We start from the raw sequence: 130,981 nt of genomic DNA on the forward strand, positions 1-130,981 counted from the left end.
TTATTACTTCTTTCATCGTTCGGCACGTACGTGGACAACTAGAAGAAAGAACCAACAATATCATGTGCACGTCTGCCTCGGGAAAGGCATCTTTTTTTTTTTAACTTCAACCGCGCGCGTATAACTATACAAACTTCGGAATGTCTTCCAGTGCCGGTGCGTAACGCAGAGGCTGAGAGCAGGGACGGTCGTGCTCACGGGAGAGAAAGGAAAGTTGGGGTAATTTTCGCGCCGTCCGTCAAAACCAGCCCGCGGACTCCTCTTTGACGATAATTCGCCGGGACGGGTGTACGCGCGCTTGATGAGTATACAAGCGTAGTTCGTCTCTTTAAGCTGGAATCGATAAGTTGGCGGCCGGAGCTTTGGCCCCTGCACGACCGTGTTTTCTCTTGTTTTTCAACATTTTTTCGGGGCGCGATCATCTTTGTTGGGAAATGAAATTTTTCGGCGATAGTATGCATATCACATTTTTTGAATTATTCAAGTCACTGTACACTACATTTAATATATTCCTGCCAGTATGGAAAAGTTTTGGAGTGGCACGGGCTGAGCTAATGGCCGGCATCTCGCGAAGAATATGAATTTTCAAAGTACGCTGAGGATGATCAGCTCAGTTTAACGCAACACACGCTCTTTGCATCAGCAATTGCTTCGCAAAGGCAGGGCGATGATTATGCGTTCAATAAAATTTAAACGCATCGAAATGAATTCAAATCGGAGATTAATATCGAACGGAGTGAGCTCTAATTGGCCGAGCAATTATGCGGCGTTAATTAAACATTAGCTCCAACGCGGTTGGATGCTGGGGCAGCTGCATTACCGTAAACCTCACTTAGCCTGGCTGGACCCACTTTCAGCCCGTACGCGCCATCTGTCAACTGCCCGCTTAAGCTTTCGTAGGTACAATCGCGGGATATTGATTTTTTACTCATTTGTTCATGCGAAACTTGATAATCGTACCTTTTACTAGTTTACAATTGAACGGAGGTGGAGATTTTTCTTTTTCAAAACCCGTTATTTCGATTTTGCTATAAAAAAAACACTTTATTGTTACATTCAACTATTAATGGTACATACGCGTTTAACTTTTCGTTTCGTTATTTATTTATTTATTTATTTTTTCTTACATAGAAATGCAGTCTCCGTTCATTACTTCATCATCGACTGCGTTTTCGTAAAAACAATGTTTTTTTTATTTGTTTGTTTCTTTAATTTTTTAACGAATTACATTATATTTATACCAGCGATGAAAATCGAGATTGTGGAATTTGTTTCTCCAACTGTATGCCGATCTTATTGAGTTTGATATGTCAAGGAACCATTCGTATAGCTATAAACGCAAGTGCAATTCACGCTTTTGTAAACAACTATTTTGAAAATGCTTTCCTTTATGTTCAACTTTACATTGTTCGTTAAATCGTACTACATCGATCACTTACTTGTAATGTTCATTCGTGTCGGCTATGAATATTTTTTAAACCTTTTCTTTATTCTTTTTAGCTTACACTTTCATCAATTAGCTATACATTTCAACGTATTCAACACATTTTTTTTTATCAGTAACTCTATTGATGTAGTTACGATATTAAGTCAAAATCGCACTTATGAGAGGTTGCAATAATTCACATTCATTTTTTCACTGTGTGTAAAACTGCTCTGTATTTAATCCTATGCGTTTTCGTATTATTTATACCAGGATTTATTTTCAGGTTAATTTGTGATGCTTTAACTTTTAATCAGCCATTCATACAAAATATTTTTATGTACAAGGTCACAGTCTTTCCATCGAGTTTACTTAGCGACATTTAAATAACTTTAAGTTTCTTCAACAATAAAATAACTCGATTTTTTTAATATGAAATATTTTCTCACAAAAAGCTTGCAAGTGCTAAGACTAGAAAAATTTTTTTTCCTTCTTACATTTCTTTTTTCATTAAAAAACAGTTGAAAAATCCATTATAAAGTTTTTCGATAATTGTCTGTATGATGATTAAAATCTACATGGATTGAAGAAAAAAAGTTAAATGATTAAAAAATAAAACATTAAACGGAAGGTACGTAAACATTCCTTGCATACATAATCTTGTTGACGATTCGTATATACTATTTTATGAACGTATGCAGGTAATATTTCGTTAAAAAAATAAATAAATGAACAATTTATTAATGTTTTGCCAATTCAAAAAACATTATGAACATACTGAATAATCTTCAGCTTTTTTAGTGGCAGAAATATCGCTTGACAATTTTCTTCTGTTCTATAAAAATTTTTAGTGTGACCATAAATTTTCATCTCATTGGTTTGTTTGCACAGTTTCTAAGTTATGGCAGTGGAGCTTCCAAAGAATATATTTGAGTGATGAATCCTTGTTTTAAAATTTTTAATGCAACCTGTCGAAACAAGTGATTATTGGCTGTACATATTCATGTTGACCCACTCTAAGTATCCAATATTATTGCAATATCGCAAGTGGATACGAATTTTTTCTGCTCACTAATTTTTAGACGCACCATTATGAAACAACTAACTCTGTTCTCACAGATATTCTGTACACGTAATTTTTGATACATTACTTTCCAAGTTACTCGGATGATTAATTTTTTTAGAGAAATCCTTGAACTGGAATCCCGCTGAATCAAAACAGATGAAAATTCCAAATCCATCGTAGATTGAAAATTGATAATAGGATTAAGGATTAGCAATTTCTTCCACGTAAATTCTTTTCGATATTACAACGACAGTCTCTCTTTCTCCCTCTTATCTTTTTTAGCATCCTAACTTCAATTACTCGAATAGTTACGAAAACGTCTGGACGACTCTCACTCGAAAAGCTTACAGCGAGGTCTCCTCATTCCGGAGTTACCTCGGCGTAGGAGACTGAGCCGGCGGTCATACCGCACTCCCCGCGCAAAAATTAGCCTTTCCTGGGACTTGCATAGCCGCAGCCGCGTTGCCACCCACACCTCCTCCACCCCCTCTTCTGCGTCGCTCACATTCTAGCGTGCTAAAGGTGTTCTGTGCTATCTGTGCATTGGCTGTCGCCTTACGCTTGGGGTTCTGTAGGGTCATGCTACGCTGACTCGAGCAGTTGGAGCTAGTAGAGCTGGTTCCAGGCTCCGCGACGCGCAGCATCCCCGAGTGTATGGTGCCAAAGTTCTGGTAATGGTACTGATTTGATTGCATTGCAGCCACCGTAGAGTTAGAGGGCAGCTGCTGCTGGTGGTGGTGTTTAAGGGTGATGGGTACCGTTTGGCCGGCTAAGCTGTTGTAACGCGTGTCGTAGCCGTAGGGTGCGTCGAGTAACGAATCGACCATTGACTGTTGCTCGTTGCCGGTAAAATCGGGTGGTTCCTTATCAGCAAATGCTAATGGGGGTTGCTGCTGTACCGATGGAGATGGCTGAACCAGTTGCTGCTGTGGTTCCGGGGGTGGAGGAAAGTCACTGAAACGCGCGGGTGGTTCCTGGCAATTGGGGTGCTCTTTACCCTCAGCAAAGGCAATAACGTTCTGTCGAGATTCAGAAAGCATACGAGAGTCCATGATGAGACCTTCCTTATCGACGAAGCCGCTCAGTCGAGAATCCACGACGTTCTGGTCAGTCTTTTCAGGAAAGCCTGGAGCTGCAAACCGAGGCTCTATTACCTTGGTCTCGGGGTAGGCAGGAAGCATGTGTGATAAGTCAGCCTTGTCCACGTAGCTAATGGCTGACTGGGGATTTGAAGCACAGATGTCCGGTGCCGATTTACAGAGTAACGATGTACCTTCCTCAGCCAGTCTTGGTGGGCCTGTAATTATACATGTTTTTTCGGTTTTACACATTACGGTGGGGCTTCGCCCCTTTGCCCGCTCTGGGCATCAACCCCCAACAATTAATCATACATATTTCTAAAAAACATTTAGTTCAAATAGAGTGATTAAATTTTAGTTTATTAAAACGATTAAACAGATTATTTAAATTTTCATTCAGCATGCGAAATACAATTTTTTTTTTTTCCAAAATTTAACATTTAAATTAACCCGCTCAAAATTAGGCTTAATTAACTAGTTATGTCACGAATCAAAGGTTTCAGTCACGTTGCATTCTTTTTTTTAAGAAAGGATACTTATTATTTTGCTATATACTTCTTACTGTAACGTATTTGTATTTTTATGTATCAACAAAATAAAAATTTTACGTGACTTGATGAAAAAATTTTAATGATTCTTCAAATATTATTTTGTTATTTACTCTTTAAATTCATCTGAATTCATCATATTGTCGGATTTACATAATATTTTACTTGATCCAGAACAATACTTTGAAATAGTTATGTACAGAAAAAGCATTATTCAAATAAAATCTTGCATTAAATTTTTAATGATTAAAAATTTAAGTAACAAATGACCAGCCGTTCTTTCACTCGATTAATACTTAATTTTTATACCTGAACCTTTAGTGGGTTGATTGACACCTGTGCAAGGAGTTGGCCCTGGTGATTTTTGGTGGGACCTAACTAAATACTCTGAACTAAGACCCAACTGCTCCCGCAATTTTCTCTCAGCTCCAGGTACCATATCTCTGACCTGCATAAATCAAATTGTTAGGGTCAACGATAATTTAATAAAGAAAAAAAAAAAACATACGCAAACAATTACCATGTCTTCTACAGTGGGAAACCGTGCCATGTAGCCAGATACGGTCAGTATAGCTGCGAGCTTTGCCAGTATGAACGCCAATGCTGACAGCTGAAGACACCAGCCGTATTGGTATTGAGGTAAAGTTGAGTTTCCAGACGTGTAGACATAGACTGGTGTCAACCATAGAATCTCAGACATATCCGAGACTAAGGTTATCAGCCCAAAGGCCAAAGACAAACCTGAAAGTAAAATTCGGATCATGAGTTAAGTGTGTACCTTTGAAAATTTGTTCAAAATTTTTCAAGGATTTGAATACTCTTTACTTCTAATGAATACAAGAGTACATAAAAATCTTTAAGACAAAAATAAACTACGAATAATTGTTTATTCAAACTTTCATTTAGAATCACAGCAATGCCAACGAAAAGAATAACATCCCTCGCGAGCTATTTTTGAAAAAATTGGATGGGTGAAAAGACGACAGCCTCGTGGCTCTGATCCTCCTTTAACGAGGCGGAAGCTTTACGAGCGATAAGAAAACAATATCAGAGTGCCGTCTTCCCTTTCGTTTTCCTTGTTTTCCCTTCTTTCTCCGTGAGTACGTTTTTTCACTCCGTCTGCCTCATCGCGTTGTCCCAATGGAAAACAATTCCCCTGCAAATTCGAAATTTCCAAGGAGAGTAGGGTCTAGTCTGCCATCCACCATTTTTATGAAGGATTGCTTTGTAAGGGAAGTAAAAATGTTCCCCCATCCCACTTCGAAAAGCCATACCCCGCGAGACATGCTCTCAGACGGCAAAGCAAGAGTCTGATAACAAAAGGAAGACGAAGGATTTCACCCTCGTGCGCGCTCCCAAATAAGATTTGCCGCGGGCAATTTCTCGTGCTAGTGCTAAGTGTATTTATTTCACGGCACGGAATGAACTCCGCGAGGAAGCCGAGTGGTTCCTAATTGAGCGGCGCGATTCCCATCTCGATATCGGGTTCGTTTCATAAGTGCTCGCCGTCTCTATTTCTGGTCGCTCTGATCCACCCGTAATTGCGTTTCAAGGTTCCAATTGTTGCAGGTAATGTAACTGGCAAATAATAAAGGATGTGTGAGCTTATTTGGTTGATTTCTCCGAATTCGATGTATACATGGATGGAAACGTGTGTTTGCTGTAAAAAGGTGGGGCTGCCAAGAAATTTTTGGACACCAATTCGGCCTTGTCTTGCGGGCGTAGAGTATCAAATTTGCTGAATATATTATTTTTAACGGTGAAAACTAGAACTCAATAGACGGACAAAATCTTGTGTGAAGAAAGAAAAGAAATGTCTATAGTGGCCGTGAAAAATAGATTATAGGTGTACCATGAAACGGGAATGCAGTAAAAGGATTAGAAGACAATGGAAGGAGTGTTGGATGAGAAAGGATGAAAAGTTTTCTCGGTGTCTCGGCTAAGGGTAGTCCTTCTTCAAAGAAAATTCCATTTTGCCTGTCGCCTCGTGCAATATCCCTGCCGAGTGTCACCGTGGTATCGCCGTGAAAGCATGCTTATCTTTCCTACAGAGCTTTTATTTGTTTTAGGCCGACAGAAGAACCCATCACTCTCTTTTTCTGTTCCCCCTTTTTCCTCTTTAACCCTCTTGCTCCTTCCTTCGCGTTTCCTATCTCTACAGCTACTCCTACGTACGTGTTGTTAGCGAATACCTTTTGTTTTTATTCGTGTAGACTAGGTGTCTGACGTGTTAATGAAATTCTCTTATTACAAATAGGACCTCTCTTTTTTTTCAAACGTCTATTGTCTTACATTTTACGTTACCACTATTATAATTGTATAGAAGCTCTTTGATGGTGGCACTTGATCAAATTCCACTTCCCCTGTGCCGAGTCCAGCTCTAGATGTTCATCTTCTAGATGGATGTTTGACTTAGCGTTTGCTTGTCAATGTCTTGAAGAGCGAACTTGGAGACAACAACGTCGACAACGACAGTGACGAGGATGAGGGAAGCGACAGATGGTGGAGAGATGAAAATGTCGAGTGGTTGGTAAAATTAAGATATATTGTGAATCCTAAGGGTAGTGATATTAATCTGCAACTTTGTCGTAGTTAACTTGTGACTGTTGAAACGAGTGATAAATGTTCTTTAGTTTTATATGTATATTTGACTTTGCGGTGATGTAATGTTTAGTTGAAATAATTATTCCATAATGGAACATGTACCAGTAAAGGGTGGGGGAGGGGAGTGACAACAAGAGCGAGGGTAAGACAGTGGTGGAGCAAAGGAGTGAGAATGAGGCTTTGGTGACGCGGCACAGGCCTTTGTCGAGCAGACGGGACGAGGCAGGGTTTCCTCGAACGGCACTCCAAGAGCCCCGCCTTTGCTCAATTAATTAAGGATAATTACAATCTCGACTACAACGACGACGTGGATGATGACGACGGAGGGAGGAGACAAGGACTGCACACGCACATAGAGGGAAGACAGCATTAGCTATGCTCCAACGCAACGTCAGGATCTCTCGTCGGGCGCGTCTTTTCGTTGATTGCAAGGCGTACACTGCAACCTTACAAGTGACGGACACATTTGACGCTTCGTCAAAGGAAAATTTGTCAGGGCGAACTATTTTTCTTTTTTTTTTTTTTTTCAAACTCGTCGGGTAAAACAATAGTTGAGCCCACGCCATTGTAATGATTTGCCATCTTCAAATGATGGAAAATAGAGAAAAACGGTTCAGGAAGACTTAGTTACCTCGAATACTCTAATACGAGCACCCGTGTGATTTACATGCACAAGACGAGGGTGTACGTAGACGTGGCTGCTGGTTATAGGATACAGACGAGGTGATGGTGTACCGAAGGAGGCACCAGATGGAAATATTGCGTTATACGAGCTTGTCTCGGTGATGGAAGTGGGGGGAGGATCAAGCGCGTCTCAAGTACTTTGGATTCATCGAGCCTGACAAAGTTGATTTCCCTACCCCCTCCGGCTTCATCCTCTCGTTTCCCAGACGCGAGATATGCGCGCTCGCCGAGGAAAACATCGCATGTAGACACGCGCGAGTATATTATACCGTCGGCTAATATCCATTCGCTTTGCACCGACGTCTTGGATTCGTGTGGGTGTCTGCTGATAGCACCGGCATAAGATCGAACTCGTGCATTAGCACACGACGCGACGCATATGTACGCTCCGGGAGAGAATGGGAGGAATATTATTGACAAGGCACACCCTCGTATTGCGTCTCGATCCGGAACGTAATCCGATGAATTTCTCGTTAACCCTTCGATGAAAAATGTAATATCACGCACGCGTGAGGATCCAAAATCAATGTTGTCTTCTCTTTTTTTTTTTCGCGTGGCATCAAACCTCGTGAGACTCGAAAAAGCTGTTGAACAGAATTTGAAAAAAAATTTTTGTCATTTTCCACAACAACAGCAACGGCGTAAAGTAAAGGGCGGGGATGTACTGGCATTGCGACGACGCGTCGCCAGAAGCGATCTCAAAATATCTCGTGTACACACGTACACTGTACTGGCTGTGTATATACGTATACATGGGAAAACGCAGCTCGTGAATCATACTCAGCTGTTTACAGAGGGACGAGGGGTCGGGAGGGCCGGTGCGCGCGACTAGAAAATTTACTGGCCCTGTGCGCCTCTAAATCAATGTGCGAGCGAGCGAGTAAGGGAGGGCAAATGTCACGCGTGAAATCTCTCGCTCTCTTCTCCGCGCGAGCATATAGGGGCATCATGAAAGAATAAAGAGCAACACTCGCGTGGTACATACAACGTAGTTCGCTGCCACTCGTCTCTATTTTTTTTTTTTTCCCTCGCACATGTATGCATGTAACCGACCAGGTGTCGGCTCGCCAGTAATAATTAACTATTTGGCTCTGCCGGCTGATGACCATGGCTGTAAAAAGTGTCTAATGGGCCTAGTACACGATGGGGAGTTGGGACACGCGAGAGCTTTTTTCTTGCGTCCCCGCGTGCTGTTGGTTATACGGTGCCCACTGGGCTAGTTCGTCCGAGTGAAAATTAATTCACCTGCAGTCGGCTCGGGAGGATTTTCATTTTTTCGGGTTAACGCACCTTTTTCTGCCCGTGGTGTCGAGCTCGTGTTCTCCTCCCTTCGTCCATGCGGTAGTTGCACACGGTCGAAAATCAAGAGGAAACGGAGGATCGCGCCCAAACAGTAATATACTCCGTCCCGCCGGGCTTTTCGGTTTGCCCACACCCTTTCGAGCCCTTCAAACGTCAGACCCACATACAGGACGAAGACTGCCCTCGGGCTCTTCTTCCTTGCTCAAATACGGGATACTGACAAGGGACGGATGGACCGGGAGGAAAGTGACGTGTGGCCAACAGTACAGCTGTACAGCGGAAAAAGGATGTTTGCGAAGCGCCAGTGTGTTTTGCTAGCCGAGTGAAGTTTCCTGCCCCCGCCTGTCCTCCGTGTCCTTCTCTCCGTTTACGGCTTCGCTTTAAAGTCCTCGACTGCACGGCTTTTCATATTCAGCACGTCGGCGACGGGCTTTTCTGTATTATCGCTGTTGTCGAGAGCCGGTGTGTAACGCGTGTGTTTCATGTATTATTACCGCGTGTGAGTTGACTTGCGGTTATGTGAGGATTAATATTATCATTCGAATAATTTAGATGATAATACTTTAGTTTTTACTCTAGTCTTAAACTGCATCTATAAAAGAACTTTGAAAACGATGTAGAAAGGAGTTTGTTGTCAATCGAAAAATTACTTTCACTATCCATTTTACATGAGTTTTCAGTCAAGTTATTCTAGGATAACTATAAGAATCTTTTACCCGTGAAATTAATTTCTGATTTTTTTATCACAACTGTTTTCATTAGTCCTGTTTTTTATAAATGAAACAAAATAATTTAAAATGAATGATTGCATGAACCAAAATCTAGAGCAAATAAATACGCTCAAAGGAAATGAATAAAGGCATTGATCGAAATTCCCTTACAGCACCTCTTTTATTTGTTTTTCATCGTGGCACGAAAAGTTAAACTAAAGGCCGCTATTTACAAAACTCAGCAGTTTTCAAAATATGTAACTTTTTTAAAGTCGGGATTGAAAAAAACGAGGCCCCGTGGATAATTTTCATGACCTTTTGAACACTTTAACCTATACTCCCCATCCCGTTCATTTTAATTAGGGACAAAAACTTATAACTCTTTGAAATACGCACAGTTGTAAAACTCCACGTAATATTTATGCCAACAGAAGGTACTTTCTCGAATCGTCATTAAAAAGGGAGCAGAGCTGAGCAATAATTTTTAATCTCACGTATGCAAAAACAAAATGTGACAGAGCAGAGAGACTCGTATGTGTGCGTGTTTGTGGAGCTTTCCTGGGACGAGCAGCGACAACAGCAGACAATCTTACGTTTCGCGCAAAAAGGGGCCACCGGAAAAACGAACTTTCAGCGATTTCACGCTACAACAGTCTTAAACAGTAACAGACAGACATTTCTCGCAGATGTACGCGAAACTGTCTTTTTTCTCCCCCCCCTCCCTTTTTCTCTTTTACGGGCAAAAAAGCGACGGTGGAAGCAATAGCAAAGCTTGACGGACTGGGTGGCGCGAGTTTGGGCTCTGCATGAGAGATTTTTTCACCGCTTGTGACAGAAGGAGGGACAGAGAGGTAGGTGTGGAGATAAAGTGACGACGAGCTGTCGTAGACACAGCGAGGCCAAGATGAAGATGGGAAGGCTCTTTGAATAAAGTTTGGAAGAATAGAGCGGAGATGTGGCCCCTGGATCTGAAAATATTGTAGGTGCAGGGAGACACACCCTTCCCTGTGTGTATTCCAGGGGAATGTGTCACACGTAGTTGGGACGAGCTCGACACGTAGTCTTTTTGCATTTTACAAGCCTTTTTTTTTGTACATCGACTTTATTTTGTACGCGCAAAGTTACAGTCGGTGAATACGCTTTTTTGTACGTTCGTTCGTTCGTTGTCGCAAAACTATGGTTGCTCATTTTACGTATACACACTAGCCTTCTGGGAATAAAGCTTACTGAAATATTTAATGCTGCGGTTTACAGAGTTTTGTCGTGTGCTTTTTGTTTCCCTGTCTCTGCACTCTTGTGTATTTATCAAGCAAAAATAATTTTTTATGCAATGGTGGATTACGGAAAAACTCGTCAGCATCACGAGATTTTTTCTCAATTTTTTTTTTTTTTTTACTTTACATTATCTAATTTTTAGATACAGAGGTAGACTAATAACATTATTAATAATTTATTAAGAAGCTGATTCAGTTTTTCCAAGACAAAGTGTTATATCTTTTGATCGCTCTTGTTTTACTAAAAAGAAAATTTTTTTTTTTCTCTTTAACATCTGTTGAAGATAAATCTTACGTCTCTGGGATGCTAACTAGACTTTTTCTTTAAAATTTTAATGAGGATAGCATATTTTCTTCTTTACGACAAATTAGAGAAAAGTTCTTTGTAGTCTCTATGACAGTTGTGGAAAAATCCAACGTAAGAAAGTTTTTTTCTCTGAAAAATCAATAAAAAACATTTTTTTTTCTAAAACATTTATTAGAGAATCATCTTTTTTTGATACGACGAGACTAGAATCTTTGAATCTCCATAACGTTAATTAGATAAGAAATTTCTTTCATTAAGTGATAAATACAGAAGTAATTTATTTCTATATTAGTAGTAAGGAAAACACATTTTTAAAAATATTGATATATTTATTAAAGATGTATCTTTTTTTTATATACATAAAAAATTGGTTGATCGGTAACCACATTTTTTTAAATATTAAATTTCTAAGAAAAAAATCCATCGCACTTGTAGATACTCATAAACCTAAAACTTTGATCCTATCCAAATGTCAATGGAAGGACTATGTTTTAACCTCTGTAAATAATGCTCGAATGACAGGCATAAAATGCAGATTAACAAAGCAACGATATTAGCTTTTGCCTTCCGCAGAGTTCTAATACTTATTTACTATGGATACTTGTCAATTTAATAAGTTGCACAACCATTTGGTAAGACTTTAAGTTTCGTCAAGATATTTCAGCAAATTCGACAACCTAATTCCAGTGTAAGGGCTCAGAGTTTGGGTTATCAACTGAAACAAATCATTAATATTCCGTTAAAACTTGTGCGAATTTTCAACGCGTGCACGTATAACGCTCTCTGCCCCTCGAAGCTCATCCGTCCAAGCATTTTAAACGAATTATATAATGCCCGGGGTCGGTGCTCGCCAGTCCAAAGTAAATAGAAACTTGGTCGGATGAGTACAGACAAGAGGAAACAGCGGCACGCACAGGCGACCACTTCTACATCTCTGTACAATACACACCTACAACGCTATCGTTCGAGTATATACCTACTTCTCGCGCACGGAGCTTTCGGCGTTTGATCCGAGAGCTCGCGTATTTCGCTCGAAAGTTAGGATACACATGCTCAGGGAGGGAAATCGCTCTCGTCCGCTGCGAGGGAGTTCCGGACCTGCAGCCCCCGGATGAGGGGATAATGAAGCCATCGTCGTGAGTACACACGGACACTCATGTACACGTTCTACGTGGGTCCTCTGATTGTTGTTGGAGTCGACGGACAAAAAGTATAAGAGGAAAAACTTGGGTGCAAGCCTACACGAATGGTATGATGATTACCCGGCCGGCTGGGGAAACTTTGTTCAACCCCTTGCTCGAGTCCCCTCTCGCTTTTTCTCTGTTTCCATGTCTTTTGTTGTGCTGCTTGATGTCCTCCTGATACCATGGGCGATCCCTTGTCTTCTTTTGTTTGTAGTTTTATCTTGGGCTCTTTTGTGTGAAAAGCCTTTTGAGCATCGACGAGATGGGTTTCATCCCTTTTTTGAAAAAAAAAAAAAAAAAAAAAAAAAATCCTATTGTCTTACTCTTCCGCTCTTCATTGAGCAATTACATTTGCATTGGACAATGTTGACATACAGCCATCAATTCTGTAAGTTTGTGCTGAACGAACAGTAAGAAATTTTCTGTTACTTTTTAGATGTTGATGAAAAATGAAAAAAGAAGGGCTAATATTTTATTATGATTAAGTTTCGAGCCAACAGTTCATTATCCCGAGGGTAATTATAATTTGGTATTTTAATATCAATCGAGATTAACCATTCCGTGCTCAATTAATTAATTTCGTTGGAATGTCCCTGATTATATGCAAAAAGTTCAATTTCAGCCAGAAATTCTAGTCATTCGGTGGGCAGACACCCCCCTCTTTCATTATAGGAGTAACACTAATTAAAGTTTAGAATGTTTTTTTACAAACAAAAGCAATTGGTTTGGTTATTTTACAATGAAACAAAATATTTGCAAAATTTTCTAGAAAACATTTTATTCATTAAATATTGTCAGTAATTCTACCGGCTTGGTAGCATTTTACGATCCAAATGTACTGTTTGAAAAAACTCTCTCCTGCATAAAACAACCACTTTGTTACATTTTAAAAGTTTTATATGTATGAAAAAAAAAAAAAATGTAAATCCAGGCTGACGTCGAAAATAAAATTGTATAAAACCACATCTTCCCCGCTGTATTAACAGCGTCCGCAGTAGCAGCCACAGCATCTGAGTGGAGTACAGAGTAGAGGGAGGTAAAACGGGGATCGAAATAGCTGCTTCCTCGACATGTACATATATATACTCTGATAGCAAATGATCGCACTTTAATGTCACGTTTATATTATACGTGGCTGTATAAGGTGACACGTGCACGTATACACCGCAACGTCGTCATCGTCGTCGTTTCTGCCGAGGGAGGAAGTTATCAAGCCATACACGGTGATACCAACAAGATAGAAAGGGGAGGGTCGAGGGACCACTGATGTAAGAGATCGCGCATGAACGTACACATACGTAGTCGACACAAACGCGGGCAGAATCAATTTTAGGCCCCAGCCGTGACACAAAGCTTGCGAAACGATTTCTATTTACCTGCCGGATTATTTACCCCCCATATACATACCTTGGCTCTCCCGCTACTGAATTTGCGCGTGTAGGATTAAGTTTGATGGAAAGCATGTATCGAGACGCTGGTTAAGCCCGAACGAGCGAGAAATCGGGGTTGGAATGCATTTTGTACTCGTTTATCCGATCGGAATAAATTTTCGCACCCTCGCGGCTCACGCGTGAGCTTTTGCTCCTTGGCGTTGGGTGCGGGGGAAAAAATGTACGTAACTCCAACGAGTGAAAGAGAGCTCGGTGTAATCTTCGAAATGGCCTTGTCATATCGCGTGTTATCGAGGGATATCGGGGCTCGGTTAAATTTTTACATTTTCGCCCGGAAATTACTTTTTCGTTCAATCACGCGTCGATACGTCACTTCTCTTGCACGAATGTATTAAGATTACCTCCACCGATAATCCTTGGGTGGATAATGTCATTCATTTAGAAACAACATCCACCGTACGGTTTATGAATGGAATTTAATATTTTGTGTGCACGAATCACCTTTGCTTATCAGCTGATAATTTTTTACTCGAAAGGGGAGGAAAAAAAAAAAAAAAAAACACGTTATGCCTCGCGCAAGAACCACATAAAAACACAGGCCACGCACGGCTCGTTCTCCCTCTTATAGTAGCACCAGACGCATGAATTAAGCTCTCGAAAACAAAAAGAGCCGGCGTATAAAAAGTGAGAGAGGAAAACGCGAGCAGTGGTGCCGCGCTGCTGCTGCTCTTGTCGCTTCCACGTGCTGATTTACAACGTTCGGTCTCGAATATTAATTTAAAAGTCCTCTCGCTCTTTTTCCGTGGCCGTGCGCGTGTGTGTACGCGCGTGTGCGAGAGAGAGAGTTTTTGCATAATTGAAGCTTTTTTTTCTCCCGAGCACGGGAAAGCCGTCCACGTACGCGAGGTATTGCGCTACGCGTGGGGGTGTGGAAGCGGGGGCGCAGTGTTTTGCGCAACGGGGGGTGGCGCGCTGCTTATCGATCGTTCCTGGCTGGTTAAATTGGAAGGACGCCGGACGCCCTGCGTTAGGGTGTGCAACAAGTATACGATGTGGTTGTGGAGGACGGCGATATACCAGCCGTGGAATATTGATTGCGCTCGCGTTTGTTGATGAAGATTTTTTTTTGTTTTCACGGGTGCTTTGAGATCATATTTTTCGTACGGCTTCAAAGACTCGAGGTGGGAGCGATAATTTGTACAACAATTGAGTCATTCGACGGGATTCGGTGTAATAATTTATTCTTCCTGTCAAAGTGCAAATAAACATAAAAAATTATATGATAATGATGATACAGGCATTGCTTCGACGAATCTACAAAGTATACATACTTTATGAAGTAAACTTCATGGGAGATCGATAAAACATGTTATTTTTCTTTAAATTGACATCAGGATCGTTTGTTGTTTACTTTTAATATTGCAGGAATGAATGACCAAAGATTTTGTACCAAAACAATTTGAGACTCATCACATCATGTGCGTCATCACCAATAAATTCAATTGGACGGAATTTCTTATCTCGCAGGATACGAGTTACACAAAGTCGGATAGTCTTTTTTTAACTGCACGGAAACGTTATTTTTTAAGTTAACTTTGGTGGCAATTTTATTAAAAATATACATGTCCATCCATCTGGTGGGTTTTGTGGTAGAGATAATACGGGATTTTGATGCAGTGGATACTGGTTGAAAGTTTTGATCTTTATGCGCATTATGTGTATTTATTCATGTGAAAGGTGTTAAAAGCTCGTGTTTAAGCACACATAACGTATTTATATTATTTATTTTTTTCGATAATCATCAAACTTTACCAAAATTTTCCACTAAACCAGCGAAAACGTTTCAGCGCCCCTTTTTTCCAAAGAACCAAACAAAAAACGTATAGGGGCCGGACTCGGATGGAAAAAAAGCCATCAATCAAGCCTCGATTCCTTTTCACCCTCGCACACACTTCAAAGAGGCTACTAAAAGCACCGGTGCTCGCTACTTTCCCCAAAAGAAGAAGCAGCAACAGCCCCCCTCGGAAAAAGGGGAATCGATTTTTTGCCGGAAGTCCTCGTCCCGTGCTCATCAGCTTCAATTTCGCGGCGAGTGAAAAAAGCCACGTACAGAAAACTACGACCCCCGCAAAGCTGAGTAAAACAAAAAAAAAAAAAAAAAAAAAAAAAAAAAAAAAAAAAATGGTCCGTGCTCCCTCGACCGAAAGCAGAAAGCGTCGGAAATTCCCTCCTATGCTCGACTCGTATACCCCGTAAGCAAGCGAGATATAGGCAAGGGATCCTCCGCAGGACGAAGAATTCCTTTTGACGCCGCATTACGGGGCGTATAACTGCGTCCCGAGAATTCCTCGGAAAAGATTCGGCTCTCGCCCTCCCATGCACACACACACACATCCACGCGGTTTAGCCGGAAGCTCCGCACGCGAGACGCGAAAGCTCGAAAGATCAGCGGCTCCCCTTGCGCACCCTCTGAAATCGCTAAAAGGAATGCGCGCTCGACCGAGAGGATCTGCCACGTATACGTATACGACGTCGCGTGACTTGTCCTCCTCTATTTTTTCCTCCCCCTTTTGTGCTGAGCCGTGAAGGCACACACACGATGGAGGCACAGCCGCGACGCGATTAAGATAGTGCGCCCAACGGGATTTATTCTCTCCCCGGGCCATTAGACGATCGTAATCGCCCACCTTTTTTTCTCCACCCCCCCCAACCCACCCTATTTCTCGCACTCTTACATCTTTGCCCGTACATCGAGCCATTCGTCTACACGCGGTGCTAAAAATTCGTATCACACTGCTTACAATCGCGATATCGATTACTCCCCCCCCCCTCTCTCACTCCTGTGAATGGAAAAACATTAAAAATCCATCAGCAGGGCTCACCGCGGATTCAACTCACGAGCGCTGGCCTGAAAATTCGGAGCTCGCGTTGCACACGAGTATGTACATATACGCCAAAGCTCGCATTGTGCCCGTTCGTTCAGCCACAAACGGCAGCCAAGCCGGCCGTGCAACATACGTGCCTATACACGCCTGTGTAGGATATTATCACCGTAAAGCTCGCACCAGCGGGGGGGGGGTAAATCATATAACGAGGGGAGGGCGTCTCTAGGAATCGTACGGCGCCTCGCCGCAATCTACATGCGCCCGAGATTTACGGGGCGCTGAGTTCAAGACGTTGATTTGTTGTCGAGGGCAGGAGGAGAGGATGGCGTCGCTGAATTGCAAATCCATCGCATAAACGCGCACCTATACGTGCTGATGCCTCTGTCATTGCTCCGGATGGGTTGATATTATGCGCGCTTGGTTTAAATATTCGAGCGAAACGGTGTGTATCTGTCGGGGAGGGTCGGGAGTTTTGAGATGGGGCCGGGTGGTCCCCGCTAACGATGACGAGTCTTGCGAACGTGAAGAGATGCCAGCCGAGAAAAAAATGCAGAGAGTACACTGGGGGGAGGAGGTGAAAAAAGCTTCGGGCTTTGAAATATGCTTCCCCTTTATTTACTTGTCGAGCTTTTGCGAGGGTGTATGTATTTTTAGGGCACGAGCAAATGTTCGGATGGGGGTGAGTATGAGCGCTGTACGAGCGACCACATGTACGATGATATTGCCATCAATTGAGAGTGGCCAGTCTCCGTTGTATCGCACGGAACGATTGTATTTTTGATAATCGACGATTCGGGGCATCGCGGTATCCTTTAAAAAATATCTCCTTGGCAATATATCCGTTTTAACGACCCTTTTACCGTTACGCTAGAGAGAGAGGGTCAGTCGTAAATTGTCCGTGGCGAAATCATTGGAAGTCTCGGAGGCCAGTTATAGCCCCCAAGCCGGAAGGGATTACCGCGCCCTAATGAGGTCGCGACGACGTAAAAGCCTTTTCCTGCGCGAGATATCCAGATTCGGCAAAAATTTCAGCGCGTGATTTACCAAGTCCCGCCGGGTGGGTACAGGAAGGGCTTTTCGCCGGATGAAGCTGTCCGATAAATAAGCTCGGAGCGTGGGCGCAATGGCACGGTTTCTTGCGGCTTCGCACGCGCCCCTAGCTTTCCATCCCTCCCACCTACTCGTGTTTTTTTTTTTTTTTTTTTTTTTTTTTTCGCAGCGTCTTCGCGAAAGTGGAGAAAAGACGGCTCGTTAAGGTGACTTTTTTAGACGAGGGTTGAGTATACATGCTGATCTGGTATGTGTGCAAAAGGGACGCATGTACGTTACACAAAATGGGACTGTACCGTGTATATGTATTTTCCTGCCTTCAGTGACAACTCGGACGTATGGAACTGGTGATTCTCTTTCTTTTGAGTCACTTTAATTTTTTACACTTTTTTGCTTCAATTTCGTTCTTCTATACTTTTTGTTAAATTTCTGGTACTTCTCTTCCTGTTGTTTTAATGCACCCACTTGGAATGGCATGTGATTTGAAAGTTTAAATGTGAAAATGTATGAGTCGAGGAACTTGGTAGCTGCATAAATATGGAGAAGAAGCCCGTTCTTAATTAAGTCACAACACGTACAACTATATATTATGTTGAAAAAATAAAAATATGGTAATTGCCTGTCGTAAAAAGCAATTATTGGTAAAAGTAAATACACCAATCGTCTAATTTATTCCAATGGCGGGTACTTGTAAGGACTCTTTTAATTTAAAACTCGAGTGAACGATAAAAGTACATGTATTCACCGGTATCGAAAATAAAATATAAAATTACCCCAAGTATGGCGTATTGCTCGACATCACCCGGTAAAAAATTTGAATTGACGTAGAAAGAGGGGGAGGAGAAAACGCCTAGCAGCGGAAAAATGAGGAATTGAATTACGAAAGCAGCCGCAAGCCAATCTCGATATTTCCCCTCGTCTCGCGAGAAAATGGAAGCGACATCCTCGGAGGCGCGATTAATCGGCCGCCCTCCCGCTTGCCGATGATTAATTTACCGCGATACCTCCCCCCTCCCCACTTTTCTATTTAATTATTAAAACAGATAAGTTATAGGAAATAAAAAAAAGGAAAGTACGGCTTGAACGCGAGAAGAAAAGAAAGCGCAAGGAGGGATGAAATCGTTCGGCATCAATCACCGAAACGAAGCCGCGAGCCACCACTCTCGCGTCTCGTCTTTCCATTGTTTGCGCGGAATATCATTCTTTGTTTGCTTCTCCTCGGCCGGGGCTGCACTGTCAACGAATACAGCCCCCGGTGCTTTTTCACGAGCTAGTCGTCGTCGCGGTTAATGCGCGTCGCGGGTGCATTAACCTTTTCCCTCGTTCTCCCTTTCGGGGAGGGCAAAGTTATAATACCACTGTTGGGCAAAGACGCGCGGATTTACAAATGCGGGGGCCATTAGCGCCACTACGGCGGCGCCCGGCTGAAAATGTTTGAGCTGGTTTTATTTTATCCTGTAATGGTTTTAGGGCCTTTTCCAGGATTTTGGAGAACTAGGACTTTTAGAGTCTGCTGTTACGGGAATCATTGATGTTTATGGGCCTGTAAATGTAATTTTGGGCTATACCAACCGAGCTTGGGGGTTTGTTTTAAGAGGATCGTGTCGAGTACAAGCATCCCTGTTCTCGTCTACGCGCCCGATGTTCGGCTAAACAGCTTATTACTTTGAGCTTTCATCTAAAATACATTAGTTTAAACAATTTTTGCTAGTTAATAACGTATAAAAAAACAATTTTTTGTTACATTTTAAGAGATTATAGTTCGTTGGTGTCCGGACACTAGCCCCAGCTCCAGCGACTTGATATATGTGACCCATAGTCATCGGGCAACAGAAGCACGTCGAGAGCGGAAATTACCTTCGTCACAAATGTCACGAGCGACGTAAATAACACCACAGACTACGAAAGTGTCTCATTTCCTCCAAACGGACCTTCAAAGATCACTGCATTTCCATGGTAAAATGTTTTACACGGTAATAAATCGGTTTCCAAAGCTCAGTGATCATACCCGAACCCACTCAAGGAGACAAAGAAAATCCAAACTCGAGAAAAAAAGGGAAAAAATGAAGATTTGAGGACCCTGAAAATCCCTTAAGTAACACAACCACTCGAAAAGCAGCTTCAGATCATCCCCAAAGCAGTAGTTTCTCGAGCTAAAGTGAGCAAAGAGAGTGGATGCGAACAATCAGCCGTAATTTGCATCCAAACCGAGAGCCTCGCGTAATCTTGTTAAGAAAACGCCCCACAATGCACGCAAACTTGTACGAACAGTAGCAAAGTAAAAACGCGAGGCAAAGGAATTCCTCTGCCAAGGTTTAATTGCACGGCGGTAAGACCGAACGTTTTCTTTTTAACGTGGGTCACTCGCGCATACGCGTAATTTTCGCATCGGTGGACAAACTCGTGACTGTACGCATACGTTCAACACGACTCGCACTATGTGCCCTCGCCACTTCTGAGCTCTATTTTCTCCTTCCAGTTGCGGATAATTTACCCCCGTTTGTTCGGCTGAGGGAAAACGTAAAGCTAGAGAGACAGAGAGTTAAGGTTTTCTTCTGTTGCATGTGCGTGGACGCATGCGCCCTGAAGTTTTTCTCGAGAAAGTCGCGGCAAAAAGAGTTGGTGAGCGTCGGAAATTTTCCATTGAGATATAAAAGCCGAGTCACCCGGAGTTTGCAGTCACGTGGCCACCCTGAGACTCGTCGCACTGCTCTAACTGACGTTAACTATACTTTTGATACTATTCTCAACTCACTGCGTGTGTGTCGTGCTTTATGTTTACCGACGTGTCCTTTACGACTCACGTACACGCGATGTTATTAATTATACCGGGTGGTAAACATCCAGTTAACGATGCGCATCAAAAGTTGACTTTTTACTCGTTTTGTTAATTTGTTACTGCGCGGCAGTGGACGACTGCGTTTAAAGCTTGGGTCGTGGAGGTTCTAGAGCAATTTCGCACCGCCTAAATAAGAAGAATTCAGTAATCCTGTCCTCGTGTAATCCCCTTAAATCCTCGTAATTGAATTCTCCTTCGCAAATTAACGAATCGCTGCGCTTTTTTTACTCATCATCAGGACTATACGGATCACCCAAGGCTAAGATAAGTCGTGGGAGCTAGTTTTTTTAATATTGTAAAATCAAAACAAAAGATAAGTATCGTGCATGGCATTAATTTTTTCTTCTTTTTTTTTTTTTAGTAAAAAAACTCCAATGGTCGTTTTTTTCTCACATTCAATTGATACGAATTGGGTGAATTTGTTTTCCCCCAATTTACGTCGCGAATCCCAGAGAAGCAACAAAAACAAATCCCAATTTCCGCCAAACACGTCACGGACCCGACGCCCGTCATATCAATCGGTGGTTACCCCTCGTTACAAGCGACTATTACGCATTCATTCTCGCTCGCGTGGTGCTATATGCAACGAGTCCCGCGTCGGCCCGCCTCGTTAATTAGGTCGCTGTCGTTTATAAATCAGCGGCTCGGCCCTCGTGCGGTGATTCGCAATTACGCATCGACTGGCCACGTTACAACCTTGGCCAGCCAGCCGCGAAAAAGCGCATCTGTCTCTCGAATCCTCATCCCTATTGGTCCGTCTGCGTTTGACAATAGTCATTTTTCAGCCCCCAAGAGCTTGACAATCGCCCTACTCGATCCCTAAGTTGTGGGAGCGTGTGTGTTTTCGAAGGGTAGAGAGTGAGGTAATTTTTAACGATGCCATACATTTGGGATGCGCCATTTCCGTCAATGGGAAAGAAGCCTCGATATTTTGGCTTCAAAAATTACGGTTGAATGAATACTCGACGCGAATTAATTTTGCTGTTTTGCGATGAATGGTGAAAAATTTCATCAAGATTTCACGGACGGGTGCGTTGATTGAAATTACCTTTGATTTGAATTAATGTCCCTGCAAGCATATAATTAATCATACCGTTGCATGGAAGAGCATTCATAACGCATTGAATTGCGTTGTGCGCGTGTGATGGATAATAAAAGAAAAAAAAAAGATGATAACAGTTTGGCAGGTAAATAAAACGCGAACGAACAAAGAACGAGATCTCCTTGGTATATTTTATGCCGGCGATAAATATCTCAACTCGTAAAAGGGTTCCATTGTTCAATCGGGGCGCGTGACATTTTTTAACCACAAAATAGATGTCCGCACTCGTGCGGTGTATATACGGCTGAGCTGCAGCAAATAGCGCAACAAATAACGGCGAAGGAAAAAAAAAAAGCACGTACAACGATATCGGGAAATAGATTTCCATCTTTTCTGTACGAAAAGGCGCTAAACAACGGCACACGGCACTCACTCGGATCCGACGTGTGTTCCCCACCGCGTGATTTATTATTTGCCGGGCTAAGCTGTGTGTATGCACATTTATTATACGCTTGGCTTGGTCGGGCTGTCAAGCGCCGAGTGAGTTGACGCGTCGAAAAATCAAGAAACGCCATTGTCAACCCTTGATCCTAGCCGTGGCCGTGGGTTTCGTATTACATGCCCTCGAGGGCTCAAGAGGATTGGGAAAGAACTGAGAGGGTTCCACCGTCGTACACACACTAGTTTTGCCACGGGACTCTCTTACGTGACCGGACGACTCAATGTCCTCTGTGTTATCATTCCTCTCTTCTTTGGAGACGAGACTTTTCTCTCTTCTTACTTATTTTCACGGCTCACTCGACTCTAACATTACCTTTTTGTTCCGTTTAATGGCTTGTTTTTATTATAATTTTTTTTATTACTTTTAACCGTGTGAATAACGAGTGAGTAGTTTTTTTTTTTTTCGGGGTGGGTAAAAGAGGGATCGAAAAAAACACAAGTATAACGGGTACAGCGCGCTCGATGATTTTTCACTCGCGACGAGCTCTCGTGTATAATATTGATTTAAAATGCCCTCGGGCTGTTAGCGCGGCTAAGTGATTCGATTAAAGTTTCATTTTCAGACTTTTTCATCACCCCCCGCGTAGAGAGATGGAGAGAGAGAGAGGGAGGGCGTCGCTGCTCTGTCGACAATTTAATTGATAGTTAGCCTGTGACGCTGGATGAAATCATTTTTTACCAATCTGAGAGCAGTTGGATTCATTTTGTTCGCGCTTGTATGAAGTAAATTGATGATTGATGGCCTGAATGGCCGTGTTTTTTTGCTTTGCTTACCGTTCAAGGTAAAAGCATCAATTGAATTTGAATAACATCAATATTTAATTGCTCATTGAGCTGTTCTTTTGTGTAACGTAAATTCATTGTTGAATCAACAAAATTTAATCTACGAGGATGGCATGTCTCTCTACTGAAGTTTTATTGAGTTTTAATTTTTTTTTCTTCTTTGTTTTTATGAAAAAAGTATGATCCATTATAAAAGAGGACCATTAAAAAAAAACTTGGTCTTAGCCGATCATGGTCATGATTGCCATTATGTGGCCATGACGTACATCAAGTTTTCAGGTAAATTAAGAACATACACACGTACACAAGATTTGTATCTAGAGTTAAATTAAATTGTTTAATATTACTTTGATGTTAATCGTTCCGACATTTCACTAATTTATTTTTTATTCAAACGAAATACAGATAAAAACTTGACTATTTGTAACCCCGCTAGGTTACCGCTGTATCACAGAATAAATGGGTTTGATTCAAAATGAAAATAAAAATAAACAAAATGAAAATTTACTTTTGTGCTACGTTACAGCTACAAAGCAGAAAATAGGTTCAATTAAAAATGAAAATAAAAATAAACAAAATGAAAATTTACTTTTATGTTACGTTACAGCTACAAAGCAGAATATGGGTTCAATTAAAAATAAAAATAACAACAAACGAAATGAAAATTTACTGATGTGATATTGATATTGATAACTCATGATTCTTGCACCAAACTAAAATATACATGTACTTTAAAATATAATAAATCATGCATTATTATTTTATGGCTCTTTTATTTAAAAAATTTATGTAAGTATTATATCTATTGTAGTTTTACGTATCTATGGAAGTAGATCATGAAATATATTAAACGACTTCGCATCAACTATTTCAAACAGCACTTTCCCTCAAACTGGTCAATGAGAAAAGCCGCAAAAAAAGTTCAAGTGCTTTGTCATCCATTTCTTGGAAACTCTCTGTGGTTATTCCGGTGACCCCCATTATTATTATTACTGCCCGGATCGCCGTACTCTTCTGTTGCTTCCAACCTTTCAACGACCCCTCCCAGACCTACGTAAGCTTCTCTATTCCTTTGGGTGCCTTTGTTTTCTCTCAATATACACTCGAGGGACTTTGGTGTTCTTTTACGTACGCGTGTGTTATATAACCACCACAGATACACACTTTGGTGTGTGTGTATGTAAGTACATAGATACTCATCACTCTTATCGATGGGAAGATGGAAGCGAAAAAAGGGTTTCGAAAAAGACTTACCGCCAAGAAGAAAACAAGCGCAGGAGATAAGCATCCTTAGGATTTCCTTGCAACACGAGCCGCATATGGATGTCACTACCCCGACGAAGACTAGAAAACCAGCTATCACTTGGTAGACCATTGATACTCTAAAATACATGAAAAAGCAATGAGTTTTTTTTTTTAATAGTTCAGATAATAATGTGTTTGATATTTATACATAGTATTAATGTATCATCAATGATTAAACATGAATTGGTTGAGAAAATTAAACACAAGTAAGGTAATTTAGTTTTAAGTTTTTTTTAAACTTATGACATAAGTATTACTTGTTCTCTTGGCGATTCAAACGAGTCTTTATTCCTTTTTTGAATCTTTTAATTGCATTTTTTGAACCAACCTTCATATCGATAAACTCTAGTTAATTCGGTGTCTATGAAACTTTATTCATTACATTACATACTAATATTGCAAGAAATAAACTTTTGTTCTTTGAAAAGTTAAAAAACTTGCGTTGCGAACTGTTTAAATGCATTTAATGGTATAGAGAATTCGGGCTAATAAAACAGGGGACTTCAGGATGTAAAGCTTCAACTGGAGAACTGTTGAGCTAAAAAGTTTTTATTTCACATGCTGTTTGAGGTTTTAAAGGAATTTTTTTTCCACTCAAGCAGTGTTATTTTCGCGTACACAAGGAAATTTTTTTTTTATAATGTTTTCCGAATTTGGAAATTTTATTACAATACTAATGATACAGAGATGTCCATAGAACCGGTGTTAAGAAAACAGTGACAGCAAAAATTATCGGAAACGAAGGCTATGCGTATTTCTTTTTATACAGATGATCATAAAAAATAACAGTAGAAACAGACAAATTTGGTAAGACCGCGAGGCGATTGAAGGAGGAGCCTTATACCCCCTTACATTTGATTTGTTGAGTAACAAGCACCTTTCATGTATTTACTGAAGCTTGAAAAGGTCATGAGATTATTAAATGGTATTGGATTGGGTCTCTGAACTTTAAAATATACGTGTTTAATTTTTTGCTTTTTCGAAAATTCAATGTCCTCGTATTGTTTGAACTTATATTTGTAGGATTTTACGAATATTCTCACTTCAAAATGAGGTACAATCAGACGATTCTGTTATGAATGATACAATTTATTAGTAATATTCGTTTTAAAATTGTACATTGTTTTTATAAAAGTTTTACCGATTTATATTCTAAAATAACACGTCGTACTCGAAAAACATATGATATTGTAAAAAAATAAAATTTTTAAATGTACTGGTAACACGTATTATTTTAGAGTTTGAATGTACTTTAATGTTACCTCAGGACATGTTTACAAATGGCATTTATAACCACGAGTTAAACAACATTTTCATTGTTATATTTTGAACGAAAAACTTTATGTTTTTATTTATGTGTGCACTTTTACTCCAACAACTTTTGTTTACAATTTTTTTAAGTTAATATTAATAACATGTTTTATTAAAAAAAAAATGCTAGTATTGACAACGCTTTAAAAATCACATTCTGTAATATTTAATTCCTGTAATGTCTAAATGTTACGTTTGAAATAGTGCTTTGTGCCTAGCCGTAATGATGGTACAGAGTAAAGTAAGCGTAGGATTGTCGTGAAAAACGACAGGAATTAATTATCAACAAAACCCACCAATCTCAAGTCACGTTACATTAGGGAAAGTGGCGAAAATCGCGTGCGCATGTGTATACGCACGATGGAAAAAAATATCTGACAGCAAAAGTATATTTCCAGCGTGAGGGCCCTGAGAATTTTTGGGTCGAGGAGACGAATGGCCGAGACATAGAGAGAAAGAAAAACAAAGAGGGAAAAAAAAAATAAACCACGTCACACCCAAGTACATCATAATTCCTTTCAGAGTCGACAGTGATAAAAAAGGAGGGAAATCCCGGACTAGCAGTAAAAATGGATGTGAAAAAGCATTATTATACAGTTGTCCCATTTTTTTTATAGATACATGTCTTGCACAAACAAAACTTTATATGTCTGCTGACTTTTCAAGCTTAAATAATGTCTCACATGCGTTTGGATAAATACGCCGACGTGCCAGATAAGGTCAAAATCACATCTTTATGCGATGGTGGTGTTGTTGTAACGTGAGTGTGAACCACACGGTGATATTTCCATAAAACTCAACTGTACGTTCTGTAGATTATCTAGCAAATGCGTGGTATTTTTATTAAAATACCAACTGATTGCTACGTGAATTTTTAAATCGCCATCAAAGTATGGGTTTCGAAAAATTATTTCCATTACCTTTGTTTGTTATAGTTTTGTATCAAAAAATTATTCACAGGTGATATTTATATCCTTGATCGTAATATTAAAATAGTATTTATAAAAATAATCGCATGATTATACTGTTACACCGTGGAGGAAATCTTAGTACGATCTTTTTCTGCAGCAGTAAGTATTCATATAGCTATTATTTATTTAAATGTTAAAAAACGCAAAGCAATCACATGAATACGTCATAAAGACTTTTTCTTATTTTTTAGATAGTAGTAGAAAAAAAATTTATTATAGATGTAAAGAAAATACAGTTCTTTATTCAAATGACCGCGCGGCACTAATACACTGCAACGCGCTCTCAAGTGTCGGAAAATCTCATAACTACTGTACACGATAAGAAGTGAGTGTATCTCGGACGTGGCTCAACAAGACAGTCGTGTAATTACGTGGTAAGAAGTGAGACGTGTGATGTGTACATAAATTGTAAAAGTTGTTAAAGAGAATTGACAGCTAAAGAATAAACTTTAAATGTCATTTCTCTAATTTCAGGTGAGAACCACATTTGTAAAATAATTGTAAATTAGTTATGTAATTAATAAATAAATCTCTAATTTCAGAGCAACACAATATTGTTTTATTTAAAAGCTATCTAAAATAATAAATAGACTTATATAGAGATACCAGGTTCCAGCTTCATCTCTATTTTGTCATAAGTATCAATCCTTTTAACTAGACTTCGAGCTTATTATAGCTTTTTAATTAAAAACAATGAAATAAAAATAAACGTCTATTATCTGCAATCTAATATTTGGTGAGACTTGCATTTTCGAATAAAAAAAATTACATCTTACATATACGTACGAAAAATCTGAGATTACGAAACAAAACATTACTTATCTTTGATAACTCAGGCAAACGTGACTCAGCACGGCAATAGTTTGAGATTGTGTCTTGCGTACTCCTTTTTACGTTACTCTTTGAATGATTTCATACGGAATGAAGTTTTTTATTTCCATTGTCTCGACAATCTTGTGTCTTTCTAGTATTAGTGGTAAGTAATTTAGGGCAAGATTTTCCAAGATTTATTATCATATCCGACTTACATACGTTTTTTTCTCCCAAATTTAGAAAATATTTCAGCTATGCCTTATGATCGTGACGTGGAATCCACAGAATCAGACGAACAGTTGCAAAACGACGTGAGCTTTTATTTGTTTACCCGAGAATATCCCGAAAATCCGCAACTGTTGCGTATCAACGATAAGAGTGCAATAGAGAAAAGTGCGTATGATGCAAGTAGACCAACTAAATTTATGACACACGGTTGGATGAACTCTTATCGTGGACTGAATTGCATCACCGTCACTAGAGGTACGTAAAAATTTTAAGGCAATCATTACGTCTTCTTTTTTTTCAGATGTTATAAATAGCTGGTTATAAATTATATACTTAATCAATTTTTATTGTGATTGGAAACTTGAAAAAACAGTACGAGTCTATTCGTGAAAGTGAGAAAAATACGTGGGATCATAAATAACTACGACACCTTTTTGTTTTGGCCAATATAAAGAGCTAAACATTTTTTCAACCCCATAACAGCGTTTCTAGCTCAGGATGGCTACAACGTCATCGTCGTTGATTGGAGCAACATCGCCCAACTGGCCTATACAAAGTCGTGTGAGCAAGTAAAAGCCGTTGGTGGACACATAACGAAAATGATCAGCTTTTTGGAAAGCCTGGGCAGCAATCGGAGCGATATGTCCCTCGTCGGCCATTCTCTTGGCGCGCATGTGATGGGATTAGCCGGGTACCAAGCTGTCAATAAAGTCGGCCACATCGTCGGTTGGTTAGCAAATATTTTTTATATGTTTAGTCAATCGGTTGGTCGCACGCAAAACCAAAAGCGCTTTGAGCAACAATAGCAACAATGCTTTATTCTCTGTTTGTAAATTAAAAAAAATTTTTTTTATTAATCAACATTTCAAGAAATAAGATTTTGGTTCAGTTCGTCGTCCAATAGAAATAAAAATAATACTAAAGCAATCAAGTTTTTTCACGCGAGTGGGAAGTCAAATTAAAGATACTAGTTTGAATGAGGATAACTAGATTAACAAAAGTATTTAAAATATGAATGCCTGTTTTTAGTAATTATATTTTAAAAATAACTTTCCACCTTGCAGAAGATTTCCTCATGACGTATAATGGGCTAGCAATCCGTTTACATACACATTTGGATTATTGAAATTTGAGTCAATAAAATTTTTTCATTTCATTCACGAGAGTTAACATGAGAGAGAAAATGACTTTTTTTTACACAAAATCCTATGTCCACGAGCTCTGTAAATTGATGTATCTGTGTATTCTACAGGTATGTTATGAATGCCGAGCCAGAGGTGAGAAATTGAGTTGATATTCTGTTGCATAATATGGAGTCGTGTATTATGACAAACGTAACAGAGCCTAACATATTACGTGCAGCACAGAGCACGGGAAATGCTTGATTTCTATTTATTAGTGATGGTTACGAAATTAATTGTTACGGAACTGATCATTGCAGAACTGTCATTTCATCTTTAAAGTTGTATGATCTCTTTGCAATGTGATATTATGACTTGACTGCATAAATGGCACTTGTGGTTTCTGTGTACTTAAAAAAATTATCTTTACAAAAAAAATACCTACATTGGGTTTTGTATTTTATAATCGAATTTATACTTGATAGAAGGTTGAGAATTAACATTTTGGCTTCTATCTGCCAGTATGTTTCATCAAACGGATCATAATTCTACAAAAAATGAATCTCATTATTCCAGGCTTGGACCCAGCAGGCCCAGGCTTTTACACAGCTGGCCCAGGAGAGGGAATTTCGCGAGAAGATGGAAAACTAGTCGAAATAATTCACACGAACATCGACTTCTTGGGCATTTCACCATCGGTAGGCCACGCGGATTTTTATGTAAATGGCGGTGGACCGTCCCAGCCAGGTTGTGGTCCAGACCCGGATGGTTTTTGCGCTCATGCCAGAGCATATGAATTTTTTGCCGAGTCAATAACCACACCGGATGCTTGGCTGGCAACGCAGTGTGACAATTACCAAGCCTTCTTGAAAGGCGAGTGCTCGAACAACTCGGTGACATCGTTTCCCAGGTGGTCCAACGATGGCACGATAAAAATGGGCTCTTACTTTTTGCGGACGAAGGATAGTGCACCTTACGGGATGGGTGTGGAAGGAGCGAAGCCTTCTGACATGAAAAAATGATTTTACTTTTGTCTTGCTCCAGAAATTTTGTATCAACTACAATTAGTATGATTTGTTGTACTGTTTGTTTTTTTAAAATCAGCATTCGATTACAAACATATTTTTTTTTATACTTTACAAACCAAACTGACTTATGTCGATTTGTACGTTCATTGAATAAAAATAATTTTTTTTTAATCATCCTTATTCATTTATAATCCCCTTATAATTTATAATTTATTTCATAACATATAATTCATTCATTAACATTTATAATTCACTTATAATTTTATAACTGCAACAATACTTGTAAAAAAATATGTACAACAATGTTGCGTATTGACGATAGAGTATACACTTTAAAGACTTTGTCAAGATTAAGTCAGTTTGGCCTAATCAAGATAATTCCGTTGCAATTATGTTATTTAAAAATATCCTCTTACTAATTAAGAACAGATGATCTTTCATGCTCAGCTATTTAAAAATTATGACATTTATTATCGATTTAAAATAAATACGGCAAATAATGATCATGTTTGAGGTATTTAAAATAATGAAATCTTGAGTAGCTCCAGTTACTTAAATAAGAATTGGTGTTGCTTATAAAATAACGCAAGACTATCCAGTTGATTCAAAATAATACTTATAATCGATGGTATACTTGTAGAACTCGCGCATTGTGTCGAACACTCGTTCAAAATGAGAACTCTATTTTCACTTTTATCAGTCATTTTTTTTCATATCATTTTTTGGGTAAGTAAATATTTTTGTCAATTAAAAATTTGCGAGTAAAGATCAGAAGAAACAGTAGTGTGGTTTCATTTGCTTCTTAAACTGGTCTAATGGTGTTTCTACACTACCTGGCACACACGAAAAAACATTGCAAACTTACGACCCTTTGAAATAGGTCGCTTCAATATACCTAGAATACTCGTAGCCAATAACGGACTTTTTTTAAAACACATGACCACTGTTACGTTTAGGTGATCCATTCATTCAAGGGCAGAAAGTACCTGATATTCGTTTTAACTCAAGTGGTATAGATTATTCCAACGATATACTTTTCTTTCTGTATACACGTGAAAATAAAGATAAATATCAAAAACTGAAGGTTGATGATGAACAATTGTTAGAAAATAGTTACTACAGTACATCAAGACCAACAAAATTTATTACTCACGGATACAAATATAGTGGAACAGAAGAGAGTTGTGTACTGCCCAGACAAGGTATCATCGAGTACACTTCTTAATTAATATGTCTAAAATAATAGCAGTTGAGACTCTAAGAATTTCTAAAACAGGATTTTTAAATCATGGTGACTACAATGTGATTGTCGTGGACTGGAGTGCCTATTCAAAAAAAGATTATTTGCTTGCTGCGAAACGAGTAAAAGCTACAGGCAAATACGTTTCAAAAATGATAAAGTTTCTTGTAAATAAGGGAAGCGACATTAAGCAAATGTCACTGGTTGGACATTCTTTGGGTGCGCATATCATGGGTTTGGCTGCTCACGAGTTATCGCCAAAAGTTGCGCATTTAGTTGGTATGTTTTCATGTCAATAAACATCTTCATGATATCATGATATAAGTAATTTTTCTCTGAGCTTTTCCTATTTACTTTTGAGTTACTAGTTTTAAGATGGATTTTTTTAAATATTACATTAACTCTAGTTTGGTAAAAAACATTGCCGTGCAGAAAAAATTTGATTTTCCCTTTGCTTTCTGGAAGCGTCACTTTAATCATTTTCTTCTACAATTAACTTCTGCTACCTACTTGTTAATGAAATTGATAAATTAAAAAAAAATTATTTGTTACATAAAATGAAAAATTCTATCTGGGTCACGTGAAAAACATATTTGATTACGTGACATGAAGAGTACATTTAATGCATATATAAAAAATTTTTTTTTGAAATGTCCCAGCACATTGTCTTGACTTACTAAAAATATTTGCTATTAATGGTTTGTCACGAAAAAAAAGAACTTTATTTAATTTATAAAATAATTCCAACATTGTCATAATTGATAGGCTTGGATCCAGCCGGCCCGGGTTTCGAGACAAAAGGCCCGAATGGACGCATAGATCACTCCGATGCTGATTATGTTGAGATCATTCACAACAATGCTGGTGTTTTGGGTTTCCCTTACTACATCGGTGACGTTGACTACTGGCCGAATAGTGGTGTCAAAGAAGGAAATTGTGGCGCAGACCCAAAGGGTTTCTGTTCGCACGGCCGTTCTTACAAGTATTATGCGGAGTCGCTTGAAGATCCGGACTCCTGGTACGCGGTCTACTGTCACACGTACCAGGAATTTCAAGTCAAAAGATACAACAATAATAGAATTGTGCCATTTCCGAGATGGGAGCCTATGGTCCACAAACCTCACGGAAACTATTCACTTCGCACTAATAGCTCCTCTCCTTATGGCCGTGGGCTTCGTGGTGCAAGAGCATAAATTTACGAAGGCCAATCTTATCAACATTTTTCCAAAAAATAAAGTCCTGAATTAATAAATTGTTGATTAGAAGTTAACTATATTAAAATACCAAAACAAAATCATCATTCTTTTACGGTAGTTGATTTTTAAATTACAGTGAAATTAAATTTATGATATTAGATGTATGACATTAATCTCTGTTTGGTTACGTTACTTGGTGCAAAAAAAGAGTGTTTCTACCAAGATCCGACGTAGCATCTTTCTCACTCGTTCTTTCTCTCTAAACTTAAGGTTCTTATAAATGAATACAAAGTATTTTTTCTCAAGATTTTCAGTTACACAGTTCAACTACACATCAAAAATGAACATTAGAAGCTGGAACTTCGTTTCTTGTTCATACATTCATTCTGTGTTTCAGTGTATCTTTAGTACCTCTATACACTGCATCTCCAAATTGTCCATGAAGGTAAGTCTCAAGATAACGGTATAACTGTATAAGACACCCCTTCAGCCATTTAGAGCACATTCCGGGTTTAATTATCACTGCAATTGAATTAGAGAGAATAAGACTACTTTTTAAAATGTACCCTCTATCTCTTTTAGTACAACTTAGTATATTTCATATCATGAACTCAAAAGTTTTTGAATTTAAAGTTGAAGAGTTCACGTTCTATGTATAGTTGCTTTCACGTACATGAAGTAATTGAAGCACAATGCAATAGTTAGGTAATATGCATAAAAAAAATATAAGTGATGTGTTGAATTGATATTTTCTATAATATATCAGATTATTTATCAAGCCAAACAGACAATTCTTATGCCAAACCTTTTTACAAGTGTACTAAATTTTATCAACCGTTAGTTTGAATAAATACAATAGCGTTACATTAACATGCGATAATTAATACAATTACGGTTTTCCACTACAATATGAACACGTGTCGAATTGATAAGACAAACACCAGTACCTTGAAGTATTTAAAATAATTATTATTTATACAAGCCTGAATATTTTTAACAAGGAAATATTTTGAGACTCTTCTTAACTCGCGGAGCTCGACTATTTTACACATTCAGTAAAAATGCGATTTTTGTTCTTGTCAACTATTTTGTTCTTATCCCAAGACATGCGTAAATACATCATATATGTGACGGCACAAAGGATTGAGTTTCATAGAAAATTAAATTGCTATTTCTGTTTGTAGGTAACACATTTGCTAAGTTGCAGCCTGTAGGTGATATATTAATTATTTTCAACGAAACTGGTATTGAATACCCGAAAGATATTCTGTTTTTCTTATACACACGTGAAAATGGAGACAATCATCAAAAACTGATGGTTGGCGATAAAAAATTGTTGCAGCAAAGCTCGTACAATATTTCAAGACCAACAAAGCTCATCACCCATGGATGGACAGAAGATGAAACTCTAGGAAGCTGCTCGATGCCTAGACGAGGTATGCCACACATCTAATTTCTCCATTAAAATGTCATTGAGATAATAACACTATTGCGATATCAGGATTTTTAAGTCATGGTGACTACAACGTAATCACTGTTGACTGGGGCTCCTATTCAAAAACGTTATATAAGCTTGCCGCTGCACGTGTAAAAGCTACGGGCCAATATGTATCGGAAATGATCAAGTTCCTTGTGAGTCAGGGAAGTGACATTAAGCAAATGTCGCTGGTCGGACATTCCTTGGGTGCGCATATCATGGGTTTGGCTGCTCACGAGTTATCGCCAAAAGTTGCGCACTTAGTCGGTAGGATTTGAGGTTTTCTGATTGTTTTTTTGTTTTTTGTTGTTGCAATTTAAACAATATTCTCAACATTCGATAGGCTTGGATCCAGCAAGGCCGGGTTTCGAGCTTAACGGTGCCGGTGGACGAATTCACTACACTGACGCTGACTATGTCGAGATCATCCATACGAACGCTCTTGGCTTGGGTCTCGAATTCTCCATTGGTCATGTCGATTACTGGCCAAATGGTGGCTTTAGGCAACCTGGTTGTGGTCTAGATATAATTGGAAGATGTGCACACAGTCGTTCTTACATGTATTACGCGGAGTCCCTTAAAAATCCTGATTCCTGGTTCGCAAGACGTTGTTATTCGTACGTGCAGTTTCTTCTTGGTGGATGTGACGACAACGAGGTAGCACCATTTCCCAGATGGGAGCCTGTGACGAGTAAACCTTCAGGAAATTATATGCTTATTACTAATGACTCTCCTCCATTCGGGCGAGGGCAGCGTGGAACAAAGAATAATGCATGAAGCGAAATCTTAAAACATCATATAGTACATAGTTGTCATCATTTTTAGCAGATATATTGTAGAACATTAGAAAATGTGTACTTTAAAGTAATATATTTGTAAAAAATAAATAATTTTATTTATTTTTTTAAATACGCTTTTCCGTATGAGAAATAATAATGAGTAATCCGGTGTAAGAGTGTTAAATGCACCTTTTATTCAAGCAGGACATAATCTACGTATTACTAATAACATAATCACAAATTCATGTCAAAAAAGTAATAACATTTTTCAGGCCACAAGAAATTCAGAGCATATGTGTCAAGATTAGTATTATAAAAAGATTTGTTGCTAACTACAAATGTTTCATAATTATTACATTATAATTCATATTAAAACAGTAGTTATGGTGTATTGAATATATTTATTACGATCATTGCTTTCGGTAGCCATGTTTTTACAATTGCCAAATTATAACTTGCTAAATCAACATTTTTTTTTTGTTAGCATAAAGAAAATTAAAAATACTTGTCCAATGTTTTTCTTAGCCTGATGTATAAAACAAAGTAAGAAGCTTTTATTTTATGCAACATCCAAATGAACAGCACGTTTGTCAACATCTAGCATTAGAATTAATTTACTTCTAAGTATAATGGCTAAATATTAATTTATTCAAACCACATATTACACCAGTTAAGGATTTTGTCGAAGTTAATTAGGTTTAAAATAATCTAATCTCATCTGCAGTAACTATATCATTTAAAAATTTTTGTTCACTAATTGAGCAACACAGGTGATTCTACATGTTACTACCAAGTTGTTTTACAATTATGATAATTTTTATCCATAGTCTGTTAAAAATAAGTAAGCACATCACTCACAACAATTAGGTCATTAAACATAATTGAGTTTTTTCGCTACAACGTAGACATACGTTGAATTTATGAGATGAATAACCATTATCTCAAGGTATTTGACTAATCACTCTTTATGCAAGCTAGGTTTATTTAACAGGGAAACAAATTGTTTATATAATGATGTAAGATGGCCTAGTCAATACACCAGATAACTCACAAAACTCGCTCGTTCCAAACGTTTATTCAAAATGCGATCTCTACACTTGACAATCATTTGGTTCTCATCGAATTTCATGTGTAAGTAAACGTATCCATGAAAAATGTTAATATTTTTTAACAAAACATATTAAAATTTTTATGTGTAGATAATACATTTGCTCAACTGCAGCCAGTAGCTGATGTAATCATTACTTTTAATTTTACTGGCATAAATTACCCGAAAGATATTCTCTTCTTCTTGTACACACGTGGAAATGGTGAAAATTATCAAAAACTGATGGTTGGTGATACGAAATTGTTGGAGCAAAGCTCGTATAACATTTCAAGGCCAACAAAGCTCATCACTCATGGATGGACGGCAAATGGATTTCAGGAGAGTTGTGCTCTTCCTAGACGAGGTACACATACAATTTGGATATTGAAATTTTCGTGATATAAGTAAGGCCACTATTGCGATTTCAGGGTTTTTAAGTCATGGTGACTACAACGTGATAGTTGTTGACTGGAGTACCTATTCTAAAACCGAGTACACAATTGCTGCATCGCGAGTAAAAGCCACAGGTCAATACGTATCGGAAATGATCAAGTTTCTTGTAAATAAGGGAAGTGACATTAAGCAAATGTCACTGGTTGGACATTCTTTGGGTGCGCATATCATGGGTCTGGCTGCTCACGAGTTATTACCAAAAGTTGCGCATTTAGTCGGTAGGATTTAAGGTTTTCTGATTTTTTTTTTTTTTTTGTTGCACTTTAAACAATATTCTCAACATTCGATAGGCTTGGATCCAGCAAGGCCGGGTTTCGAGCTGAACAATGTCGAAGGACGAATTCATCACACCGATGCTGACCATGTCGAGATTATCCACACCAACGCAGGTGGCCTAGGCTTCGGTTTCTACATCGGGGACGTCGATTACTGGCCAAACGGTGGTGCAAGGCAACCCGGTTGCGGCGAGGACATGAGTGGAAGCTGCGCGCATGGTCGTGCCTACATGTATTACGCGGAGTCCCTCGAAAATCCTGACTTATGGTACGCGGTCAAGTGTAATTTGTACGCACGGTTTGTGATCGGCAAATGCAACGGCAACGATGTAGAGCCTTTTCCCAGGTGGGAACCTCTTGTTACCAAACCCCCAGGAAATTATATGCTCAGCACTCAGAGCTTCCCTTTATACGGACGTGGGCTTCGTGGTGCCAGAAGCACGAACATGTTGGAGACACTCTTACAATAAGTCCTACGTTATTTCTGGTTTTTGTACTGTATTAATATTTTTTTACACAGTGTATTTAAAAATATTAAGCCCTATAAATCGTTGTTTTTAAGTTTTGCTACGATAATTAAATAACTACATGTAAATAATTACAATGGAAAAAATAAAAAAATAAAAATTTAACACGTAATTTATGAGAAATTAAAATTTCAGTCCAACTAAATTTTAAATATTAAATGTACAGCCTTCACGTTACAGAAATTTAATGACGTTGCGAAGTGTGTTATCGCCATCGCGTATAACTTTTCCTGCATTAATTACAAAATATAACAACCTTCCTGCGGTGTACTTTATTTTCTCCACAACGTACTTTTACACGTAAAATACGCACGTAAACGCGAAAACACCTGAAAAACAATACCTTCTCTTGTACGACACAGTACACCCAACAGTTTGTTACGATGCGTGCAGCGTAACGAGTAACCATACCGCACCCTTTGAGTCTTCAAGAAAAATAATGAACTCTTCGAAGTGTTTGTAGTTCGTGTCAAAAAAACACCAAACTTGCACAGGAATGCCGAAGAACACTGGTCTGATCGCACAGGATCTACTTACCTTTCGAGGTATATTGTATTCAGAAGAATATCCTCGGAGCCCTCTTACCTCTCATTCATTCATTACTATCAGCATCAATCGAGCTCTCGTGACACATTCACTCGCACACGCACACGTACGTCCGAATGGCACAGCAGTCGCACCTAGCCGTCTCGGACTTACCCCTCCTCAGTGCGCGCACACGCTTAATCTCACTTTCGGTCCAGTCGGACATCAGATGGACCGAATTCCCTACGTCGAGCCCTTGAGAAATAAAACGAGCCTCTGGTTTGGTTTGATGTCGGGGAAATCTCGCCTCATCCCACCCTCCCGTTATCGTTCTTCGGAAGAAGTGCCGTGAGATTTCATAAGGATACTTCGACACTACGAGGGAGGAGGATGGAAGCCTTACGTATAGGCGAGTTTTGCATCGTATGGCAGAGCTGCTCTATTTTTCTCGTAAGTATGACAAGCGGCAGCCTACTATTACAATTTTTATCGGCCATTAAATTGCACACGCGTTACAGCGTGCAATACTGCTAGCTCATACGGGACCGTAGATATTATCATGTATGCGTGCGTGTAATAAATAACCCGCGAAACCAAACGACTCGGCGATCGTGGCGTATAGGTATACAGTGGCCTCGTTGCACACAGCATTTTTTTTACGCATCTATACATGTGCACACGGTTACGTCACGAGCGTCGAGGGCAGGTGAGTTATTGTATCGTGAGAAAATCGTTTTTGGCTACCAAATGAAATTTTACCATTATGCGGAACGAGAGCTCCGGCGAATGATAATCATCAGTTTATACCGAGGAAACGAGGCGAGCTAGGGAGAAAGAAAGTAAATCGAAAACGAATCGTTCGCATCTATTATTCGTACGTGTTTATACGTCTCTTGAATTACTTGGTCCGTTCATCAGTCTAATGGCAACGGACGAAACGAATTACGGCATCTATACGTATTAAACGCCGGAAGATTTTTATCAATGAGTATGGCAAAAATTTATCGTCGAGCCTTTTTCCCCGTCGTCTACTCTCGTGGGAGAAACGCACAGCAAACACCTCCAACCGACATCCCCGAGCTCTTTCTTCCTTGGCTATATGTATCTTGCAGCCAGTGCTACTGCCCTCGAGACATTTTCCGCCATTAAACAATTAAGACGACGGAGAGTCGTAAACAGTGGCTCGAGAGAGAGATACCACCATTCCCACCCTCCCACTTTAGCAGACAGGGATCCTCCCTGTACTGCACACCTGTGCGAGAGGTGCTTGAAAGCTGCACCGACGTCGTCCTTACCCTGTGTCTTTGCTCTTTTTCCCTTTCCTAACCGGGACAAAGGAGCTGTACACGGGGCTTTGTCCACGACGAGCAAGTGATACGAGAGATTCTCCCGAAGACACGAGGGGAAAGAAAGGACAGGGCAGTTTTCCTCTCCCGCTCCCTTGGCGGTAAATAACAATAAAACTCTATTAATGCCCGGGTGGCCTTGCCGGAGGATACAGTCACCGTCTTTGGATCCCAGCCAGAAGCCTGTGCACGTGGGTGTGGCCACTATTCAATACCGCCCACCCTTTATGTCCCCTATCCCTTTTTGTGCGTGTGTGTGGCCGTATGAGTGTTTGTCCCGCACGAGTTGGATATTGCAAGCGTTTGGATTTTTTCAGCTGTGAGCTTTCGGGTGTGTGGTATTGCAAAATGACGTGTGCAACTTTGTTGGATGTCACAGTACGTTTAATTCAAATTTCAATTTTTTTTTTTTTTAATCATCATCGATGGATACCTGAGTGAATCGAAGCAATGACGTCGTGTTTTGTTGATTTGCTTTAGATGCTTACTGTAAGACTATCTCAACAAACGGGGGAAGTGTTACTTTTTGGTGCAAAAATTTCTATTGAAGTTCCGTGTTTTTTCTCGCTGATTTTCCATTCTCTGGCGGGCGAGCTCCCATGCAAATGGCTTTTAAGTTTTAACGCCCCCCGTTGAGCCCCAATCGTCTATTTTTTTTTCTCTCGGAAAGAAAGAGCGAGGAATGCAATGAAAGCATTTGGGTACAAAATTGCCTCTCGAATAGTGGATCGAATACGAAACGATAGGTATTTGTACGCGAACGCCACGGTTTTTCCAGCATCAATCTCAGCTTGCATATTACTTTATTTTATGGATATTTCTTCAAAATTACTTGGATGCTGAGGTACTTTTGCGCTTCACGTACATTTTGCTCGATTTATATGGACACTCTTAAATGACATTGTGAATACATATTCTAGGTCACTCAAATCTTCACTCCAACGTATTTTAAAGGGAAGGTGAAGCAGATTCAAATGCTTTGCAAGAGTAACAAAGAGTATGATCGTAACTTTAATATGGTCTTCAAAGTTTGGTCCATTAACCCTTTTTTTCATTTTCTCCGCCGAGAATTATTACGACGGCGATTTCACGCGGATCATCCTTTTTGATGTAAACAAGGGATAAAGGGGCGGCTCTGATACTTTTCGGACCATCCAACGTCAATATTTCATCTTCCCAGGGCGCGTTATTCTTTTCAGTAGCTCATGTATTACATTTTTTACGCCCCCCATAAAGGGCGAGGGGTTAGTTTAAGATTCCGTGAGGCGTCCGAAGATAGGCTGGGGTGAACCGTAGCAAGGGTTTTACGAAGGGGTTAAAAGTATACGATATGCCTTTGCGCTCTGTGTATGGAAATTTATTGCATCACGCCGGAAGTATGGATGATGATGTAACAGCAATCTTTCCTCCCAAATCGCTTCGACTTGGCTCGGTCGGAGTTTCGTGCTGACTAAGGCGTCACACGGATCTTCCATAATCCGTGTGGAATTAGCGACAGCCGGTTACCCGCACACGTGTGTATTTTTCACTCGACTTGAAAATCCTAGGGCTTGGGTTCGCGAGGAATAAAGTAGCATCACGTCTATGGGCTCACTTGGTGCGTGAATCATACGATGTATCTTGAATGAGATCTCCAATGTTCTTTGTATCTCTGATAGATTTTTGTTACATTAGAAATTACGAATGTTGACTTGTCGAAGAATGCCTTGATGAAAGTTTTTTTTTTGCAAACCGGGAAAACATACCGAATGTCACAACAATTATCATCATATCGCTTAAACGGCCCACAAAAGCCGTTCGGGAGGAAAGAAAAAAAAAAAAAAAAATAGCCACGCAACGGAGCGAGTTAATCCTCTGCTGTTGGTGCTACTATAGCTACAACTACTAAAGCACTCGACCTACATCTTTACGAGCAACAACGGCGGCAGAGCTGCCGCGAAAGTCGGTCGGCAAGCACACAAATACACCACGTGACATCGTGTAATCCGTGGCAACGAAATCGTGACGACTTTGTAGTCTCTGCTTGCCACACCCTCCCTCCTTCCCCCAAACTCTACTCCTACTCTGCTGCACCTGTTGCACCGCAGCCGATAACGCGCGACCTCCTTTCGGTAGCCGTGCACAGTCGTGAGTGCATTATTAAAATTCATTCGGCTCGGAGCTAACTGTATGCACTGCCTTGTGTCTCTATTTACTGCAGAGCTGACTGAGGATGTGTGCCACCGTCGCTCCCCTTACTCTTCCGATTGACACCACAGAGAGGCTTCTTCTCGACTCGGCATCGTCGTTACCTAAGATCTTTTGCTACTCTGTAATTAACTAACACGGTAAACGTACGCCTCGAAGGCAAACTTCCTGATGCTTCGCTCAACGGCGAATAGTACATGTTCGACGGACAGTGAAGCCTAATAATGCTTTTCTTTGCCGTTAAGCTTGAATTCTTCATCTTCCGATGAGGGGCAAAGTGAATTTTAACGGAGGACAAAGTGATAAATTGAGGGAAAATTGCGGGAGTCGAGAAAATAACGGAAGCGTTTTAGCGCTTCGTGAAATTAAGAGTTTAGCGCGTCCTCCGCGAGGAAATTCATTGTAAATTCATCGTGTTATGACGAAAAAGAAATTAATTACATACTTTCAAAGTCTGCGATACAGCGATTCAAAGAGACAACTTTTCACACGGTTTTGCGAGAGAGTCTTTTTACTGTTGATCGTTTTATTTACTAATTTAAAAATAATGAGATACCAAGTGAGGCCAAAACAAAATTCGTTCTACTGACATTTGTAACTGAAATCGTAACGACTTTCCTGACTTTCACACCGCTCCTTACAACCGTCAAGAGTAAAAAACTCGTCGAGCTTTTCAAAATCGATCCTCGGATGCGTTTAGCAGTTTTCCCGTATCTTCCTTCCGAGAGTTTGCAAAGAAGGGAAAGTCCTTTCTTCACCGCCGCCGGGCTTTTCGTCCTGTTTTCCCTCTCCACTGTAACTCGTAGCTACCGCCACCACCACATAGGCACCAAACGCAATCCGTCTCTTTCTCGCTTTCGTTGCGCATCGAATGACAGCCAATTTTTATCCCGGTGATTGCATTTGCAATTCCGATGTGAAATGCGTAGCCCATCTTAGCCTTTCCTCACCCTCTTCGTATCCGTTTTTTGCGTTTTTTTTTTTTTTTTTTTCTCGTTTTTTGTACGTGTACATCTCCTGAAAACTTGCTCATTATAAATAGCTGCGTTCAAACTATTTGTTTCCAATTCAATTTTGACGACGATGAGCAAACTGATTATATTTTTACTACAAAACTAGTAGTTAAAACATACAAATACCACCCATCCGCAATAATAAGCGATGAAAATTGCTGGAATTTTAATATATTTTTCTCTCGGGAACGAATGCCCTCGCTCGTGTACGTGATCTGAGAAACGAAGAACCGACCATTGACTCATCGCGATAGCAATTTTAACCTCCCACTGAGAGATACGACCGAAGCGTAGGGTGGGCCCGTGATATGGAAACGCGATCACGTTGGACATTTTTATTCGACATAATTCGGGACGTGTCAGCTATACCGATGGCAAACCTCGAAAAAGAGGCGTGCAATTTTTATGCGATTTCGTAAATTGCAAAAGTATACATGCACACCGAGTACCGACGTAAACGAGTACGTGGTATGAAAACGTAAGAACATATGTTGATGAAGTAGAGTGTAGCCTGGGCAAGTGTTATTTTGTTGTTTTTGACAAATGACTAATATACTTTGACCAGAAACAGATGGTAGCCTGTGTAACGTAGTCCTCTATTTCCACCTTCAAAATTATAACAGACCAGCGGCTGGAAAGAGTAGGAAAAACTAGATGCGTGTCTTCATACAAATAGGTTTACTTTATCCAGCTCCCTCTTTTTTGTTTATTTTTACCCTTATGATTACCTCCATTTCACCATCAAACGGAAATAATTTCATAATTTTTCTCGTCGAAACAGAAGCCACATCTGTGCGAACGCGAGTACCTGCGACGCAAAGTGACAGCTTGGACAACGTAGATTGACGTGCAAGCACAAAAAATAATTGCCCTAGATTATCCGAAAAATTAGCCGACTAATGAGGTAATAAAAAATTACCTCGACTGCCATGTACTATGGTGAACTAAAGGTTTTTTAAAAAAATGAATTGAATTACGTGAAAGTCAACATGACGACACACGTACACCCACACATAGTTACCATTGTTTCAGCGTACGCGCGCGTATATATACACACGGGAGTCAACAGAAATGCACTTGTGTCTATGCAGGAGAGCACACATATGTGCCTCTATTCAAGCTTTTCGCCGTCGACGCGCCCATTTACAAAATTGACCTGTCAATTACGCGCTGCTCCGTTGTACGCGTGCAGATATATAGCCGCCAAATGGCGAGAACAGAGGAGGAGAGACAGTACGCCGCGCTCTGCCTTTAACTTGTAATGCAGGTCTTGTCGCTATGTGGCTGACGACGACGTCATGCCGTGAATTTGTGCGCTCCTCTGCGAGAGAGGGAGGACACCCCCCCCCATCGCTGTACACCCCATTCGTGTATCGACTGTGCAGCTATTGCCTTTCCTCCTACCCCTTATTCCGACGATAATTCATTTATCGATGAAGGCGCACGCACCAATGTAGGCCGATGGCCTGCTCAGCACTTCCAAGGTATATACACCCTCTCGTCGTCCTCTCGTAGGACATTTCAGTTATGATGGTCGTATTCAATTACTCGGGCCATATTACATCCAAGATGCGAATAATGGGCTGATGGAAATTGTTTTTGCCCCCGAGGAGGAAAAATATAAATAAGTTTTGACTCGCATCGATAGTTGTTTTTTTTTTTTTTTTTTAACTATTTTGCTTTTCTGTCGTGAAAAAAAAGGGGTTAGAATATTATGTGGTGGAAAAAATATAATCAAACGAGCGTGTGATGTCGTGTGTTTACGGGTACTGGTGCAACGGCGGTGGGAGTCGAGAGAAAAGAAAAAAGGGTAGTGCGTTAACAGCAGTCGGAGAGTTGGATGAGAAAGAGGAGCTGGAGAAGGAGGCAGCGTGTGAGGTCTTCAACAATGGAAGAGTAGTTGTGGCGAAACGAGGTGGCAAGATGAAGTGGAAAAAAGCAGACACGGGTGAAATAGTCCACATGAAAAGGATGGGTGGGGGAAAAAAAAAAGATAAAACGAGGAAGACAGGAGCAAAAGTTACGGGGCAAATGATGACTTCCCCGTACGACGATGCGAATCGTGTTGTGTATTCTCGGTGCCCATTTAACATTCGGCTGAATAGCTATTGGGAATAATGGCTGGCTTTTTTTCACCCTGGGGATTCGCTTCCTCCATGGCTCTGGCACCCGCGTGTATTATACTACTGGCCTCGAAACTCGAAAGGTAGCTGAAATGTCTGGGTTTTCTGTGGATTGAGAATATAAGAGGTGTCCTTGTAGAGTATGCCTGTGTGCAATACCTTCTTCTAGAAGACACGAGACGGTCTCGATGAATAAATATTGAGATAGGACCAAACGAGACGAGACGAGAAGCCTCGTGGCATTTGAACGATTACTTTATAGTTACAATTATTTACAATTTGTACACAAGAATTCGTTACACGCGTGAGATGATTCATGGGAGGGATGAATTAATTTTGTTCAGTACTAGAGCAGTACAATGTATTTTTCTTTTTATTTCGTGAAACGCGGTGGTGTGTGCAAAAATCAACTGCAACTACGGACTGGAATTAGTCTTTTACAGGATGAGTTAAATTTTCGGGAGAACTTTTTTGCGTACGAGTTCTAGTTGAAAGGAAATTTCAGTGAAACCGTCAAATATGAAAATTTGAGACAAAAAAAAATGATACAGTACGTTTGAGCTTTTTCAAACACGAGTGTAAAGTGTGGAATTGGTGGTAGCGAAAAAAAAGTAACATATATGTTCCATAGAAACGCAATAGTACGCGCGCTGAATTTACAGAGCGTTCGTTATGGAAAAAAGGTGGGAATTAAATTCATTCCGAGGGATGAACTTTCTGTGAAGGCAAAAATTCTCAAGCCCATCGCTTTCAATTGCAAATGTAATCTATTTCTGAGCCCATGTAATAAGTTCAAATGCATTTTGTTGTACTATACATACAACGATGACGGAAGGTGATGATTACACTGAAAAAAGTGATAACGGATGATCAGTCCACTATTTACAATATTCACATTATTTTGCTTTCAGAAATATTGTCTTTTTTTTGAATCTAAATAAAATAATTGATGTACTCATTATTCACCCAATAATCTGTGGCAGTCGAATCATCGCTGCAGCATCACTCGCATACCAGTAGACTCCAGACTTTGCAATTAAAGTTTCATTGCAGCCAAGCAGTCAAACCCCCGCCCGGAATAACAATGGTTAAAGGTACACCGTAAAGCAGAAGGTATTTCCAGCAAAAGACGGAAATTTAAGTGTCAAGGAATCGTTAATCTTAGTTCAGAGCTATAACCTTACGTTATACCAGCCCTACCCTGCCGTAATATCCCTTTAAAATAACGAATATAATTCAGTAGTTGTAGTATATATAGTCAACTATTCGGGAAAACACGAGGGTCGTAAGCTACACGTAGTCTGCTGCCGGAAATAATGTTTCTTGTACCAATGAACTACCGCTGCACCAGTTCACCTGCTCCCCGCCCAACGGAGCTTTTAAGTAGCCGATTGAAATGCATAGCGGCATTGTCTTCCCTCCCTCTCTTCTTCTGCGTAAACTCGAGGCTGCTGATGGCTCGGACCTCGAATCACCTCACTGGGGGTAAAAAATAGCAGTAGGTGGTGCATTTAAATTTCCAAGGGTTTTTTGTAGGTCTGAAAATTACAGTGGACTCTCGTTGTATCTGCGTATTGGAACGAGATCTGGTTGAAAAAAAAGGGTAACTGGGACACGAGGCGAGCCATTGTTCGATAGTGCACCAACGCCGGAGGCGCACCCGCAGCATTTCATGTCTTATTTATGGGCTCGAGGCTACGCGTGATAGTTAATGAATACAATTTACAGCTAAAAAAAGCTTGTCTACCGTGAATGGCTTTATACGTGGCTTGAATGAGGAATTGTACGCTTGGTGCAGAATTTCCTGACTTTACAATGTTATTGAAATTTTACTACATGTAATACAACATATTTTTCCGATTTTTAGATGTACTACCACTGTAGAATATATGTAAAGTAGCTAAGGCTGAATTGTCTGACCATACGTTGACATGGTTCACTGATTTCAGCCCCTCGTATTTTAACGCATTCATTCGTCCAGTTACCGCGTACGGTTGAACGAGTGAGTCGATAATTCGACTGTATGTTAAAGCCATCAGTGAGATTTAATTGAGCGTGTCAAACGTACGCATAAGGGCAAACGAAAATTAATAAGGTTCGGTTGACAAGAAAAATCAGGGTGATAAACGTATCTCATTCTTGCCGTCATAAGTGAGCTCGGAACTTGGAGGCATGAATATTGGTAAAGCCTGGAACGGTATAATAAATCTTGTATGGGTGGGACCTCAAGTGATATACCACGCAGGAGTTGGTCTTTGCTGCTCAGTGATCTATTGTCCTGGAGTCCGAAGGCCAAACACATTATCGAACTTGGTGAAGTGCTAATGATCCTCGAATGGTCTTCACGAAAGTTTTATTTATTTTACTCTTCCCTTCGTTCACTCGATCAGAGCCCCAACATCGGTGTTACCTTTGTCAGACACCTGATGGTCCGTTATTTGTTGTCAGTCAGTACATCAGTCAGTCCAGCAGCGTATCTCCATTTATCTGTAAGGTACCTGAGTTCTCACTCTCTCTCGGCCCCTTCTCATAACTATTTCACAAAGGAAAACAACCGGATACCTTGAGACTACTATCACCAGGTACGGAAGTACGGCAGGTGGAAAGGAGGTTAGCACTAATTTGAATTTTCTTTCGAGCCGAGAGCGCAGACCCGTAAATAGATCGATTTAAATTCAATCGAGGGAAGCTCAATATAAATTACATTGACATTCAGACCTTTGGGTCTGAGCTCTCTGCTCTACTCCTCTGCTTCGCTTAAATAGAAACAAGCGGATTCCAAAGGGTAACGCACGGAGCTAGCAAAAGGTAGATAAGGCGAGGAAGGAGTTGCCTGGAGATAGTTGAAAAGGTAAGTGAGAGAGAGAGCAAGTGGGTGGAATAAATAAGAAGAGCAGAAGAACAGATAAGGGAGGCTCTGGCTTCTCCGTCCTCTCGTTCTCTTTCCCTCGTTTGGATCGCGGGTGTTTATAGTTGGATTAGCAATTCTATTGCTAATATTCCAAGCTCTGGCTATGCAGCGGCAGGAGCCTCGACGAGAGAATAGGAAGTCACCGGGAATTCCCGAGAATACTGTAAGAGTGTTGAACAAACCAAGTACTACGAGAGCTAGCAAGTTGGGGGGTAGGGGGATGTAGTGAGAGAGAGAGAGAGCTAAGTTAATGGAAGCGATTGCTTCTACCGTGGAAAGAGAGACAGAGTATGTACCAGAGATTGAAAGTTCGATTCGCACGAATTCCTTTTTTCTTTCTCGTTTTTCCCCCCTCGCCCCTTTATTGATTGTCTTGGTTGGCTCTGTGCTTTTTTAAAATTTTCCTTTCTTTCTTTTTTTTGTTTAATCCTTTGAGCTGGAAAGAAAAGAGAAATCAAGTGTACGAATCTATAGTGCGTACGTGCATGAATTTGGTTGAGTGTAAGTGTGCATCACAGAAAGAATGGAAAATTAATTGGAAGAACCTTTTACCTTAGCAGCCGTGACTTTCCTGGTTTTCCTTACGCTCGATTTAATCCCATAACCAAAGTTGTATCAATTACCCCCTTTTTTTCCTCTTTCCCTTCGCTCTTAGACTGCCCCCCCCCCCCAGCTTAGCTTGCATCACAGTACTCTGCCTCTCTTTCCCTCCTCGTTTTTCACCCTTACGGTTCTTTCTTCTTCATTTACTAGAGCTACCTTTGTATGGTTTTTCTTTTTCCTCCCCCTCTCTTTCTCGTTCCCTTTATGGTGCAGCAGAAATTCTTTTGAAAGTTAGGTAATTGGTCGAGATTTTGCGGGTGAAAAGTTCCGAAAGAATTTATTGGGATGAAGTTTGTATAGCTTAGTTATGAATTGCGTCACTTCAATTAATTGGAACTTTCGTACGAGCTCATTATACTTGAGGTTTTTGAAATCGATGGCAGTATTTGACAAACGTCCAAAGCAATAATTTATCAATATTTATATACTGCTCCTTGTAAATTATCCATCAACATAAATACTTAAGTAATATCACAAAGTGGGTGTAATCAGTGATATCGCAGCCATGAACATATACACGGGATGCTATTTTGCATAAACTCAGTTTTGACATGAGCCAAGACTGGAGTTAGATTTCATCTCCAGCTGGTATAATTTAATAGACGTTTCTGTCACTCTATGGAGAGATTGTCGATTATACCAGCCGTACGGACTTTGTCGTCACCGAGAGTGCATCGAGAAGAAGACTACCGGAAGCCTGACCCCGATATAAAAAGAAACACGGAGAATGATTTGGTCGAAATCGGTGAATCCAATCTTATGAGAAAGAAAAAAAAAAAGAGTCTTTCTTCTGTCTTTCTTGGGTCTTGAGCCGGTGCTTGAAGATAGAGTGAAAAAAAAGGGTGCTCGTAAATTTTTGTTTTCACTCGCTATTGCCACAGAATTGTACTCTGACTACTGCAAGGGTGCGAGTGATATTTGTTGCTGCTCGGCTCTCCCGCGTGAAACTTACACGAGTTCCTTTCGTGTTTTCTTTCTTGACTTTCCGTGTGTATATACGCTGACGCTGCCTTCTCAAACGCTTACGGATACATCTGTGTGTATGTGTATCGGTTCGCTGAGTTTCGTGAAAACGACCGAAAAGGCATTTTTATCTCAAGCCTGTCTATACATCCCTTGACAAATTGTCAGTGGCGTTGTCGTGCTTTATTGTTTTCTATTCTTTTTTTTTTTTCTTTCTTTTTTGTTTCTTCGATTGTATATTATCGCATTCCCTATCGATTTGTACACCCTGATCGAAAGTTGTCTCATAAAAAATAATCGGCTGGCTTTCCCCGATCAGGTAATAGATTGTTTTGGCAGTGCTCACACAGGACAACGCGTACATGTGTATCTTGTATTCTGTACACGTTTTGATCCTTTTAATACTCTTCCCTCGTCTTGTTTTAAGAGTCCTCCTCCTCCTCCTCCACAAAATAACGAAAAATTCTTTTTTTTTTCTTTTTTTTTTTTTTTTATGTCATCTTGGGATCACGTCAAATAATATATGGTAACTCTCAGTTCCCCTATCCATCCGGTCTTCCCCACATTTTTCTCACTTCTCTCAAAATTCTCTCTGCACATTCTCGCATATAAGGTTGTACATTTTCCCTTACATTTTTAGTATTGACATCGGAGGCAGAGATATTGACACAATCTTGGAGATATTGAGACTTGGGTACAAAAAGAAATGCATGAAAGTAGGATTGAGAAATAGAAAAATAAGGAAATATATGAAAGATTATGTCAGCACAAGTCAAAGCTGAAATATATGAAGACAAATATCCAAGTGAGTACAAAGTCTCAGTTTTGGAGACATACAAATATTTCAAGACTAAAAATCTCACTTTAAGGAAATACAAACTATTTTAATTTGAAAAAAAAGAATTTGCTAAGTGATCATACATTTTACAAAAAACGAGTAAGACATAGGAACCAAAATTAAATTCATTGGGCACATAATATAGCATAGAGAAAATCGAGATTTATAATCAGAATTAAACAACCTGCCAGTTGACACGCACGCGCTAACTTGTGACAAAATCAATTTATAGTTTGTCACAGAAAACGGCAGTACTGTTTCGAAAGTTCCTATATCGAGTCACCACGAGAGAGGTTTCATTGTATCTGCATGTAAGGGTTTGCCACATCACACGTGCCCTTTGTGGGCCTTGCATACGTGTGTGCTCTTTACACGCAGGCAAGAATTTCATTTTCGAATATTGGCTTCTCCAATGTCTTGACTATCGATAATTTTCCCCAACCGTGTATGTGTGCGCGAGTGCGTTATACTCGGTAGATACGTAGATTTAATGCTATTGATAAATTTTGTGTATGTGTGCAGCCAACGCGTAACGCTGCACATAACTGTTCTGCGTTTGAAGAGAATAAGCAGAGGTTAGAATCAGCATTCAGGTCTGGGGGAGGGCTAACACGGCAGTGCGTATACATCGCGCAACGTGTGTGGCCTGATGACCTAACCATTGATTGCAAATACTCTGTAGGCATGCCAGAATTTAAAGGCTTTGATGCGAGAGATGAATAGGTAAAGGGAATGGTCCCTTTGTTGTACCGTTGGGATGTTTTGGGCTAAACATTTCAGTAGAATTACGTCTATGATAAATAATGATTCTATTCACTCAATTATGTGATTTGTAAAATTGGTTGTAAAATATTCAAACTATCCGAGGGGATAAAGTCCCTTTATTCGAATATGCTTTAATTAATATGACGTTAATTAAAAATTGATTAAAAGCAGCAGTACAAATTAAACGGTAAATGCTTGTTGCTTAACTCCTGACAACGAATATTTCTGTCAGTCGATACCATTCTAAATCAAGCGTAAAGGTACAAATACTTGGAATTTGGTTATTAGCACAGTACTTAAATTGCAAAAATTAATAATCAAAGTCTTTTATTTTTAAAGACCCGTGATTCAATGTTATCAATTATATTTTGTATTAATTGAAACTATCAGGTTAAAAATAATCTTCTTTTTTTTTTTTTGAGGAATAACTGTTACTTTAGTTATTTCATGGAATTTTTATTGAAACGAATAAAGTTGTAATTTTTGAAGGTTTTTCACATTTGCACAACGGCAAAGCTGTCAGGCGATCCTCAGGACGATCAATTCGTGGGACACGCAGTTAATAAATATTTCACCAAAGTGAAACTAAGGAAAGGCCAATGAAAGTGGCTAGAAAGCGCAAAGTTGGAGATTAAAGTGTACGGCCTGTGGGAAACAGAAGGGACGCAGTGGCCGGGAATTCGCGAGTCAGTGAAAATTCCTAGGGTAAGCCGAAGCGCCAACGGAAAGCGACTTTTAATAACGCGGGGATTTGTCGCCGCAGCTTCGGGAATCTCGCCCCTCGGTCTTGGGCCCTCGTCGTTGCCACCGCCAATGGAAAAGCGGCCCTTCTCGCTTTCAAGGAACTTTCCTTTTCCCTTTCCCCGTACTCCTTCTCATCATATTTTCTATTCTCGCTCGCTCGCTTTTTTTTCCTCCTCACTTTTTCTGTTTTACTTTCATCCATATATACATACTACGCGCAATAACTCGCGCTTTATTCCAGGGTAGTTTTTAGTCCCTATCTTATCCTTTTTTTCCCTTCTTCCTCTTCGCACTTGCTACGAATTAATGAGTTCATAAAGTGCGCAAGTTTATCGTGTAGCGTGTTATTTGAGAGGACGACACGAATTTTTTCCTTTTGTCCCTCTTTTGAAAATAATAGAGCTGTACTATGGGGAAGGAGAGACTTTGGTGTTTTAATAAGCTTGGTTAACTTGGTAGTTGTATGACGCTGCTGTACTTTAATTAGATTATTTTTTAAGTACATAGCTACGGGAAAGGGTTGTAATTCTTGCCAAAGTTTTGTTGCCAACTTTTTCATGAAAATTCAGTTGGCACTTTCCGATGTACTGAAACTTTCAGTGAAATTATTCGATTAATAATACAAAGTGCACATTAATTATGAATGGTATGATTTATTTATTATCAAAACCTACAGTTCCCCTAGTTACAAAGATGCCTTGAGTGAAAAAAAAAGAAAAAAAAAATGTATCTCTAATCATGATTTTATTTATATTATGTTTGAATTAGTCTTTAAAAAGTTTCGAAAGTAGTAAGCGTGTGCTTGTTATTATTACCTAGATAAATGCATGATGCATCGTTGTAGGCAAAGAGGAAACACCAAGTCTCATGTCTTATTCACGATAACAAGCACGTATATAGTCGATAATGAAGGTTATTTATGATTCATGGTTATATACATGACGTTTTAACCTATACAGTTTTATCATTGTGAACAAGATTTCTCTTTTCAACTATCATTGACTTTGACTGCTATCATGTTCATTTTTGAAAACATCATCCAACAAAGCAAATTAGTATAATATTTATAAATGTATTCTTACCTCATTTGCATAATAACAAGTGGTGCAAAGTCCAAACTTTTGTGCTTAAATCCCAGATCTGTTTCGTTGATATCGTTAAAATTTTTGTACGGAATCTTGATACAACCAGTTGGTACATCGATTCCTGTTGAACAAAAAAAAAAAAAAAAAAAAAAATCAAATCGTTAAAACGAATCGTTTCATTACATACGTGCAATAACGACATTATCAAGGGTACATTTTATTTCAGAGATCGCATGTAACGTAATAAAGATACCCTTCACCCATGGGTGGTTGGGGGTGCGAGTGCACATGACACAAGCTCGAAATTACGCGGCAACAAGCGGCCTAGCCTATATAGACTATGAAGCACGGTCCTCTCTTGAAAATAATTGGCAAAGGCACAGTGACAAAGAGAAAGAGTGAGAGAGGTATAGCGAAAGAGGGAAACAGGGGTGGCACCACGCAAAATCGATAGGCTGCTGCGTAACCATGTATATCCGCCAAATAAACGCAACGACGAGTGCCGTTAGCTCACAGCAGCTCTTCGAGGGACGCGAGCTGTGATTGTTGTACGCGGACGAATCTCATTTCAGGAAAACAGCGCAAACGCTCCCTCCCCCCCCTCGTTTTGACGGATTCTCACGCAAATATTGTGGCTTAATGAAAATCGCGGTGGTGCAGTTTAATGGGATTCAAAGGACCGTTATGTTGCTCTCGACTTGTTTCTTGTTATCTTTTGGTTTCTCAAGTGGAACGTGTGTGCATCCATGACTGCTGTTTACCCGCACCCCCTGTGTGATGATTTCGTTTAAAGTGCCGGATTCATTGAGTGGGATGGACCACCGAATAACTGATTGAATCGGACAACACAATTTCTCTTTTAAGTAAATACCCACCCATTACTCATTGATTTTTTCACACATAACAGTTAAGCATCGTTATTTATTTATTTTAATGATTATTAATAAAAATATAATTAGCATGTCAATATTTATTTGGCTATACCTTTAAAAATCCTTATTTGTCAAGTATGGTAAATTGGTCAGACACACAAAACCGTGCATACGCATGTACTAGCGGAGTCCATCGATTTTACAATTTCGTGTCGCGGTACAAGGGTTTCTAGACGCATTTTTTTTTTTTTTTTTTTTTTTTTTTCCACGTCCTTCCGGTGCTCCTGATCCACGCTTAATGAGGCGCGAAGAGTCGCTCGCTGAGCATGTTCCTCCTCTTCCCCGGCTCGCGTGCACACCCGCAAAAAGTGAACATCCTCGAGAGTTTTTGCGGCTACGCGTGCGAAGATACACTTTACGGTGGCTCCATGTAGAAGATGAGAAACGAGATCCACTTCCGATACTAATGACCGTGTATTTCGGAAAGTTATTTTTACTCCTTGGTTTGTGTCGTTTAATGACAACTTTGCTTCACGATGCGCACAAACTTTGGATCTGGATCGGACAAGCCATGGAAATGTTTACCATGACAAGTTTCCACGGGAAACAAAATTACACGGTACACCCTTTGAGCTGACACGTCCCTGTGGCAAGAGACAGAAAGAACATCAGCGGAAAACTTTCAAAAGCAAACATGCCGCTGTTGCGAGACTACATGATCAAAGAAATAGAGGAAAAAGCGAGTCGTAACCCGAAAAATCATGCGTTCGCGTTCCTGCGTGCTGCGGGTAGGGGTGTCGCGAGGCGTAAAATAAAAATAGCCGACCCGGGCAGCCAATTTTTGAGAGTGCACCTCCAAACGGCCTCCCTTTCAGCTCCCCTGCAGTTTTTCGCGGGATACGCTCGCGCTGCTCTCCATACTCGCTCATTTTTATTTCCACATAAACAACGTTACCTTCGCTCACCCGCGCCCTCGTAAAAGAAACAATACTGCTGCACGCACGACCCTTGAAAAAAAACAAAAAAAAAACTTCAAACACCTCGTGTGCAGGTACATACAATCAACAGCGCGTGGTGAGCAACAAATGCGGTACATCTCAACCGGAAATAATCGATCCAAAGGCCGAGCTGAATTTGCGAAACGAGAAGTCTATCGGCCTCGACTCGGAAAGTACCTTAATCATAAAGTTTATCCCAGCCGCCACCTCTAGCAGCCCTACCACGAAGACGCAGCAGCGGCCAAAGGGGGAGTCGATAGGCATCTCCTTCCGCAAACTTCGCGAAGCACACTGCAGAGCCGGAGCAGCAAAAAACAAGATAGATATTTGATAATCCCTCCCTCGTCCCGGTACACTCTAATCCCTGGGGGGGACGAAGCAAAAAGAAAGACCCTCGGCTGGGCGCAAGTCGACATCGTCTTGAAAAAAAAAAAAAAAAAAAAAAGACTACCACCCGGCCGGAGGTCGACGCGCAGGCGTCTACAATATTTATGCGGCGATATTGCGTCTTGAGTGCTGCCATTAGGGCCGCTGCCGTTGCTATGTACTACCGGGCGTTGGCCTCCCTCGCTCGCACGAGGTGTACACATTATCCGCTGACAAGTGCTATGTGTGATGTCGCGATGCGTTTGTCGTCCATTGGGTATATACGTCAGCTCGACCACTGTTATTTAAATGAAACTATAACGTGGACGGGAAATGAGGATGTGCACATAATCAGTTGGTAAAAATACTCAGTCGCCCGTATAGCGCAAGGAGGATTAAGGTCAGTTCGATCGGCAGTCACCGTGACCCATTCCTCCCGCCCCCTTTTCTCCCTCTCTCTCTTTTCGAACAATGCGTCTTTGAAAGCGAGCCATATTTCACGTTCGCCCACCGGCTCGATCGCCCGAACATCCTCGCCCCCCCCCCACCTCCCGCACCCGTACAGGGAGATTACGACGATTCTGGCCAGCATATCGCATTACCAGTGCAATATCGTTAATTCAGAAGCGAAGGGTGGGAGGGAACCGGTCGCGATTCCACCGCGTTAATCTCAATCCAGGTCCAAGTGCTGTTTTAGCCATTATTACCGAGCGAGAGCACACGCTGGCCAATGTGAATTGTAGCGCGAGCCGCTCACCTACACATACGTGGGCGTCTCCTACGTTTATACCGTTGCCACCGTTGTTTCGTCCTTGTTGTTATTGCTGCGATTTTCGATAAACGCTTTTGCAAACGCAGCGTCACCGGTGATGCAAAAGTGCTGAATCTACGGCGCGACGGGGGGGTGCGTTTCTCTCGAAGACGTACCGCTGCTGTTGTTTTTAAATTGTCAAGCGCTACGTTGAGCTTGGGGATTTTTGGAAGCTCTTTCGAGCTGCAAGCTCCACTAGTAGCGTTGTCCGAAGGCGTTGATGGGAGCAGGAAACTTTGACCCCCCAAACTTGGCACTCGCCGTTAAATTTATGGCTCGGTAATTGGGGACGTTAAGGCGCGACTTGGTCCTATATTTTTCGGTTTTGAAAACATTTGTTGCTCTCCGTGTAAAATACTGCGGTGAAACTTTAAGTGGATTACAGCGTGGAACAATAGTAATGGTCGTGCGTATCTGGTGGGACTATGGGGCTTATATTCTTTTGTGTGAGCAATATTTATGAGAACTATAGGCTTTTATCGTTTGGATGAAAATACGATTGTTCCGGATTCAAATGAACCCTGCACACGAGTATAGGCCGCTCGGAGCTCGAATCGAGGATTTGTCGCGAGGATTAGAGGAGCGACGCTGATTCACATTCATCTCGGGGGAATCCCCGCAGCGATAAAAAGCAATTTTTATTGAAACGTATCCTCCTACTTTCCGTTTTCTCACTGCGGCCTCAATAAAACGTGGCCGTAAAAAAGCATCCGTTGAGAAGAATATGAAAAAAGTAGGGAAACAAAAAACCAAGCAAAGAAAAGGCGAGGGAGAGGGGGACGGTTCTGAGGAAGAGGTCAGAGGAGGCTGTTCATCGAGCGAGAAGGGAGCAGGTTATTCGCGAGCCTCGTGACGTCGCTTCGAGGCTTGGAATGTCCACGCAGCGACGAGATGAGATTTATTATCACCTCACGGTCTGCATTAATTTCCTTCCAGCAGCAGTGGGGGGCCTCCCTTACGGCTTTTGAGAATAAACATTCCCATTTTTTCGTTCCTTTTTTCCTATTCTTTTTTGTTTTTTGTTTTTTCGTTCATAGTCAGCACAGTGGACGAACCAATGATACGCGCAGTAGAGAAACACTTTCACGTTTTTCCAATACTGTTTCAACTGTTTTTGTTGCAATGTATTCATGTTCAAAATTACACTGCAAACAATTGCTAGGTACGTACATGTTGATTGTAGTATTACTATTATTATATCACCTATGGAGGTTTTAAATTATACCTCCGAAGAAATTATGATTTGAGAGTACGATCAAGATTTTTTGACAAGAAATCGAGAGTAATACTCACAGCAAGATTTTGATACTTTGTATTAATTAGTCTTGACTTGCAGGAACTCCTGATGTCACGAATATTTTCAATCTAAACCCTTTCGTTATAAGAAAAAAATCAGTACTATTTTTTTTTTGTAGACAAGCTTGCGTATATGACTGCACCCTGAATATTCATGTATTTCGGGATGTTTTAACGTAATCGCAAGCAGTTTATTGAGAAAGGAACAGCGTGAGAGTCTATGATATAGCCAAAAATTGAAAGCTCTACGACCAATAGTCAATATTTGTGAATCCGTATGCAAAATGTGCTGCTATAAAAATAATTTAATGAATCAAAAGCATCAGGAAATCTTTAGAACGGATAAAAATTTCACGTTTTTTTCAGCGAAACATAGAGGAAGCGATAGCATAATAATGTCCTCTGATCCCAGCCTCCAAGCGCTTGCGCCACGGCGATCGAAGTATATTTACGCTAGAAAACCCTCTCTGGCTGGGCTTAATAATTACGTTTCGCCTGATTGCAAGAGGCTCCCTTTTAACGCGTCGAGGTTCATCGCGCCCATCAAACTCTAAGCACCATCGTGTTTGCCCTGCCTAGCTTTTTCAGTTTTTTCTTAATTATCTTTTTTTTTTGTTTTTGTTTTTTCATGAACGCACTATAAAAAACGTGAGGTATAATAATAATAATACTTGTATTGCTCCGCTCATTCATGAGTGGACTCACGCGAATCATGAACCATTTAAAAATCTATTTGCGAATTTTCAAAAAAAAAATTTCAAAGCCACACATTTATGTATCGTAAAATCAAATCATGAACTGTAAATTTTTTCTTCTCTATATAGACAAAAAAAGCTCTAATACCACGTATGGCAGTACCAGACAACTATACACATGGTAAAAGTTGCCGCACACGCCCCAAGTCCCACAGGACGCATCCTTGTTTTTTCACCCAGTGCGATGGGAAAAGCTTGTCGTGGCTTTTTCCCCCTCCTCACCTGCCCTTTTATTTTCCGCTGTTGCGTATGTACACGCCTGCACGATCGCTGACTATTTTCCCCTTCCCGTGCAACCCTACTGCATTTTCGTCGATGGTAACACGAAATTTCCAGTGCGATCAGGTTCCCCGCGAATATCCCACGAAATTGCCGGAGAGTGCGTCCCCGGGAGCTGCACTCTGTCTTTATTACCACGGAGCGGTGATGCTTTATTTCTGAGATCGATATGGTGCCTAGTATACGGTTCACTCTCCATTACTCGGAAACGCAACGGGAGAGTATCTTTGCTCTTCGCTGCTCGTCGTAATCAGAGTTCTTCAATATTACTTACTATTGATTCATATTATTCATAAGTAAGAAAATAAAATTAATTCAACAGTATCCATCAGTGCACATCGTTTATAAATTTAGATTTGCAATATCGTGCTTGATTGAGAACGGGGGGTGAAAAAGCAAAAACAAGTCTATGATGTTAGTGCTGTGACAAAACTAAAGCCAGACGCAAAATCCAAAGAGGCAAAGCTTGTAAGTGAGCAAAAAAAAGGAGAAGTCAATGATTAGAAGGTCAAGCTTTCTTTCCATACCATACAGTAGTAGCAGCAGCAGCCGATAAGCTCAACCCCCTCATCGCCCGGAGGGCACTCGGTAATAAATGGTCCTGGTGTAAAATAACAATATAACGTTGCTAGAGTCTCGTACCCCCCACCCGGGGGGGGGGGCTCCCGTTGCCGACAAAACATCCGAGCGAATAAAGAGCTGGGAATGACGTTGTTTACGAGCTCCGATTGTTTTTAAAGGCAACGCCAGTACCCCGCGAGGCCATTCGCACGGCTGGAGTTTCGAGAAAACGGCCAAGACGCAACGGCAGGGAAAAAAAAAAGGGGAAACGAGGTCTCTATACTTGAGAAAGCTTTGAGCTTTCACCCACCGTTTTAGGGGAATCGGGAGTGTTTTCAGCGCGACTGTTTTCACGAGTCTTTCTTGCTCTACGTTGACCCCCTCATTTTCAGGTGCGCGAAAAAAAAAGGGCAACGCAGGATTTCCAGGTGTTTCTCTATTTCTTTGTCCATGGTTAGAAAACAAAAGCTCTGAATACTAGGACGCCGAAGATACGGAACTTTTTGATCGAGGTTGGTTAAAGATTAATGTTAGTGCGGATGCATCGATAAAATGGATGAGATGTACTTAAGTCTTCTTCATTCGTTAATGAAAAATATAGATTGGAATACTAGAAACACGTGACTTGACGCGTAACTAGTGTTTGTACTAATAACTTATTTCGAAAACTCTTGGAGGAACCTTCGAGTCTCTGATGAGCTGCTTGTTTTTGATAAAATAAAACTTAAACTAATTTTTAAAAAACACCTTACATGAAAGCTAGTGAATGGTTTTAGTGGTTGTTAATCATAACAAATGTCAACTATTCGATTGTGGTGGTCGAAGACTCTCGTCGACAAAGTTGGTCAATGAGACATTAATATAACAAACGTAGTTCGTAATTAGTGTATCTTTATAACTACGGAGTTGGAGACACACATAGATGGACTAAAGGTAAAGGCAAAACTTTCGAGTTAAAAAAACTTTATAACGAGTGGAAAAGGAAGGGTATATTTGCATCGAATAAAATACCCGAGTTTTATAACACATAAAGCCACATCAACTCTTAAATCCACTCGGAACTTGGTATTCCATTGCAGCTACTCGGTACTATAACTTTTAATGAATCCGATGACACCAATTTGCCTACTCGATCATATAATTTTTAAACGACGGAAAAAGTAGGAGCATACATTGACAAAATTCAAGCTTTATAAAATACGTACATTACCTGTACACCTGTTAAGTTAAAATAGAATCCATACAAAGAGTATTTGTCTTCGCCATCTACAGGTGGAAATATTATAAGTTGGCTAAGCAAAAATTTCCCGCACCCTGTGAATATGAAGTATCCTACCCACAGGCACGGTAAGATTCGAATGAAAAAAAAATGGCGTTCACGGCAGATCATTTACCCAACTCAAACAAGCATTTGAAAAAAAAAAAAAATTTATCACTGAAATATTCTTTATGTGCCTATCAAACGACGTATGAAGTACAAAAAACTTGCCATGCAATTTAAAAAGCTATCGATCCATCCAATGGTCCTGCATGAATATATAGAGCCCAGTAAAGTGATCAGGAGGTGTAACAGGGAAGCTGCCCGGGGGGCGTTGATAATGAAAGCGGGAAGATGAGGTCGTCAAAACGCCCTCGCCCATAAATCCCTGATGCAGCACCGGCCGGTCATCGGAGGATAGTTAGGGCTCCAGCTACCATCCAATCAGGCCTCTGTATTCCTGGGAGAGCCACCCTGTCGGGGCGTTGGAGCTGCCTCGAATGATTTAACGATTATCGCTCTCGCGCGCGTTTTCTTCCCAAGGCCTCTTTGTAATTCGATTGACTTTGAGGGGATAGGGGGAAGAGAAGGACATCGTTGGCCACGACTGTACACGCTTGAATTTGAAATGAGATCGTTGACGTTTGACTCGCGGTTGGGATTGTTTGATCGGGCGATTAGAGGTGATTCATTTAGTATCGGCCTGGGCGTGACGGTTTTATGGCTTATCCGTCATCGTTTCGCTTCGGCATTATCGATCCGCTTGGTTACCGATGGTGGGCTGAATTGCATTTCTTTAGGTTGCTCAGTTTTATGGAGATGAAAATTTTTTTACCTCATTTTTTAAGGGTATAAGAAGGGGAACGCATAATAAATTCAAAGGTGAATGTCTCGAGGGAGCATCATCGTGCTCTTTATTTCCCTTTCGGAAGAATATTATTTTATTTCGTGAGCGAATATAATATGGGGTGGTGAGCCTGCAAGGCGGAGCTCAAACTTGCATTACATCATGGAAACGAGTTTCTTACTTTACGAACTCTTTCGACGTTGCTATTATGCTGCGAAAAAATATGAAAATAAACCGAAATATTCTACTTGACGATCTTTTATTGCTGCGAATATAAAAGTCGTTTCGATGGAATCAAAATGAGACGTTGAATACGGAATTTTATAATTTTCTGTTTTTTTTTGCGCGACTGAGATTTATTTCATCTTTCAGTATTTTATAATGGACAACATTTGTTTGAACAAAATTCATTCGTCATGGATTGCATACCAAATAAAATTTTCGTAAAATATCTCAAGTACTTTGTTTCACGTGAATAAATTTAATACATCTGGCTGTACGGTATTCGGTGTACAAGCATTATTAATGTGAATAATCCCTCTGAGCAATTTTATTTTTTGCTGAATAGAATTTTCTTTGAGGATATTTATAAAAACACTGACACACAAAAGATACAAATTTGAATTTAAAAAAATAATGTATATTAACCCTCGAACATGTGTGCTTTTTAATACTACACAGATGACTTTCAACAAAGTTAATCAACGATTGTACAAATTTATCAGAGATAAAATTATTTCTCCACAAAATTACAAAAAAAAGCTGTAGATTTGCTTGATCTACAGAATAGTGAACGCTCGAGCTTTGGTTAACCGTTTTAATCGTCCATTGCAAACACCTTTTCTAATCATTCGATCGGCTTCATCCATCTCCGAGGCTACGGATATAACTCTTACGGCACTTTCCTCTCGAACGTAAAACGAAAAAAAAAAAAAAAGTAAACTCCCTACGGCCTCGAGAGAGCGAAAGAGAAAAAGCCAAGTAAAATAGAGAGAGAGAGAGAGAGAGAGAGAGAGAGAGAATAGGAACGTATGCGTGTGTGAGCACGAGCACAGCTGAATGGTGGCCGATAATTTATAGGCACGGTCCAATGCATTGCGGAAAATAAGAAGAGAAGCAGCATCTATCCCAGAGGCCCCTTCGGTCGTGGTGCAGATACAGATAGAAGACGCTGGCCTCTCTCCTTTTCTTTTTTTTTCTCAGACACGACACACCTGCGGCTGACGCCGGCCCATGGATGCAGTGGAACATACACTGGAAACTATTGCTCGACTAGTACACTTTACGAGTAACTCAATTAAAGGAGAAATCCTCGCGTGTAACCTTTTCTCCCGCCCCCTTCCTCCTTTTCTCTCGGTTCACTTGGCTCCCTTTCTTTAGGCTTTTGCCCCACTGTTTCCGACGATTTATGGCCGAGGGATTCGCATCCCCTCCCACCCGGAAAACACTGGAATTGCGCCAGATGCAAGAACCACAGGCTAGGCTCTCGCGATTTAATTGTAAGAGTCGTCGTCTACATGAATGCTCTCGCTCGATTCCGAGCTAAGAACGGACGTACTCTTGGATGTAACCCTTCACCCTATCAGTGTGACACACAAAGGTGCACTTACAAGGGGAACTTGCTGATTATGTAAGTATATGTGGGGCTTGTGAGAGGCTTGGCTGTAGATTCGATGAGGTTGTTGGTGGTGAGAGTAGAGAAGCGCTTTTGGTTTCAGTGACAACGGAGCAACGGGATGCTTTGACGATGAGTAATGGCACGTGATGCCGATTCTCGAGTTCATCAAGTCAGGACAATTAGAGAATAGCGCGAGAGAGAAATCGTGTTGGTGGTTGGTTCGATTATTGTGTCTAACGAAGAATCAATTTTCCGTTTGGCTACTGATGCGATGTTGCTAGTAAATGAAGCCGATAAATTTTTAGACGTAAAGTTTACTATCCATTTTAATTTATTTGCTCATAATGTCTGAGTTGACAATGTTTTTCATCAGTTTGATTTAAAAATGTTTGGTTCAATGTGGAGAATTCATACCAAGCAGTAAACTACCACTTTTGGGAGTTACAGTGTTTTAAGTAGTAAAACATACGCATGGTCAGACATCCAGTGTATTAATACTTTACAGCTAGGTTATAGGAATTAATTGTCTTAAATACTCTGAAGTAATATTTGATCAAATGTCACAATGTCGTCAGAATTTATTTTCACAATTATCCAAAACGATCAGCTCAGCAATTAAATTTATTATGGGATGTAATATCTGGGAAAAGTATAATTAAAATCGTAACTTTGAATTCGGAATGAATTTATTTCTGCTTTGATGTATTACAACATGACATCTCTCACATGCCTTATTTTTTCCACGTTACATCAGAATCTTTATCAAATATTTTCTTGACAATTACGTTAGCGATACGCTCGATCAATCCATGGGGAAAAAAAATTTTTTTTTTCAAAGTTTAACATACAACCTACGCTCGACGAAGAAATAACCAGAGGGACAGGTAAAAAAAATGGGATATCGTTTTCACGTCTCGCATTAATGACGCGCTCAAAACTTCCCTCTTCTACATCTATCTATCATCCTATGTTACCTTTTGTTTATCACCCGTGCGTTTCTCCTCGAAGGAGTTAGACCCTCTCTGTGTCATATTTTACTCCTCCCACTTTTTTTTTCTCAAGAGCCTCTTGTCAGCGACATGCTGAAGAAAGAAAAACGCGCCATCAGCTTTTTTTCCACGTACATCAAATCGACGAGGGTGGTAGTAACGCTGTACAGAGTTGGAGGGAAGAAGCTCCGCTTGTACGCAGCCGAGTTTTATTTCTCAAAGAGTTGTTGAGTGATATAAAGCTAGCCAGAATTACACTAGCGATAATTTTTTTCTTGTATTATAATGAACGCATAACACAATTAAACGATAAAACTCTTTTTCATAGAGTTTTGACGTTAATAGTACAATCAGTTTTTGATCACTAAACACGACTAAAGTTCAAATAGCTCCAACGAGTGGCAATTTTCACATACGTTTATTTCTATTGAATTAATCAGTATAAAAAAAAGTTGAAGAATACATTATTTATAATTACGTAAGTGGCTACGTTCTTGCTAAATAATAAACTTCAGAATTTTTTTAGATTTAACGAACTACTTTGGTCTAAGAAATTATTCCTCTCTATTTTTTTGTTATCTCGACCTAAATTACCATTTTTTCTCTCGTAAAGTGAAAAAAAAGTATAACTATAAGTTGAAACAAGCAAAAAAATTCTTTTGTGTGCTTATATGATATATATTGGAAAATTATCGATTAACTTTTTAATCGATAAAAATTGGAACACTCATCTCATTACAGAACTTTTAGTCGAAGGGATTATTGAAAAAATGCAATACGGTGTAGGAGAAATAAAACAATAACACACATTACTCAAACGAAAACAAGTCCTGACCAAACAAGTCACGGAATCACGTCGTTTTAAACAGTTCACCGGGCCACAACTGAAGCAGAAAAAACCTAGCCTCTAGCGTTTAACTCAATTATTATTTTACGTATGAAAAGCTCCCCTTTTTCGCTTTTTTCGTTCTAAATATTTTTTTCCTCCATCTTGACACGATCATCATCCTCATTTGAAGTCTTGTCTGGTCTTCGGGTCATCTCCCCTGCCCTTGTTTTTCTCAGAGCTTAACCCACTTTTTCTCTTTCCAGTTCCTCGGGCTTTAGGGACTTGCGAAACAGCTGCCGATGCTTGCCGATGCGTGGGATTTATTAAAAAAAACTCTTGTATGTGTAGAGACGAAGGTTGTCCTCGAAAACACCGAAAATTACAATTAAATATTACATTTATTTATTTTTACCAAACATTGTATATAATTATGAATATTTTGGTATTAGAGAGAAAGAGAAATGGTAGAGTTACCATGTAATCAAGCTCTTGCTGTACGTGTGCACGAGCAAAATGCTGAGTATTGTAATAAGCGCGCGTACAATTGTTGCAGCCAAGTTAATTAAATTTCATTCCCAGAATCAGCGCGGAAGTTCCACAATTTAATTATAAATTAACGCCCAACACAATTAACGCACAACAAATTTAATCACTCCCACCGTTATCGGCGAAAAAACCTTTTTTTCTTCCGTCTCGGGCCATTAGATCTTCATTCAGCTGAAACACAAAGTATCGAAATAGCAAAATGAATCCCCGCTGCGCCAGTCGATAAATTTCCCATAACGCATCGACCCCGAAGCGCTTGGGCTTCTGAAAAAAAAAATCATCCCTCTCTCTTCCCCTCCAACAGTCCCCCTCCACGGAGGAGAAGCCACTCGTTGAGGAGAACGCCGATGAATAAATGCTAAGAGCACTGCCGCCACCAAGTGCCGCCTCCGAGTTTTCGCCGACTCTTTTTCGTACTTGTGCTCAAACACTGACCGAAAGTTGATTTACGGAAACACTTTCATCCCCTTCAAGAGAGCCTCTGTTTAGCCCCTGCTTTCTTTCTTCCTACTTTGCCGTAACTTTTTACGATTTAACGCCTAATGCAGTTCACTTGTCGACGCCGAATGAACCTAGGGATGATGCCATGCACGCACACCCACTGACTACGGGGGTTTAAAGCTGTGCTTCGTCATGTTGTTTTGACGCTAATCCCCCAGAACTGCACATCCCAATTGACTCATTTTTTTCCCCGGATCTCGCCAAGTGTACCTGATCTCTCTCTTATTTTCAATTATTTAAACCAAATGCATTTTGTACACATAGCCACTCTAAAGATTTGGCTATTTTTTACTTTGTTTCAGATCCTCAAAATCAATTGTAGGGTGTCTCTCTTCTATCGTTGGCTCCAACATCTCGTATCTCATCGCAATTAATTACAAGTGAGTCGAAATCGCACGTTACCCTCGTAACCGGAAGTGAATACGAGTGCCCTTAAATTCTTCGAGGCACCCCAGTAGCGAATAGTACGCAACAGCGTGCGAACGGAACGCGGCTGGTTAACACCATGGGTTCCCCCCCTCCTCCTGTCCGATACAACTGGTCGCGTGTAATGCTCTTATGCCTAGACGATTGGGATCCTCGAGCGTGCACGTAACCCTCGAGAGATGAGCGAAGGAATGCCAGAGAGCACAGGTTCCCAAGAGAGGCACACGCTTGGCGTATTACTTCCAACTCCCCCAGTGTCGCTGCAGCCGGCGCGCGTCGTTCGCCGAACCGGAACGCTCGATAAGGACCAAAGGGTGAGGGACAGAGGTGTACCAGCTACCTACCACTTTGGGGGCGATAAGCTCGGCCGCAGGACCTGCACCGCTGGGCGTGGCGTTTAACAGCTCGGCCTTACCGAGTTATCGCGAGGCTCGCTCGAACTGGTCAAACATCGAGGCCGGATAGGGCGCTGACGGCAAAAATTTTGCAAGGGATGAAAAATCACTGCCTGGATGGACCTTACGCTCCTCGGACTCGAGATATCTTCCAAGCTGGGCCTGCTCTATCTCTCGACCAACTCTCGGCGTGCTCCAGTTCCTTCGTTCCCGCTGTTTCACTCGGCGTTTTCCTTTTTTTCCTTCACTAGCCGCCTATTCTTGGCAAAAGGCCGGGTTTTTCCCCTCCACCCCGTCGACCCTCGTTGCTCCATATACAGATGCTCGGCTCGGCGTGTACGAAATTTTAGTGCGCCCGATAAAAAGTTTTACGCCACCGAAGCGGGAAGGAGCAGAAGAGGAGCTTCTCGTTTTACGAGGCATTCGATCCTCGATAAACGCTCCCTCGCCCGCGAGCACGTACGTATTGGGAATCTACGCGAAGGCGCACTCGAGGAGAGTTTTTTGGGGTAATCGAGGAGCTTTTTTTGTTGGCTGCTCGGTAAAGTAGTGCGTGCGACGACGAGTTATTTTGCGGGACGTGGAATTTTCCCGGCACAGCATTATACAATATCAATTTCAGTTCAATTAGAGGCAATAAAGTATGAACGCCGAAAAAACTTCAATCCACATAGGTTTCCCATTTGGAACTTGAAGAACGAGTTCACTCCTGCAAATGAATCAGTTTCACATTTCATTTTACTGGAGCGTCAGACTCGTAATATCTCCCGTTCTCATGGCCTCTGCAATAATTATTGAATTACTAATGAAAACGTAGAGGTTTCGCTCGCAGATATTTCCGGGCCTTTTTATTGCACGCGACTCGTAGGTATCAATTTGAAATTGCACGTGTGTTTGCTCGAAGGTATAAATGAATTTACGGTGCCTATTGCATTGGGAGAAGGGTTTATTTAGAGAGGCTGCTTTTGCTTGGAATCAACAAATCCAGAGGATCGAATTTCAAACTATCGATGCTCCATTTGTTTTATACATTTATTTTTTTAAGAAGTCATCGCCGTCCATAATAATGAAATTTCGATTAGTACAGATTTAATGGAATTTTTTATAGTGAGAAAAGTTTTTTTCAGAGCTTTTTAGCTTGGCTCATTCGTACTGCTCATGAAAAATTGTATTGAGAAGTGAGTGCATCGCTATTTAGTTTGATGAATCCTTAAAACGCATACGCACACCACACCTGCCCGTATTACGTTTTACAAGCCTAGCGATCTTGAGGTAAGCACAAGCGTGCGGTTTCAGGGCTGGCCACCACAGAGAGCTGGCGTTATATTAGCCTTCGACGTATACCCCACGGATATTGAAGCCTTCCGACTGATACATCGACGCAAACCCTCATGGGAGCATACACGTGTGGTGTACGAGGAAAGAGCTAGAAGCAGCTCCCTTTGAGCTCCCATGTACACACGATGCGGACTCGGCTTATTGTTTTGGCGAAAGTGAGCGCTCATGATCCACCGAACAAAAGAAGAAAAAAACTGCTCGACCAATTTTTTTTCTCTTCCTTTGTCGGTACTTGGGCTGACTTCGATTTTTCGATCTTTTACTTTTTTATTGCCTAATGATTCTCTGGGAATGTTAGAGAGAGGAAAAAAGAGGTCAAACAGGAAGGAGGGAGGCACATATATTACGCCCTTTTTTCACGCTCATTCGCTTACTTTTCTTTTTTTAAGTGGGGTTACAGTGAAATGGGCTGAAATAGTACAGGTATAAGAGAAGAGTGTGGAAACGTCGTCGCCAACGAAGCAGTAAAAATGCAAAGTGATTGGGAAGCGAGGATGTAATAATGAATGCGAAAGCGCCATGCTCGGGGAGAAATAATGTGAGGTTTCAGCGATGATTGCGTGACTCGCAGGCAAAGGTTGAAGAAGATGAAGCACATGAATGTATATATATACTCCTGTCCTTTTCTGTCTTTCTCATTGGCACGAGCCAATTAAATTGAATTAAATCAAAAAATATATGTGCTCTCACGCTTGACTCGAACTTTTGGCATAGCTGAACGAGAGGGGAAAAGATCGTTTTCAGTGGAAATAAGCTAGGTATCCACGAGATGTACGGTGTAGCTGAGGTCAGCGCTAATGTCGAGTAATTTAATACTCGTCTGGGCTCGACGAGTTAATATCAGGAAAAATAACTCGCTGGCTTTTCCGGGATCACGCGTATGCGTGATTTGTGCATACATATTTTTCTGAAACCTGATCCATATAGATTTTACGATCATCCATACGTATACGTATGGATGTACAACACTGGGTGAGCGAAGAAAAGAGGTTGAAGCCCTCGATATTGTGTTGGGAAAAGAGGGAAGCTAGTGGCATCGATGTCAAGGATGTCGATACGTGCCTGCCGATTAAGGACTCAAGAGCCAGTCAAATATTCTGAGCTTACCGGGCTTGCCGATGCTACTTTTAGATCTAGTGATTAATGCACAAAGAGCAAAGTTGTTGCAAATTTTAGTTTAGCTTCCGTGAATATTTTTATACTGAAAGACCGCCCTTTATTTTAGTACGCTTTTAGCATGGCATACAGTGTTGGAGAATACATTTGACGACGCTGCATGCATAATTAACGCGGGGGATATGAGTTAATTAAAAATTATCTCGTGAGAACACAATGTATGGAGCTTATACACGTTGTCACTGCGAACAACTTTGCATGGTAGCAACATGATTCGTCTGTTTTTGTGAATTATGGATAAGCTGGATTTTTAATTTGATGCAACTCTACTGTTGAAAGGAGTAGCAAAGACCTTAAAAATAACGCTGTAATATAATTAAAAGTATTGTCTTTAAAAAGCAGAGAATAAAGCTTTTACCTGAGAAAAGAGTGAAATTGAAAATGTAAACCACATTTAATAAACGCATGTGAATGCAACACACTCGGCTTCTGCTGCTATTATACTGCTCGTAATATTTCCCCTTATGAAATTATTATGCTTTGATTGAAAAGTTCCAGGGCAAAGTTCATTAGACTTTATGAAAAAAATAGTATCGTCATTACTAGCAACTCCTACGAGCCTGCATTTAACTCCATGGTATATAAGCAGAAGAATTTTTTAATCATTGCATCAAACGAAATCTCTTTTGTGTTTTAATTCAATAAACTTGAGTGTGCAATAAAGTACTGTTTTTCTGAGCAGAATATATAAAAAAGAAGCTAGATTTGTAAAAGTTTTTGTGAAAAATTAGGTTTCTACGGGGAACATTTGCCTGATTCAAGACTTGTTTTATTACTGACTTTTTAAATTAAATTTTTTAATTAATTTAGCATAACATACATGTGTCTGACCAAAAATGCGTTATACTACTTGCTATTTATAGTAACCTACGAAAAAAATAATTTCTTACATTACTTAAATCATACAGATACAGTTTTTATAGAAAAAACTTAATGGTCTGACCAAAAACTTGTTTTACTTCTTAAAATTTTTAGTTGTTTATGCCGTTCTATAAGTAGTCTAATTAGTGGCTTGGGCATGTAAACTCATTTTTTCTATTCAAGAAACGCAGCAGAGCTTGTAAAAATACTTTGACTGAATGATAACTTGTTTTACAACTAATAAGTTCCAGTACTCTGTAATTCAAGTAGTGTAATTATAAAGTAATTGCCTTTTTTATAAACCTGGTAATAAAAAATACACACAAGACATACTACGAAGTACCTTTGTATTTTTTTTTGGTTAAAAACTTTTTAGCTACTAGAAATTTATTGGATTGTATAATTTTTTAGTAATCTACTAATAAAATAATCTTTTGACTGAGAAGCTCAACTTCTGTAATTACAGAGTCATCAGGGGCAGTAAAAAAACACTTGTCTCATAAAAGACTTGTTTTACTACTTACTTCATATGGTAGAATATATATAATGTTGCCTATCCGAACAGACTAAATTTTCAAACTAAAAAGACACTTTGAGAATTTTAAAAAATACGTGTGTCTGACTAAAGACTTTCTTTACTACTTGGAATTTTCAGTAATCTTTTGATAAAGTTATTGAATACATTTTAACACTACTTTAACTATAAAGAAAAATTTGTAATGTTAAAAAACACGGTGGTCTGACTAAAAACTTGTTTCACTACTTAAAATTTGTAGTCATTGATGCCGCTCTAGAAGTACTCTAATTAATTGATGGTTTGTGCACACAAACTAACTTTTTTTAATTCAAGAGACGCAGCAAAGCTTGTCAAAATACTTTGACTAAATTATGATTTTCCTTCACGTTAAATTCTCCAGTTACCTATGTACTTCCAATGTAGTGTACTTATAAAGTAATTCCTTTTTCTTACTAACCTATATAATAATAAATACACGTAAGGCATACTAAGAAAAACATTTGTCTTTTCGTCTGATTAAAAACTTTTGAACACTTAAAATTGATTGTATTACATTCAGCTTTTTAATTACCGTGACTTTCTAGGGATAGTAAAAAAAACGATTGCCTGACGAAATACTTGTTTTACTACTTACTTTACATAGTAGAATATATAATGTCGCCTATCCATACAGACTAAATTTTCAAATCAAAAAGACATTGTGAATTATATAAAACATGTGTGTCTGACTAAAAACTTGTTTTACTACTTGGAATTTTCAGTAATCTACTGATAAACTTATTGCATACTCTTTAACAGTACTTTAATTATAAAAAAAATATTTAATTTTAAAAAACATGATGGTCTGGCTAAAGACTTGTTTTACTACTTTAAATTTGTAGTCATTCATGCCGTTCAAGAAGTACCCTGATAAAGAGATAGCTTATATATACAACCTTATTTTTTCAACTCGATGAACACAATAGAGATTTGAAAAATGCTTTAACTGAATGATAACTTGTTTTACATTTTTGAATCTCCAGTAGCCCATACGATTAGTAGAATAGTTATAGTGTTATTATTTACGCTTATAAACTTGTTTTATAAAAAAGATCCATTAGGTATGATAATAAATGCGTTTGTCTCTTCGTCTGATGGAAAATGTATTTTACTACCTAAGATAAAGTAAAATATGTACAATTTTTGCAGTCTACTAATGAATTAAGTTCTTGACTGTATGAATTAAGCTTTCTAATTACAGAGACTCATGAGAACCAGTAAGCAAACAAATGTCTGACTAAAAACATATTTTTCTACTAAGATTCCTAGACGTGTGTGCAATTCTATTAGTATATACAAAATTATAATTATATGTTATGTAGATGGCAGTGGCAATACGTTCCGCATAAGCCGCTTCCCCGTAAACTCAACTATTCCCATTTTGGCTGTTACCACAGAGAGGCTTAAGCATCGAATGAAATTATGACAGTACGGGCAACAATATTCACGCCAATAAGCCACGTATCTGGCTTCCAGATTAATTTATCAAATGGCCTTTACCACCGTTTGCTTTAATCATTTAACATATGATATTTCATTCGATAATCTTATCATTCACGTCAATTGGATTACTTATCAATTAACACACATAATTTACCAACGTGCCACTTACTTTGATGAGCCAAAAATATTCACCGAATTCCTTACTAACGCTCGCTGTGGGTATTTTGTTTGTTGTTTCTTTGCATCATCCACCATTTCTTTCGAATTTTCAGACGTTTTAAAATACATTGGGCTTGTATCAAAACATATTGCTACCACTCCTTGCCAAGTACAATGGATGGGCCTCAATTGTCGATCTTGGCACGAGTCTCGAAACACCGAGCCATCCCCTACCCCACAGACCGTAAGAATTCAAGCAAGTAAGCGAAGACGCCGCCCGAGTTTTGCAATGTGCAGCACATACTTCAGCAATAAGCGGCAAGTCGTGAGTGCTCAATGGATGTCGATGTCCCTTGGTAACAACTATTGGCAGGATAGCGACTTGTGCTATTACTACCACCACCACAATAAAATGATCGTAAGCACGAACAAATGACCGAGAAATTTTGCAGTCGCTCTTCCCCGGAAATCGTTTGAGAAGTAGTGTAAGGAGATTTCGTGGAGCAAGCCTTGCGAGGCGAAGTTTTCTTCAAGCAGCGAAGTTTTGAAAATCTAGTCAGACATTTTCAAAGCCTTTATGCGGCCCGAACTCTTTCTCCTGTTCCGTGCGATGTCGTTTTATTGTGTACTCCTTTCCCTCTTTTTTTCTGTCCCCCACTCTCTGTCTAAAAAAGAGGGTCGAGTGCGGAATACAAATCCCGCTCACCCAGCTCCAAGGCTCCCCGGCTTAAGCCATCTGACAGGTAATTAATTATCCATTTAAAAGTTTTCCTTACGACGCAAGCGAAGCGTGAAGGGACGATGGAGGCAGGAACAAAATTGATTTCCAAAGTCCCGAAGTCCAATTAGGCTGCGAACAAGACGTCACTTGGATTTGATTTTCCAATCTTCCGCCTTCCTTCTCTTCTTTTCATTGTCATCGCCCGCATTGGCATACAATAATTACAAACTGTATACCCAAAACATGAACATCTTTCCTGTATTTCATTTTCCGTTCAAGAAGTGAAATTGACTCGATTAAGAAACAGATAAAAGTTTCGGGTTTCTGAAAATTAAAACACAAAGTCTTCAGAGGTACTGCACGACGGACGAAACTTCTTGCGCAACGCTGCGGAAGTTAAAAAAACTGGCCGGCGCACTTTCTCTTAGCACCGAATCGTACCGGTGCTACTTGCTTTGGCCCGTCCTCGGATTCAATTTGCATATCCAGTGGTAGAGGGGACACGTATGTGGAGCTTCAAAGGTTTCTTTTGACTTGTTCAAAGGTTTTCTCTTGAGCCGTGCATGTGTATCCATTAGTCGAAGGGACTAGGCTAAGAAAAGTGGAAGAAAAAGGGGAAGCTTGTCCTCCAGTGAGGAGACACAAAATTTTTTCAACCACGTGCGAAAGGAATCGAACATATCTTTTACACTTGGTCCATAAATCCAAAATTCAACTAGTAATAAGATCGGTTGGACGTGGAAAACCCCTTGAATTATATACATTTCATTTATTTTATAGCTAAATTGTAAATTAATTGTAAACGTCCTTAAAACTCTATTGATTCCCAACGAGAAATGAACTATTGCCAAATCTAATTCTACCAAATGTTAATGAAGGATCATTGTAAACATGCACGCACAATACCTTCAACAACCCCGACCTAGATAACCATCGTCGAGAACAACGAATCTACTGCAACGGACATTGATAAAAAAACTACAATACGCGCACTCACAAATAGCCATGAACAACAGCGCATGCAGTTTCGATCCAATAAATACAACTGGAGCACCAACAGCTTACGCCACAGGGTGAATATCGAGTGCAGAGAGGAAGAAACGGGACGGGCCAGCCGGCAGGTTTCGCTTCCGATATCGTATTTCATAAAACATACAAGCTCTCGGACCCTAATACATTGAAAGTGGGCTGGCCGAGTGTGGTTCCACGATCGCGTGGCCATTAGCGAGGGCTGGAGCGTAGTCGCGTAACGCGAGAATAGAAGAGCAGACACGGGGTGCGAGGGATAGCTGGGTATATGAGGTATTTATCGAGCATTATGCGAAGGTACACCAGTGCACGTTTGTATACGTACACACACACACCCATATATTATATGTATGTATACACATACATGGGTACCCTTGGCTCTGGTGTACTGATAAATTCAAAGCGCCTCCGTGCTATCGCATGTGCGCTTTGCATCATATTTTATCTTTCAAGGCTGAATAAGATATCGATGTATAGGGTGGCTGGATAAAAGGGCATAGGGGTTTGCTGCGCGTATACGCCGAGGGATGGGGTCGGCGTTCAGATCATTAGTGCGAAGATATTTTCCGGCGGCACTGAAGTTTGCTCTTCCATCGTATGCTGGTATCGAGGGTTGAATAATAATAGCATGCGGGTGCTAGCTCGAGTGTTGTAGTTTCAACGACGAAGTTTACATGCGAGATGTATCTGATAAAACTCGAGGGCTTCATCGTGAATAGATCCACGTTTCTGTGGCTATATATCCTGCGATTATGTCGTGACTGCTGTGATCGATCCAAATTATCGAGTTATGTCAAAGATCGTTCATATCATAACATCTCCAACCATAACTCTTTGACAGAGATATCGATCACCTAACGTAACTTTGAACCATTAATCAGTTTTTTTTTCTTTAAATCTCTTCTTTACTGAATAATTAATAGCTAAATAAAAGTATGTATACGTACTACGTGAAAAAAGACAAAGGTTAGATATAGACCCTTTGGGGTTGCGGCTTAATTGAAACTCTCGGGGTCTTATAATCACCGGGAGCATATTAGAGAGGAGCCTTCCAGTTTATACGGAGCCACGTGGCTTTAAAGAGGACCTAATGACAATCGGCCTCCTATCACCACCCCGAGTTTGGCCCGCAGCGGCAAAGCTTCTAACGCGTCTCCAATCCACCCTCTTTCCCCTTTGCCTGTCGACCGCCCCCATACGTCAGCCCCTTAATCGCGGCAAGGTAGTAAAAGCAGGTAGAGAAGGTGGGAGGATTAATCGTCCTACTCGGATGTGCACGCGAGAGAGAGAGAGAGAGAGAGGAGAGAGTTTCAAGCCGTTTTATCGTGGTTGCGGTCGAGCGCCACCTTAACGAGCATAATACGCGTCAAAGTTCTCGGCTCAAAGCAGCTAGAGGGATGCTGGAGGAGAGTTGTTCCGATGCTACCGCCGAGCAGCTGCTTCCGCAGCCTCAACAGCACCCAGTAGCAGCCGTGTACGCTGGTGTATGCGCCTCTCTCAACTTTTGGGGATGATAACTTTAGGCGATAAAGTGCGTGATGTAGCTGCTGTTCAGTCGTTGGGAAATCGGTTTACACATAAGCGGCTTTCTGTCTCGGGGAATGGTGGTTTGGGCTTGGGAGGGTTATCTTTTTTTTCGTGAGGGGTGCAAATGGTACGGTTGTGGAACTTTTTTTAACGTTTCGCGCATCGCTTCGTTTTGGTAAGTCTTTAGTGGGATCCTGTATTTTCGTGTTTTCATCGAAAATTGGAATGTTCATAATTTATCTTCACTCGCACGTAAAGTATCCCCCAAACAGACGTTGTAGCAAAGAAGGTAGGTATGAAATTTGTCATTAGCAGTGATGAACTGATATTTTTTTTGGTGACAAGTATAATTTGATGAATTAAATTGGAAAAAGATAGAGATTTACAACTAGTATATATCTACACTCGAGGGTGTTAATGGTTTCTCATTCCAGTTACACTCGTAAAACTGCTGAAGGTCAGATGATTCTATCCATAAAGTTACTATCTGTACTGGAACTTGGTTCCATCGCTTAGGCCGCTCAAAGTTTTACAGCTTGAACCTACCGTCAAAGCTGCAGATTAACTCCTCTTTTAGAGTCTGACTATTTAGATATATATGCTTAAGTTCATTAAGGGTATCAGAAGCCAATAAACGTTACAATAGTTTTAAACGTACATTCCTGTTGGCTTGTCCTGTTACTTTGCAGCCAGTCGTGGGACAATAAGCTTCTTAGTTTGTACTCCGAGTGATAGAATTGTCAAATTTATGCACACATTTGTATGGATATGTACATATAAATGTATACACGTTGGAGTAAATTTAGCTTTGTACATAAATGTCTGTGTACGTGGCAAGTCGTTACGTTAAAGAATTTTGCATATCCATAGCGTCCGCACGTTTTTGGGGAGAAACTTGTTTCTTTGGTTTTTCCAATCTCGTGTGATGGCTGGGTTCTTCGTTTCATTCCTTCCCGTGTTTCTCCTTTACCGCCTCTTCCTGCTTCCGAGGCAGATCGCCTTACTCACAGGACGATATAAAGAGAGAGAGTGAGAAGCTCTATGCCAAGAAGTTTCGCTCTTAGCTGAAAGTCGATCTTACCACGCTCTGCAGTGGTACTTTCTCCTTTTTTATATGTATATACATAACCACCACTGCCACCACTACCGTCGCTGCTGCTGCTCTTTCTCACCCTTTCATAGGCGACTCAAAGATACGACCGTGTGCAGCGGCGGGAGGACGAAAATACGTGGCAGCGAAGGAGAAGGAGGGGAGGAGGAGGAATGAAGAAAGGCACCGAGCAAACTTTGGCAATATGCGTTCGTAACTCGAAATCAGGAAGTCGCGCCTAAAGCTCCTAACCCCCCCGTCCTCTCCTGTACGCACACCTTTATACTTCTTCTTCTTCATGGAAATGGGTATAATAGCTTTATCTTTGGCCTTTGGGGTGGGCGTGCACTTGGGCCGCGCGTGAGAGAAAGAGAATCACGCGGGATATTAAATTTTACCGAGAATTCCCGGAGTTTCGTTATATACACTGCCAAGTGAGAGATTGGTACGTGTGTTCGACGTAGTGGCTATAACTCTTTAAAAATTACACTTTTTTTCGAGAAATGAGATGTTTTATATTTTAATTAAAATATTATTCGAAAGCGTTTCAATCACATCGCTGAAATAACGTGCAATAGTTTGAATTTCGTGAAATCGTATGCTCATTTTTGGGGTATTCGAATGCAACCCAGGTATTTATTTCATGCTCTAGAGTTACAATTTAATTTCAATGAGTTTTTTTTGTAATGTAAGAATGGTGAAGTACAAAAATTGCAATTCCACGAAATATGAAACGAAAATTTTTTTAAATACAATTCAATTAAATTCCCTTTGTTCCTTGAAAAATCATTTCATATGCAAATGAAAAATCTAGGGGTTTAAAAATGCCCAGAAATACAAAATGAGCTGACTGGTGATAATTAGGATATCGGACACGGTATACTCTCGTCACACGCTTGAACCGTCCCCATACTAGTTGAATGACAAAAAAATTATTGTTCTATAGTGCAAAATAACAACAATGTAGGTGAAAAATAAGTTCACTCTCGCGATGCTGTCTTCATGCTGTACTTTTCTTTCATGCTTTTCACACACTTGCTCCAGTCCGCTTTTTTCCTTTACCCCTCTCAACTTATAGCGCAGATAAATCACACTCGTGACCGCAATTTGTCTTCCACAAATCGTATATATGTATTAAAAACCATCGCACAAGCACACACAGTAAAAGTAAAAAATAATAAAAAAAAAGGAAAAAGAGCCATTCTGACCACAGCTCCACCCTCTGTTCGCACTTATTCCACAAGGGTAATCTAAATCTCCCTCCACCTCGCTCTTCCTGTTCGGTCTTCTCTTCTTCTTCCCCTATACACCCCGAGAGCTATTCACACCTAGAGAAACACGTACCTTCTTTATTTCTCTCCTTCTCTCTCGGGGCTAGGAAAAAGTGAGCCTCTGAAATCAAGCGGCTGCTGCGCAAAAAAAAAAAAAAAAAAAAAACAACGAACACAACTTCAAGCAAAGAGTGGAGAAAACGCTCAACGGGTGGTGGTACGAAAATGCGCGGTTCGCCGTGTAGGTGTGCGAAAAAGATCCGCACGAGGGACCGGAAATGGGATAAGGGTGGAGTCGCCGAACTATTCCAGTTTTTTCTAATGTATACGCGCCCGCCCTCTGTCCCTTTCTTCCTCTTCCTCTCGGGCCAACCCAATATCACCAACGCCGGAAAAAAACCCGCGAGCCCACTGTATACACACCCGCACACGGTTTACCCGCGAAATCTCTCGCTCGTGATTGTCTGTTGTTACAGTAGCGAACGGCCGAAAGAACTGGCTTGTGCCCGCTTGTTGCGTTTATGTTTACGCGTATACCTACGTTTTTATCCCCTTGCAAACAACTGAGCTACACGTGTTTGTTTTTCGACTGCGATTTTGCGGTAATCCGCTCACTTGTGCACGGGTATGTTCATTTCCTGGTACGTAAGCGCTTGTGGCTACGAATGACTGTTAAAAAAAAGAAACGAACAAGCGCAGTTTAATAGTACTAATTGTTCTCTCTCTCTCTCGAAAAAAAAACAACATTTTTTCGCATTCGTGCATCAAACGGTTGGTGCGCTCGAGAAACGAGCAAAGCCAAAGTCTCGTTACCCTAGGATTTTCACGTTCCGCAGGGCTCCCATTTGCTATCGAAAGCTGCTTTTTTCTCTCCCGTTGTTCAATTTTTCGCGTTACCGAGCTCCCTTGCGTCGTCCCCTTTTTCGAGCAGCCTTCAAGATTCACAATGCATTTTGCCTGCATTTGGCTATATACTTGGCTTTGCGCGTAAGCCCTTGTCATCCCTGGTTATCCATTGTTTCGGGGGAATATCTTTAAACAACCGGCGGAGCTTTTAGAATTTCGCTGAACAAGCCCTTTAAGTCTGGTGATGGTTATCTTTTCAAATATAATCCTCGTGGTGGTAATGGTTTTATTCCGACAATAGAGATACGCGTGATGTTCAATTAATGCGTATTATTCCAATTGCCACACGTTGACAAAATACTTAGTAGAAACGTTGATAACTATCTAATAAACGTGATGAGCTTTTATCAACTTATACTGTTTGGTACAGAAAAATTAATGTAATACGGCTACAGGTGGTCACAGATTTTCTGCCGTACCTTTTTCGTTTAAACTTTTTCGTGTAGTATAGATATAGTGATTCATCTCACAATTTTTGTTGTTGCCCTTATTACCACTATTGATGTACATTCTACAAAATGATATGTTTCAGCTAGTTTATTTTTAATGTAATTGAATTTTCAGTGCATTATGACGTGTAACGTGAGAAATTACAATTTTTAGTTGAAAAAGCACTGAGTTCGAGGTACAAAAACTGTTGCATCTCAAAAAGGACAAAAGGGATCGATAGAGCTTATTTCCATTGCAACGTGGCTACCGATCAATTAACAAATTCAAACTCATTGAAATTTTCCACCGTTAAACGGGGGGAGGGAAGAAAAAGAAGCGATTCGTCCGAAGAATAAGAATCCACTTGTAAGACCCTGGTTGGGATGGCTTCATTAAAACTTTCCCTTCGAGGAGCAGAGGTGAAGAACGACTCCGCTTGAGCCGCTCGAGCCGAACAATGCGCCTTTTTTCCCTCCCCCTGTAAACAAATGACCGTGTCGAAAGCCGCGGCAACGGCTGCCACGCGCAGTTTTATAAGCTCCTCGAGGCCGGAGGGAACTTGGAGTCGAAAAGTTTTCGCGAACGACGCGCCAAGATTTTCATTTTTCTCCGAGGACAAAACAAGTTTCGCGTTCGGTGCGTGCTGTAAACTTCAATTTGTCGCGCCTGTGCACTGGAGATAACGGAAAAAAAAAATGGTAAGGAGCTGCGTGACGAGATGGGAATATTCGGGAGCCTTTTTTTTATTCGTTGCTGCTGTCATGCGCTCTAAGCGTGGAAAAGTGCGAGAAAATGGGATGTTTTCTGCGTTGTTGAAATGTTTATTTAAAAAAGAAAAACAGTTTTTTCACTATTTCGTCCCTACTTGTACGTCATGACGACATATTCGTTTATAAACACGTAAAGGTGTCGCTATAGTGGTATACCCGACCAAAGTAAATACATTTGACTATTACCACCTGTTTGCCGTTACGACGGGCCACCACAGACATACGACGGTGTTCATACAGCATATAATGATTATTTGAAGATTATTTGAGAATTGAAATCCTACAAAGTTATGGTCAAGTGTTCTATAGTAATTTATCCTGATGTCGAGGTGTAAAATCTTCCCACTTCTTTTATTTACGCATACAGTTTCTTACCACGTTATGAGCTGCGTGACACAGGGATGTCGAAACTTGGATTAAAAATACAGCACTCAGTTTAATGAGCTTTCTCATTAAATAGCCGAAGCGAGTAATCGGTTGCTATAGTATAACCATCCGCAATGGCTGTCCCGGAGTGCGTTCCATCTCGCCCTATTTGTCCCCTTATCTTTGGTGCATTCACAGCGTCTCCCTGTGTACATCTCCCTTCTCTTTGATCTTACCTCGTTAACAGAAGTTACTGAAGACGAAACATTCCACGGGCACTTTGCAGATTAGAACTTGAGGTTTAAGTCACTTTTTTGTAAGCTGGAATCGTGCGAGTTAGATGAAGTAACATATACGATAAAGTTTTTTTTTTTTTTTTTAATAATGGAGAAAGTAGAAATCAATACGAAATATGATTTGCTTCCGTATATTGTAGAATTATGGGTTTGTCAATAAAAACAGAAAATGCTGACTGTAGGAAACTACGTTTGTGGGAAGTTATTGGTTTTTATGTGTATATTTTTCCAACCTATACAGCCACCCAAAAATCGACTCTACTCAAGTAGACATGTTCATTCATTCGTTATTTTTGCAAATGGACGAAACGTCTCCCCATCTCCCCGGATAATAAGCCACAAACCTCAACACGAGGTGGATCCGCGATCCATGTATAGAAGGGAGGAAACTAGTTGTAAGCTCCCAGAGTAGGTGGTAAGCGTCGAGCTCTGGAGTATCCCACGAGTTTTGCTTTGATAAACGACATGACAAGCGTACGTGTGCATACATGCGGGAGAAGATCGAGTTGAGAAGTTGTACACGTCAAAAGCTACTCCAGTGGCGAGTTTTCTCTTTAATCCCCCAGACAGTCCACGGCCTGATAATTTTCATGCGAGCCTGTTGCTACCGCTGTTATTCTCCGTACTACAGCCAGTCTCCTTTTGAAATTTTAGACGACGGAGTTTGCTCGAGTGGTAGGAAAATACTGAAGAGTATAGGAAAGTGGCTATAGGTATGGGATCAGCTGTGACCTAAAGTTTCATAGTCCGGATTGTGGCAGTTTGACGACTATTTTTTTAAACTTGAGTCATTAATCTTTTTAACAAAAAAAAAAAAATGTGTTTAATGTGTCTGTAAAGTTGCTTAAAATTTTTACTGGCGTAATGTTTCTAAATCCAAGTACGAAAACTACCAAATATTAGTGAAGTAGGTTATACAGTTACAAATTATACGTTAACGATAAGCTATAGAAATTTACCTCAAATTCATTCATTTCAATTATCTTGCTGAAGTTTCAACTGAATCAAACATTCACGGAATATACGTCAAATAATATAAAATTACTGCTCCTCTTTTGAACAACGTATTCACCACATTATCGTACCTCGAATGCATAATCTATTGCATAAATTCAACAAATACTTTATTTGTAATTATATAAATATGAACAAAGATCGAGCCAGAAGCACTAGAGAAAAAACGATGTACCGAACATAGTTCACTGCGAGGGTACAAAACAGCATTCAAAAGACCGCATTGTAGCTGTGGCAAACTTGAGGATTTGGTCGATACAGCCCCTAACCCATCCGAGATCTCGGCCAATTCATCGAAAATTGACGATCATCGTCGTGCCGACCCCCTTTTTCCTTCCCTCGTCACACGCGCAACGAAAACGTAAAGAGAAAATTGCCGTGTGACGCAGCCGTTTAACTAAGCGGAAGTGACGCACAAGCACGACCAATCACCCCACCCCAGCTGTACCCATGATCGTCGAAAATTCGAAATGGCGACAGCCACCGACTGACAAGCCCAGCATGTTGCCTTTCCCTCGAGTTCTGTTGAACGGAATTTCCCGTGTAATGAATCGAGTTTATCAGGCAAACGCAAGTATTCTCGACCATCTGCACCGAATGGACTTGATTGGGCCTATTTCGCGCAGCAGTGCTATTACAAGGTCTTTTCATTCAGAAAAATAATGACGAGCAAAAACTTGGATTGAAGAGAAAAGCTCAACCTCGGAATATTTCAAAGGGATGATTTTTAATGAAGATGCCGGACATGGAGGATCAAAGGAAACATGAGAATAGACTCGGTATGGGAGTCCATTGACGCAAAACAGAAAGAATCGGGTGAATGATAATGAAACGAGGAAGTAAAGGCGATGGTGTGTTTGAGCTATTTTTACATCTCCCTTATTCATCCCGTCGTGCTTTGCTTTTTATTGATATTACATTTTCTGCGCACCTCATGGTACATACTCTTAATTATATTACTCGGTTAGCGTGTCAACTTCAAAGGCTGTGGCGCAAACACTCCCGAGATGTAACTTTTTCTTATAGAGACGCGAAGAGTAGCTGCATTTTTTTTTCCGTCCCTCTTTCTCATTATAGCTGTCGCTTCTAGTTTCTGCACGAAGCTCGAGTGGCTCTTCATCTCCGCGGCTTTCTTTTTTCTCTCGTCATCTCCAGTATTTGAATTTTTATGAGAATTCGTGGATTTTTTAATTGTAATTTTTTTGCCCGTCAAAGTACTGTACTTGTAGTTTATTATTCGCTTGACGAGTGCCTTACTCGAGAACGGCTTTAATTAATCTCTTTTGCTCTATAAATTGCTGTGATCGAATTTTCTCGTATATCGAGCAAAAATCTGTACACTCGCAAGGGAGAACAATTTTGTTTAATTTACTGCTTTTGCAGTTAAAGTTGGAATAATGAAATTAAAGTTTTTACCTGTGATGTCTTTAAATAACTGAATTTTTCATGCATCCTAGAAAACATAGCTCTAAAATGGTATGACCATCGAATCTTTTCAAAAACATGATTGCCCAGGACATTCAAACAGCACCGAGATATTTTCTTTGAGGATCAATTGCGTACCTTGAAAAAGTCGTGAGCTCTCCAGCTTCGGATGGTCAAATAAAAAGACCACGGGAAATCATCAAGTGGTTTCCATCGTGAAAAAAAGTCCATGCCAAACAACCTCCGGCCCAATGTATACATACGACCAAACTCACACACAGGTCAGAGGATCGAGTGTCCCTGAGAACTAGAGTAAACACGACTTTTTAAATTTTACGTAGTCCTCAAAACCAAATGCACGTTCCCGCGACTGGTGAAACACATCCTTCTCCTCCCTTCTTTTTTTGCTAGTCCTATTTGTTCCTTTGGATACTCGAGGACGACATGGCAGTCTTTGATCTCGTATTCTCAGTGGTCGGTCATTGCTGTCTTCTCTACTTTTTTTTTTCATGTTGTATTATACATAACTTTTACTACGTTACCTGGTGCTTTGAACCCAAAGGTTATCTCTCAATAAAATAGCTATTTTTTCTTGGAATTCATCTTTTTCCTTGATTATTACGAACGAGTTTTGGATCCCATCGAGTGATCTCTTTAAAACTTGACTTTTTGTCGATTGTGAATATTCATTTAAGATCTTGTGCTCGCAAATTCCAGTAATGAATGATTCATCAGTGACATTGCTTAAAAAAAAAAAAAAAAAAAACCTAAACGAGTATACCACAGCATATGAGATGCAAGACAAGAGACTAAAATTCTTGTCTAAAATAGTACATTGCACCTCGAATAGACCCCGCAGATAATAATAAAATCGTTAAAGGAGCTCCACTCGTCGCTTAAACACGAACAACCACGCCGAGAGAAATTTTCCCCGCGAAGCTTTAAAGAGCACGGTTACCACGGTATGGTGCAACAGCTCGCGGCTACGCTCCAAATAAATAATCAAACGTGAGCAGACGGAACGAGTGGGCTTCCACTTCCGCTCGACCCGCTAATGAACGCTCTAATTAATCAGATAGGTGCGAGAGGTGGTTAATAAAGGCACGCGCGAATGGGATCGCAGCAGCGTCGGTCCAGGGAAAGGTAGAGAGGGCGAGCACGACTGTAGGCGGAAGAGATCGAATTTAGGTCACGCGGGAGAGGAGAGAGAAAGAAGGGCCGGGGAGAGACATAGCTGTGCAGAACAAACAGCCGTCCCAGAAAGCCTGGGAGAATATATCTATGGGTACACGTATACACACGTTTGTGCATGTGCGTGTACACAGGGCCTGCGTCTGTGCATTGTGTAGATGAGAGATAAAGTGCATAATGAACGCGTCCCGCGAGGAAGAGTCTAGGTTACATGCGAGAGGCTGTCTAACCCTGTTACACCGCGTTTTATCTCTTGATTTCTCAAAGTCCCTTTGACGATGCTCGTTCGACGACCTACTCTGTAAAACACTAGGGGTCTAATGGACGGAGCTTCCTTAATGCCTAGTTCGCTGATCAAAGGTGTGCTCCTTTTTTTTACGGGAAAGCTCGGTAATTTATTGTTGCCAGAGAGCCATTAGAGCTCTGCTCACAACAGTTTCTCTTTTACGCGGGTGTGCAGTGCAGTTTTACTGTGCAAGACTCGAAAAAATTTCGATTGATTTTGGGCCCAAAGTTCAAAAAGCTCGATCATACATCTGTCCCTCCTGTACTGGAGATGAGCTTGATAATAAAATCCAAGTGTAACTTTAAGTGTGGACTACTCACTTCTGCCCTCTGATTTGCCACTGATTTTACGAAGCGCTTTCTCATGCGCTGGCAATTTTTTTCTATCAAACAAGCGCTTTCCTGGTGAGTGAAAATTTTACGGACGAGCGGAGGCGCTATTGCGTACTAAGCTTTTCTCTGAAAGCTTTCGCTTGTAATTTAACGTAAATGGACATTAAGCGCTCGCGATGAAATTTTCAGCGACTGTTCCCTATTGCGGGGTGTTATTTTACAATTCGTGATTCGCTCTGTCGTCCATTAAAGCTGTTAGTTTGATGTTACGAAGAGTAACGGAAATGAATAGTGAATCTAAAAAAAAAACGAGAATGGCATGTGGAACAAAAAGATGAGCGAGGAGATGCAGTGTTCTTTTCGCGCAGTTACGAAACGCCACTAGATGGTTTGCAAATCAAACGCGTACACGTTCTCCTTTTAGCGCATTAGCGGGCCCCTCAAACATCGAATTTCATCGAAGCTTTTAGCAGAGTGGCTGGGGATTATTCAAATTTTTATTTGTCCGCGAGTGTTTACGTGACAGAGTTTGGCAACTACTCTCTTGTGCTACCAACTGTACGTGAGTTTTGACGCCCGATTGGTTGGTTGGGTTCGACGAATAAATTACCTCTCGATAAACTGGCCGAGTTTTGACTCCCGGTATTGCTACATGAGCTTTTGAGGTAGCAGCAAGGAGCCTCGTTTGCTTGTCTTTCAAACGATCATTCGACGTTTTTTAATTTCATAATCCCTTACATATCAAAAGTATATTACATTTGTTTGTATGATTAAATTGTGCAAAGATCGATGACAACATCTTGATGCTTTGGCGTTGGAAAGGGATTCGTTTTATTGAAACTGATTGAAATCACCATTTGCATACTCGAACCAAAGACTAATATGAAATGTACTGCAAAAGCCCCTCGTTTCGAAGAATAGCATTTTAATTATGCCCCGCAATCGACTCCCTTTCACGAAATAAATCCTTAAGTCAAAAGAATCCGTCCTACCTATGACACGCCGCTTAATTAAGAAAGTCGTAACGATCGGCGTTTCTGTCCACCAAGTCTGTAATCGTCATTAACGAGACCAAGGCCGGCTCGCTTGGACTCTTGGTTAGCCACAGTACAGTCTCCCCTCACCGCGGTAATCTCATTTGAGATTCCAGTCTCGGGATTTGCCATCCTGGGAACTCCGTCGAAATTTATATGTACTCCCTCGCCAAGGTATTTCGGGTGAGTTCTCGAAAAAGTTATACCTACCTCCCGGTACGATTTTTCTTCCGTACAAAAGGTATTCGCGGCACTGCGGTGTGGCGTGGCTGTAATGCCAAGCCGGAAAAGAAGAGAGAAGCAACGCCCGGAAATTAGGAAGATCCGATACCGTCCCAGTGGAATTACAAGTAACCTCGTTATTGGGACCCCCGACAAGTTTACTGGCGCTGCTGCGGAGAATCGCTGAAGGCTGGGGAAAGAAAAAACATCGAGCTGGTCTTCCTTTTCACGTAACGTCGTCATTGTACCGTGGGATCCATCCGATAGTAGTTCGTGTATATATGGTGAATTGCACCGAGTACTCGGGGTACTTTTATCGCTCGTTACATCAGTGAATAGAGTCGTCAGAAAAATTTTCATGCAAATGCTAAACCCTCATCTCACGTGAAAACGCTCACTTGCAGTTGAATCCACGTATTAGCGTATGCGCGCAAAAACATCGTATTCCACGGACTTTCACGCGCATACCTTTTTGCCTCCAACTCTCGGTGGTCGGTAAAATCCAGATGTCGGAAAAAAGCTCCGCAATACTTCAACATTTTTATGACATTCTCGTCCCCTCCCCTTCGTTTTTTCCCCCTACGTAATCGTTTCTTTCTTCCTCTCTTTTCTGCCCCCCCCCCCTTTCAAACACTTGCACACTTTCAACTTCAATACCCACACTCTGCTCTAGCTGGCACTTTATGTATCCCGGATTAATGCAAACGGTTAATGTTATGTTGATATCTCCCCCCCCCCTCATCCAGGCAACTCTGAAGCATTAGTCAGGGGTGACGCCCTACTGTAAATATGCCAGTTGGAATGGCACAACAACCGTTAGAGCTGCCTTTACGGTCTCTTCCTCTGGCTTTCGATTGTTAAAGTTCAGAGTATCACCTACTACGACGATTTTTTGTTGTCCGTTCTGGCCTGAAGCTACGGTGTCTGACGCTAAATGACAAGCTTACCATAAGTTACCTTCGCTTATCGCTCCTCGTTACGGATCAGTTCAACAAATATAGTGGCTCACCTTCCAGTACTTCAAGTTTTATTCTTTTTGAATTTACTCTCACTAGCTACATTTAGCTGAGATTTTGCCCACTAGCTGGAATGATTTGACTCACGGATTATTGCCGTACGCTTCAGAGCTTTGGTGCTCATAATCGCAGGTGAGTTCAAAGAGATCATTTACGACGCATCCTCGAATTTTCGACAGTGTTGACTAGCTGCTCATTAATTCGTCGCTCAACGTTGCCAGCTAGAAAGATAGAAGTCTCACGTTGTGCCCCATCGTCGCTGCAGTCGGAGAAACTCCGTCCCAAGTCGAGGCTTAAATTGCAAATCCCTCCGACGACTTGTGGATCAGCCAGTGCCAAGTGAGAGCGCTGAAGGAGAAACACGCCAGCAGCCTCGGTAATTTCTTGTGTAACATAAACTCCCGTACGGGGGAATTGGACTAATTTCAGCCAAAACGTTGAAATTAAGGTTCAAAAGGCGGGCATTTGAAGAATTTGGATGACGAGGCTCTCAGGATGATGATCCTTTGAGATGGGCACTTGGAGTGCAGTAACTGTGCACTTTCTAGGATCAAACGAAAAAACGATAATTGCATTCGTGCATTTATTTTATGTACCAAGTGCTGCGAGAACATCTTTAAAGGTTTACTTAGTATTGATGGTGCTCCAAAGACTCTTCCTGCTTAAAAAGTCACCTGTCAATGTAAATGGTGGCAGTATCCTTAATCTGGCCAACTGCAGTGCGATTCAGGCCAACTCGGTACTGTTTCAGTGATCCCCATTTGAATACATTCTGCCGAATCCACGATCCCGAACAAAGCGACCACGTGAATCCGAGGATTCCCAAAAGGGTCGAAAAGAAAATCACCGCTGCCATTCATAACGGCGGACTGAAAAATCGAGAGTCAAACCACACGACGCTTACAAATCGCACCAGCTCGACGTTCAAATTCAACGAATACTTATGTATATTCCCGGGGTCAACGCGTAACAAATAGCGCAGTGGCGCGCTAACAGGCTGTCGTCGCTGGTTGGAGATGGAGAGAGGGAGGGAGCCTTTTGGGCACAGCTCGCGCATACATATATGTATAAGCCCAGAAGCCGAGACACATGGCAATTAATTTCCCCTTTCGTAAAACCGCGCCAGGACGGCGGGCGATTTGTCTTCATTGGTGACGCGACTTATCGCGCTGTGAGAGATAGGCGGCGCAAAAAGGGCGAGCTCGGACGTAAGCGAACTTTGGCTCGACGGTGTACAAGGCTCTTTAGCAGGGAGCAAGCAAAGAAAGGAATTTTCAACGAGACGCGGTTCTTCCTTGTGGTGGTAAGGATGAAATTGTATGCTGGACGAAAAAAAGATGAGATCACGAGACAGTGGAAGGAAGGGAGATGAAAGGAGGAATGTTCTAACGAACCTATTCAGCGCTTTTTTTTCTCCTCCGTGGAAGGATTTCCGATGATTGGAAAGTTTTAACCTTTCAGACCTGTAAATTGATTGGTACCTAACAAAAAAGAGGAAAAATCCAACTCGACAGTATTAATCAAAGAATCAGTTGGGAATATTCCTTTCCAATACTCTGGGGGGGAAAAAGATTACATTACTCAATGAAGTATATTCACCTTGTCTTCGTGAGGTTCTCGTAACTTATGAAATCAAAAATATATCGCCCCTTTGTTTAAATAGACAAATTTGTCCTGTGGACACGCTTCAATTACGGCATTGTATCCAGTTTTATAGAAAACAAAAAACAAACACACGTAACATTGAAAGCCAAGAAAAAAAATACACCCAGCAATGAAAGCTCTACCCCTCTGTCCGTGCTATCAGTCAATTGTTTTACAGTGTTGTCCCATCGATTGTCCATATAGCTCCTTTTTGATTTATCACAACCTCAACGAAGCCAGAGAGACGCACGTGCGCGCGTATTCGGCAATATAAATAAAACGATGAAGGAGAGCAGCCTGGTCGCATCGCTCTATTTGATGCCACAGTCATTAGTCACCATCATAGCTTTTCCATCTCCCCCTTTAGACATCTTTCCTCTCTCTCTTCCTTCCCTGTATTCTGTCTCTGGTTCCTGCCGTACAAGTATAGGAGACGAGTCACCAGCACAGGAGCTAAGGGAATTTCGTTCCTTCTCAACTCTCTCAGCCAGAGTCTCTCTTTCCCTCGGCTCCCCGAGGCACTGTCATCGATTTTACCTTCCCAACTACATCCAGTAGATTTCTCAATTGAGCTCCATGTAGCGGTCCCTGACGCTCTAATGGCACCGATAATAAAAGCCTCGTTATCTTGCTTTGGCCATCTTGTACTCTCTCTCTCCCTCTCTTCTGTTGGCTTGTTAGTTGGTTAGTTTGTCTCTCTCGTCGTCAAATTGATTGGCATTAAAAGCTTGATGTGTCCTGGTAACAATTGCACACGTATTTTTACTATGTTATCCATGTTTTATTTTTCTATAGAATGTATATATAAAACAGTGGTGGTCGAGGGAATGAAATTTTGCATCCTGAACCGCAATCAAATTCAAAAGCTAGCCTCGAGTTTGTCTTTTCCAACCTTTACTTTGTCTCGTATTTTTTCTTGTCCAAAACATTTACCGGATTCCAGGTCTCAATATTCTCGAGATTCCGGAGGACACAGCTGCTACCCCTTGGTCTCTACTCACCTTTGCAAGAAAAAAGCTAGAAGGAGACCTCCAAGAAAAAAGTACCGAGAGATTTTCGTTCTCGTAGTAAAGAAGGGAAAGAGGAGAAAACAAAAGAGACGCATAGCGTGCGCGACCATAGGAATACTAGATACCCTCTTCTTGTTCTCCTCCTCTGTTTTTACTTTTCTCGAGTAGGAATTTCTTCTTCTCCTTTTATGAAAAAGAGAGGGAGGAATATATACCCTCGAGAAATCCGAGAAGAGTGTAAGACGCGTATAACTTTGCGGCCTGCCCTAGCCTAGTGTCTCCGTAGTTTCACTATTTCTTGGACACCAGTGGATGTCCTTCATGCGGGCATCCATCTTTTTTTTCATTTTTCCTTTGCCAATACGTGTGATTATTTTATTTTATCGTTTGCAGTAAAAAGTTATCCCATAATAAAATTCTAAAGAGATGGCTTGATGAAATTCTTGAGAAAGGGCGTTGACCTAATGATTTTAATAAATTTTTAATACTGCAAATCGACTTGATAACAATTTCAAAAACTTTGTTTCAAAGTTTCCATGGATTCGGGATAGTTAAGAAATACATTAGCAGGGAAATTTTTAATTTTGAGTTGAAAGACCTCGACACAGAAGCGGACGCCGCTTTTTTCTCCAACTAAGGAAAGCTCTTTGAAAAGCTTTCGAGAAACCCTTTCCTAGAATTTTTTTTCCCTTCAATCACACAATCTTTTGCGGACGTTGATTTCAACTCGTGGAATGAATTTTTAAAATCTTCAAGACGTCGAATATTAAAGTTTTTATTAAGTGTTTGAAACTTTTCATTTAATTTTTATTTTAAAAAGGAATTTTTGATCTGATCGAAAAAAAACTCTTGTAGTTTTGTTTGCATTACAAAAATTGATGAACATTCAACCCTTGAGAAAACAATGACTCTATTCTTATGATACCAAAATGAAACTCTTTTATCAACCAGAAACAATAAACAATGTCCTTTGTGGTATTTTCAAGCTTTTAAAGCTCACAGAATCAAAAAACAATGTGTATTGAAACAGATTGAAGTAGCAACGAGGTCAGCAAGAAGCTCTGACCCAAAAAACACAGAGCAGTGTTTTTGAGAAAGGAAGGCATGGAAAGGGAGGTAAAAAAGGACAGCCTGTTACAGCCTGCCCGAAGCTGAAATTTTCTTATGCAGTCAACGATAGAAAAACATAGAGAGATCGTTTAAGTTGGCGAAACGAGAGATTACGTGATGCAGTTGTAAGCGCAAAATAAAAGCGAAAATGAAAGGAGAAAAAAGAGAGAGATAAAGAACGAAGGGGTGGCTATCCTTTCTTTTTCAAGTACAAGAGATGAGCGTAAGAGGAACATCGTTGATGGTGACGCCGACGTCGACAACGAGACATAAAAAGGAATTGTCATCGCCGGGCTGTTGGGTACTGCTTCTACTATACTACTATCGCTGTTATGCAGTAGAGGGTAAAGAAAACGCGAGGGAAACGAGGGGATGATAACTGTGTTTCTTTTACTTCTCGTGCTGTCCTCTTCCCTTGCCTATTTTTTTCAGCCTCTTCTTGTTGTTGCTGTTTTTTGTGTTTACGTTGATTCTTTGTTTTTGAATTAAATTTCCATATTGTACTTGTTTCTTTTACCATCTTGTTGCCAGTACTATGACTGGCATTGACCTATGTGCGTCTATTCATTCAATCATTGCATGGTATAATCAGTGATTGAAACCAAAAATTTATACAGTTCTAAGAATAAGACATTTTTAATTATAACGAATAAATATTTATAACTGCTGAAGGTACAACGACAATGTTATCGTATTATTAAATAAAAAGAATATGGTGTGAGATTTGTTGAAATAGACCTTTCCACGTGGTGATGATAAAAAAGTTTATTACCAACATTTTTTAGAACCAACCTGAGTTAAAAATTTATTGTCACTTTCATTACTATTTAATTCAATCTTTATGAAATTTTATGTATGCATATTACACGAATGTCAGACACGACTCAATGCGCTGCTTATAATGCGCTTAATGGTATGTCAGACTATATTGATTCGCTATTACTTATACCTCATCAATTCCGCATTTGTGTATACAATGGAATTTAATATAAGTATCATTATATAAAAGTCAAACAAATATCTAAAAAAAAATCACAGGTATGACGAGTAATAATATCAACGAGTGCAAAAAAATCTGAGGTTTTAGTTGAAAAAAAAAATTATGTCCACTTTTTGTAAGATAGCAAAAGACAACTTAACGTAGTATTATCGTTCAGTTCAGTCTGTATTATTGTGTGAAACTTTATCATGAAAATTTCAATAACGACACAACTTTTGTCATACTATACGCAGCATGAAATTCTATGCCTGATTATAATCGATTGTTACTACTTGTACGTTACTACTTTTGCAGCTGTGTATTTAAATATAATTTAAAAATGCAATAAAATCAATTTAAAAATACTTATAGTAATAGTAAATATTACTACTCCAAGCTATCAGAGCAAAAATATAAACGTTTTCTTAAAAAAGTATAGGTAAGTTTTTTTTACATTTATAATACACCTGAAAATTCGTTACTTATTCAATTCAATCAATATTAGAGTACATGCAAGTATTTTTCAAGAATTGCAATAACGATGCAACATTTATAATTTTGTATGGCATAAAATACTGTGTCTGACTATAATCGGACATTACTACTTAAACCGTACGATTCTCGTATCCATACATGAAAGCAAAAATTATACCTTGAAATTCAATCTAATAAAAGTGGATGACCGTTGAAGTCAAAGGCAATAACAGTAGTAAAAAGTCCAAATAAAAACCTTTACATTTTGTTTCCAATGTAGTTTTTTCAATTTTTGGAAATTGAACATAAGACATCTCTAAACCGTTTTATCATTTAATTTTATAATATATCTCCTAACTGTTTTATCATTCAATTTCTATTTAGAACTTTTAATGACGATATAACATTTATAATACTGTAACATAGCGTAAAATGTCATGTCTAACTAAAATCGAGTATTACTACTTACACGTCACTACTCTCGGATTTATACATAAAATCGATTTAATGTAAAAATCATATTATTCAATAATGTTTGTCTGAATTTTTATGTAAACATCGTTCATAATACTATTGAAAAATGTAGCACAAACCTTAACGTTTTTTTTTTTTTTAAATCGTCTGTATTAATTTTAATTTTCCAGAACGTAACCTAAAATAATTTATGGTTGTTTAATAATTAAACTTAATTTATGTCAAATTTAAGGAAAGCGTAATACGAAAATTCCACTGAGTACACAATTTATCATACTATATTACGTGAAATGCGATGTCTGACTATAATCGGTCATTACTACTTAAACCTCACAACTCTCTTTTTGTAAGTATAAAATATCATTAAAAATTAATACTGTTCAACAAAAATAAAAAAAAATGTGAAAATTCAATTGCAATAATGATTGACAATAACAATAAAAATAACAACGAAGAAAAAAACGCATACTCACTGTACTGAAGGGCAACAGGCTTGTTGATGCTCGAGCAGGCGTGCCAGAATCCAATTTTGAATTTGATGCTGACCAGGCTGCTTACATTGCGTGGCAGGGAGGTTATCCTCTCCTCGGTCTGTATCCAGGCGGTGCTGAATATCGTGACCCCGATGGCAGCCAGAGCAGCAAGGCCACAGAGCAGGGCGCACCGTGCCGAGCGGCTGCCGCCGGATCCATCGCCCGAGCAGCACATACCGTTCAAGATGAGTACCAAATTTTATCTTCGAGGGTGATTTTCTCGGGGACACCGCGTTCACCGGTATTGTTCCACTCGGAGTTTAGAGCACGTCGTCGTCGTCGTCGTCGTCATTGTTATGCTTCTCTTCGTCGACATTTTTAACGAACACAGGAAAACAGGTAGGGTGCGAGAATGGAAGGAAAGGTTGGTGAAAAAAAAAGAAGGAAGTGATGGCGGTGGCAGGAGCTCTGATGAGAGTCCCACGGTAAAGTCATGGGTGAGAAGTCCCATCACGTCCAGCTACAACAACGGCGACACTTGAAAGATGAGTCCTCGGGCGTTGAGTAGTTGGACACAGTGGCCAGCGGCATCCCCGTCGTCCGTACCCTGCAATGACCGGTAATTTCCTGGAGAATTCGGGCCATGATCTTTTCCCATACACACACATAGGACAGAGTATCATGCTGGCAGCACGTACGCATACGAGAGGGCTCTCTTAGGGGGTGTGTGTACGTATTCATGCGTTGCGCTTGCCTCTCGCGTGCGCTGCGACGCCGCCAGACTCGATAACTCGCTATGTCCTAGCCCTCTGGCTTATCGCGTGGACTGCTGCTGCTTACCTTTGGATTATAAGTGTCGGGCCTTGTGTGTACATATCTACGCACGATTGTTGTGTACGTGAGAGAAGTTTTCATGAGAATTTGTGTTTTTGTTTGTTGTGCCAAGATAAGGGGATTTTGTAACAACATTTGTTTTTGTTTTTTTTCATGCATGATTAATGAAACTTTTGTTATTAGTTAAGCTTTTATTTTTAGAATTTTTTATAGTTTTTAGTTATATGAGACATTTTTTGTAGTGCAGTACATTCTACTACAACTCAAGTGCATTGGAATGATCAGTCGACATACGTATTTCACTGTGTCAATAATAAAAAGTGGGTACATGTGTTGTCGGTGTAAAGCTCAACTTTCACGAGCCGTTTTATATTTATGCAGTGCACCAGTCTTTCCTTAACGAAAACCCATAAAACATGAGGTCAAAAATTTTATGGTTCTCCCTTGACTGCGATACACAGCTGTTCGTTTATCGCTTCTATCAAACAAAAAAAAATTAAGTAACGGTAGGAGAAAAAAAAAAAATCACCTACGGACGAACGCGTTGCGAACAAGATGCATTGGTAGTCGCGGATAGAAAAACGAATGTAGTAAATGATTGCCGTGTGGGCGAATATGTTTCGGGTTCCACAAAACATATGAGTGCCAGCCGAAGCGTGTGAGCGAAGGAAATAAAAAGAGACAGAAGTGGCCCGTAAAAATCTCGTAAAAATGTGCATTCGCGACATACCCACGGAACTCCCTTCCGAGGGATCCGGTCCAACTGCTGCTTGCTTGATTTATCGATTTATCGTTCCTCGAGTCGCGACGACCTCTTTTTACCTCTCGGCTCTTGCCACGCTTCCAGCTTTAAAACCGAAAAACAAGTCGGAATCCGTGTCTGACACTTTTCTTTCATAAATTCCATCGCACAAGGTTATGAACTCGGGAAAATAAAACGAGCTCGTAAATCACCCCCACGTTCCCGAGAATTCAAAATCGAGCCACGCAAATGTGGTTTGGCAGTAGCGACACTAACTTGTTTGACCAAAGGAGAAAGAAAAAAAAAGGATGTAAATATATTTCCGGCCATCTTCATGTTCTTTGCGGGACTTTCTTTGCCTGCCACGCGTCAAAGCACGCAACTTGCCGAAAATTGAACAAAAAAGCTGCCAACGGGTTGAAGCCGCGTGTACGGCTGTCAAAAAAAAAGACTACTGCTGCAAGTCGAGCTTTTTGAAAACTGGGTGGATGCGATCTCGCAAAACTTCGGACGTGACGTCCAGTGGCCTTTGTCTCTCTCGTCGGTTTCGCGGACGGCTGGCTGGATTCCGTTTTAGTAACCTTTTTTTTTTTTTTTAAGTGACAAGCCCCGTTTTTGTTTTGGACAACTCTTTTTTGCAAGCGTTCAATGGAGGTAGTTGGCAAAAGACAGGATGAGCCATCAAAGTTTCGCTCAAAGTTCGTTGGCGTTTTTTCGAACTCATGGTGTGGCTTGTCATATTTTTTTTTTGTTTTTTTTTTCAACTACCTTTTTTATTCCATGTGGAAGGTTTTGGTGGAAATTTTTTTGTATTACTAAATAGTCGTTTAGAATTTTAGGTTTTTCTTTCATGGCAGGTTTTCTGGAAATATTAGTTAAATTGTGTTTTTAATCAAAATGTAAAATATTTTTAAATGTTAAATGATTTCAACAATATTTCAAGAATATTAACTTGCAGTAGTACAGCATTATATATTTTAACAAGGAAATAAAACGTCTTGTAATAAACGTGGAAGAGTATTGTAGTTAGATTAAATATCGTTTAACAAAGCATAAAAGTATCAAACGATCATTCAATATCATTTGATCTGGAAATCCGTAGGATGAGTTAAACATTTAATTGATAATATTTGGCAATAATTCGGACACTCAATTAAAACGATTGTATGTTTTGGTGCATGAATAATAATTTAAAATATTTAGCACCTCCGTGCATTATACCCTGATTAAAGCTTGAATAAAAAAAAAATAAAAAGTTGACGTCGAATAATCAGATTTGAATTATTATTTTCAACGAGCATCAGCAGCAACAGAGCAGTGGCTGTCAAGACAGGTTAGAGGCGAAAGGGAAAAAAATCATCCACAGCATCCCCGAGGAATCTCGTCGTCGAGTGTACTCGCAAACAAGCCAAACAAACTATAAAAAAATAGCAAAGGGCAGAAACGAGAAGAGCCGCGAGGAGGCAAAAAATAGAAGCACGAGGGTGAGGCAAAAAAAAAGTCACCTCGCAATTTTCCCTGCAAATCCCGCCTTGAGATTTCTCCTTTATCCAGGTGCTCGCGCAAACGATAGTGGCAATCGGAATTAATTCCCTCGAGTGCCGTGCACTTTTTTCTCCTCTACGGACGTACATACACGCGTACATACGCGAACATTCAACTAAAAATCCATTAATCGTCCGCACACAGCCGTGGCCGTTGCTACGGTCTTACTCTACCAGAGTTAGAGAGCGAGAGGGAAAAAGAGTTATATGCAAACCCTTTTTTGTCCCTTCTCCTTCCTGTGCCCATACATACATCGTTCTACGCGCTCCGTATTGTTTACACGCAGACGCATTCGCTTTTCGACCGGTAAACTCTCCGCAAACACCACCCCCTTTTCCCATCCATTGAACACTGACCTTTTTCATGCAGGTATTTCGCTCACCTCCACCGTATATTTTTTTTCTTTTTTCCAGCGCTTTTTATTTCTGCTGCGCTTTTACGCTCTGCATTCTCCCTTTCGGGCATTTCCTTGTTCTCCAGCGTGCCCTGCAAGCACCGGCCTCTCGTTCCCTTATCGTATGCAGCACACGAGTAAAAATGCCACTTTCGCGAGTTGTAGTAACAAGAGACTGCGCTGAAATTACGAATCGCGTATCACGTGACGACTTTGACGGACTCGGGAAATAATTTCCTCGCGATATTAATGCTGTCTCTGACGCGCTGGCGCGTTCTTTTTTTTTTTCTTTTTCTTCTTCTGGATTAAAAAGCTTTTTGACGAATTCATAGATGCAAGATGAAATTTTACTGGATGTGATAATAATGCGAGGCACTTTTTTTTTAAGTGAGTTGCGACAAATTCATTTGTATTTCAGTGTTCAGAAGATAATTTCGTTAGTTTTTCGTATAAATTAATGTATGTATAGGTCAGACTTTGGATTACTACCAATGTGATGCAAAAATGAAAATTGTTTGTGATGAAATGAACTCCCGGTAATGTTTGCTGTGCAAAGCTTTTAAATGGATGCGAAGGTACATTTTCCAATACAATCAGAGAAACTATTGTAAAGAATCAGGTATGAGAAAAAAAAAGTTTGTGGCTTGTTACTTTTGCGAACACAATACGATTAAAAGTCGGACAATCCGAAGAATGCAATCACTTCTGCCAAGCGAATAAGTTCGAGCCAAGAGAATAAAAAGTGGTTGGTCGATTTCAACTTTTAATTACCAGAAAACCGAGAAGCGAGTATCAACGAGAGTTAAAAGAAGCAAACAAGAGAGTCGACTTGTGGGTGTCTTGGGAACCTTGGCAATGAAATACATTAGATTTGGCTAGTCCAATGCAACAGATGCGAATAGTGTTTTTGTTGCGACGCCCAACTGTTACGAATTTTTGTTTAAGAAAATCCATTGTAATATTACATTTTATAGCCTTTTCAGTTTTGTGGTTGAAATATTTTTGATGAGGTGTTGATCTACGTTTTCAGGTTAATATTTTTGCATGTATATTTGATGAATATATGAATATGATTTTGTTATGTAATAAACGCTCCAATGAGGTAGATAAATATGCTATTTCGTTGATTGAAATATATATTTATTTTTTGCTTGATACACGGCTACAAGCTTTTATTAATTTTCATTTTTTCGGAGAAATTTTTGAATAAACATTTAAACTTTAACTCCATAAGTTTATTAATTAAAGTAGTACACGCGTACAAAAATCAATATTTTTAGCCACGATTTTTCTGCTTTTTGATTTCACTGGAAAATCACGCTTTAGCTTTTATTGAAATTCCATCTCACATATGCTTTTAATTAAAAAGCTTTTCTATTGAAATTTTCCAGTCACAAAAAATCTCTACCAAGGATGCTTTTATTACTATTTGCAATACCGAATGTAAAAGCCGACAGCTAAAATTGACCCTTTTTTTTTGTCGAAAGTACAGTATTAAAAAATTCTTTCAACTGTGAACTTTGAAGCATTGCTACAATGTTTTGATGCCCAGAATTATTGAGTTGAGATATTAAAATTCATTTTTACGTATTACCCTTTACATAAAAGTTTGAAATTTCATTTTGTCCAAACTATTATTTCATTGACCAAATTATTATATTGGAAAAATTTACGTCCAAAAGGATGAGAAAATGTTATTCGTTTGTTTAGTGAAATTCTTTGTAAGTAATGTTTTTAGTGTTAATTTTATAAGCCTCAAGCAGTACAGCCTTTCACAAGCAAACCAAGCTTCTCTTAAAGCACAGCTTACCAATGTTTCATCCTGTCATTTTGTTTTTGGTTTCCTCCAACAACATCACAAGCTTCTCAGCTCCGAAAGAGACACACTAAATCACAATTTCCTTATATTATCGTACCCCAAAGATGCACACAGTCTTGTCATTTAACAAAAAAATAAATAAATAAACATAACCTGTACAACAATCGAAGAAAAAAAATGTTTACGGTCACGTGCTCAGTCGTTTATCGAGAGCTGTTCATACGTACGAACGAGCGAGCGGGCGATCGTTGTTGCTCGAAAGCCGGAGGTTTACTAAACTTCTTCGTGTGGTGCTCCGGCCTGCTCTTCCTCACCCCTCCTCCCTCTTCTCGACGGAGTCGTTACCCCCTACAAGACCCCCACCACCCTGCATTCATTCCAGTGCTTCGAGGACGGCTGTGCCACCCTTCGTTTCCCCAGCTCGCCCTCTCCTCTTTCATCTCTCGCGCCTGGACTGTGTGTATACACGTACATCCACACGTTCTGTGTGCAGTTGCGCGCTGCGCTTGCGTTTATTACAAAGGGAGAAAAACGAAAAGGAGGATGCAGCAGTAGTGGATTGCTGTGAGGTGTCCGAATTTTCGGGGCTGTTTCGTTGAAATTATGGTTTTTGAAACTACGAAAAATCTTCTTCTTTTCCCTATATCTACAGGAGGTTATAGAAGATTAGATGTACGTTTACTCGTTGGAAATTGTTTTTGGTCTAAAAATTTAGCTCTGAGAGAATTTTCATTTTTGTCTTTATAGAAAGTTGCTTTGCAAAAATAATTTTTACTCAATCAGCGTTGATTACATAAAAAGTGTGAGGGCTACTTTATCGTATATTAATATTATAATATTAACATTACAGGAGGTGAAAATTATAAGCCATTTAATTTAATTTAATCCATTTATGGATTTTTCTTTAAATACAATAGAATCATACGTTACTGATTAGCTTAAAATTGAATATTACATTCATGTTAGCTTCATCGATTGTTCTAGTTCATTAATTCCTATCAAGATAATATACGAATACATACACATATTGTTCCATTGAATGCATTCGTAAATAATTAATCATCCGAAGCCAGTAATGATTTTGAAAATCAGTAGTATGAGTCAGTATCACGTCAGACTCAACAAATTCAACATTTTCTTCGAAGTTTTTAATTTTTTTGTACTTTTCTTACAACCCTGCTGTTCTTGAACTACTGAATTAAATTACATCAACGTTAGTTGCAGGGCAATAATAGTAGCAGTAGCAAAGCTCAAGATCCCGCATTTCTACATCGCTCTGCTCAATTCGCCATCCAATGTATACGAGAATTGAACTTACTTTGTACCTTCACTCCCTTCTCTCCTTTTAATTGCCATACCACATTCATCATATCTTTTTAGTAGCGAATATAACTTTAGCGTTTGTCTCTTTCCCTTCTTCGTTAGCTCATCTCTATGGAACGCTTAGATAACCTTTTGCGCTTGCATTTTATTAATTATCTTTTCGCCATACTACTAGACACATTTTAATCTGTTAAAACTTCGTGTGTGACGAGGTTCGTGTTTACTCTGTCAGAGTTTCAAAGAGCTTGTACGGATAAGCCATACGTCTTTATTTTAATTTTTTATGTCAATCAAGATATTTTTTAATTGCCGAAATGAGGAACTCGTTAAGTTGACGTGTTTGCAACTAAACGCCGCCTTTCTTTTAACAGTAAAAAAATACGTAGAGAGAAAAAAATTTTCTAAAACAAATTGATGTAGATCCATCAATTAAGTACTGCAGTTGACTTTTTTTCTATCGTAAAAACATAAGTTTTGTATTAAAGATTTTACGATTTCAGTTATACTTCTAGTAACGTCAAAGCTGTGTTTTGGGCGGGTGAACAAAATCTGCCTTCACTGTGACTGATTATTACACCAATATAAATTTAATTAGACTTTTCCTACGTTAACAGTTTGAACTCATCTTATTAAAGCATTTCCAATGTCAATAATATCCAGACTAACTATAACTGAAAGGTAATTTTATATTAAAGAATATAAATTATTGTATAAAAACCCTTCACGCAATTTTTATGTATACATTGCACCTATAATTTTTTACGCACAATTAAATTTTCATCCTAATATAATTTAAATTTGAATACAAATAATTTTCCTAATCCTTTACTCAAAGAAGGTCTATAAACAAAATATCTTTAGTAATCTTTTCGTTTATAGCATCTTGAATAAATTTCAAATAATGTGAGACTTTGGTGTACGTTGCTGGATTTGTTGTTTCATCGCACATTTCATTTGGCGCAGTACTCGCAATTCCAATAATCTTACCTCCAAGCATCAGAGGACCACCACTATCACCCTAAAAATAAGTATTCCATGAGTATTTGTTAATCAGAAAACTATAAAGTATTGTAAAAATATGCTTTAATACTTCGATGGCATTGCCAGACTGATATAATTATCTTAATATTAGTCTTTACTCACGTACTACACTGAACAACCCAGTTCTTTGAACCAAAGAAAATTTCTTTACCTTTATTCCATTAAATATTTTCTTTTAATTAAAAAAAATGTAGTAGATCCAAAAAAACATTTTATACAATTAAATAAGAAATTCGTATTTAAAAAAAAAGTTCTTATTTAATAAAATATTATTTTTAATAAGCTTATATTTTTTTAATTAAAAGAAAATATTTAACGGAATGAGGGTATGTAAATTTTTTTTGCTTCAAAGAATTGGATGGCTTAGTGTATAAATTCACTCACGTACTGTAAATTTCGGCAATATTCGAATTACGTAGATTTTATGATCTCAATTATTTATTTGATTGAATTTTTGAGTCAGCCAACTCTTAATTTGCTCTTAAATCATTAATTAAAATAATTAGTTAAATTACATACGTGACAAACACCACGGTATTCTGATCTCCTTGGAGAGGACTGTTTCATTTTTGCACACAATATACCCGTATATCTCTCTGCGCCACACTTTTTCAAGTCAACGATTTTTGCCATTTCTTGTCTCAACGTTCCAGAACTTTTTCGATGTATTTTCCCATTAATTACATGAATTTCATCAGCACCGTAACCAAGTACAAGTGCAAATTCATTTTGAAAGTCAACTTGTTTTGACAAGACTGCCGTACCAATTACTGTAGAGTTTTCCACGTTAAATTTTTTTTCAAGCTAAAAAAAGTAAATTATCATTTCTTTTATAAAGAGATATGCTTAAGTTGTATGAATTTTAGTTTCATTTTTTTTTATTTTTACTTTTAAAACTGCAATGTCATTCAAAAGTATTACTTCAGGCAAAATCCGTTTATAGTTTTTGTGAATGTAAACTTGGGCCACGCGTATTGTGGAAGCTTTATCTGATACGGTTTTAAAATTTGTTATTCCTGCGTCAACATAGTACGGTTGATTTATGAACTTGATACTTTCACCCTCGTAAAAACAATGAGCCGCAGTCAAAACTACGTCAGGACGAATAAGTGTACCACCACACAGATGGATCTTGACATTATGTAAGGAAATGACATATTGTTTTCCAGGTATGTGCGCTACACGACCGCGAATTATATTTTCTGATTCTAAACCAGCCACTGAAAAATATGCAAAAAATTTATTAATTGTTCATCAACATAACCATATTTTACAAAATTCTACTAATTCTCTGTCATAAAATTAGTCGCAGTATGTGATAATAATGAATGACTCACAACTAAGCTCAAAATCCATCTCGTCAAAATAATAATTAACTTTCTAGACGACTGATAAAAAACTGCTATTTGAACATTATTATGATGAATCAAATGAATCTTATAAATTTAATATGTTCAGTATTGAAACATCCGTTCCTAACTGTAAATGTCAAAAGTACTAGGCTCAATCGCTTGTTACTATACCAAACAGTAGAAAATAAAAAATACAAACAATAATCATATTTTTATGAGTTCAAACATTGTGGTGTTATATTATGCTCTTAAAGTAAAAAAACTGAAAAAAAAAAAAATCATGCAAAAAATTGAGTAACAATTTAGGCAAACCGTAAAAGATTTGTAAAAAAAGTTACGTCTTTCATAAGTATAACTACTTCTATTTTATTTTAGTAAATATGTATTAGTCATACCGTAAATGTGAAAATTTAAATTACTTCTAATTTACGTTCCAATTATTTTGATAAACCTAAAAATACTTGTCATACAAACATACCATTTCCAATTAGTATTACTAGAAAAGTTGTCAGAACGGTACGTAGATGGTTGTACATTATTTTGGTTACTTTCTGTTGGATTCTTCTACCAAATAACTGCTGTAAAAAAAGTTAGCCGTATAATCCACGAGTACAGATGTTCTACTGACGTAAGTTCGACAAATGTACGTAGCAATTGGTTCCATTTTAATTTATTATTGCAAATATAATTAGCATGCCAAGGATATGTTATAAGTGCTACCATGAATACTATTTAAACTGAACGGAAATTAAAAATTACTCTGACTGAAGAAAGCAGAGAGTGCAAATATTGAATTTGTTTGAAATAGTTCACACTTGTGTTAGTTGCGTCAATATTATTTTTCTCAAATGGAAAAACCCACATTATTTTACCAGTATGTCGACACGTATCTTAATTTGCATGTATCATTGATCTTTACATTGATGTTTTAAACTACCCGTCATTGACTTTTAGTCGACATTTTATCTTATCTATGTTGGATAGGAATCTTCAATCTTATTGAAGCTGTTTGTCTGTAACATGAGGATACAAGGTTATTTTATATCAGCTGATCTTTGTACAAAAAAAACTGTTTTTTTACTTTTCGTTCTTAACAATTGATTCATGGCCCAGTCATTTTTCAAGTATTTGAAAATGTGATTCTTTCATAAATTCATACATTAAATTACGTATTTTGATTTAACTTTCATCAAATTTTCGTCATAAATAATAATTGTTTTCAAACAAAATTGTAAATAATGACAATAGTAATAACATTGTAAAAAAATTTATACGTGGAAAAACTTTTTTTACGTATTTTATATAATATATCTCTATAATGTACTGATTTCAAAATTCGACAGGCAATATTTGTTGTAGATAGATTTTTCGAATGTAATTTTAATTAATTTTGTGTACTATTTTACCTATACAGGCTATAGATAACTAAAAATGTGATATCGGTTGTTTAAGCTCAACTGTTGCAATGAATTTTACCTATAAACTGAAAAACTGGCATGAAAATGAATATAAGAATAAATAAAATAAACTTATGTAGAAGGAACTTCTCTGTTTCATATTAATTCTAATATTATAAAAGTAGTTAAATAGTACTCCCAAATGTAGCAAGTCCATCAAAATAAAGGAACTTGAAGAGTTTAAAAGTAAAAGTGAACAAACTACTAAATTAGTGAAATTATTCATACCTAAGCAATAACTTTTGAACATACTTGTATGCGATCCATTCAAGAATTTATAAAATTAGTTAAAAAAATTTTAATGTATTTATAAACAAATATCTTTTTTAGTTTTCTGTTCTTAAATTTCAGTTAATTAATACTTTCAGCTAACTAAGATAAAAAAAAAAAGTTGTAAACAAAATGAAAACTGACCACTATCATCTAACTCTTATCCTTGTATCACACACTTAAATATTTTTCCTGAAATCTCTATTTTTTTTCCTCATTCCTTTTAAGTCCTGGCACTTTCTTTTTCACGCGTTCCACTCCCGTCCCTGTTTCCCTTTGAAACTCCGTTTGTCTTTCTTTGTTTCTCATTCTCCCCCAGCCCCGCCGTTAATTAACACTCGGGCGTTTAAGCTCCAGGCTCTGAAGTGCTTGTTAGAGGAAAAAGGGGAAAAAACAAGGAAACGCAAAGCAAGCGAGTGGCCAAGTTAAATGCCATCGCACAAAACGACGCCTTTTTTTTACCTCCTCCGTCTTTTCCGGTGTGTTGCGTGGTCACCCACTGCTCACAACGCTTGGATCCACTGAGTGGTTGAGCATTAAATTGCACCTCCCGTGCCACATAATTGTCCAACGATTTTACTGCTCAGCTGACCTAATTAACAATCCGGCGCGTGATTGCTCTCTTCCTGCTGATATCGATGAGTGTGCAATATGCCGTGACCGATGATGCAAGAGTGTAAAAGTTCTGCTGCATTTTATTTTATTCGTTAACTATCAAGAGGTAGTACAGTGGGTGTCGCCCGAACTGATTGGCTGTGAATTTTTTAAATTTTTATCGCGCTCTCAAAGACACGCGATCGCATCCCCCTCTGACTCTCGGCAAAGTTTAATTATCCTTCGCGCGATTTTGCGCCTTTCGATTGCTTCCAATTCCAAACCAATAAAATTTATAAAACTTTGTCTGTCTGCTCGAGCCCCTCGAGCACTCGAGTGCAGACACTTTTGCAACTCACTTGCACTTTACATCGACGCCGAGAGCATCGAAAAACTCCGTGGAAATTGCTATTCTGGAAAAAAAAACAAAACAAAAAAAAAATAAACTTTCAACGTCACCTGCTATTTCATTTTCTTTTTCGCCCAAAGATGATAAAAATTAGTGAACCGGAGGATTGAAACTTCATACATGTGGATTGGACAACAAACAATTTAATGTGTCTCCCAGACAAACAGATGATTACACAAGTTGTGACAAAATAGACACAGAGTCAAATGGAATCTCACCAAGATTTTGTCGTACGAAACTTTAGGTGTCGTAATTAAATAAGCTCGTACTGGTGCAGTGGCTCGTCGAATATTAGCCAAGACCACAAAGACGAGGATGACGTAAGTCGTAAACCTGACCAAGAAGAAAAGAGGGTGAAGGTTTTCCGGACGTCCGCGGTCGAGTTCCAAAGTGGCATGAAACGCTCGAGGCGGGGCTTTCCTGGGTGTACGTAATACACACGTGCCTCCCGTGTACGTGGATTTTTAGAGGAAAAGGATACGAACCAGCCCCTCTTTGGAAGCTTTGTCGGAAGCTCCAGGGAAAGCCTAGTGACGTCTTGATTTATTGAAAATATTATTTTTACCGATAAGGGTTGCGCACAAGTATCCTGTTTATTATCGTTGGGCGAGCGGCGTATTTATAACAACCGGATCAAGAGAACTGCTCGTGTTTTCTCTTGCGAAGGCTTCCATCGGGGAAATACGATTTGTCCATTAACGCGGTACAGGTAAGACGAGCCCATCGTTGCATGATAAATAATATGCAATTCCAATAGCCAGGCTGAGCAAGAGGTGGTATATATTTGTCCATCAGTGAGTAAAAAAAAAAAAAAGTTCTCTTCCAAGAGAATCACTGATATCGAGGGGTGGAAAAAACGGGGGCAAAATAAATCATCCGAGCGAGGCGAGGGTCTGTACCGCCTAGAGCGAAGCCTGTACGGTGGGAGCAAAAAGAACAGTGTAAGGGCGGCTGGAAAGGAGGTGAAGTAGCAGCCCATATACGCGAGGCTTCCGAAAATGCTAAGGCTGGAGAAGGAAGGGAAGTAGGATGGAGCCGATGAAAAGAGTGTACGTGCGAGAGAAAGCACTACTCAACTGCTTGTTTTGGTTCCATCAATCACGGCCGTGTTTTCTCCCGACTTTCCTAATACGCCCATGCGTGTGCACGTTGAGTTGACGTATACCGAAGGACACTCCTCGGGAAAAAGGTGTTTATCAATATGGAATAGCCAAGAGCTTCACACTGCAGCTTTTGCGCTTTTTTTGCTCGTTTTTGAGTAAGTCGAATGATAAAATTTCTGTTTCACTAGTAAGTACTAGATCTGACGTGACACGATTTTCTAAAACATTTTCAGCCGAGTATCTGAGCGATTTCCGTCTAAACTCTACATGGTTTCCAAAAGCCATTTCTCACGCTTTAATTATCTCGCGCTCCCTGCGCTGTTTCAGTCGTAATTTCCAGGGTTTTTGTTTCCTTTTCCACTAATCCGTATTAAATAACGCCGCATAATCAGTCATCTCCCCATCCAGTTAATAAATTAATTTCTCGCTCCGAGAGATCCGTGGGCCAGAGAAATGCGAAACACGCGCACCGGAGTCGAGTTTGCAACTCGCGATAGGGAGCAAAAAAAACGTCAATGGCAAAAAGCACGTCATAATTCCACATTGCTCTTGTTTCCTCTTTTTTTTTTTTTTTTTTTTTTTCCTCCACGCGTCTTTCGTGCTACGCGTGGGCCAGAAACGTACAAGTTTCACAACTACAAAAAAGCAACATTCCACGCGGCACGAGACGCACGAGGTAACACACAGTACGCGAAACGTAGCAGCACACGGTGCCTGCCTTTTAATTATTTGGCTGTTGCAGCGCGATGCGTTGCAGCAGATGGACATGCTTTTTTTGTTTCTGTTACTTTTTTTGTAGCCGTGCCACACAGGCCTTTCGCTTAAATTTCATACAATTGTTTTAAAAAAGTTTGTGGTTGCAAATTTTATCTCTATCAATGGTATATATTGCACGTGTAAAATAAATTTAATCGAGGAAAAAGCTCTTTCCCCGATTGTATAAACACGTTTATTCGCTTCACACTACGTACACGTGTGTAGCTCGGAGTGAATACCAGAGATGCAATGATTACCGTATGCACCATTAATACATGTGTATGTATGTATATCATCGCATATCGGTGACTACGGCTCATTGATAGATGGACAAACAAAGCTCGTTGGCGAGAAATAGGGGTGTTTCGGGATAATCTTCATCAAAGTTAACGAGACCTGATGATGCCACTACCTCCAGCTATTGCTATTAACTTTGGATTATTGGACACGATAGTGCTCGATTAGTTTGCCATTTCCAGCAGTGATGCACTTATTCACCTTTATTTGATTGTATACACGTATGAATTGACGTACATTATTATTAAACATTTATATTATAACCGAAAAAAAGCTAGACTGACCAAATATTATAATCACACGTGTATGAATCTGCTTTTCGTGCGCTCTTGGCTGTATTTCAGTTAAACACGCAAGGGGAGGGGGGGGGGCTCATCTTACGTCAGACCATCAGAATCAAAACACTCCCGCGTATTCGATCCTCGCGAGCATGCCGGGCGCATACACTCAGAATGCATCCGTATTATTAGGAAGGTACACGTAGGGTGGGAGTAAGGGTAAAATCATTGCGGCGGGCGTCATTGCCGCGAGAATGCGGGCAAGAATGCTAGGCCTCCCGGCTGAGTTATTACGAGGCCACGCCACGGATTAGTCGGCGAGCAATAGCGCATTACCATAGGTTTGGCTCGCGCGTATATATTGCGTTGTTCCCAGCTCTGCGGGAAGCCAATTCGAAAGTCGAATAATCGAGCAATCAAATGGTGCGGATGATGAGTTGGTCATTCGTTTACATGCAGCTGGTGAATCATACGTGATTCGCGGGGTAGTCGGAGAGGTGAGCATTTGATCTCGAAAGTTTGAATGACAAATATCTTATTTTGCCACTGAATAATGTAACTGGAAGGATTCAGGGAAAATATTTTACCATCCCGTATACACGCGAATAAAGTTTTGAGCGAGGAATAGCTTGCGAGCGCGCGATATGATGTTTGCTGATATTTTCGTGCACACAATGCCAGCGGTATCGAGTTTTCCATTTGCGCACGGGATTCCGATTTCATTTCCAAAGTACGCAGCCGGGCTAAAGTATAATGTAAACATCAGCAGTGATCTGCTGGGTATGGTGTACTTTATTTTTTATTCGTTATTTTATCACTGGTACATGTAAGAAGCGAATGTTTTTATCTGTACCGTGTAAAGGGAATGGGGCAATAAGGGGAACTGTGAAGTAGTTAATTTGGTCTCGCGATAAAAATGTTATTGCCAGTACTTTTGTATAGGTTGCAGATGCATGTAGATTGACGAAAATATTTTAGGAAAGAAATGAATCTCCTCTATGAGGTTTCTTGCAGCTTTTCCTGCTTTGTGGATGGTTGGATAAGCATAACAAAGATAGGAATCATACTGATGGATCAAGAAGTGACGTGGATAAGGGGGTCAGTACTTTTATGACGAGAGGCCAGGATTTTCTCATTTGGTCGGGAAATACTTGTATCCTCTCCCCCATATGTGTCTATTATTTATCTTGCCCTCGTCAAACAGACGGTTTTCCTCGTAGCTCCACCTAATTCTGGTGTATGTGGAAATGGGTGGATTCTCCTGTAGTGACGACGGGAAAAAGGTCACCTCGAGCCCTGAGGTGCTGCAGCAGCGATGTCATCCGGATAGAAGCTCAAAATTTGATTAGACTTCATATCTACTTTGCTCGTTCACTCACCTGATGCCCCTCTACGAGTCTTTCCCCTGATGTTTTTCTCGCTTCGGGAAGTTGTAAAACCTTCCATTTACTTTTTGACTTTTACGAGTGTTTGTTTAGTATTTTTGTTGGTTTTTTTCTACTTGCTTTGTCAAACGCACATTCTAATTGTTATTATTATTCTGTATGCTATTATGATCTTTTATTTTACAAGAATTATTATACTATTCAGGTCGTGGGCTTCACAACTTAAAAAAACACTTTTCCCTATACTAACTGCCCCTTTTTGTCCGTAAATGTTTGTAATACATTTTTACCTGTAAAATTACAGTACAAAGTGGATTGAGTTTTAAACAAGAAACAAACAATATTACTCTGTTGACATGTATAATTTTTTAGCAATTCTGGCACTGTACAAATTGATGTACTCCAAAACAAATTGATATATTTAAAAATATCGCATCTTCTATACGACGAGTTCACTGCCACGTATGTTACAACTCTCATTGTTAATATACTAGTCTAAACGTGTATCTCACGAGGGATGACGTGATTAAATTTTATGGTAGTGGTTTTATATTATCAATAAGAATTTAACGGGTGGTGAATACAGATAATTTATTGCATCAATCTTATGAAATTATTAATAAGCTACAATGAGATTCTAAGCCCATTATAGCATACGTTAACAGAAGCCGAGGTAATTTACGGTGAAAGTGAGACAAAAATTTAGGGAAAATGCAAAATAATTTCTGAGATTGTGAGTTATCGAAGAAGAAATAGAGGCAAAGAAAGACGTGTGACAGGACAAAGTTGTACAAGTCGGAAGGAATGTAATAATTTCGTCGGCTCATCAGCAGAGCTGAGACGAGGAAGGATAAAGTTAGCTTAGCAGTTTTGAGTCACGAGCCAAGTTTTGCTTTAATATTAAAGAGACAGTTCATAGACGACGGGAAAACTCAGCTTAACGTCGTTTAATCGTGGACCTGCGCTTACCTTTCCGTTGCCTGTCTTACCTTTACCGAGAACTACTTAGTTGCGCAGTACATACTTGACGAGAGCAATTTGTGTCTGTGTCTGTGTGGTTATGTAAATGTACGTATGCCCATGTTGAGGCAAGTCAAAGTATACGCAAGACTGCGTTCAACTTAAAATGGCAGGAAAGATAATAAACTGAATTTCCGTGATTGAATCAGATTGTCGTGAAATCCCCCGCAGATCTATTTCTTCACATGTACATGTATGAATTTCGTATATCTATTTCTTCCCCTTTCAGTTCTATTCATTTTTTACTCCGAGTATTTTTGCCGAAGGTGAAACAAAAATGATCTGAGGAAGATATTTTTAAAAATTATAATTTTTTCCTTGGTAAATACACTGTTGTATAGTTCAAGTTAGATAGTTTTAATAAGACACTACTCGCTTGTTATTGTTATAAAGTTTTAATCAATTTTTTTTACTAAAATGGATAACCATTTGGTAAATAAAATAGAGTCGACCCAATGTGTCACCCTCCTAATTTGAGTATACTCTGCGTTTTTATGAAATATCATAACATCTCGGACAGCAGTAGGGGTACAGTTTGCTACTATCACTGCGTAGCTCTTTGTCTGATGAGCATATTAGAGTTGGGCAACTGAAATCACACGTATATTTACGATTTAAAGATTAGTTCATGAAAAACTCTTAGATTATCGTATACTAAAGTTAATACTTACGACTCCCACTCGATTTCATTACCATTTATCGAATAAGTCTTGCAAGATTTAGATTTACGTAACAAGCTCCAAGCATAATCTCCACATTGCACTTCTGAAAGGCTAGGTGGACAGTACTCTACCTCTCTGGTACGCTTGTGTGATTGGCTTAAATAATTTGCTGGAATAAAAATTTTTGTGAAAAAAAATTAAAAATGTATCGATCAGTTATTAGGTTTTCTTTCAAATTAGCAGTATCGAAGTAAAGAGTATGGCTAGCTTGGAACAATAAATTTTGTTCAATACTTAAAATGAAAAATTTTGTTTTTAGTGGCTAGGCAAAAGATTCTTGATAAGCCAGCTTATGAGTTCTAAATAGAATATTTTTCTGAATGCCATACAAAAATGAATACATTGTAACAAAAGCATTTTTTAGTATGAAATGATTTTTAATTTTGATGATGCCAAGTAATTTTATTGATGCATACAATTTTTCCTATTTTTAATCGTACAAAAAGGAAGATTAAAATACAATTCTTAAAGTTTTAAAATTATAATTTACCTTCAATACATGGGAAACAAAGGGGGCTTACTGCAAGTATGAGAGAAATGAAAATGGAATTCATTTTAATTTTTAGTAATAATTGTCAATTAATAACGCGGTATTACCTACACTTTATACTAACATCTTTAATTAAGAAAGATGTGATTAACTACAACACTAGGTGATAAGAGCAAGTTCTTATTTATGAATAATTTACTGGGAGCAAGAAATATGAGAGGAATTACAGTTTTTAATTCATACTAAGCTCATTCAATTGCGTTGTTTAATTTACTTATATGTAGAAAAAGTTTTGTAGAGATAAAACATTGTTTTGAGAAATAATGTTACACAAAATTATGATTTATAATTCAAGCAGTAAAACTAAACTCAAGTTCTCTATGGACAGAGCCATAAATTAAGAAAATTTTTTAAACGTTTGGATTCAAAAGTTCTATTTTTTTTATGAACTCCATTTAGAATGATTTTTATACGTTACTTGATTGCATGAAAATTATTTAAAAATTTATTGAGGCGCACAATCGACTTTAAAATTAACCATTTTTTTTATTTTAAGCAATTGATTTGCTCGCTACTTTATTCTATAATCTAAAATTTTAGTTACTAAAGTTATTTATCACCACTTTTAAAACCAGGAATAAATAAACAGTAATCAAAGAATTATCTCATCTCTTCTAGCACGAATAACTAATATGCTATTTTAATTATTTTTCACGTTTGCTTCGTTACCAAACATAGCTATTGCTCTTCTACTTATCAGAGGCTGTGTGTATATCTTTTAAATTTATATTAGGAAAGCAAAAGCTTTTATTTCAATTGTAGTTTTTTCAAGGCAGTAATTATTCTTTATAGTAATCTTACAAACAAAATAGGAGATTCACTGTTTGTGAGAAAATTAAAAAAAAAAAACAATATTTTTTAATCAGCAGGTCATGCTTTATATTTATCTATTATATAAATAAAGAACATGAATAAATAAAGTCATTAACCAGCACTTCTAGAATGAGGAACATTTAAACGATGACTGAAGAATTCCTCGATAACTAAATAAAGCTATTGGTCACATGTTTATCAGGAACAAGGATGGCAATGTGGTTACAATAAAATCGAATGAGTCTATATTCATATGGAAAGGTGTCTTTAATCGTCTGAACGAAAATAGGAAAAAAACCAATCGACTTAAAAAAAAATCGACCAGCGCGGAGCTTCGCGAAAAATGAAAAAAAAAAGCTCGAAAAATCCTAGGGAGAAAAAAAAAGGAAAAAGTCCTAGAGTGAGGTCAGAACACCAAGCCAAGAAAGAAGTGTAAGAGAAAGAGAGGGAGGAACTTGGTTGTAAAAACTAGTGATTCGCACAGGGTCCATAAAAATGTTTATCGCCATCAATAAAAAGCTCTCAAGCCGGCTGGCGCAATCTCTCTCGTGCTCCCCTTTCCTCACCTATATTATACTCTTTGGCTTTCTCTGACCCAGCGAGTCTTACAAACACCCCCGCCCCCCCCTATATATTTCAGTCTTTCCCTAAAAAGAGCGCCTCTAATCTTAACGACGTCCCGACCGATAAACTCTCTTTCTCTCTCGGCTGGTTTTCGCTAGTTTTAGTTTTCAAGAGCCAGGGGAAAAAAGGGAGGAAAGGAAAAAAAAAAACCCGGGATGAAGTGCTGGCTGAGCGCACTCCACTCAGCCCGCTTTCGACGAATCCCCGAGATTCAGCATGAATCCTCACACGAGACTTTGCGCTCGTTCCTCCTCCGTAATACACGTTTCATCCGATTCCTCTTAATTGATCGATTTTTCCGCCCGCTCGGGTGAACACACCGTTTCCAGCCGTACACTCTGTACTCTTTTTACTGGAGCAAAGGTAACGAAGGGGAGGCTATTTTATTTTTATTTTTTTCATCGTTAACGGAGTGCTTTTTCCGAAAACGCACACACATATACCTCGATCTGGGTAAAAGCGGCATTTACACGTCTACCTTGTGCTCCCTCCCTTTGAGACTACTCCATCCGGGTCCCTGCAGCTGTTTATAGCTTGACAAATAATTCACTATGGTCGCTCAAAGAGCATCTTCCCCCATCCGTCTCTTCTTTCTCTCGACTCTGCAGAGACACGCAGTGCCTCGCAGACATATTTCTCTCCCCGAGCTTTTACGTGCGTAACTTGTTGAATCGCTAAATTACGTCTTTATGCGAGCTAGCACGCGAGTTTACTTTACGCAGAAGGAAACTTTCATGAGGACTGGGGCACCTCGGCGAACGTGGAATAGAAAGAACCCTCTCCACCCTATGTCTTCAACCCTTTCGGCGTGAAAAAAACGCAAGAAAAAGCGAAAGAGATGGCGATTCTTATCCTCGGTGGTACGAATTCCCGTTCACTATGTCAAGCTTCGCGTGGACTCTGCAGGTCACGCAGAGAACTAGCCGTTGAGTGAACCGGAAATAAAGTTTACCCTCCATTTTTCTCCAGCGAGTGACTCGAGAAATAAACTACACCTCGGCAAATACAGTTTTATTTGTCCCCGACTTACCCCATCCGCTCTTCTGATTCGTAAAATCTAAGATACTTTTGATTTTTTTCTCACCCCTCGTAACGAACTTACGTGCTTGCGCCTATAGCACGAGAGTGTGAATGGCGCTCTCGGCGTCCGAACGTAGCTCGAAGTGGTTTCACGCTTCGACAAATTTACGAGTTTGATTATTCCAGCGTGGCAAACGCGAAAACGGAAGTTTGAGCTGAGCGGGCACGTGCGAGTCTCAATGAAATTATAGGTGGATGATCTTGCACTCATGGTGTGTCACTTGGAGGACTCGACGCGTGAAATTGCCGTGCTGGTAGATAGAGAAAGTTCGAAAAAAATACGAGATGGAGCGAACAGTTGTCCGTGTCGGTGGGTAGTCTGGTCCAAGTGATCGTCTCCGTTTGATGTATAGGTGAGCCATTGAAAACTGCGAAAAAGAAGGGAAAAAAAGTTTTTGGTGCATTAATCTCTGGATTTCGTGAACGATTGGACTCCTAAATTCTGCGAAACGAGCAAAAAGCTGGACGATCGAAAGAAACAGCAATTTTTACCAGGCCCCGTTCGAGTGTAGTTTTTTCTTTATTCCTTTCTACTCTCCTCTTCTACTTCGGTCCGTTCACCCAATTTCCCGCACCGACGTTCGACTTTCGGTGGTGGTACTGAGTTATTACCTGCGAACTCGGTGGAAATTCGAGCAGCTGTTACTATTTGGCTTTTTACTCTTGCCCAGGTCCGAAAACTTGCGAATCCGCGTTGGTGTGTACGAGCGTGCAAGGACCTCGTGCAAGGTTCAACTGGCTGCTTTAGCCGGAAACTTCTTCTACGGGTAGCCCCTGGCCAAAGACGTATATTTTTCTTTGGCAGTTCCAGTGTTTCAATATGCCGCTACTGCCACCACCGCCGTACCCTTTCCTCTGGCTTTTACCTCGTTCATATGTACTGCAGCTCCTTTGGACTAGCTAGCGCGTGCCTTGTTTTTTTCCTCCCCCCTTTTTGTTCCTTCCTTTCGAGGCTGGTTTTGACGTTTTCTACATACGTAAGTACCTCGCTTTAACCAGAAAACAGAGGTATGCTCCATACGTGTGAAAGCGACCTAGACTCGTGTGCCCTGAATAATGATAGTGTCTCCACTAGGCTTTTTGTGGTGAATTTTTTTTTTTTTTTCCTACCTGCCAAAGTAGTGATGCTCGCCGCTTTATTGATTACAAAGAATTACACCATGACATTTATTCGCTGCACGATATAACGAGAACTTTACCCAAGACTGAGCTCAAAGTAACTGGATACTTCATAAAAGTAGCTCGTCATGCTGTTTCGTGGCAGAGATGAGAAGAAAAAAAAGAAAAAGTTAAAAGAGAAAGTTCATATCAGGTGGCACAAGAAAAACGAACAGCTGCCCTTATCGCAGTGGCGTTTAAGCTGCTTGGCCAGACGTGGATCGGATGACAAGCAGCTGAGCTTCCGTTTCGTTATTATATTCCGAAGAAAAGAGAAGCTTGACTTCTCTTGGGCTAAGCTTTTTCGTGAGCTCCTCGGCACGTTTTCGCCCCGCAAACAACCGAGCCGATCCTCCGCTCATAATGCCACCCTTTCTCTCCCTCTCTAGCCCTTCCTCCCCTATCTCTCTGTTTTCTCACGATTTGACCCTCCCACTTTTATACCCTCGTGCTTTTCTTTCTTTCGTAGGTTTGTTTGCACTTGATTGCGTTTGTTTTACTCAAAAAGTCTTTGGCACTGCACTCGGGCAGCTTTTTCGATGCAACAGTCAAACATCACTTTCGTCAAAGCTCGTTTGTTGCTTTGCCGTAGCTTCAGTCCATGCTAGCAACTCTATGACGATAGAATCTAATTCCATTATTGGTATTTCTCGTCCTCAACTTTTTTTCTTATCACTCACGAGAGACTCTTTGTGTGAAGAAACTACCTTCAGTATAATAGATCTCTTTGGTACTCAAAGCTTTTCGCGTTTTCCAAGGTATGCTCTAACGAAATTTCCAAATTAATTCACATGGAGTTTTTTGCAGAGCTAGAAATTTCCCCCGGCCGTTGTAGGGCAGCACACGATAAACAATACGGATACCCAGAAATTTCATTACACAGTCCAATTCCTTCGTAAACTATGCCCAGTATTTCTGAAATTAGAGAAGCCCCGACAGGGTTGTGCTCTACCCTTGATTCTTCCCTGAATCGAAATGCCACGTTTACTTCCAAACTAAAGCTCACCAGAGCGAGCACAGACAAACACGCGCAATTAATGTCTCTTTTCATATTTCACCTCGTTTCAAAAGCAACTCTGCCACCCAGTTTGTATGGAGACTGTCCTGTAGTTCCAAAAACCGCGTTCGTAGCCCCATATCAGAAAGACACGATGGAGTTTCATCGGGAGGGAGAGAAGACCGCAGAAGATCCCATCTCTCGCTCTTGGGTAGCAGAGGGCCTCGCCTGAATCACGTTTCAAGTCCGTGCCTTATGCAAGCTCCTTTGCCTCCTGCTCTGTCTTCTCCTCCTCGAAACTCGATGAAACTTTGACGAGCAAAAGTAGCAACGGCGACGCTGTAGTGTATAGTGTACTCGGAGACTATCGGTTCACGAGTTATGCCGCTCCACTGTGGACGAAATTTGCCGTGTCTTCGTAATTGTGTTCTTTGGAAAATCGAAGATCGAACGATGAGGGACGGGCGATGGGTCGAAGCTCAATCCGGAAGTTGGTCCACGAGCAACAGCAGCAGCGTGCCGGCCGAGTCCTTAAATTTATCGGCCTTGGAGCACGACGAATTGATTCGAGTTCCGGCATTGTGATTATTTGGGAAGCTGCTGGACTATGGGTATACAGTGTATATAAACCTAGTGATTTCTACTGTTATTCTCACGAGAATATGGTTTTTTTAACAGGACAACATCACCCAAGGTTTTTTCGTAATAGACTTTTTTGTCCAGGACAATCTTTGAGTTTTTTAAAATAAGTTTGTAATCTATTAATACGTTTATGAATGATTGATGGTTCATTGCTTCTCTAGATTTACTTGCGATAAAGTCAAGTTCCGTAACTGAGCAGCAATAACTTTTTTTCCTTCGATGAGAATAAGCTTTGAAAACACTGAAGTTTCGTCTCCGAGCTATTTGTGTACAAATGGCTTACTTTTTTTTTCTGTCGATGCAGTACACGTAGCATTGACGTAGAAGCTGGTACATTATTATGATTGGCACTGTTTCAAGCAAAAAAGCTCTTAAAATAATTTTCGATTGATTTTCGCAAATTTCGCGAGAAACTGTTGTACGAGGTCAAACAAAAGTGCAGGAAAAGCCAGTAGGGATTCAATACCGAGTGGTCTCTTTTCTCGAGCGGGAGAAGCCGACTCCGCGTATTTTTCCGTTTTCCTTCGGGAGTAGATGAGGCTCTTCAACTTTTCGAGGATTTTCAATTAATTCCCCGAACCAAGTTAGAAGTTATCCTCCTTCTTGACTTGGCTTTTTGTTTACGATGCAAAACACTAGCGCTTGTTTCAACGGGAGTTTCGGGCTTGCAACCCCGAAAGCGAAAAAGTCCGCTAAGTAGGAAAGTTTTGGAGAAGTTGGAGCTTTTTTTTTCTTTATAATATCCGACGCACCAGAGAGGTAAAAATTGTACTCTCGAATCGAATTTGGATTGTTTGTTGAGCTGAAAAGTTCACCGAAGACGATCACATCTCGCGAACACCTATTGCGAACAATCACCTTTAGTCGTATTTAAAAGAAAACTCGGGCGAGTTTGGAGTACACTTGGGAAAATGGACGCAGACCGATGATTTCAAAAGGCGTTCGGTATTCCCACCCCGTCGCAAAAAGTTTTTCCATAAACTTTTTCAATACTCGCTTTCTCCACGAAACGGCAGTCCACCGCGAAAACTAAAAACACACCGATAATTGCCATCGACACGTTGAAAGCTTCGCCCTTCCCCCGTCCGTGAGACTTTCGCAAAAGTCACGCAAAATCCCACCTCTTCTCCGGGCCCACCGCGCGGAAAATGTAATTTCAATTTGCCGAAATCAATTTGAGCGGCCAGTGGTAAACTCCGCAGAGGTGTCCATAGAACTGCCGCGTCGGACGTGTTTCTCGTAAAAACGTTCCTCCCACAGCCGTGTACGGGTGTACATAGAGGACTGCAAGTTCCGCTGGCCGGAAGAAAATTAAAGCCCACGGAAGATGAAGGATAAGAACGTGTGGAAGAAGCTCCGGCTGTGGTCGCTCGGCCCGTTCGTACGCTCATTACGAGCTTCATGAGGCGTGCCATAGAGCTCTCGAGAATTCCGCGCTTTTACCCTCCTTTTTTTTTACCAAGTTCATCTCGCGCCTTCCACATTTTTATCTCTCTCTTCTTTTCTTCGCCCCATTAGTTTTTAATTATTTACGTTCATCACTTTTTTTTTGCATGGCCATGCAAACGGCCTTGAGTGATTTTATTCATACATCACCATTTACTTGTGGCTTTTCGAACGATTTGATAATCACTCCTGTGAAAAAAAAAAAAAATCCTGTATCCTAAACACCTAGAATATTAGATGGTTTAATCAATAGGCTGGTAAACGAGTAATAAATATGAACGTACCTATTTTATGATGTTTGATGTTTTCACCTGTGGTACAATAAATGTTACTCGTTGAACCAGTCGATGGTCCTTCTGAGATTCGTGAAGTAATTAACAGCCCCATTGCGAAGTGGAGAAAAAAATACGCCTGTTAAAAGAAAAAAAATGAGCCAACACGGCGATTCACGTGCACGTGGCAACGCAAACGTGGCGACGAGCGAGAGCAGCAATGGGTCGCGTTAACTGCGATGCTAATTGCTCGCATGAAGAAACAATGGAGCGTAGGTACGGGGGCCAGGAAAGTCGAGCGGAAGGACCCGGAGGAAGTCACCGCGCGTTTACTCGTAACGACATGCTGTCTCGGAGGAAGAGCAAGGGTCGGAAGAGAGGGGGTCGAAAGTTTAGCACAAGAGATGCACTAATGTAAGTACCGGAGTGGCCATAACGAAGCAGGGGAACGACAATTCACATCCAACGATGCCAACTATATTCCTCTGCAAGGTGGGGGCAGACAATTTGCTGAAACCGTTGTTTTCGAGCTTTTTAGTCAGCGTTTGACGTTTGCAACTGAATATTGATCCTGTTTTGATTTTCGGCAATTAGGTTTAAGACTCTGAAAACAACAAACAAACAAAATGTAAAAGCTTTTTGGTGCTTTGTATCTTCAAAATTAACGATTGGATTGAGAAGTGGTGAACTTGTACTAAAATTCTTTTAAAGCAATGAATGAGTCAAAGTTTTTCATCTTTGATTTTTGGCAATTTTTTAAAATAAAAATTAATGAGCTTATTACGATGAAAAGCAACTAGCTTTATGTACAAGTTGCGATGAAAGTTCTGTAAAATAAGTACCGTAGTGTGGTGCTTCAAAACTACAAATAGAAAAAAACATTATTTTTACGCATTTATTTTAAATTATCAGCTTGAAAGGAGCCTTGTACAAAAAAAGGTACCTCAAAGCTTGGGTAAATATACGATTCACCAGATTGACACGAAAAACCGCCAGCCATATATAACGTACCAGTCAATTGACTCAACACGAAATTTTTCTTCGCCCAACAGGCCGCAATTTATTTCCACGTCGGTAATTCTCCAAACAGCAATCTTTCTCACCGAAAACACCATCATCATAAATCGCGAAAGCTCTCTGTTCTCCTTGCGTTATCAGTAACGCACAACTCTATTCTCCCGAGAGAAAATGTGCACGTAGCTCACAAAAGGGCAACGTAACCATACACCAAAACACCCACACGCCGGTGTGGATGCACAGAGGCGCACACGTATGTGTACGCGTGCTCTTGCGATGTACATCAAATTTTCAGCCTCCATGAATTTGCCCTCTATTTTTTCCTAAGTGGAACGATAAAACCGACAAATACATAACATGGCCGATGCGCGTCCGGCTACTTTCGTATGGAAGGCGCATTGCTGGCGCGGATGATGGACGAGGTGGCCTCTATCTGCAAATTCTGAGGCAAAATCATGCGCAAGAAACAAAGTTATATACTACCTGCTTCTTTTTTTTCGTAGATAAACAGTTGTCTAGAATTTTATCTCGAGCTTCGAGAATAATGACGTTTTCTGTAGGATTCATAGAAATTACCGTACTTATAGTTATTCTTTCTTTTTTCTCAAACTAAAATGTGAAGCTTCGTTTTACTGGCTTAACAAATAATTGATTCTCGTTTGATGATACTTTAAACACTTACATTTTGTCTGACCAACGTTTGTATCCATTAACCACTTCAATTTCGTACGTGTATGAGGCAACCAAAACTCGCTAAAAAAGTTTTTTTTTTTTAATCGTCATATGCTCGATGAGTTTGCTTTTTCTAGGTGTGAGACCAATGTAATGGAGCATACAAATTACGAGACCAATTTCGCAAGATTTCGTGTACTCAATTTTAGTTATTTCGAGATGTAAAAAGAAAAATATTAAAAAATAATACTTTATTTAGAATATGTAATTCTTGTTCTATGTGGTTTTCATGAAATAGTAACAACTTGGTACCCACGTTCTGCAAAAATTATTCAGAAAGCTATATTTGCAGTAATTTATACGAAGGAATTTTTTAAATTCATATTTTTCCAATAACTCAATCAACACTGTAAATACCGAGTGAAAAAAATACTTATTACCAATCAACAGTTTTTTACCTATTGGAATTTATAGACCACACTTCTTCCAATACACTTTTCCACCCTTCATGATCCAGCTATAACTTTGTAGCGTATACATCTGATCAAAATACAGTTAACGAAGATGATAACCAAGAACAACGATCCCACATAAACCAACATGCACATAGGCAATCAGTTTCGCAACACTAGCCCGAGTATCAAACGTCCAATTAACTTGGCGAAATTCTCGGCTGTCGCAAAAGCACACAGGTGTGACAGCGAAATCCCCATGAAGTTGAGACGCGTGCATATCAAACAGCGCACCACTAAAAGCCCATCGGCTCTAATTGCCGGAGGGGGGGGGGCGCGGGGGGAACCGCGATAGATCCGAATTTCCCCCAGAATAGTTGGCGCTTAATGCACTTTCGGGAAACTGCTGAAATTCAAAGGGATTACGGTATCTCCAAGACGGCGAGGTCTGGCTGTTGTGGAACCGAAACGATATGCGAGCCGAGTTCTTCCTCCTCGGCTGCGTGCAGAAACATTCCCGAGGGGCTTCTTCCCTCCGCATCATACATTCATAGCGATGCACCTGCACGCGGAGACTTAAACCGTGTAACGCGAGGAGGAACCGGCACACGCCTGCCCTCCAAGTTTTCGGCTAACTGCGCATTCAAATGGTTTAATGATGTAATATTCTCGAGTTAGGCGCCGAGTCGGAACGTCTGCACAATTTTTTTATTCTCGCTTGATTAAGCCGTTCATTTAGCATTAAGCCAATGACATTTTTTCATGAGCCAGATAGGTACTTGCTTGGGATAATCGTCATTTTGGGAGTTACGACTACATTAATATCCCCTTTGGGCATGAAAATTACCACCAATATTCGACCCAAAGTTCAACTGGGTACGCGTTACCACCCAAGCGTGCCCACTCATTGTAGGCCAGGGATACACAGGGTTGAGCCACGGAATCTTGCACCCTGAGGCACTGGAAGCTCCCTTGCATAATTCACCAGCCGACACTTGGCCACAAACACATCTAGGCCTGTACCTACTACAGTATTTCCACATGTTGTAAGTACGTAACAAGTAAATTTCAGAACTGAATCGTGTAAACGCTGCCGAGATACGAGGACGCTGCGTGTACTGTCGAATATTGATTTTTATTAGACTAATCTTGAACGTCTAATATAATAGTGCCTATAAATTTCCGAATCTGCTTTACACCACAGATTTCATCCCTGTTAGTTATGCGTTAGAATGACATTTATTACTAAGTTTTTATAAAGTATTCGTGGATAAAAAAAATATGTATTTCACATGTTTGAGGGATGAAAATTTTATTTTTCACTTATTTATTATTACTGTTGTGTTGATGATACAAAAAAATGTTTAGAACGTCTTAAACGTATGTTTGTTTATAATACAAGTGATAACAGAAGCCTAATTTAATTTTTTAAATTATAGTTATTTTCTACGTGTAAGAAACTTAAATTTTACAATTAATTAAACTCATCTGAATCGTAAATTGATAACAATAATGATATTCTAGTGACTAAGAGTTATAAATTATCCAATTTTAAGTTAGGTGCATCATGTGAATATGCTAAAGTTGAAACAGTGGCAAATTTCATCTAATATTTGTAAATAAAAACATACACAGGATTTTATGTATAACTGTGAAACGAAGATACTTACAGGACCACAGTAAGTTGTGTCAGCTGTCAAAATATAGTGTAAGGGTCAGGAAATTGTATGTGCAACACTTCTGAAATAATATTAAAATATTAAAAGTTATACGTAGTTATATATAAATATTAAAAATAAAGACTATACGTAGACAACTTAACATGCAGCAAAGAAAAGAACTAAGAAAAAACTTTTCTAAACAGTAATTAAAAGAATTGTTATTATATATGCACGTATGTATATATGTATGGATTTTGAAATGTATACACGAGTATCTAAATTCAAGAATCATGCCTTTGTAAATTATTATTTTTTATAAACTCGATTGTTAGGAGAACTAATTTCAACAAAAGTCTCTTTTTTTAACTTATGTTTAAATATAAATATCGCTGAAGATTAATTAATTATTTTCTAAGAGATGCAACAGATTTTTTCATATTTTGTTTCAATCTTGTATAGTTATTAGTTCTTACTTTTTTGTTATACCTACGATAGATTCATTTGTGTTTTCATTCGTTGGTAAAAGAAGTCACTTCTCTAAGCTTAGCAGAAAATGGTAACTTACCAAGCATAGACATCATTGGCATCGCCGTTGCCGATTATCGATTTGCTTGCCAAAGTTGTAGAATATAAAGAAATGGTACCAGATGGCCCTTGATTTTTTCTTTATTAGATGTTTTCTTATTTTATGCAAAATAGTTGTGAATTATATGCAAATTCACTTACAAAAAAAAGTTTAAACAAAAATTTTTACTGTAGCTTGTAACTTTATTTTGATATCATTAATTTTATATACATCTGATATAATTAGACAAAATTGATGTTTTTTTGTCGGTATATTTTACGTAAGTATACCAATGCAAGCTTTTTATAAAAGTAAGAAATCTTTAGTAATTTCTTCGCAAATTTAGTATTTTTTACACTTCTGTAAGTGAATTGGGCTCAACACATTAATTTATGGATATTACATTACAAAAAATTTTTGATTGGTTTTTTTTACTCTATTTATTAACCTACAGGTTGCTATTTGCAGCTAGTTGAACTTTCAAAAAATACATCAGCCCTTAACGTTTAAAATCATATAAAACTAGTATAAAGACTACAACTGTTCGCCTCTCATTCAATCTGTTCTTTGTAATGCAAATAACCTAATAAGATGAATGCTGTAAGCTGTTGTAAAAAAAAACTTTTCTTGCTTCTGCATTTTATTAAAATTTAGTTCAAAATTTTTTGTAACGAAATTGCAAGCTACGTAAAATTTGAATTATTTCAAGTATATTGGCACAAACACAAAACCTATCGTCACTCTAAGCATTGCTCTGAATAGCTGCCTTTATATTTGTTATAAACCATTTTAAACATTATTTTAAAACATATTTGATATTATTTTATAAAAATGCAAAAAAATAACACATTTGAATATGCTAAAAAAGTCGTGATAGTTATTTTAACAATTTCTTGCATTTGAAAAGTATCCAAATACTATTTAGAAATGCATTGAGTAAAAGTATATGTAATGTAATTTTTCTCAAAATTCTATGTTGTTGGAAAAATATACTTTTATTCCACAATTTCTACCAACAATAACTAGGAAAGAGTATAGCCATTCCTGTGATACCTTTAAATTTCTAAAGAATTTTAAGTCAATGTACCAACGTGCGTGACACAATTTACAATTGAGATAAGCTGCTAGATCATAAAGCTATCCTATCTTTAATACATACACATCAGAACTTATTCGTATGCCAGCACGCACCTGTTATTCCCCAGTGGATTCGGTGTGTGTATTTTTTTTTTTTTTTTTTTTTTTTTTTTCAGTTTCAGCCTCTCGTATTGCACGCAAGTGCAGTAAGACACGCTCAACATTCAAGAAGCCGCCTCTTTGCATCCTATCTCCTTTATTCCTCGAGATGCTTCATTTCTAACATAGGCTGCATTGTAATGCCCTACTGCGAGCGTGAAAATAGTCTGAGCACCTATTGTCGTCGAAATTTTTATTTTCTTTTTGTTTTTTTATTCCTCACAAAGCATCCTTGTGGAGTCCTTTGCATCGGTCGAAAATAAAGTTTTTGTGAAAAACGCATTAGAAAAGAGCCGAAATAGTTTCTTAAATCCTAAGTCAATAGATCCACGCTACCGTGGTCATTTTTTTCTGCCAAATGAGCTAACAAATCCAACCTCCCTCCAGCTCGATTTATTCCCTCCCCCGGAGGTATAACGTAACTTAAAAGCACCTATAAATCAAAGCTTTTAGCTTACGTCAAGGCACACGTGTCGCAACTTTGGCGGTGATTGATTTATCAAGCAGCTTTTTTAAAGCCGTGTCTAAGAGCCACCTCTATATTTTTCATGTCAGTGACGCGTTGAAAAAAAGAATCAAACGGCAGGTGGGAGAAAAAAAATACAATTTTTTTTTTTTTTTTTCCAACAAATCCGTAAAATAAACGATCGAGTCGCTTCATAACCGAGCCAGAGCCTGGTTGAGCCTTCCCTCCCTCTCTCACATCACGCACGCATGTACCAGCGTGCCCTGGTGCAAGAGAGGTCGAGGAGCACCCAAAACCGCGGGCTCCTGTCAAACGCACGCTCCACAGCCTCGCGCTGCACCAGCAGTTCTCGCCCCTTCCGGCAATTTCGGCATCGTCGCTGTGTCGCCTCCGGCGAGAGAAAGTTAATCGGATAGCGACGTCGACGCTGGCACGGCTGCTTCTGTCCCCCTCTTTCTGTATATGTCTCGCCGAACTATTAATTTTCGCCGAGCCGTATAGAGCCGAGAGCGCGCGCGCGATACAAAATACGCTAAATTACTCGTGCCGAGAGATATACGGTTGGGGGGAGCGTGTACACACGTGCGCGGAGAAGGGGTGAAGCTGTTTGGAGGCTACCTTTTATTTTCTCACTTTGGCAAAATCGACGTCCCCGCAAGGTCTCTCGTCACAGCAGCTTTTGCATAATCGATGTCCGAGCTTTCGTTTCGATGTTTCGGCATTGTTTTTTTCCTTCTTTATACCGGGGGTGGAACTATTTCCATTGGAACGGAGGTTTTGCATAGCACTCAGAGGATTACTGAACAAAAAAATGATGGGGAATCACCCCCTATCTCATGCGGTAACCACATCGTTTGGACACAGCAGAGACAAAAGAAGTCCCACTGTGGTTTTCACTGCGTGGAAAAGTGGTCGTCGACAAAAAAAATGTATGAAAAATGCGACCATCAACTTTCACGGGGAGACGTTATTATTTATGTACGGGAGAAGAGCGACGGTGGTGGTGAAAAGCTAGACTCCAGCCATGGCTTTTACGTTTATGAGTGTCTCGTCGTGGTCATAAAGGCATCTCGGGCATTATGCGCGAGCTAGATACGTAATCGTCTGCACCGCTGGATCACCCTGCGGTGCGGGTGTACACGCATTCCTGGGGAGAGTTACGTGCCCGTTCGGGTATCGTGAAAACGTGAAAGTTGTGAAGCGACGATGGAAAAGCTTGTACGTCGACTGGTTTTATCGGTGCCATCGGCAGATGATGAATATTGAAGCAAAAAGTAACTCTGTATTCATAGTAAAACACACACATTTCCAATACGACTGTCATTAATTATAATTAATACCCTACTATACATTTACCGACACAAGTCTGTCGTTGAAGAAAAAGAGTATCTCGGAAAGCCTTTGCGGTTGTTTTGTTGCCAAGATTGGTAAACCCAGCATTCGAGTGGAGGGAGTTTGCTGTCTACGTCCCCAGTAATATGATCGCGCATCGCTGATTCAATATTCCTAATGGAAAAGACGTATCGGCCAAGTGGGAATCGTGGGTCGCTACGAGTGATAGTGGCTAGCTTGGTATATATATAGTTGGGCCAAGAGATGAATCAATTAAGTTAATAAAGTGGTAGCCACAAGTTGAGGCCCAACCAAGTTTTATTTGTTTTGATGTTGTTTTTTCGGAGAAAGTAAGAAATATACTATAAATTAGTTACCAGCAATATTTAAATTTCAAGTAGAGGGTAGTGCTATTATTAATTGTTTATTAAAAATTTGTTTTGTCGGTAAGGTGAATTCATGTTGAATTACTTTGTGATTCAATATCCTTAACGATCAGTAAACTCTGGCTGGGAGGGGAAAGGCCATAACCGGGCCGAGCGATAAAAAGGGATGATAACTCAGCTAAGAGCTAAAAGAATAAGATTGACAATTAGGCTGAGAACCAACGAAGGCGACCACTTGCATAGCACCTAATAAAAGTGTACAACTCCGCTAAGTGCTATAAAAAATATCGTCGGAGTGGACCCTGAAAAATGTCATAAATTGACTAAACGCTAATGAATGTAAAAAGACCTGGATAAGTGCTTACAATAAAAGTTATCCTTACATTAATTCGTATGTTTTTTATTAATCAACCTTAGCTATTTCTTAGCTGAGTTATGACCCTTCACCTCTCAGTTGATGAAATACTCCCAAACCTGTATGAGCCAGTCCCTAAAAAGCGCGTTCGTAAAGTAAGTACCTCTTTTCACTAGCGAGGATCAACAAACTTATTTAAGCTCGTGGAGAACTGATCCGGACCGAATGGAGAATATCAAGCCTCCAAACATTTGGATTATCAACGGCAGTAATTCAACTATATTGGCGGTCGGTATACCCCGTAGAGTGAGATGGGACTTGGGTACTCTACCACCCCCTCCTCTAGCGGTGCTGCGACACCTCTACCGCAACCCTTCCGAGAGTAATCCAGACATCCGCCGTAATGCCATGAAATATCAAATGTGCCCGCCACTGCTGGCGCATCCTTTATCCCCTTCCGATATGCTATACACCGAGCGGATCAAGGCGCGGAAGAGCTTTTACGCGTGGGAGCTGTACACGCTTTTTTCCCCCCCGCGCCCCTCTCCTCCTCGGGGCTACCGCTACTTCATATTGCGCGGGCCGTTTATCCCCCTTCTTTCGTCGCCTGGGCGCGGCGAGCGAGCCGGCTCTTGATTAAATTCCGGCCGCGAAATAAGACCCGGCTTTAACGATAACGGCGATGCGTTTTTCATTGCCCCGGCCTGCTGTGCTTTTTTCCCGCTGATGAGATTTTTTGAGTTTTTAACGAGTCCCGTTGGTTTTTGTTCTCGTAAGCTTCACCATCGAAATATATTTGGCGTCCATCATTAGACACTTTACATCGCCACCACCCAAACTGGTTGATAGTTCAATGTTTGGTAAAGCTAACGAGAGTGAGACCGGTAGTCTCTAAAAAATATCGCCTCGCATCATCAGACTACACGTGCAAGTGACACCACTCAGCAGGCCGCAGTTATCAGGAGTCTCCTCGAAATTAGATTTTTTTTTTCGCTCCCACCACACCCATACCTCGAACAAAAAAATCATGGGGCGTATCAGCCAAAAAACGTGACGAGCCGACACGTAACAAGAGAGAGGGAGACAGGAATCAAGTAATAGCAGTCACGGAATGCAGGGGGTAGTGGCATAGTGGAGGTGCCTGCACGATAATTAACCACTGGCAAATACTCGATCCGTGGGAGCTTCGCTATGCATTCTACTATCATACATGTATGCACGTATACTAAGCCAAAAAGCCGACTGGCCACGGAATGCGTACAAACATCATCCCTCCCTCTCCCTCGCACACACACGTCCTATAAAGCAAATACGCGTCAAGCCAGGGCCCTCACAGTTGCGTATAGTATTGCAATCCACTTTATCCGGTCATTCTCCCTCTCTCTGCCTCCCACTCCCAAACATTCGACCCCTTCCTTTTGTGCCTGGCTACGTACAAACTCCAGAGCTTTAGTGGATGACGGCGAGGGCGTGCGTATACGCTCCCGTTTTTTATATTCCCTCTTATTAGACGAGCTTGCTTCTGATACCTGTGTGCATGTCATGTATAGAAATTTCAAATGGCAGTGGACGCTTGCAACTACATTTTTGGTTGCGAGGCTTTTGTTTTGTACTCGCTTTTATTTTGTTTTGTTTCGCTTTTACACAATTTCTACAGGATTTTTGTGAGCTGCTTGAACGTGTTGAAATTTTTAATTCTTCAAGGGGATCAGTGGCTTGTTATTTATTTGCTTTTAATGGTGCGAACAAAATTATTTCTTTGTCATATGTATTTCCAATACCATTCATAATACATTTTATTCATTTTTAAGATATGGAGTAACTACGGGTTGAACCTGATGATTTAATTTGACAAGTTTCAAGTGAACACATCTCAATTGATATAAATTTAATTGAACTCTTCAATATTTATAACGCCACGTAAGCAATAATACTTTTTTTTTACTGAAGTTCGCTTTTAGTCGTTTTTTATGAACGGAACCACAGTGTTAAGTTGGAAATTAGATGATTGTTTATTATAATTATTGATAATATACCTATACCTTAACTTGCAAACTTAATAAGAAAAAAATCAGGTATTGTATTTATTATGCAAAGCAAAGAGGTACGATTGTATGTTGCTCCACTCTGAGATTCTAATATTATTTTTTTTAATGTATAAAGCCATAGAATTTAATATGATGTTCCAATGTATGATTCATTATTGACTGTGATTATTACGTAGTGTATCGAAAAGCTATTCATCACTGCTCCGAATTACTCGACTATGATTCAATTTAATGGTTATAAAGCTGCTGTGAGACCAGAAATTCGATTTGATAGGAATTTGAAAATTTGTTAAATTGTTTGAAATTTATTTATTTATAAACAATCTAAAAGCATAAAGCCTACCCTATATCATGGGCTTTTAAAATCGAGTTAATTATTTCTTAAGAATACACGTTCACGTGTTCTTAAATAGCGTTTCGATCACAAGAAATAAGCCAAACATATTCGCAATTCCAGAGGATCAACATTTTCAATCGATCCCAACTATGTATCCAAACAGATATTTAATAGCTAAAAACTACTAGTGGAATCGCTTTCTAAAGTCTCGTTTAACTCTCCGAAGACCAAACAAGCCACACGCGACTTTCCACTTTCCGATACTTCTCTCGGGGTACCGAAGTTAGCTCAGTTCGAGCGAGATAACTGCTCGCGAGAAAACTCACACGGGGATTGCTTTCTCGCATATCGCGTATCTTTGCTCGAGTTTGATCGCTTTCTCATCTTGTTGCGTCTTTTTCTTTTCTCTTGGCGTCACGGTAAATTCGAGTTTAAAGAAAATAAAGAAAGAGGCGTGGGTGACAGGCGGTACCTCGTGATCTCGCGATCCATCAAAAAGCCCACAAGAGCACGTAGAAAATCAGCTACTGGCGAGAACTTTTCACTCGCTGTGTTGCCGTTAAAGTGGAAAAAGCTTGTTAAAGTTGAATCAACGTTAGTTTTCCAAACTTTTTACTCCCTGGATGTTTTCTTCTTTTTTTTTCTTCCTTTCACATGTACACCTATGAGTTATGACTGCTAATTAAGTCAATGATTGTATAAGATGCCTGAAAAAATAAATTTTCTCTTCATGTAAGTAAGACCCCTTGTTAGAGAGTTTATGAGGGGAATTCACTTTTGGGTCATGGAGTTTTCGTTTCGAATTAAAGTCAGAATAATTTTAATTATCACTTAACATTTTCTGGACACTGAAATCGCTCCATCCTTTTAATTTTTCATTCCACATGAGAAGGTTTTTTTTTCAAAGCAATTTTTACACTTACGAATACGTAAATATGGTCCATCAGATAAGATCTCAGGTTGCTCGTTAAAACTGCTACAATTGTCCCAGTGCCTACACAAACGAAATGGAAATTGAAAAGCACAGCTGCTTTTGGATTTTCAAAGAATATCCCTCTCTTTTTCTCTCTCATAAAACGCCTTTTGATTCTGCTTCCTCTTCCGCGTACACACTATTTGCATCCATTGATTTTCCAATTTCCGCATCTCGCTCGACTATTTTCGCCCAAAGTGGCTCCGTCATTTTCCCCTACTCTCGTATAGCAGCCTCGTATCCTGCCTTTTGTCCCTGTCTAATCATGCCACTCGTTATTCCACCGCAGTGACTCTTTGCACACGTGCGCAAATAAAACGTGTACACGCGTATACGTTAGCCTACATACACATACACACAAGCAGCGATGCAGATAGCAGAACAGGCTTTCGTGGCGGGTAATACAGTGTGTCCCTGAGAGCTCCACTTCGCTTGATTTTCTGCTGTTTGCCGCTCGATTTTTCCATATTTTTTGCTCGCTGCTGTTGCGATGCCGGCAATGTTAGCTCGATGCAAAGCTTTCACGCTGTGTATATACTTACGTTATGTTTTCGCGAGCTGACTGTGTGTGTGTACCTTTTTTTGTTCGCCTTTTCTGCTCTGTTTGCTTACAAGCTTTTGTTCCAGGCTTATTTTGGATTTTCAGTATGAGCTTTTGTCGCTTCGTTTATAAGCGTACACTTTGGATTTTTATTCGTTTAAAGTACTAATTTTCAGTAGTACAACTCAAATTTAGTCAGGCAATTAAACTTTTATTTATTCGTTTTCAGTGTTAGAGATTCCGTCTTTCTTAATAAATTTGTAGTGGAGTTTCTTCCATTTTTTAGCTCCTAATAACAAATTATATCAAATTATTAAAAAAAAACTTATTATTTATATTTTAAAAGTCAATTAGATTTGAATATTGCAGAGACTAACATTTAATAGTTTCAGGATGAGATTTTTTTATTCAACATTTTTTTATTCTATAAAACTAGTTCATAGACTTCTTTTTTTAAAACATTTGTTAATTTGAATTATAAACTTTAAGTAGTACAAGTCAAGTTTAGTCAGACAATCTAAATTCAAATTTTCTTTATTTACTATTAGTACTTGAGTATTTTTTTAAATAGATTTGAAGTAAAGATATTAATTAGTGCATTTTTATCATTCAATCACCCATAATCTCTAAAAAAAACTTCTATTTTGAATTTTTGTTTATTTAACATACAAATTTTCAGTAGTAGTACTTTTTAGTCCAGCAATTAAATTCTTATTTTTTCTCTTTCAGTATTAAGGATTCCCTTTCTTAAATAAATTTGTATTGGAGTTTCTTCTATTTTTTTCTTTTGCGAACATATTATATCAAATTATCTAAAAACAACTTATTATATATATTTTAAAAGTCAAAAGGATTGTTTTTTATATTGTATGGATTAATATTTCATGTTTTTTGAGTCAAATTTTTTCAACCAGCATATTTTATAAAATTAGTTTATAGAATTTTTTTAATTTTTTGTTAACTTGAATTATTAATTTTAAGTAGTACAAGTCAAGTTTAGTCAGACAATTTAAATTCAAATTTTCTTTATTTACTAATATATTAATTAGTACATTTTTGTTGTTAGATAACACATAATCTCCAAAAAAAACAAATTTTCAGTAGTATAACTCAATTTTGGTCAGACAATAGAAATTTTTTACATGCATAATTCGAGATCCCAGTTTTTTCCATTAGTTTGAAGTAAAGATAATTGGTGTAACATTTTATCTTATTAACCATTAGATTGTGTAAAAAATTTTTTTTAAAAACAAACACATATTATTAAACGTAAATAGTAGTGGTAAGGGTTATAGAGACAGGTATTCAATAGAACATTGGAGTATTTCCGGTTCGAAACATTAATTTTAAGTAGTATATTTTGGGTATAGTCAGACTATTGAAGTTTTTATTTTATTTTTTTGATTTTGTTTTAAAAATTGAAGTATGTTTTGTAAAATGATTTTACTTTTTTAATATAAAATTTGTCACAAAAAACTGATAAATGTCTTAAATGTGGATAGAAGTTTCGAGGATTGCAGAGGTGGGTAAAATAAAAACACATTATTCATAAGTATAATAACAGTAATATATAACATATATGCCTGTATACATGGTTCTTACAACAATTTCCAAATTTGATATCTTTCCTAGCCTACTCTCAAGATCGAGCACCAGCTTTTGATGAAATCGCTCATCATATTTTACTCTCGCTATTATTTTCTCATTTCCTTCAATCAACGATATTCCTTCGTCAGCGCAAAATGATACAACGTAATATGTATATTATCTTCTTTATTTATTTATTTATTTATTTATTTATTTATATATTAACATCTCTCTATGAAATTTTCGGACAAGTAATAATCGTATGTATAAGGTGCTTATTCTAAATTCTTCGTATTTAAAAAAAAAATGAAAAAAAAAATCAACGCCACCCTAAAACCTCTTCGTTACATGAGTATTTTGTTTGTTTGTTTTCTCGTTTGTCTATTTTTCTCAAAATCCCTTGCTCTCGCAACACAACGCAACCGAGGGCTCACAATCACTGTACACGCAACAGCCGCCTCCTTTTTCACGTTACACACACTGGACGTTTTTTATTACGGTCTCCTTTCTCGTCGCATAAAATGTAAGCAGGCTGAAGATCTCTTTTTATTTTTTCTCAAAAAGACGGAATCGATAGACGGAATGTCTGACCGTGGCAACGCAAAAGTGCCTCTGCTTGGGCTCGGATTCGCATCTCAAGTATATAAGCGTTTTATTTCTTATCTTCTTTTTTTTAGGCACCGCAAATTTTATATTCACAATAAATCTCAGTCATGATAATTATGTTGAAAATGTAAATCATTTTTTTTTTTAATGCAATCGATATGATGTACTATAGGCAGTGATAATAATCACATTTGATTCCGGTTAATTACGACTCTCACAAATACTGCAACCACGCAACAAAGCTCGCACCCCCAACAGTAAAACTCGTG

General features: G+C 39.5%; 5 protein-coding genes across 5 annotated transcripts; 4 read left to right on the top strand and 1 right to left on the bottom strand.

Annotated features, from left to right (window-relative positions):
* Positions 1 to 2,841: 2,841 nt before the first annotated feature.
* Positions 2,842 to 97,138, bottom strand: LOC106645364 (uncharacterized). The gene is made up of 7 exons (XM_023390065.2): positions 96,881 to 97,138; positions 91,556 to 92,162; positions 51,584 to 51,707; positions 23,927 to 24,054; positions 4,637 to 4,857; positions 4,426 to 4,564; positions 2,842 to 3,786 (listed from the first exon to the last, which is right to left on the bottom strand). Exons 2-7 carry the CDS (start codon positions 91,788 to 91,790, stop codon positions 2,891 to 2,893), a joined length of 1,743 nt encoding a protein of 580 aa, XP_023245833.2. The 5' UTR covers positions 91,791 to 92,162; positions 96,881 to 97,138; the 3' UTR covers positions 2,842 to 2,890.
* Positions 26,795 to 29,531, top strand: LOC106645385 (pancreatic lipase-related protein 2-like). The gene is made up of 4 exons (XM_014361233.2): positions 26,795 to 27,235; positions 27,313 to 27,555; positions 27,784 to 28,026; positions 28,998 to 29,531. The coding sequence occupies exons 1-4, from the start codon at positions 27,166 to 27,168 to the stop codon at positions 29,441 to 29,443; spliced, it is 1,002 nt and encodes a 333-aa protein (XP_014216719.2). The 5' UTR covers positions 26,795 to 27,165; the 3' UTR covers positions 29,444 to 29,531.
* On the top strand, positions 30,680 to 31,882 carry LOC149373712 (inactive pancreatic lipase-related protein 1-like). The gene is made up of 2 exons (XM_089596051.1): positions 30,680 to 30,968; positions 31,455 to 31,882. Exons 1-2 carry the CDS (start codon positions 30,680 to 30,682, stop codon positions 31,880 to 31,882), a joined length of 717 nt encoding a protein of 238 aa, XP_089452177.1.
* LOC106645387 (inactive pancreatic lipase-related protein 1-like) lies at positions 32,901 to 34,306 on the top strand. Its single transcript, XM_014361235.2, has 4 exons — positions 32,901 to 32,995; positions 33,070 to 33,321; positions 33,387 to 33,629; positions 33,706 to 34,306. The coding sequence occupies exons 1-4, from the start codon at positions 32,947 to 32,949 to the stop codon at positions 34,137 to 34,139; spliced, it is 978 nt and encodes a 325-aa protein (XP_014216721.2). The 5' UTR covers positions 32,901 to 32,946; the 3' UTR covers positions 34,140 to 34,306.
* Positions 35,176 to 36,583, top strand: LOC106645386 (inactive pancreatic lipase-related protein 1-like). Its single transcript, XM_014361234.2, has 4 exons — positions 35,176 to 35,272; positions 35,341 to 35,592; positions 35,657 to 35,899; positions 35,972 to 36,583. Exons 1-4 carry the CDS (start codon positions 35,224 to 35,226, stop codon positions 36,424 to 36,426), a joined length of 999 nt encoding a protein of 332 aa, XP_014216720.2. The 5' UTR covers positions 35,176 to 35,223; the 3' UTR covers positions 36,427 to 36,583.
* Positions 97,139 to 130,981: the final 33,843 nt, after the last annotated feature.

The sequence above is a fragment of the Copidosoma floridanum genome, unplaced genomic scaffold (assembly GCF_036245765.1).
Source record: "Copidosoma floridanum isolate Cflo_tuat_1 unplaced genomic scaffold, Cflo_Japanese_pri ptg000029l, whole genome shotgun sequence".
Taxonomy (NCBI): Eukaryota; Metazoa; Arthropoda; class Insecta; order Hymenoptera; family Encyrtidae; genus Copidosoma; species Copidosoma floridanum.

Bases quoted from the DNA above. Each gene is read 5' to 3' on its own strand.
- LOC106645385 (XM_014361233.2), top strand. From the start codon at position 27,166: ATGATTTCATACGGAATGAAGTTTTTTATTTCCATTGTCTCGACAATC. The intron at 27,556-27,783 runs GTACGTAAAAAT...ACCCCATAACAG, and splicing joins TTGCATCACCGTCACTAGAG to CGTTTCTAGCTCAGGATGGC. The intron at 28,027-28,997 runs GTTGGTTAGCAA...TCATTATTCCAG, and splicing joins TAAAGTCGGCCACATCGTCG to GCTTGGACCCAGCAGGCCCA.
- LOC149373712 (XM_089596051.1), top strand. From the start codon at position 30,680: ATGTCTAAAATAATAGCAGTTGAGACTCTAAGAATTTCTAAAACAGGA. The intron at 30,969-31,454 runs GTATGTTTTCAT...CATAATTGATAG, and splicing joins AAAAGTTGCGCATTTAGTTG to GCTTGGATCCAGCCGGCCCG.
- LOC106645387 (XM_014361235.2), top strand. From the start codon at position 32,947: ATGCGATTTTTGTTCTTGTCAACTATTTTGTTCTTATCCCAAGACATG. The intron at 32,996-33,069 runs GTAAATACATCA...TTCTGTTTGTAG, and splicing joins GTTCTTATCCCAAGACATGC to GTAACACATTTGCTAAGTTG. The intron at 33,322-33,386 runs GTATGCCACACA...TTGCGATATCAG, and splicing joins CTGCTCGATGCCTAGACGAG to GATTTTTAAGTCATGGTGAC.
- LOC106645386 (XM_014361234.2), top strand. From the start codon at position 35,224: ATGCGATCTCTACACTTGACAATCATTTGGTTCTCATCGAATTTCATG. The intron at 35,273-35,340 runs GTAAGTAAACGT...TTTTATGTGTAG, and splicing joins GTTCTCATCGAATTTCATGT to ATAATACATTTGCTCAACTG. The intron at 35,900-35,971 runs GTAGGATTTAAG...AACATTCGATAG, and splicing joins AAAAGTTGCGCATTTAGTCG to GCTTGGATCCAGCAAGGCCG.
- LOC106645364 (XM_023390065.2), bottom strand. From the start codon at position 91,790: ATGTGCTGCTCGGGCGATGGATCCGGCGGCAGCCGCTCGGCACGGTGC. The intron at 51,708-91,555 runs GTGAGTATGCGT...TTTGTTCAACAG, and splicing joins GCCTGTTGCCCTTCAGTACA to GAATCGATGTACCAACTGGT. The intron at 3,787-4,425 runs GTATAAAAATTA...GTATAATTACAG, and splicing joins TCAACCCACTAAAGGTTCAG to GCCCACCAAGACTGGCTGAG.